The sequence below is a fragment of the Monodelphis domestica genome, chromosome 2, assembly GCF_027887165.1.
Source record: "Monodelphis domestica isolate mMonDom1 chromosome 2, mMonDom1.pri, whole genome shotgun sequence".
Taxonomy (NCBI): Eukaryota; Metazoa; Chordata; class Mammalia; order Didelphimorphia; family Didelphidae; genus Monodelphis; species Monodelphis domestica.
The window spans coordinates 417,743,911-417,888,089 of NC_077228.1; the positions used below are offsets into that span (position 1 = coordinate 417,743,911).

Genomic DNA, 144,179 nt, shown 5'->3' on the forward strand with positions numbered 1-144,179 from the left:
ATTACTGTTGAAGCTTTGTTTTAGGACTGCCCAGGGGTAGTCAGTTTGATTCTGATTCTTCACTGACTATTGCACATGTGGGTCACAGACCTTCCCCACTAAAGTGTAAATGAGATGTTTACATTTCTGGTGATTAAATCTAAAAATAGGCAGGGGAGTTAACTTCATTTTCACAATCAGGGTAGAGATTTAATGTAATCTTCACATGCAGAAATATAAAATAGCAGTTGAAAACTAAAGTCAACTACTCCTAAATTATAAAAAAATATATAGATTAGATTTTTCTTCCATGTAAACATGTTAAAATGTGAGAACAAAAGAACAAAAGTCAATGGATATCTCTTAAAAGACAACTCTCTACATATATTTAGCCTTCAAAGTGCTCTAAAAGTGGAATTTGCAAGATTCTGAACTCTTGTGAAAAGAGCATAAAGGCATCTTTGCCAGTCTGGCCAAACTTATGGGGTCATTCCCAGAATAATATTTGTTTTCTTTTTCAATCTTTAATTGAAAGAAATATGAAATTTCTATTTGGGTAGAAATCAAGCTAGGCAAAACAATGGATAGTGTCCTAGAATTCTATAATCAGGGATATGAGTTTTGTCTAGCCTTGTGAAAAACTTGGGCAGGTTACTTAACTCTAATGGGGATATTATTAGTACTTTTCTTAATGGTTATTATGAATAAATGAAATCATATATGGAAAAGGTAGAATATAAAGGTATATATAAATGCTAGGTTTATTTTCAGTTAAAGGTTAGTAAAAATGAAAATATATTTAATCCCATCTATTTTAATTCCCTACCAAAAAATCTATTCAAAAGATCCCTATTGTTGGACATATTTTGGATTTTTAATTTTAAAAATCATACTAATATTCTTTTCATAACATCTAATATGCTTTCAACAAATGACAATTAACTTGTATTTGTATCTCTGTGGGAGAGAGGGATAATCGTTAAATGTGGCTTATTGGTAGCTATGCCATTGAATGGAATAGCAAAGGTCATGAAACATTTTAGTACTGGAGGTATAACAGATATATGGCTCAGTTATTTAAGACAAGCATAATTTCCAGAGTAACACATACTTGTAATCAAAGTAAGATAGGGTTGGTTACTACTTATAAATTAATTACTTTGATATGCTAAAGTTTTTCTAAGAGCTTTGAAATTTAGTTGTGTTTATTCTCAACACTGAGAAAGTTTTCCAGTAAGGGTTAAGAATATTGGCTTGGTCAACCAGCATTTATCAATTGCCTACTATGTGCCAGACACAGTACTAAGAATATATATATATATATATATATATATATATATATATATATATAAAGAAAGACAAAGAAAATTACCTGTACTCAAGAAATGCCAAGTCACTTAAATGGGAAACGAACAGTAAATAATTAATTAGAAACATGAAAAATATATGCAGAGCTGAATCATAATAGCTGGGTGTGCCAGGAAAGTTCTACTATAAATACTGGGTTATAAGCTGAGCCTTAAAGAATACATGAGGAACTAAGCGGCAAAGATTAGCTTACAGAGAGCACTCATGCATAGAGGGTAGGCAAAGGTATGGAGATGGAGAGGAAGTATCATGTTCAAGGAACTGCAAGTAGACCAGTGTGTTATGATCATATGTGGCAATGCATTAACAAGCAAAAATTAAATTGAATTAAAAGGATCCTCAACCTTCTAATTCCATTATATTTTTTTACAATGGTCAAAAACAGTGATGAGAGAGTGATTTAGACTATCGGTAAGAATAAACTTTAGTGATGATATTCTAAAATTGAATGTTTTGTTAAATATCAAGCAAATTGACACAGTGTTGAAAAATACCTTAATTACACATAAATAAAAATAAATAAAAAGGGAAGCTTTAGTTAAATTGAGTGACAGCTTATTCCTCCTTCAAGAAGCAAACTGAAGCTATAAGTATCCTCTTTTTATATATATATATATATATATATATATATATATTTTATTTGATCATTTCCAAGCATTATTCATTAAAGACATAGATCATTTTCTTTTCCTGCCCCCCACCCCCCATAGCCGACACGTAAATCCACTGGGCATTACATGTTTTCTTGATTTGAACCCATTGCTATGTTGATAATATTTGCATTAGAGTGTTCATTTAGAGTCTCTCCTCTGTCATGTCCCCTCAAACGCTGTATTCAGGCAGTTGCTTTTTCTCGGTGTTTCTACTCCCATAGTTTATACTTTGCTAATGAATAGTGTTTTTTCTCCTAGATTCCTGCAGATTGTTCAGGGACATTACACCGCCACTAATGGAGAAGTCCATTACGTTCGATTATACCACAGTGTATTAGTCTCTGTGTACAATGTTCTCCTGGTTCTGCTCCTCTCACTCTGCATCACTTCCTGGAGGTTGTTCCAGTCTCCATGGAAGTCCTCCACTTTATTATTCCTTTTAGCACAATAGTATTCCATCACCAACATATACCACAATTTGCTCAGCCATTCCCCAATTGATGGGCATCCCCTCGTTTTCCAGTTTTGGGCCACCACAAAAAGCGCAGCTATGAATATTTTTGTACAAGTCTTTTTGTCCATTATCTCTTTGGGGTACAGACCCAGCAGTGCTATGGCTGGATCAAAGGGTAGATATTCTTTTGTCGCCCTTTGGGCATAGTTCCAAATTGCCCTCCAGAATGGCTGGATCGGTTCACAACTCCACCAGCAATGAATTAATGTCCCTCCTTTGCCACATCCCCTCCAGCATTCATTACTTTCCTTTGCTGTTATGTTAGCCAATCTGCTAGGTGTGAGGTGATACCTCAGAGTTGTTCTTATTTGCATCTCTCTGATTATAAGAGAGTTAGAACACTTCTTCATGTGCTTATTAATAGTTTTTATTTCTTTATCTGAGAACTGCCTCTCCAAGTCCCTTGCCCATTTATCAATTGGAGAATGGCTTGATTTTTTGTACAGTTGATTTAGCTCTTTATAAATTTGAGTAATTAAACCTTTGTCAGAGGTTTCTATGAAGATTTTTTCCCAGTTTGTTGTTTCCCTTCTGATTTTAGTTACATTGGTTTTGTTTGTGCAAAAGCTTTTTAATTTGATGTAGTCAAAATTATTTATTTTACATTTTGTGATTCTTTCTATGTCTTGCTTGGTTTTAAAGTCTTTCCCCTCCCAAAGGTCTGACATGTATACTATTCTGTGTTTACCCAATTTACTTATGGTTTCCTTCTTTATGTTTAAGTCATTCACCCATTTTGAATTCATCTTGGTGTAGGGTGTAGGTACCATTTGGTGCATAAGTGTTGATTAGTGTTATTTCCTCATTGTCTATACTCCTTTTTAACAGAATATATTTATCTTCTATTTGTGCTTTGCCTTTGTCATATATCATGATTGCAACTCCTGCCTTCTTTCTATCTGTTGAGGCCAAAAGGTCTTACTCCATCCTTTAATTCTAACCTTGTGAGTATCAATCCGCCTCTTATGTGTTTCTTGAAGACAAAGTATGATAGGGTTTTGGGTTCTAATCCAATCTGCTATTTGTCTATGTTTTATGTGTGAGTTCATCCCATTCACATTCAATGTTATGATTGTCACTTGTGAATTCCCTGGCATTTTGATATCTTCCCCTAGTTCTGACCTTTCTTCTTTAGCTATATCCTTTTGAACCAGTGATTTACTTTAGGTCAGTCTTCCTAGTCCCCTCCCTTGGTATGTTTCCCTTTCTAGACTCTCCCTTTTTATGTTCCCTTCCCCTCCCCCCTCTCCTTCCCTCTTTTTTTATACTCCCTCCCTCTCCCTCCTTAATTTCCCTTTCTTTCTTACCCTGTTGGATAAGATAGAATTCAGGATCCCACTGGATCTAGATGTTCTTCCCTCTCAGAGTTGATTTCACTGAGAGTTAAGGGTTAAGTAATACCATTTCACGCTCTCTTCCTCTCCTTCTCATGTGAGAAATCTTCCCCTCCCCTTCCCATGTGTATCTTGTATGGGAAGGATTATTCTATTTAGTCCCCCCCCCCTATTTCTTGAAGTAAATCTTAGTATTGTTGATGCTTCCCCCTTCCCTTTTCCTTTCTTTGCCCCTGCTTTCACCAAATCTTCTTGATGCCCCAATCTTTCCCTATGCATGATTCTTCTAAATACTCTTATAGTGCATACAATTTTTGAGAGTTACACAGTACATTTTCCCTACATATTAATATATATAATTTGATGTAAATGTAGTCCTTATAGAAGAGAGTTTGACTTATAGAAAAAGATAAGATTTATCTCCTTTTCCCTTTCTTTCATATTTACCTTTTCATGTTTCTCTTGCTTTCTGTGATTGGATATCAAAATTTTCACTAAGTTTTGGTCTTTTCTTAGCAAATGCTTATAAATCTTCTATTTTGTTGAATGCCCATATTTTCCACTGGAAATATATAGTCAGTTTTGCTGGGTAGTTGATTCTTGGTTGGAGATCCACTTCTCTTGCCTTTCTAAATATCGTGTTCCATGCTTTGAGGTCTCTTAGTGTGTTAGCAGCTAAGTCCTGTGTTATCCTTATGGGAGCCCCCTTATATCTGAAGCTTCTCTTCTTAGCTTCTTGTAGGATTTTTTTTTTCCTTTTCTTGGAAGCTCTTGAATTTGGAGATTACATTCTTGGGATTTTGGGGGGATTTAGTATAGAGGGTCTTCTATGAACCCTTTCTATTTTTTTTTTGCCCCCTTGCTCCTCTACATGTGGGCAATTTTCTTCTATAATCTCCTATAGTATAGCATCGAGGTTTTTGTTTATCTCTGGTTTTTCGGGCAGACCAATAATTCTCACGTTGTCTCTTCTTCCTCTGTTTTCCAGGTCTGTGACCTTTTTGGTGGGATATTTTATGTTTTCTTCTAATTCTATATATTTTTGGCTTTGCTTTATTAATTCTTGCTGTTTTGCATGCTCACTGTCTTCCAGTTGCTTAATTCTGGTCATTAGGGACTGGTTTTGCTTTTCAGCTTTGTCTGCCCTTCTATTAGATGCTTCCAGCTCTTTCTCTATTTGTGAAGTCTTGTCTATCAGACTACGGATCTCTTTCTCCCATTTTTCTTTCCAGAAGGTTTCCATATTTTGGGTAAGCTCCAATTTGAGTTCTTCCAGAGCTTGTGGATAATTTCCATTTTGGGAGGCATGTTTTGATTGTTTTTTGGTTTCATCCTCTTTCTCTTCTTTACCTTGGGTACTTCCACCATAAAAGTTTTCAATAGTCATCTTTTTCCCTTTCTTCCTGGAGGCTTGATTTTGGGCCATGTGCGCCATCCCATTGGTGGTTTTTTTCCCCTTTCCTTTTTTGTCTGGGGTCTGGGTGATATGGACCGGTTTTCTTAGTGCACAGGCCCCTGTTCTAAGCCTAACAGCCCCTGTGTTCAGTGCAGTGGCCCTCTGCTCAATGCGGTGGCCCCTTGCTCAGCATGGCCACCCCTTTGCTCAGCGCAACCTCTCCCATGTTCAGCAAGGCCACCCCTTTGCTCAGCGCGGCCTCCCCATTACTCAGAGCAACAGTCCCTGTGTTCAGCGCGGCCTCCCCTTTGCTCAGCCCAGGATTCTCCCGTGAAAAGGCCCTGAGAGGTCCTTTCCTTGCAGTCTTTAGATCCCAAGGAACCTGGTGTGCCCCCCCAGACAGAGACGTTCCTCACTCACTCGCTGCCCCAGTGATCTCTCTGATACCTTATTCTGGTTTGGTGGGGGTAGGGGGGAAAGGTGGCTCAGTTCATGTTTTTATGCAAGCTTTTCCTCCTTCTTATAGTGTGGAAATGTTCAAGCCCCACGTACCTTCGTTTCTGTGGGGTACTGGAGAGTCTCTCTGTTCTTCCAAAGGTGATTTTTATGCTCTTTTGAGGTAGTCTATTTCGTTTGGTGCTGGGGAGAGGAAGTGATTCATGTCTAGATTGCAGCCATGTTAACCTGGAAGTCCCCAGTATATTCCTTAAGAGGAAAATATTTATTTAATAAAAATAGATTTCTAAGAATTCCTAATGTCAAGACTAGATATAAACAGGAAATTTTAAGCCCAAACTAAGACTCAAGAGAAATACAAAATGGTAAATAAGAAAGAGCAATTTTAAAACATTCAATAAGTTCAAACTGTTTATATCTTTATTTGGAAAGATATTAAGTCTAATTCTTAAAATTTTTGTCAACATTAGAGCAGTTACAAGGAATATCAATACACAGAAGTTATAGGAGTAAATGATTAGGATGATATACAAAAAAAAATCAAGGGGTGTAAAAAAAAAAAAGATTTCACTGAGACAAAAGGGAAGGGTGAGGTAGAATTGAGTAAATGATCTCATCTAAAGAGTAGTGGAAAAGTATTACAGTGGAGGGGAGGATGAAGGTGGTGATGGGCAGAGCCTAAACTTTACTAATATCATTATAAGCTCAGAGAAGGAATAGCAACCATATTCATTCAGGTATAGAATCTTACCTTGCTCTAAAGAGAGGTAATGGGCAAATGGTCAAAGGATATGAAAAAAATAATTTTTAGATAAAGAAATTAAAGCTATTAGTCATATGAATAAAAGTTCTAGATTAGAGAAATTTAAATTAAAACAACTCTGAGGTACCACCTCAAATCTATTAAGATTGGCCAATATGACAGTAAAGTGATAAATGTTGGAAGAGATGTGGTAAAATTGGGACTCTAATATATTGTTAGTGGAATTTTGAGCTGATCCACCCATTCTATAGGGGAATTTGAAAGTATGCCACAAAGAGTATAAAATTGTGCATACCTTTTATTTTTTCCCTGTAATACTATGACTGAGGCTATACTCCAAAGAAATATTTAAAAAGTGGAAATAAACTATTTGTACAAAATTATTCATAGCAGTTCTTTATGTAGTGGCAAAGAATTGGAAACTGAGGGTATTTCCATCAGATTGGGATTGTCTTAACAAATTGTGGTATATATTGGTGATGGAATACTATTGTGCTATAAGAAATGAGAAGCAAAATTATTTCAGAATTAGATTAAAAGACCTATGTGAACTGAAGTAGAGCAAAATAAACAGAACCAGGAAAACATTTTACCCAGCAATATTGTACAATGATCAATTGTAAAAACTTGGCTACTCTCAGCAATACAATGATCTGGGACAATTCTGAGGGACTTGGGATGAAGAATGCTATCTACATCAAGTAAAAGAACTATTGGAGTCAGATTGATATGGATCAAAGCATAGTGTATTTATACTATATTATACACATTAATATTCATTATATAGTAATAAATTGTATCAACATACAACTATATAACTAAACATAAGTTTATTTATATTTGTTTTATTTTGTTGTGTTGGTTTTGTGTGAGCATGCTTACAATAATGACCAATATAGAAGCATGCTTTACATGATAATACAAATATGACCCAAATCAAATTGCTTACCATCTCCTGGAGGGGAGGGAAGGTAGGAAGGGAAATAATTTGGGTCTTATAATTTTGGGGAAAATAGGTTGAAAATTATTGTTACAATTATTTTTACATGTGGGGGGAAATAAAATAACTTTGAATTAAATTTTAAAAATTATAGAATGAGTTAATAAGAATAATATATAGTAAGGCTGGAAAGGTAGATTGGACTCAGGTCGTGAAGGACAAATGGAAGAAATAGTATTTGATTCTAGAAATAATGGAAACCTACTAGAATTTATTTAGTTAAGAAATATGTTTTTAGAAGTATGTTTTAGGAAAATCAATTGGGTGACTATGGGTAAATAAATTGAATTATGTAGATATTTGAGGCAATGAATGCAAATTGGAAGCTTTTGCAAGAGACTATTAGAGATAATTATAATCTAAACTAACTATAATGATTACATATATATGAAAGAAATGTAAGTAATGTTTTGAAACCCATATCTGGTATTCTATTTATCAATTATACTTTTTATACATGTGAAAGCAAAATTAAACTAGAAAGAAAGGAACAATTTTATTCTGTGAATTTGCCATTAATTTTATTTGAACCTTGGCGAAATAAGCAACTACAGAAATCAAACTAAGAACTTTCTATATATACAAACAGTCCTTCAGTCCTTCCGTTACTACCCCAAATAGCAGTGAATCTCTCTTTAAAAATAAACACATAGTAATTTAATAGATATTTCTCTACCATCTTCACTTTTATATGCTTTTACCCTCTCTAGCAGTAGAGTGATATTTTCCCTTTGTTTTAGTTATTATGTTCATATTCTGAATATTTTTAGTTCTTTCTTTCTCTTTAATTAATATTATCTTTCCTTTTTTTGGAGACTAGACCTTTATGACTTTTTTTTTCTGAAAATTTTATTTTGCTTAATTTACAAAATCCTTTACTATGCCTTCTATATCCAGGAGTACTGTCTCATTCTTCTTCAGTCAGTGTGTGTCTGTATATATAGTATGTCCTCCCTGTAGAAATTACCCCAAATTTCACACTTTGTATTCATGTTTTTCACTGAAAGATTCCATGCCTTAAATCATTTATTACTGGATGATGGCTTAAACTGTAAACTTTATTTAAGAATAAGATCAACTAACATCTTGAGGTGGTAGAATGAGTCCAAAATCCCTGGAAATGCCACAAATGTTTCCTTTGGCATTTTCTATAATATAAAGTTCCTAATAAATAGATTGCTTTTTTTCCATATTGTATGCCATATTACCCTAACAAGTCTTCCACCTGTTTAATTTTTTTCTAAAAATTATTCTACTTATTTTCCCCTTTTGTTGTTTCACAAAATACATCTTCTAAGGAACATATGACATTTGATACTTGACATCCCTAATATTCTTACATCTATTCTCATCCTGCCTCTAAACCATTCATCACAATGCTACTATATATTTATTCATGCATAGGAAGGAAGGAAACAAACCATTTAAGTACCTACTACATTCCAGGAACTGGACTAAATGTTGGGGATACAAAAAGAGGAAACAGATAGCCCTTGCCCTCAAGAAGATTATATTTGATTCTCATAGCAACCTTGTGAGGTGGGTGATATCATTATCATTATTTTAAAGATGAATAAACTAATGCAGAAAGAGGTTGTTGTTTGCCTAGGATCACATAGATAGTAAGGATCTGAGCCTGAATTTTGTGATTTTAGGTCTTCCTGATTCCAAGCCCCACACGCTATCCATTTTGATACCCTACTAATCAAACCCTGTAATATTCACTAACATAAAAGTTTACAATCTATACTTTGATATCAAGGCATATAACACTCTATTTCTATTCTATTTTTGATGATGTTGTTAAAGATCAATAAGGATTAGCAACAAGGGTTAAACAATATCTTCCATGTATCCCAAGAAAACTGTCCTACTTGCCTTCTCTCATACTACTCTGAATTTGCTTACCTCCATGACTTTCCTTATTCTATTCCCTTTGCATGAAGTGATTTTCATTGTTATCTCTCCATCATACCTCTAATATTTAAATTTCTGCTCATTTTTATTTTTTATTTTATTTTTATCAATTGAATATGATAACAAATTTCCACATAAGTTTTCCAAATTTATATGATTCCAATTTTCTCCTTCCCTCCTTCCCTACCCATCCCAGATCTGAAATGTATTATCTCACAAAACATATTCCTGTATTGTTCATTTTTGTAAGTGAATTATCTTATAAAACCAAACCACCAAAGAAAATACCCAAATAACAAGTAATAGATCATATGCACTCCAGCTTCAACTGTTCTTTCTCTGTATATTGATATCATTCTTTGTCATGTTCCTCAAAATTGTCCTGGATAATTGAATTACTGATAATAGATAAATCTGTTACATTTGATCATTCCACAATCCCAACAAAAATATTAATAAAATATAAAATTTATAAGAATACAAAGGATTTCCTAGTTGATAAGTAATCAAAGGGTATGAATAGGAAGTTCTCAGATGAAGAAATTAAAACTATTTAATTATATAAAAACGATCTAAACTACTATTAGAAAAAGCAAATTAAAATAACCCTGAAGTATCACCTTCCACCTCTTAGACTGGTTAGTATGACAAAAAAAGAATTTGATAAATGTTGGAAGGGATGTAGAAAATTCAGGGCACTGATACACTGTTAGTAGAACTGTGAATTAATACAACCATTCTGGAGAGCAATCTGGAAATATAAGCAAAGGAAAATTAAAATGTGCTTACTCCTTGATCCAGCAATACCAACTAGGACTAAATCTCCAAGAAATCAAAGGGAAAAGACCTAATTGTGCAAAAGTGTTTATGAAAGTTCTTTTGGTGGGGACAAAGAATTGGAAACTGAAGGCATGTCCATCAATTGGGGAATGTCTAAACAAGTTGTATATGATTGTAATGGAATACTATTGTGCCATAAGAAATGACAAAGAAGATTTTCTCAAAAAAAAAAAACAAAAACAAAACAAAACAAAACAAAAAAACCAACAACCTGAAAGATCTTTATGAATTATTGAAAAATAATGTAAGAGGAAACAGAACACTATACACAGAAATAGCAATGTTGTATTGACATTATATAAAAGTGCACCCCTTATTCCACCAGACAAATCTCCTTAGACAGGACACAAGAAGTTACACAGCCCTCTGACTTTCTGGAAAAGGTTGGCTAAAATTTCATGAAGTCCTGACTTACAGAAGTCTTCATCGGCTACTTGTATGGACTCCAGGACTCGTTGTCCCAGACTAAAGGTAAGTCTGGCCAATCAAAAACTCAAGAGAAGGGACATCATTGGCTACATAAAAAAAGGAACGCGCAGTAGCACATGCTCTTTGTCCCAGGATTCACTCTCCATCTTCTCTGGACTGCTTGGCAGGAATGGCTCTTAACTAATCTAACAGGGTAATCTTGGCCTATTGCTGCTTGGGCTGAAGGCCATGAGGCTTGGGCTGGGAGTGGGAGCAGAGTGTGACTTGGAAGATTTTAGTTGGGGGTGGCAGTTGATATTTTGCTCTGTCTCTCCCTGAGTAATAATTACAAAATAACATAGACAATCCAGAAGTTTTCTTTTTTAAATTTTTATCATAACAATGCATGATGATCAACTTTAAATGATTTAATTATTATCCACAATCAGGGATCTAGGACAACTCCAAAGCACTCATAGCAAAGAAGCCTATGCATCATTATAGAAGTAAATGGCAGAATTTCAATGCAGATTGAAGCATAATGTTCTTTATTTTGTTTCCTCCGTGATTTTTTCTCTTGTGTAAGCAGTATGTTGCCTTCTTTCACAATATGATGAACATAGAAATATGTAATGAATGATAGCACATACACATAACTGACTTCTTGGTGAGAGGGAAAGGAGAGGAGAGATGGAGAGAGCATTGATCACATTTTAGACAATGATTATTAAAATTTGTATCAATATAGTCTGGGAAAATTATTTTTTAAATTTCAAAATAACACAGATACAACCAAGACAATAATTCAGAAATTCTGGGTTATGGATTAAATTAATTTAAATACTAGTGCACTAGAATAGGATGAATGCAGTATTTGCCCATCAAGATATAAATTCTAAATATAAGGGAAGTTAGGTGGCTCAGTGGATAGAGAACCACCAGGCTTAGAGATGGGTGGTATTGTTTCTGTATCTATTCAAATCTGGCTTCTGACACTTCCTATTTGTATGACCTTGGATCAAGTCACTTAACTCCAACTGCCTATCTCTTACTGCTCTTCTGAACTAGAAACAAAACTAACTATTAATTCCAAGATAAGATTATGGGTTTTTTAAGAGATATAAATACAGTCACCAACTGAATGCTAAAATCGTTGAGTTTTAGGTAAAGAAATTCTTCAGGAAAAGCATATCTAAATAAATGATTTAGGATGCCATGTGAAAAACATGGGTGGGATCTCATGCTATCTTTTTATCTCCCTTTTAATACAATGTTAAATATGAAATTTAGAAATAACTTATAATATTTTTACTTCTTTTTTGCTTAAAGATAAAAAGAAAGCTGGTTGAAAGTCAGACTAAGTAAAACCAGAATAAGTATAAAACAAGGGAGAAGTATGTCAATTCCTATATCACCAAAACTTTAAAATGTGTCTTTTATTTTCTTCAAATTTACCCAAAGGCCATATTCTAGAGCACAGGTTCTTTATGTAAATGTCAAAGACCTTTCAAAAATATATATTCTGGCAATGATATCAATAAAATTGTAATCGCTTGTATCTTATTTTAAACATTAAAAACATTTAAAAAAAACTATCAAGTTCATTGAATGCCAAGGAATTCAAGACACAAAAAATAGTTAAGATTCCCTGTCTTAGGGAATTCAGGAATACTCCAGTTTCTAATCCAATCATGTAGAGACTGTACAGTAAGTCCTGTCATGTCAAACTACTCAGAATTCAAACAAGAGTGTCCTTTTCCCTCTTTCTCCAATGCCCTTCTCTTTTCTTGACAGCATTTTGTTCATAAAAACTTTCATTTTAGTTGTGCTCTGAAGTGACTTTTGTGGATATCTATTCACCTTCACCCACATGAAATCAGCTCCATTTTAAGCCAGTAAAACTATCAACCACTTTGGAGGTGCTGTCAAAGAATTCATTGGGAGAGGGAGATTGATGGAGTCCCATGAAGCTTGAATCACCAAAAAAGTAAATCTGTTCAAACTTTAAATGTTCTTGTAAAGGTAACATAAAAAGAGTAAAGACTGTAGGGATCCTAGATGAGAAGCAAGGGCTGAGCAGAAATGACAGAAGAATGAGAGCATCAAACAGGCCACTTTTACTCTGTACTGACAGCTTTTTTAATAAATGGTTATATTTTTGCTGAATTTTATTTCATTACCATTCAATATATCCATTTAGGAGGAAATAGTTATGGATTACATAATATCTGGTATAGAAATTTGACACAGATATGATGTAAGTCTATAGTAGAAAATTCAAGATTTAGGTTCCGGAGAATTACAATTGAGTCCCAGTTTTGTTATTTATTATCTGTATGACTAAGTAATTTATTTGCCTTCTTTTAGCTTCGTTTCATATCTGGAAAGTAGTGGTAATAACATTTGTAAAGCAATTAACGATTTGAAAAATCATAATGGTTAAAAATATCATAGAAGCTTAAGTTGATATATGAATGAAAGTCACTAATTAAGAGGAAGATCAATAGGATATTACAGGGTTATTTTTGAATATTTTATTTAATTAGAGGATTTAGAATATTTTTCCATATTTACAAGACTCACATTTTTCCCTCACCTTCCTCAACCCCCCTCCCATATCTGACACTAAATTCCACTGGGTTTAACATGTGTCATTGATCAAGACCTATTTCCATATTATTAATATTTGCACAAGGGTGGTCATTTAGGGTTTATAACCCCAATCATATGCCCATTGACCCATGTGATCAAGCAGTTGTTTTTCTTTTGTGTTTCTACTCCCACAGATCTTCCTCTGAATGTGGATAGTGTTCTTTCTCATAAGTCCTTCAGAATTGTTCTGGATCATTGCATTGCTACTGGTAGAGAAGTCCATTATGTTCAATTGTACCACAGTGTCACTATGTAAAATGTTCTCCTGATTCTGCTCCTTTCACTCTGCATCAATTCCTGGAGGTCATTTCATTTCACTTGGAATTCTTCCATTTCATTGTTTCTTTGAGCACAATAGTATTTCCTCACCAACAGATACCACAATTTGTTTAGCCATTCCCCAGTTGGAGGGCATCCCCTCATTTCCCAATTTTTTTTGCCACCACAAAGAGAGCAACAATGAATATTCTTGTACATGTCTTTTTCCTAATTATATCTTTGGGGAACAAACCCAGCAGTGCAATGGCAGAATCAAAGGGCAGACAATCTTTTAGTGCCCTTTGGGCATAGTTCCAAATTGCCTTCCAGAATTGTTGAATCAATTCACAACTTCACCAGCAATGCATTAATGTCCCAATTTTACCACATCCCTTCCAATATTTATTACTTTCCTTTGCTGTCATGTTAACCAATCTGTTAGGTTTGAGATGATACGTCACAGTTGTTTTGATTTGCATTTCTCTAATTATAAGATATTTGGACACTTTTTCATGCACTTATTAATAATTTTAATTTCCTAAACTGAAAATTTCCTATTTATGTCCCTTGTCCATTTATCAATTGGGGAAGGGCTTGATTTTTTGTATAATTGATTTAGCTCCTCATAAACTTGAGTGATTAGACCTTTTTCAGAGGTTTTTGTTATAAAGATTGTTTTCAAATTTGTTGCTTCCCTTTATAAGGGGGAAAATAGGGTTATTTATTTAACAAAAATGGTTGGAATGGATTATATTTAAAATAGGGTAGCTAAGAATTTATATTAATTCCAAAGATTTATTTACAAAATATAGAAAGAGTGAAATAAGAAATCAGGGAGAAAATGAAGTAAGATATTTAGCCCTAAGCATGAAGTATTTTACTCCAGGCCCCTGGCTGAACCCAGGCACGGAGAGCTAGTCCTTAGACCTCAGCAAAGCCAAGGACCTGGGGAAACCTCTCTCAAGAGGTAAGTCTCTCTTGAGACTAGTTCTTTTCAGAAAATCCAGCAGTTGAGTCAACTTTTCTCTCACCATGTGTCAGTCCAAAGGAAGAGATTTTAGAACAGCCTTAGCAGGAATAGAGTCTCAGGTCCAGTCAGCAGTTGTTCCATTAGCCTCCACTCCAATGAAGGAAGAACTATCAGTAGAACTGCACTCAGGAAGTTGTCACTCCCTTTTAAAGACACTTTCTCTTGTGTCACTTCCTGTGCCTTCCCCTAATTCTACATCTACTAATCACAGTTGAAGTCCAGCTATAGCATTGCCCAGGAGGCAGTTAGTCAATTCTGATTCATCACCCACTCTCTTACCTATGGGTCACAGGCTGCCCCCACTCAAATGTGAAAGGGGTGTTTACCCCTTTGGTGATTAAATCTAATCTTCTCACTCAACTTTAAGTAGAGTGTTTAAATTTTTGGTGACTAAATCTAAAAAAAGGCAGGGGTTACAATTGATTCTTCACAATCAGGGGAGAGTTAATTATTTTCATTTTCATAATCAGAGGAGAGTTAAATTTAATCTTCATACCTCATTTTTATTGCATTGCTTTAGTTTGGATGAGAAATTTTTAATTTAATGTATACAAAATTATTTATTTTACATTTTGCAATTTTTTCTATCTCTTGCTTTGTCTTAAAAATCTTTCCTTTCCCAAAGATCTCACAGTTATACTATTCTGTATTCACCTAATTTACTTATAATTTCCTTCTTTATGTTCAAGTCATTCTCCCATTCTGAGTTTATCTTGGTGTAGGGTGTGAGATCTTCGTCTAAAGCTAATCTCTTTCATACTATTTTCCAATTTCCCCAGTAGTTTTTGTCAAATAGCATATTTTTGTCCCAAAAGCTGGGATCTTCAGTTTTATCATAGACAGTCTTTCTGAGGTTATTTATTCCAAATCTATGCCACTGATCCTCCCTTCTGTCTCTTAGCCAGTACCATATTGTTTGATGACCACTGCTTTATTGTATAGTTTGATGTCTGGTACTGATAGGCCACCTTCCTTCACATTTTTTTCAACATTTCTCTTGATATTCTTAATTTTTTGTTCTTCCAAATGAGCTTTGTTATAGTTTTTTTTTTAATAATTCAGTAAAATAAGTTTCTTGGTAGTTTGATGGGTATGGTACTAAATAAGCAAATTAGTTTGGGAAGTATTGTCATTTTTATTATGTTAGTTCATCCTACCCTTGAGCAATTAATGTTTTTCCAATTATTTAGATCTAGTTTTAATTGTGTAGAGAGTTGTTTGTAATTGTGTTTATATAGTTCCTATGTTTGTCTCAGCAGATAGATTCCTAAGTATTTTATATTGTGTAGGGTGATTTTAAAGGGAATTTCTCTTTCTAACTCTTGCTTCTGGGATGTGTTACAAATATATAGAAATACTGATCATTTATGTGGGTTTATTTTGTAACCTGCAACTTTGCTAAAGTAGTTGATTAGTTCCACTAGCTTTTTAGTTGATTCTCTAGGATTCTTCAAGTAGAACATTATATCATCTGCAAAGAGTGATAGCTTGGTCTCCTCATTACCTATTTTAATACATTCAATTACTTTTTATTCTCTAATTACTACTGCTAGTGTTTCTAGAACAATGTTAAATAATAAAGGGAATAATAGATATCCTTGTCTCATTCTTAATCTTATTGCAAATGCTTATAATTTATCCATATTGAATATGATGTTTATTGCTGGTTTTAGATATATACAGTTTATTATTTTTTAGGAAAGGCCCATGTATTATTATACTTTCTAGTGTTTTCAATAGGAATAATATTGTATTATGTCAAAGGCTTTTTCTGCTTCTATTGAGATAATCATGTTATTTTTGTTGGTTTGCTTGTTAATATGGTCAATTATGTGAATGGTTTTCCTAATATTGAACCATTATCATTCCTGGTATAAATCCTACCTGGTATAATAGATGGATATTCCTTGAGGGTGTATATTGATTGATGGATTCTCTAGATGACTAATGGATCAAGTTTGACCTACCCTCCATCCTTTACCTCCCACTTCTCAAGCCTTTAAGCTTTCCCCTCCCCCTTTTCCTTCAAGTCACTCAGGGTAAACTATGAGATTTAGAAAAGATACTCTTTTCTCTTCTTTCTCAAGTAAGGGGTTTATTGGGGGAAGACAGGACAAGGATAGAGGAAAAGGTAAGAGGGATAGGGCTCCCTAGTCTCTACAAGGAACCTTGGTATGGAGGATATTGGGGAATGGCAATCAGTCACTAGCAGGGACAGTCATAGAGATAGGAGGGCAATTGTTTGTCTTCTTTCTCCTTTTTCTTTTAACCAGCCAGGTAAACATCAGTTAGTCAGCAAAAGCTTCATGGTCTTTCACCGTCAGCCACAAGCACCCAAAAGCTTAATTCACAAGCTTCTCCCCCAGCTCCAAAAGCCAAAAGAGGTCCAGTTCAGAGGCCTCTCAGCCCAGTTCAGCCTGGCTTGGCTCCAACTGTCTTTTCTGGGAACATTACAATTGGAATGTTCCTTTTGATTGACAGCTCTTCTGCACTCAGCTTTCTGTCTTGCATGCTTGCCTCCTTCACACTTGTCATAACGAATGACTATGGTGATCACTTGCTGGAGTCTTTTTGCTAATATTCTATTTAAGATTTTTGCATCTATGTTCATTAAGGAGATTGGTCTGTAGTTTTCTTTCTCTATTTTTGTTCTACCTGGCTTTAGAATCAGTACCATATTTGTGTCATAGAAAGAATTTGATAGAACTTCTTCTTTGCTTATTTTGTCAGATAGTTTGTATAATATTGGCATTAGTTGTTCTTTGAATGTTTGATAGAATTCACATGTGAATCCATCCCAGGATTTTGGGATTTTTCTTAGGTGGTTCTTTGATGGCTTGTTCAATTTATTTTTCCAATATGCAGTTATTTAAGTACACTATTTCTTTTTCTATTATTCTAAGCAATTTATATTTTTGTAAATAATATTCATCCATATCACCTAGATTGCCATATTTATTGCCTTGGACAAAATAGTTTTTAATAATTGCCTTAATTTCCTCTTCATTAGAGACGAGGTCTCCCTTTTCATTTTGGAAACTGTTAATTTGTTGTTTTTCTTTCCTTTTTTATTCAATTGACCAGTACTTTGTCTAATTTATTAGTGTTTTCATGGTACCAGATGCTAGTTTTGTTTATTAAGTTATTAGTTCTTTTACTTTCAATTTTATTAATTTCTCCTTTGATTTTTAGGATCTCTAATTTGGTTTTCATCTGTGGATTTTTAATTTATTCACTTTCTAGGTTTTTAATTTGCATGCCTAATTCTAAAACTTCTGACCTCCCTAATTGGTTAATATATGAATTCAAGGATATGAATTCCCCCCCCCAAGTACTTCTTTGGCAGCATCCCATAAAGTTTGAAAGGATGTTTCATCATTGTCATTTTCTTCAATGAAAATATTGTTTCTATTTGTTCTTTAACCAATTTTGGAGAATCATATTATTAAATTTCCAATTAATTTTTGATTGGCCTCTCTGTGTACACTTACTAATTATTATTTTTATCACATTATGATCTGAACAGGTTGCATTTATTATTTCTGCTCTTTTGCACTTATTTGCCATGCTTTTATGCCCTATTGCATGGTCAGTCTTTGTGAATGTACCATGTGCTGCTGAAGAGTAGGTGTATTCCTTTTTGTTCCTATTTATTTTTCTCCATATTTCTATTTATACTCTAATTTTTCTAAGATTTCCTTCACACCTCTTACCTCTTTCTCATTTATTTTTTTATTTGATTTATAAAGATCTGATAGAGGAAGGTTCAGGTCTCCCACTAGTATAGTTTTACTATCTATTTCCTCCTTCAACTCCACTAGTTTTTCCTTTAGAAATCTGACTGCTATACCATTTGGTTCATACATGTTTAGTACTGATATTTCCTCATTTTCTATACTGCCTTTTATCAGGATGTAATTACCTTCCCTATCTCTTTTAATCAGATCTATTTTTACTTTGGTTTTGTCAAATATCATGATTGTAACTCCTGCCTGCTTTTTCTAATTTGAAGGCCAATAGATTTTGCTCCAGCCTTTAACCATTAACCTGTGTGTGTCTACCTGGCTCATGTGTGTTTCCTGTAAAGAACATATGGTAAGATTTTGGTCTCTAATCCATTCTGCTATTTGCTTCTGCTTGGCAGGTTAGTTCATCCTATTCAAGTTCAAAGTTATGATTAGTACCTGTATATTCCCCAACATTTTGCTTTTCTCACCTTGTCCTGTCCTTTACTCTTTCATTATTTCCTTCTAATAGAGTGTTCTCTTTTTAATCAGTCCCCCTATTCCCCATACTTATTTTCCTTTCCTTTCTTCCATCTCTTCTTATTCCTCTCTTATTTTTATTTTTAATTTTTTAAGCTATCACACACTCTCTCTCCCTAGTATTGTTTCCCTCCCCACGTTCCCTTCTATCCCCTCCCCTTTTATTGCCCTTTTATTTTTTAGGGTCTATTAAATTCCCTTCCCCCTCTCTTTCCCTCCCCTTTTTACACTTCCTGCCCTACTTCCCTCCTTGGTTTTACCCTCTAACTTTCCCCATAGAGTAAGATAGAATTCTATACCCCAATGGATCTAGATGCTCTTCTCTTTTGTAATTGATTCCACTGGGAATAGGTTTGAGTATTATCTTTTAGCACTCCCTTCCTCTCCTTTTTTATCTTTGTATTCTTCCCCTTACACTCCCAAGTGCCTTTTTGTGTAGTATAGATTATCTTAACTTTCTTATTCCTTCAAATTTCTCTTGATCCCATCCTCCCTTTTATTTCTTCTTTTTTATATATGATTTAAACCCCCTTAGTACCCCAATCTCTACCTATGGATAATTCTTCTAACTACTATAATAATAAATACAATTTTTGAGAGTTACAAATAACATTTTTCGATATAGGAATATTGATAATTTGGCCTTACTGAGGGCCTTAAAGAAAAAAAAATAAGGCTCCTCTCCTTCTTATTTACCTTTTCATGTTTTTCTCTTGGTTTTTGTATTTTGCTGTCAAATTTTCTGTTTAGTTCTGGTCTTTTCTTTACAAATATTTGGAATTCTATTTTTTGAATACCCATACCTTCCCCTAGAAGTATATTCAACTTTGCTGGGTAGGTGATCCTTCCATGTAGACCCAATTCTCTTGCTTTTCTGAACATTTTATTCCAAGTCTTGAGGTTACAAGATTTTTTTAATGTGTAACATGGTGAAATTTTCTAATTTTTTTTTATTTTAAGGATAATGCAAGGAATGTTATTTATTTTTTTTTGAGGAATATTATTCAAAGGAAAAAGTATTTCAAATACTGACTTTAGCCAAGAGAATTTCCCCTAAAATGCAAAATAAAAACCAAATATGGCAGTAATACTGTGATTTTATTAATAATACCTAACACTAATTTAGTATTTTAATATGAAAGTATTTTATATGTAGTATTTCATTTTGTTTTTCTACGCTTGATCTTAGCCAAAAAGCAGAGAAGCAATGTAATTTTATTTTCCTAAGAACCATGTGAGGTGTATCATATAAGTAATACTTCAATCTCTGTTTTACAAATAAAAAAGACTGAGTCTTAGTAAGTGTAGGCAAATTGTTTGTGATTTAAGAACTAATATATGTTAGGATTTGAACATGGATTTTTCTAAAACTAATTCTAGTACTCTATATAGTACACCATACTATATATATTTGCTTCATGTTGAAAATAATTACATGACCCTCCTTGAACTCTAGAACTAATTGGACAGCCTTCTTTAAATTAATATGGCTCCTAAGGCTGTTCTTTTGGATATAGATGTCAAATATCTGTGTCTCTGATGTCTAATTGTATTTGAATTCCTGTTGCTTTTTGCTGTAATTTTTTTCATTCTAATACCTTTGTCTCATCTAGTTCACTAATCTTCCTTGTAACACACTGCTGGGATTCTATGCACTCATTAGCTTCTTCTGTATTTCTCAAAATATGATTCAAATGTTGACAATTGAAGCAAGCAGCTGTCTTTTCTGAGCTCTACTAAGTATTTCTTTCATGTCTTCTCTCTGTTATTCAGTAGCAACTCCATAGTTTGTGGATTCTCCTCTTGTTTTAACTCTGCTCAAAATTCTTGTTGTTTCACATCACTGACCAATTCAAGCCTAAATTCTTTGGGACTGAGAAAGAATTTTTCAAATTAAAGGGTTATTATAGAAGTTTGAATGAATGACTGAAACTAAGAGCAAAAGAAAAGTTATATATGTGTACACACATAATATATGTATTATATATGAAATGAGTTAAGCAAAATATGAGGGGTAGGAAGAGGGTGAATTTTTTATTTCATGTAGAAAAATTGTTATAATTATTTGACAACTCAAACTTGGCAAAACATAATATGAATTCTGAAATTTGTTTGAGCAAGAAAAAATGTAGTTAAGCTTTCAGATACTGAAAAGGTAAGACTTTTATTTTTAGAAGTCAGAGAACTGAACAAATGCCAGAATACGAAGTACAGAATGCCATATCCATTAGCATGCAATAGAAATTGATAAATAAGCAAAGTCAGCTTCTAAATATTAAATCACAAACCTCTAATCATTCTTTTGACTAAAAATACAATTTGGGAAATAAATTTCAATAAGTTACTAATAGCATTTTCATAGAGAATTCAATGTGTGAAAGAGCCAAAAAGAAAGGAAGATGATAGCTTATTTGTTTATTTCACTTGTGCAAATACTTTGTGAAAGGCATTGTGGAAATTGTAATACTCAATCTTATTTATGGTTAATTCTATGAAATTGGAAGACAATAAATTGAAGGAACACTGAAACAAAAAAGGAAATGAGAATATATTCAGATATTTTTTAGAGGATGTTAATATAGTTGTTGGTTCTCTTTCATGAAAAACTTATTACTTGCAGGAGGTACCTAGGGACCAAGGGAATTGTCACTGATCATTCAGGGAACAAATGTCAAAAGCTGCATGTGAACCCAGTTCTTCCTAACTTCAAGCTGGCACTCTTGCCACTGATTATTCTGTGGTACCTGAATATATCTCAAATAAAATATTGAAACACTTTTTTGTATATGAATATTTTTCATTCTATGTGGGCAATATTTTATGCTAGGAAGATTGGCTTAGAGCAGCTGTTGAGGCCCATTATATAGGGCTGAGTTGAATCATGACACTTAATGATTCCTTGCTGATGTGTATAAACCCAACTGGAAGTCCCAATCATTAGCAGCCAGCTCACTACTAAGTACACACAGACAATCTCACAGAATTTCTGCCATTTTCCATGGTGTTTTCAGGTTCTGTGTTTCTATTCTAGGTCTATGGAATATTTGGGGAAATAGTTTATAGAACTTTTGATTTAAGTTTTGAAGGAGTAGAAGTCATAATCTCCTTACTTCTCAACATCATTTGCTGTTGCTCAGTTGTTCCATCCTGCCAACTCTTTGAGACCCTATGGAACACATTCCCCATAGAGATTCTTGGCAGATATGCTGGGATGGTTTGTCATTTCCTTCTCTGGTGGATTAAATCAAAAAGAGGTTATGAGTTATCTAGGGTCACACAGCTAGTAAGGGTCTGAAGTCAAATTTGAACTCAGGTCTTTCTGACTCCAGGACAAGTACTTTATTTACTGAGCCATCTAACTGTCTCTTCTCAGCATTCATTTGATATATTGGTTTAAAGTAATTTGCTATACTGAAAAGCAAAGTGTAACAATAAATTCCCAAGAAATAGAAAATTATTGGTCCTAGTAAAGTTTAATTTTCAGCTTCCCTATCCTCTTTTCTATATTGTGTCCTTTTGATTTTGCAAATAGATAGCTAGAGAGAAAGGTGAATGTAACACAGAGGATAGAAATAGATGAATGTATAGACAGATAGAAAGACATAGATAGAGGATATGAATTAATTTGCATAAAATTGTGTGCAGTAGTGTAGCAATAATATAAGGTCATTTGAAGTAAAACTTAATCAAAATGTTCTCATTTTCACAAATAGAGAAGAAAAAGAAATTTCCTCACTCTAATCTAGTCACATATCTGGCTCCTCCCATGGAGGATTTACCCAGTTCCTGGCTGACTGCCTATTCTATACTTTAATATGCTAATCCTAGGAAAGTCCCTTGTTGCTTTGGCAAAATAGTCTTTGCCTTCTCTTAATAAATAATAACATCAGACTTCAGGGTAAACATGGCTGTTATCTAGACGAGAATCGCTTCCTCTCCCTGGCACCGACTGTAATAGACTACCTCAAAAGAGCATAAAAATCATCCTTGGAAGAATGGAGGGACTCTCCAGTACATCACAGCAAGGAAGGTACATGGGGAGTGAATATTTTCACACTATAAGAAGGAGGAAAAGCTTGCACAAAAATGTGAACTAAGCTGCCCTTCCCCCACCTCACCCACGGAACCAGAGTAGGGGCTCAGAGCACCCACCGGGGACAGCTAGTGATTGAGGAACGTCTCTGTCTGGGGGTGGGGCACATCAGGGTCTTTGGGATCTAAGGAGGACTGCTAGGGAAATACCTCTCAGGGCGGTTTCACTGCAGAAACCTGTGCACTGGAGAGCTCACAGACCACGGGGACCCTTGCAAACTACGAACAGTGTGGAGTCTGGAGAAACTGTATAAACTGCCTGAGACCAAAGCTCTGCTACTCGCTGTAGTGGGGGGCCAAGGGGGAGGCACTCCAGGGTCCTTGGAAACTGACAGGGACTACCAGAGATCAATCCCTCAGAGAGGTTTTACAGGAGATTCCTGTGCACTGGAGAGAAGAGCACGGGGGCTGGTGCGCTAACAAACCGAGGAGGCTGGGAAGAACTAGTCTGAGGCAACTTAAATCCACAGAAAACCCACCCATATCTGACCTCTGGCCAAAAAGGAAAGGGAAAACCACCAAAGTGATGGCTCTCACTGCCCAAGATCAACCCTCCAAAAAGAAAGGGAATAAAGTGACCATTGAAAATTTTTATGGGGGGAAAACCCAGGTGACAGAAGAGAAATTGGATGAAATTCAAACAAAATCAAAACATGCCCCCCAAAATGGAAATTATCCACAAGCTCTGGAAGAACTCAAAATGGGGCTTATCCAAAAGATGGAAACCTTCTCAAGAAAAATGGGAAAAAATTCACAAAGAGGTCAGCAGCCTGACAGAGAAGACCTCACAATTGGAGAAAGAGCTGGAGGCCACAAACAGAAGGGCAGACCAAACTGAAAAGCAAAACCACTCCTTAAAGACCAGAATTAAGCAACTGGAAGTTATTGCTCTTTGCGGATGATATGATGGTCTATAAATGAATCCTAGAGAATCAACCAAAAAGCTAGTCAAAATAATCAACAACTTTTGCAATATTGCAGGATACAAAATAAACCCACATGAGTCATGAACATTATCTCCAACACATCTCAGCAGCAAGAATTAGAAAGAAAAATCCCATTCAAAATCACCTTAGACAAAATAAAATACTTAGGAATCTATCTCCTGAGACAAACACAGGAACTATATGAACACAACTACAAAACACTCTCCACACACTAAAACTAGACGTGAGCAACTGGAAAAACATTAACTGCTCATGGGTAGGATGAGCCAATATAATAAAAATGACCATCCTACCCAAACTTATTTATCTATTTAGTGCCATACCCATTGAACTTCCAAAAATTTTTTATTTAATGATTCAGAAAAAAACATACCAAAGTTCATTTGGAAGAACAAAGGATCAAGGATATCCAAAGAAATCATGAGAAAAAAATACAAAGGAAGCGGGCCTTGCAGTCCAAAATATCAAATTCTATTATAAAGCATTGGTCATCAAAACAATTTGGTACTGGCTAAGAGACAGAAAGGAGGATCAGTAGAATAAATTTGGGATAAGTGACCTCAGAAAGACAGTATATGACAAACCCAAAGACCTCAGCTTCTGGGACAAAAATCCACTATTTGACAAAAAACTGCTGGGAAAACTAGAAGACAGCGTGGGAGACATTAGGTTTGGATCAAAACCTCACACCCTACACCAAGATAAATTCAGAATGGGTGAAGGACTTGAATATAAAGAAGGAAACTATAAATAAATTAGGTGAACACAGAATAGTATACATGTCAGACCTTTGGGAAGGGAAAGATTTTAAAACCAAGCAAGACTTAGAGTCACAAAATGCAAAATAAATAATTTGGAATATAGCAAATTAAATGTTTTTGTACAAACAAAACCAATGAAACCAAAATGAGAAGGGAAGCAACAAATTGGGAAACAATTTTCATAACAAAAACCTCTGACAAAGGTCTAATTACTCAAATTTACAAAGTGCTAAATCAATTGTACAAAAAAAATCAAGCCATTCTCCAATTGATAAATGGGCAAGGGACATGAACAGGCAGTTTTCAGCCAAAGAAATCAAAACTATTAATAAGCACATGAAAAAGTGATCTAAATCTCTTATAATCAGAGAGATGCAAATCAAAACAACTCTGAGGTTATCACCTCACACCTAGCAGATTGGCTAACATGACAGCAAAGGAAAGTAGTGAATGCTGGAGGGGATGTGGCAAAGTCAGGACATTAACTCATTGCTGGTGGGGTTGTGAATTGATCCAACCATTCTGGAGGGCAATTTGGAACTATGCCCAAAGGGCGATAAAAGACTGTCTGCCCTTTGATCCAGCCATAGCATTTCTGGGTTTGTACCCCAAAGAGATAATAAGGAAAAAGACTTGTACAACAATATTCATAGCTGCGCTCTTTGTGGTAGCCAAAAATTGGAAAATGAGGGGATGCCCTTCAATTGGGGAATGGCTGAACAAATTGTGGTATATGTTGGTGATGGAATACTATTGTGCTAAAAGGAATAATAAAGTGGAGGAGTTCCATGGAGACTGGAACAACCTCCAGGAAGTGATACAGAGCTGAAGGAGCAGCCAGGAGAACATTGTACACAGAGACTGAAACACTGTAGCACAATCGAACATAATGGACTTCTCCATTAGTGGCGGTGTAATGTCCCTGAACAATCTGCGGGGATCTAGGAGAAAAAAACATTATCCTTAAGCAGAGGACAAATTGTGGGAGTAAAAATACCGAGGAAAAGCAACTACTTGACTACAGGGGTGGAGGGGACATGATTGAGGAGAGACTCTAAATGAACACCCTAATGCAAATACCAACAACATGGAAATGGGTTCAAATCAAGGACACATGTGATACCCAGTGGAATCGCGCATTGGCTATGGGAGGGGTGGTGGGAGGGGAGGGGGGAGGAAAAGAAAATGATCTTTCTTTCCAAGGAATAATGCTTGAAAATGGCCAAATAAAATAATGTTTAAAAGGAAAAGAATAAAGAAAATGAAGGACAAACAACAACAATAAATAAATAAGTGAATGAATGAATGAATGAATGAATGAATGAATAAATAAATAAATAAATGATAACATTTCCTTGGGGGAGGTGGAACTAACAGAAACTTAGAAAAAAATCCTTTTGAAAATCCCATCAGAAACCATAGCCACAATGACCTCGAATACTTGTTTTTTCAATAGTTCTATGTGCTTACTAGTCATATGACCACCACTGGCAAATTATTAACCTTTTTGAGCCTAAGTTTTAATATCTATAAATTCCCAAATCTATCTCAAAGAGATGTTGGAAGAATCAAATGATATTGTACATGAAGTTTGTTACAAAACTTAAAGCACTATGTAGTTATATCATGAATATTGTCTTTAATAAAAGCGGAAGTCACAAGGCATGGTTATCCTTGAAATCTTCATACAAACTCATATGTGTATACACACCCATGCTGATTATCTTTTGGCATTCAGAAATTACTGGATATCAATAATTGAGTCACTTCTGAATCAACTTTATATTGTCAGATTATGTTTTATTAGGGAAAAGTTAAAACTAAAATATTAAAATACAATATAGCATATTGAATTAATTCTTTCTTAGTCTTATTTTAACAAACTATTAACATAAAAATCAATTTTAAGAAGACATTGATAAAGATATCACTGTTCACTAAAGAAAAGTTTAATAGATGTGAGTCATGATGATAAGTATATATAAGGAATCTAGAAATACCCTTACCTAGAAAACATTTCTCCTTCCACCCCATTACCTATTAGCAGAACACTACAGACTCTGAGAGCAACTAATCATAAAGACTTAATCATAATTCTCCTCTTCCCAGTCCTCATATACTGCTTCCATGGGGCATATGACTATGAATTCTACTTTGGGCCCTGAAATCAGACCTATAGCTACACCTTTAGGAGCTCTGGTCCTTTCCATCATATGAGAGCTAAATTGTTCTATATTTTCTGTAACTCGAATCCTCTAAAGAATTCTTTGAGAGTATGGAAATTGTTCTTTTTCTGTTTGTATTTTCAGAGCATGGTATTTAACACATAGTGAGTGATTAATAAATATGCAATCTTTTCATTTATTCATTCATTCTTTCCCAAGCAGAGCAATTGAAGGAAAACTAAGGTTAGAAGATAATTGTTCAGTCATTCAGTTCCATCCAACTCTTCATGATCCAATGGACAATAGAATGTCAGGCCTTTCTATCCTCCATCTCCCAAAGTCCATTCAAGCTTATGTTCATTGTATCCATTTTTCAACTGTTCCATTGTTTCCATTCCTTTTGCTTTCAAACTTTCCCATCATCAGTGTCTTTTCCAATGAATCCTGTCTTCATTATGTCTTCCAAGTATTTACACTATGGTTTCAGTATTTAACCCTCAAGTAAATAGCATGAAATTATTTAAGTATTAACGGATTTGATCTCCCTGTGATGTCAAGGGGGTCTCAAATGTCTTCTCTAGAGCTAGGATTCAAAACTGTCAGTTCTATAAACATCAGATTTCATCATAGTTCAACACTCACAGCCATACATTGCTACTGGGGAAAAAAAAAGCACATAGCTTTAACTATACAGACCATTGCTAGCAAGGTGATGCCCCTTCTTTTTATTATTCTGTCCATATTTGCCATAACTTTCCTTCAAAGGAGCATACATCTTTTAATTTCACGCTAGCAGTTGCTGTTTGCAATGATCTTCGAATCCAAGAATATAAAACCAAACCCATTCCATTTCTTCCTCAAGTTTTAGAATATAAACTTATCTGTAAATTTGTTCAGAGGGGTGGTGAGAATTTTAAAGGTGAATCACCTTATAAAGTGACAAGAATGGGTAGAAAGAGACTTCCGGTTAAGATGGCGGCTTAGAGAAAGCTGAAGTTCAGATCTCCGGAAAACCCTTCCCGACCGATCTCAAACTAGAAGCTCCTAAGGCGCCGAAATTCAAAACGATCAACAGCACAGACCCTGGGAACCCTCCTCCTGGACCTGGACCCGGTTCAAAAGGTACGGCTCCCCTTAAAAGCCAGAACCCGAGATCCCTCGGACCTCAGGGGTAGGAGCGCAGAGTCCAAGGCTCCCGGAAGTGGCAGCCGCACCGGGCTCAGAGAGCAGGGTCTGAGGAACAACAACCCTCAGGGTCTTCTACCCAAGTCCCAGTCCGGGTGAAAGTTACTGCCTGGGGCTTCCGCTGCAAAGAGCCGGTCGGTCAAAGAGCCGGTTGGTCCGGGTGAAAGTTACTGCCTGGGGCCTCCGCTGCAGAGAGCTGGTCAAAACAACAGCAACCCTCAGGGCGGGCAAGACAACCTCACGGGCTGGATCCTGCTATCCAAGTCTCAGTGAAAGTCTGTGCTCTCGGAGCTTGGGGAAGCGGCAGCCCATCCCCCCCGCAGGCCAACGAAACAGCCTCACGGCCAGCGATTCTGAAGGCAACTTCCGGAAATCGAGCCAGGGGGAGAATGTGGCCTCGTGGTCCGACCCTTCCATTCCAGTTCCAGTGAGGCATATTCAGTTTAACCCAGGGAACGCTCATAGAACCAACATCTGCCCAGGACTAAAGCCTCAAAACCAGACAAAGACAAGAAAAGCCAATCCTCCACGTTCAGAGATGACAAACTCCACAGAAGCACAGAAGCCCCAAAATACCAAGAAAAATAAGAAGAAAGGGGCGACTCTGGACACATTCTATGGAGCCAAAATACAAAATACAGAGCAGATAGAAGAAGATATACAAGAAAATTCTCCAAAATCTTCCAAAGGAAATAGAAACTCTCCACAAACCCATGAAGAATTTGAATCAGAAAGGACCAAAAAGATGGAAGCCCTCTGGGAGGAAAAGTGGGAAATGATGCAAAAGAAATTCACGCATCTACAAAACCAGTTTGACCAAACTGTAAAAGAAAACCAGGCTTTAAAGCAAGAACTAATAAAGCAAAGCCAAAACACCAAGAAATTAGAAGAGAACATAAAATATCTCACCGACAAGGTGATAGATCTGGAAAACAGGGGGAGAAGAGAAAATTTAAGAATAATTGGACTCCCAGAAAAGCCAGAAATAAACACCAAACTGGACATGGTGATACAAGATATAATCAAAGAAAATTGCCCAGAGATTCTAGAACAAGGGGGCAATACATCCACTGACAGAGCTCACAGAACACCTTCTACACTAAACCCCCAAAAGACAACTCCCAGGAATGTAATTGCCAAATTCCAAAGCTATCAAACAAAAGAAAAAATCCTACAGGAAGCCAGAAAAAGACAATTTAGATATAAAGGAATGCCAGTCAGGGTCACACAAGACCTTGCAAGTTCTACGCTGAATGATCGTAAGGCATGGAACATGATCTTCAGAAAGGCAAGAGAGCTGGGTCTCCAACCAAGAATCAGCTACCCAGCAAAACTGACTATATACTTCCAAGGGAAAGTATGGGCATTCAACAAAATAGAAGACTTCCAACTTTTTGCAAAGAAAAGACCAGAGCTCTGTGGAAAGTTTGATACCGAAAATCAAAGAGCAAGGAATACCTGAAAAGGTAAATATTAAGGAAAGGGGAAAAATGTTATCTTCTTTTACTCAAACTCTCTTCTATAAGGACTACATTTATATCAACCTATGTATACTAATATGTGGGGAAAATGTAATGTATAAATAGGGGGTAAAGAAAGACCAAATAGAATAATGGTTCTCACACAAAGATTCACAGGGGAAGGGGAGGGGAAGAAAACTCCTATAAGAAGGAGAGGAAGAGAGGGGGGGGGGTTTACTTAAACCTCAATCTCAGGGAAATCAACTCTGAGAGGGAAAAACATCCAGATCCATTGGGATCTTGAATTCTATCTTACCCAACAAGGGTAAGGAGAAGGGAAAACCAAGGGGGGGAGGGGGAGAGGGAGAACAAAAAGGGAGGGAAAGAGAGGGGGGAGGGGGAGGGAACAAAAAGGGAGGGACTAAAAAGGGAAACATCAAGGGAGGGGACAAGGGGGACTGATTCAAAGTAAATCACTGGACTAAAAGGTAGAGCCGAAGAAGAAAAGGTTAGAATTAGGGAAGGCAATCAAAATGCCAGGGAGTCCACAAATGACAATCATAACTTTGAACGTGAATGGGATGAACTCACCCATAAAACGTAGACGAATAGCTGAATGGATTAGAATCCAAAACCCTACCATATGTTGTCTTCAAGAAACACACATGAGGCGGGTTGACACCCACAAGGTCAGAATTAAAGGATGGAGTAAGACCTTCTGGGCCTCAACTGATAGAAAGAAGGCAGGAGTGGTAATCATGATATCTGATAAAGCCAATGCAAAAATAGACCTGATCAAAAGGGATAGGGAAGGTAATTATATTTTGTTAAAAGGGACTCTAGACAATGAGGAAATATCATTAATCAACATGTATGCACCAAATAATATAGCACCCAAATTTCTAATGGAGAAACTAGGAGAATTGAAGGAAGAAATAGACAATAAAACCATACTAGTGGGAGACTTAAACCAACCATTATCAAATTTAGATAAATCAAATCAAAAAATAAATAAGAAAGAGGTAAAAGAAGTGAATGAAATCTTAGAAAAATTAGAATTAATAGACATATGGAGAAAAATAAATAGGGATAAAAAGGAATACACCTTCTTCTCAGCACCACATGGCACATTCACAAAAATTGACCATACATTAGGTCACAGAAACATAGCACACAAATGCAAAAAAGCAGAAATAATGAATGCAGCCTTCTCAGATCACAAGGCAATAAAAATAATGATTAGTAATGGTACATGGAAAACCAAATCTAAAACCAATTGGAAATTAAACAATATGATACTCCAAAACCGTTTAGCTAAAGAAGAAATCATAGAAACAATTAATAATTTCATCAAGGAAAATGACAATGGCGAAACATCCTTTCAAACCTTTTGGGATGCAGCCAAAGCGGTAATCAGAGGCAAATTCATATCCCTGAAAGCTCATATTAACAAACAAGGGAGAGCAGAGATCAATCAATTGGAAATGCAATTGAAAAAACTCGAAAGCGATCAAATTAAAAACCCCCAGCAGAAAACCAAATTAGAAATCCTAAAAATTAAGGGAGAAATTAATAAAATCGAAAGTGATAGAACTATTGATTTAATAAATAAGACAAGAAGCTGGTACTTTGAAAAAACAAACAAAATAGACAAAGTACTGGTCAATCTAATTAAAAAAAGGAAGGAAGAAAAGCAAATTCACAGCATTAAAGATGAAAAGGGGGACAGCACCTCCAATGAGGAGGAAATTAAGGCAATCATTAGAAATTACTTTGCCCAATTATATGGCAATAAACACACCAATTTAGGAGAAATGGATGAATATATACAAAAATACAAACTGCCTAGACTAACAGAAGAGGAAATAGAATTCTTAAATAATCCCATATCAGAAATTGAAATCCATCAAGCCATCAAAGAACTTCCTAAGAAAAAATCCCCAGGGCCTGATGGATTCACCTGTGAATTCTATCAAACATTCAGAGAACAGTTAACCCCAATACTATACAAACTATTTGACATAATAAGCAAAGAGGGAGTTCTACCAAACTCCTTTTACGACACAAACATGGTACTGATTCCAAAACCAGGCAGGTCAAAAACAGAGAAAGAAAACTATAGACCAATCTCCCTAATGAATATAGATGCAAAAATCTTAAATAGGATACTAGCAAAAAGACTCCAGCAAGTGATCAGAAGGATCATTCACCATGATCAAGTAGGATTCATACCAGGGATGCAGGGCTGGTTCAACATTAGGAAAACCATCCACATAATTGACCACATCAACAAGCAAACTAGCAAGAACCACATGATTATCTCAATAGATGCAGAAAAAGCCTTTGATAAAATACAACACCCATTCCTATTAAAAACACTAGAAAGCATAGGAATAGAAGGGTCATTCCTAAAAATAATAAACAGTATATATCTAAAACCAACAGCTAATATCATCTGCAATGGGGATAAACTAGATGCATTCCCAATAAGATCAGGAGTGAAACAAGGATGCCCATTATCACCCCTACTATTTGACATTGTACTAGAAACACTAGCAGTAGCAATTAGAGAAGATAAAGAAATTGAAGGCATCAGAATAGGCAAGGAGGAGACCAAGTTATCACTCTTTGCGGATGACATGATGGTCTACTTAAAGAATCCTAGAGATTCAACCAAAAAGCTAATTGAAATAATCAACAACTTTAGTAAAGTTGCAGGATACAAAATAAACCCACATAAATCATCAGCTTTTCTATATATCTCCAACACAGCTCAGCAGCAAGAACTAGAAAGAGAAATCCCATTCAAAATCACCTTAGACAAAATAAAATACCTAGGAATCTATCTCCCAAGACAAACACAGGAACTATATGAACACAACTACAAAACACTCGCCACACAACTAAAACTAGACTTGAACAATTGGAAAAACATTAACTGCTCATGGATAGGACGAGCCAATATAATAAAAATGACCATCCTACCCAAACTTATTTATCTATTTAGTGCCATACCCATTGAACTACCAAAATACTTCTTCACTGATTTAGAAAAAACCATAACAAAGTTCATTTGGAAGAACAAAAGATCAAGGATATCCAGGGAAATAATGAAAAAAAACACATATGATGGGGGCCTTGCAGTCCCAGACCTCAAACTATATTACAAAGCAGCAGTCATCAAAACAATTTGGTACTGGCTAAGAAACAGAAAGGAAGATCAGTGGAATAGACTGGGGGAAAACGACCTCAGCAAGACAGTATACGATAAACCCAAAGATCCCAGCTTTTGGGACAAAAATCCAGTATTCGATAAAAACTGCTGGGAAAATTGGAAGACAGTGTGGGAGAGACTAGGAATAGATCAACACCTCACACCCTACACCAAGATAAATTCAAAATGGGTGAGTGACTTAAACATAAAGAAGGAAACCATAAGTAAATTGGGTAAACACAGAATAGTATACATGTCAGACCTTTGGGAGGGGAAAGGCTTTAAAACCAAGCAAGATATAGAAAGAATCACAAAATGTAAAATAAATAATTTTGACTACATCAAACTAAAAAGCTTTTGTACAAACAAAACCAATATAACTAAAATCAGAAGGGAAACAACAAATTGGGAAAAAAATCTTCATAGAAACCTCTGACAAAGGTTTAATTACTCATATTTATAATGAGCTAAATCAATTGTACAAAAAATCAAGCCATTCTCCAATTGATAAATGGGCAAGGGAAATGGATAGGCAGTTCTCAGATAAAGAAATCAAAACTATTAACAAGCACATGAAGAAGTGTTCTACATCTCTTATAATCAGAGAGATGCAAATCAAAACAACTCTGAGGTATCACCTCACACCTAGCAGGTTGGCTAACATAACAGCAAAGGAAAGTAATGAATGCTGGAGGGGATGTGGCAAAGTAGGGACATTAATTCATTGCTGGTGGAGTTGTGAACTGATCCAACCATTCTGGAGGGCAATTTGGAACTATGCCCAAAGGGCGACAAAAGAATATCTACCCTTTGACCCAGCCATAGCACTGCTGGGTCTGTACCCCAAAGAGATAATGGACACAAAGACTTGTACAAAAATATTCATAGCTGCGCTCTTTGTGGTGGCCCAAAACTGGAAAACGAGGGGATGCCCATCAATTGGGGAATGGCTGAACAAACTGTGGTATATGTTGGTGATGGAATACTATTGTGCTCAAAGGAATAATAAAGTGGAGAAGTTCCATGGAGACTGGAACAACCTCCAGGAAGTGATGCAGAGCGAGAGGAGCAGAACCAGGAGAACATTGTACACAGAGACTAATACACTGTGGTATAATCGAACGTAATGGACTTCTCCATTAGGGGCGGTGTAATGTCCCTGAACAACTTTCAGGGATCCAGGAGAAAAAAAACACCATTCATAAGCAAAGGATAAACTATGGGAGTGGAAACACCGAGAAAAAGCAACTGCCTGAATACAGAGGTTGAGGGGACATGACAGAGGATAGACTCTAAATGAACACTCTAATGCAAATACTATCAACAAAGCAATGGGTTCAAATCAAGAAAACATCTAATGCCCAGTGGACTTACGCGTCGGCTATGGGGGGTGGGGGGGAGGAAAAGAAAATGATCTATGTCTTTAACGAATAATGCTTGGAAATGATCAAATAAAATATATTAAAAAAAAAAAGGATGGGTAGAAAGAAAACATAGAATTTGATGAGATATTTATATATACTAAATCACTTTAAGATGGAAGATGACAAATAGACAAGGCTGTGAAAATATGTCAAAAGTTCTCTAATCTTCAGCTCTCCCTGTGTTTTATTTCCTTTAGTGATATTCATAAGCATAATCAACCTCCCTGACTCCTTCCTTGAAAGCTCTCAGTAGATGCATTCAAAGTACTGTGTAATCTCTTTGTGAGCATTTTGGTTGCTGAAAAGGTCATAAAAGAATTATTGACCTTGAAAAACTGATAAAAACCCATGTGTGAGGGAAATTTTTTTTTTAATTGGAATATATGAGACAGGTAAGCAGGACCTGATAAAGAATCGTCCTTCAAATAAATGAGTATCATGATTCATTAGCTCATCTATGTGTATACATGCACATATACATACAATGTATGTATATCTGAATTATATGCATATCAATATTTTGTTTATATATATATATATATATACACATGTACATACCTACAATTGTAGACCTTTTTAGAGCTTGGGAGGTTATAACTGACAAACAATTTATTCAAATACCTAAATAGCTATTTGGAAATAATGTTAAGATTGAAAAAAGGGCTTGTTTTCATAAATATTAGGTAGTAGAATATCTTGAACTTTGCATCATAAATGATGGAGGAGACACTAGCTATCATGAAAGTTTGATTTGAGCTCTTAAAGACAGTAAAGTCTTCAGTAGGAGAGGAATTAAGGAAGGCAAGAGGAGAAATTAAGAAGTAGCCAAGAACTGAGTCCAAAGAGGCTACTCTTCAAGAGAAGGATCACTCAGCTGAGAAGATGGCTTCACCTTCTCGATTTGAAGGTTGGAAGAGATGTTTTGCCTTGCTACAGATTGGAGGAGAAGCATTTTTTTTCTGCTGACTGATGGAGGATAAGGCTGCGAGCCTGCTGCTTGGATGAGACCTAGGATCAGCAGTAGTTGAACTATTGCCATTGGCAATAGCCAGCCAAAATATAAGATTAACATTAACATTAACATTAACATTAGGTTAATTCAACATAGTTTTGGTTCATAAGATACTTTTTCTGCTTTTAGCCCATTGTATGTGGTTTGAGAGTCAAAAGATAAGAACATAAACGTTATGAAGAATGTTTAGATAACAAATTCTAAGATACAAATGAGTAGTACTGGGTAAAGAGTAAATACGATAAAATTTAGAAATAGCTTTCGACTGTGATAATTGAATACTTTGTTTTCAAAAATCTTGAATATCACAAATAAAGGTCGTTCTTCTAAAGATATACCTCAAAACCAATTTTTGTCTTTTGATATTTATGTCTTGAGTTGCCAACTATATTATGCTTATTGCAGATGCAAACAGTAATACTATGCAAAGTTCATAAGAGTTAGGTACTCAGTAAGAATTTTTAATTGATTGACACTGTAAAAATTAAAATTAATATACAATAATTTCAAATATTATATTTTATTAATTAATTATTTTATTTATTTTATTAGATGATTTATATCATTTATTTAGTTTTGTTTGTTATTTAATTATTTATTTAATATTATTTTTTATTTTATTTTATTAATGACAATAGAAGTAACAAAATAAAAAGGTAACAATGAAACCATGTGCCCATGTCTATTCTACCTTTTCAAACAGCCCACTCCATCACAGTCATTGACTGGAAGCAAACAGAGCTAGCCACAGATGATCACCATATTTATTCTCCTGTCTCTTGCGTAAGGACAGGAAGTCAGTGGCTCCTGGGCATCATAGTTTTTAGGGTAACAGATCTTTAATTACACAAAATCTTCACTAAAAGAAATTAGAAATACTATAAAATGTGGAAGAATGTATACTATACCTTTAATTAGTTTATAATCTCATGGATAGAAAATAGGCTTTGATATATTTAACTGAATTTCACAATTATGTATTTTTAAGGTAACAAAGGAATACCACAAAATAAAGCAGAGATTTTAATTGTTTTTTTTTTCCCTATGATTATTTTTTTAATCTTTCCTAAGCACAAAGAAGCTAGGTGTTTAGGGAAAAAATTGAATAGAAGAAAAATAACAATCATAGAATAGGATCCATGAATCTCAGGTCTGTTCATAGATTTTGTAGGTAGGGTTCATTATATTTTTATGTATGTTAATGTATTTTCAAATAATTTGTTTCCTTTGAAATCCTGTATGTTTTGTTTTACACACTTAAAACTATTATTCCTGGAAGGGGCCCATAAGCTTCAAAAGAGTCATAGTGAACTAAGATAGAAAAAAATTTGCAACTCCCAATTTAAAAGATTCTAAGTATTTCTACCCAGGAATGATGTCAGATAGAGAGTATGCCTGTGCAGATATTTATTATATCCTTTAATATTTTACAAATCTTTGACTTCTTAGTGTGGCTACCCCCTCCAAGAACACATATTATAATCTCTCTGTGCCTTTAGGCTCTTTTAGTCTTCCTGTAGTTAAACAGTTCAAAATCCTGTAGCCAACCTAATAACGAGCCACTTGGAAATTAACCGGGGTGTTCCTTGGAGAACAGTCATTGCATGTGAGGCCAGACAATTCTCAAAGCCTTTCCAGTTTGGCAGGATTTGGAGAGTTTGCAATCTGTTGGAAGAGACCTCAAGGCTCCAAAGTCATCATCAATTTATGATGAGGCATTGAAATAACAATCAAGGGTAGGGTTTATTTAGTCTTTTTTAAAATTAAGAATAGATTATTCATTTCTTCATTAATATTTTTATTTATACAGAAATGATCTGAGGGAAGACCCTGAGCTGAAAACATCAGTGGTTTGATTTTCTGAATATACATTGGGTTCTTCATTGCTTTCTCTTCTCCTGTGAAGAAATTAAAAAGTAAATGGCAGCAGATATATATATATATATATATAAATATAGAGGCAGGGGTGGACAAACCTAGAACATGAGAGTATTTCCAAAATGTTATGTTCAGTTAATTCTTTTTAATCTTCTTACAAACTAGGTCCTTTAATGAGCAACTTGAAGTCAAGTGGTCATCTAAGATATCAAATTTTCCAGCTAAATATGGCATTCTCATTCTGTGTGATCCAAGTAGATAAATTCCTGTTTATTTTTGGTAATGAAGAATAAACACAAGCACTATACTATTTTGTTTCCTTCCTGGCCACTAAATATAAAAGCTGAGAATGGTTAGCACTTGCCTCATTCTATCTCTAACGGTATGAAATTATATACAGAAGGACTTGGGACAAATAACTTTATCGAAAAATTGTTCCATGAGATTTAACTTCTGGCCTAGAACATCTGGATGCTATTCAATTATATCATAATAATAATGATAAAAATGTGAATTTAAAAATCCCTTAAGCAGAAGCCAGATGAGTGACAATGTCTCTCATAGCAGATCATGTAACATACTAATGAATCATTATTAGTGTCACTTCCATAGTTATTGTAAACTTAAACTTTTTCAACTTACAGAAGGGCCCACTATGACAGAACAAAGCAAAAGAATAATGATTTGCTTCAAGCATTTTCTTTAAAGTACAATTATGGTGTCTGAGAATTTTGCTTTTAACACTAGAGTATTTCAAAAGTTGTCATTACTCATTGGAGGTTCTGAGATAGCAGAGCTTAAAGGAAGGACTTATAACAAGCTCAGGAGGTTTAAAAAGAAAAGTAATGGGGAAGGAAAAGGTTTTCTGCAATCTGAAAAGGAAAATTCATCCTAATGAAGATTAAATCATTCCCATCCCCTACTGTCCCTGGCAACCATAAATTATATTGTTCACCATACACCATTATCTGTGGCATAAAAGACCTTTATCTTTACACAATTGTAAAGATGAGTGTACTATAAAGAACCTTTTCCCTATTTCTTTTTATTAAATTCTTCAAGGTAAGGGAAAGCATTTCTTTTATGCCAGTAATTATGTGATATATTTATATATATATATATACATATATATATACATATATATGTATATATATATACATATATATACATATATATGTATACATCACATATGTGTGTAATGTGCATGTGTAATGCATATGTATAGGTATTATATAAAATAATTATGAACAAAATCTGTCAGTTGGTGTTTTAAGATTGGAAAATAAGTTGAGTTTTATTATTACTGAACTACTGAAATAAGTTCTGCTTTATTTTTCCACTCTTTTTTTCCTTAAAGGCTCAAATCTGAAGTTATGAAAAGAGACATTGTTTTCTCTTTGTGCTCTCATGCTTGTTTGAACAATGTTGTCAATGTACAGTCCCTTACTACATCAGTTATAAATAGGCAATGATGAATATAAGAAAATACAAAATCCAATAATTCTTTGTCACTTTTACTGGACTCCATTGCCCACCACAGACTGATTTACTTGGATCTATAAACCTTTGTAACAAAAAGCAATTCAGACTCTGGGTCTTGTATCATTCCAACAAATGAGCTAATTTCTAACACTGAAAGAGGAGAGGAAGAGGATGGTGCATAATAATGACCATTTGCACTGTAGTAGTGAAATCACATTCAGAAAAATTTGTCTTTGAAATGTGTGAGCTACTCTGCAAATATATCAACACTCCATGGAGTAGAGCAAACTTACTTTTCATAAAATATATTTCATCTGGATAAGGACATATTCCTGGATAGAATTGCAAATGTTTTGACATTTATCTATGCCTCAAGAAACAGAAATCAGGACTAGGAAAATGAATTGTTTCCTAGTTTCTCATCATAAGTCTTATAAATAACAATAGGAAAATATAATTGCGTGTGTGAATGTGTGTGTGTGTGTGTGAGACTGTGTGTGTGTTTAGGGAGAGGATTGAATCTTGTTCTTAAAACTGTAGCAAGGAATAAAAATTTGCAAAATGATTATAATATTTGAATATATTTATAATATTTACATCTCTATTTCTCCCTTTGCTTATCATTTAAAATTTTATACATTTATGCTGATAATGGAGAACTCAGGAACCATATGTGGCTTTTGATTCAATACTTTTTTAACATTATACACTTTTAAAGGGACCAGGGAAGTACGATTCCATTTAAGGTTATTACCTATATTATCTTTAAAAGATTATTTAAAAACAGATTTCCCTTTGTTCTTATTAGCAATTGTCTATGTCAAAGAAACCTCAGAATCAGCAAATACTTTTCATAAATTTTCAGAAATACTGATATTTTACAACTTTAACACTAAGTACTATCTAGTTACTCTCCCTTTATTTAAGTTTTAAAGACTTTATGATTCAATAAGTTACATTTGCAGAAATTTCTAATATTTTATCTTATAACCAGAAAATATTTTTGATCATTGCAGATAATTCTATACTTCTGAAAAGATTACATTTCCAAGAATCTTGCATCATTATACTTTAAAGCATTAGATTTCTGTTCATTTTCCTTCTCTCTGGAATGAAAAAGAAAGTTGATTTCTTTTATCATGAAAGATATAACTTTTTTAGAGATCTGAATGCATGCCATCATGTTGACATAATGAGGAGGAGGAAGAACAAAAAGCCAGCAAAATAAAAAGAAAGAAAAAAGAAAATAAATCCTCAGTTGTATGGTTGTGAAAACAGGCATATGGTCAGTCAGTGAGGCATGGACAAATGTCTTCGTATGGTAAGTGGAAGCATGTGATAAGCAACTTTGAATTGTATGATTCAATCAGTAATAAAACTAAAATTCTCTATTTAATTATTTCACATCTTGCCTTATTTTTTGCAAAATCTCTATGAAGTGAATGAAAAATGAAGTTGGAAAACTAATTGAAGATTTCCAGAACTTTACACTTAATATTCCACTGAATTTTTCAGAGTCATTGGGGAAAAGAAATGCCAAGGACATAGATACTTTCAAAGAATCCAAGGAATTCACAATAGAACGAAACAAACTTGCTGGACCAAATAAAGGACTGTTCAGTATTTGTGGTGGTGGTGGTTGTTTTTCTCGAAAAGAAAGACACTTGGACTTTCTATAGGTCAGATATGTGAATAAAGGTAATTTCTATAGGTCAGATAAGAGACACTAGTCAGGCAGTAGCACACTTATTGAGCACATTTCATGTTAAAAGAATGAATAATGATAATATGGAACTCCATAAAATTATGAAATTTAGAATATGAATAGTATATTACTCTTGTATTCAGTAAAATGCTGTATTAATAATTATGCATGATTATCTTCTCTGTAATATTAAACCACATAGATCCCTTGTCTATATATTGAACTCTTACAGAAATTCCTATAATCTGAATATCTTCTGCATGAGACTCATTGCCCAAATCCTAAGTACAATTTTCTTCACATTATAGTGTTATTTCCAATTTTTTCCTTTATCATGAAGATGAACTATTTCAGGAGAAAAGTGCCTAAGACTAAAAAGAATTATAGTAGTTAGCCCAAGAGCAGAAAAGAGTTATTTACAGAATTCCCTAGGACTCTCCATGGATCTGTCTATAACCAAGCTTCAAATAGCAGTAATGGCAAACTTTTTAGAGACTGTGTGCTGTGAATCTTAAAAAAACTACTCAGACTGTACCTTAGTAGATTTTATTTAGCTATTCCCTTATTAAAACAAAGGAGATTCTTGGTCTAACAAGAATCAGGAATGTATTGGGAACTTTTAAAATTGCTTTACCCTAATTAGACATACTTTGGGGGAAGCTAAAAGTTGTAAACTCCTGATTGAACAATGAAGGTACTTAGCCTTTACTTTACCTTATAGTAAAGCTAGAACCTTAAAATAGGTCTATTTTTAGAATACAAATCTTTGAATACAAAAAGGTGTTAAGTACCTATAAAAGTTAAATTAGTACCTAAAAGGTCAAGTAATTTACAAAAGGCAAGCTTAACAAAGAAGTGTGAAGTTTTCAGAAGATATAATCTAACCAGAGAAGGTGAGAACTAAAGAAGATGAGAACTAAGAATGGCCAGTCCTGGAAAAAAGTGTCTACTGTGATTGGTAGACGTAAAAATTTAGGGGAGATGACATAAGAGCAAATTTCTTTAAAAGGAAGGGGTAAAAAGTCAGGAGGCAATTGAGTTCTGTGTGGGAATTGGAGTGATAAGACTGACTCCCTCTCCCTTGGGCTTTAACTACTGCTTGCCTCAGCCTGAGCCAGAGCAGTTTAAATTAATTCTCTCTTTCTCTCAATTTCTTTCTCTTTCTCCCCATCCCCTTAATTCCTTCTTTCTAAAATCTCCATAAATCCCCAGCTGACTTGGGTATTTTTCATATTTTGGAATTTCCCATGGCGATCACTTATTTAGATTTTAAGTCAAAACACTAAAATTATCCTTCCTCTACTGAGTTCTGGGTGCCCAGTAACCACCCTATTCCTCTACACAGGGAAGGGAAAAACTATTCCCATTGGGCTGCCTGGTGGAGAAGTGGATGAAGTAAGGAATGCCCTCAACATGTGTAGAGAGGGGAAGGGGAGTGGTCAGAGGGCTCCAATCCCCTTTAGCTCTGCTGTCTGTGAACCACCCACCTTACTCCCTGTGCTCTCCCATTGGACTGCTCAGCAGAGGGGCAAGTGATGTGAAAAAAATGTCATCAGGCATGATGGAGAGGGGGAAGGGAGAATTCCATCTGAATCGCTCTGTCTTTCTAGTAATGAACTATAGTGGGACAGTGGGTAGAGTATGCTCTGCATGCCAGCTTTGGCACATGAGTCATAAGTTCAGCATCATTGGTATATATGATTATTTCTCTATTGTCTTTGTTCTGTTCTTCAAATCATCTTCTCATTTTAGCTCTTGTCAAGGACCTTTCTTTTAATGAAGGCAGGTTACACTATCACTTGAACTAATTAAATTCATCTGAAAAATTAAGTGTCTTTTGAGAGCAAGAGCCTAGAAAAATAAATCAATGAGTTTACATTCTTCTGTGGATGGGGTTGGGGATAGAATATATGCATAATCAACTATAAAACATATTGAAGGTAAAATCAAACTAATTTCAACAGGGAAAGAGCATGAAAGTCTAAAGTGATCTGGAATCTCTTGTGTATGAAGAAGCACCTTAGTTGGGCTTTATAAAAGGCTAGGGAACCTAGTCTTGAGACACTGACTCTTATCTTAAGCTACTATTCCAGTCACTATTGCTTCTAGTTTCACTTGTGTAATAAGTTCACATCCACTTACATTCCTAGGACAAAGAAGGGCATGGCATTACTCCACTTAGTCCTAGTTCTTATGTTTTTTTGTAATTGTCTCCAAATTGTTCTGTCAGCTTTGTCACCCCAGTTATAAGTAACACCCTTAAGGGTAAGAACTCAAAAACACTTAGCCTAACATTAAGGTTTCCACAATCTGGTTCCACATATTTTTCCAGGCATATCATATGTTATTGTTGGATGCTTCATTCAAACTTAGGAATGGGGGGAGGGAGGGAAAAGAGAAACAGGAAGAAATAGAAGGAAATAAAGAGAAATAAAAAGGCATTCAAGGAGTAAAGAAGATAAAAAAGAGACACTAGAAAGGAAAAGGAAAAGGAAAGGAAAGGAAAGGAAAGGAAAGGAAAGGAAAGGAAAGGAAAGGAAAGGAAAGGAAAGGAAAGGAAAGGAAAGGAAAGGAAAGGAAAGGAAAGGAAAGGAAAGGAAAGGAAAGGAAACGAAAGGAAGAAAAATGATGAGGAGAAGAAAGGAGAGGAGAGAAACATATTTGAGAATAATATTAATAGTGAAATGTCTGATTAGAAAATTTTGGTTTCTTTAGTAATTTTTTTTTGAAACATCCAAAATGATTTATGCTACAGTTTTCCTTAATTCTTGAAAAAATTATATTTCAAAAGAATGAATTAGCATTCATGTTTTCCTATAATTTCCCCAAGAATTTTTCTAGTTTCTTACTATCTATGGTAACTTGAGAAAGTGTGAATTGTTGTTTCATGTTACATTTAATTTCTTTAACTATGAATTATTCTTAATATTTTTGTTACAGGGGCAGATTGCAGTACTTTTGGAGCCTAAATATCTTTTAACCCTTTATCTATTGTAAAATTGTTCTTGGTATTGTATCTTTAGATCAATTTCTCTCAAATATCATGTCAGATTTTACCAGATATATTTAATGTTATCAGTTTCCAGTGCATTTACATATTTTTGTAGAATATCTCCCTTTTTTTCTTCATATGCATTGGCTTTTATACAAATGAAATTTTTGTACAATAATGCTTATTTTGTCTTTAGTTATTTTTTCTATTACTCATCTGGGTTCTCTCATATCCCTCATATCCCAGAGTTGACAAAGAGAAACTATACTATTGTTTTCCACTTTCCTTTAATTTGGAGAAAATGTATATTTGAATTATTAATATATATCTGAAATTTAAATAATATCACTTAAAAATTCAAACTCAAAGGCAAGAAACCCTGGGTTCAAGTCTCATCTTCATCCCATAACTCTTGTCTGGACTTGGGCAATTCAATGACAATCTCAGTGTATTATGACTTATGAATTACAAAGTGCCAAAGAACATTGGTAAAATGATCTTCCTCAAAAAGAAGCTTATTTTCTCATGAAATAAAAGAGAGTTCCTCTCCAATCTCTATTCTTTTACCTATGACATGAACTTATTTTCTGCCAACTTAACATATTTCCTTTTTTATGGTTTTTTATCCAATAAAGAATCTTTTCACCTGTTTATTGTCTTCTTTGACTTACTGAACATCATATTGTTCCATACATTGTTTTTTTTTTTATATTTGGTCTTCTTTATCATTTTCCATTAACATGATCTTCTTTTATGCCTTTTTAATCTAGTTCCAAATAATTTCAAAATTTGCTACTTTTTTCTTTTTAATATAAATTGAGAATTGGTAGCATCCCAATCCACCTCTAACTTTTTTCATTAAATCATTTCCTTTCTTCTACAAATTTTGTTATTATTTTATATAATTCTATAAATGAAATAGGATAGATTCTGCAAAGTAATTTGTACAGATTGTTTTCAACTATATTAGAAAGAGCACAGGAATAAACATTTAATAGCCACAAATTCTATAGGTTTTAAAACATATGGTAGAACTATTTTATAATTTTATGTACATAATTCTTGAGTATTTCTCAGAAGGATAATGCACAGATAGTTAATGCATTTTGATACCATTGTAAATTGAATTTCTTTCCCAGCATGTCCTGCATTTTCTTAGTAATAAAGAAAATAAACAGCATGGACATGTTTAATGTATAGTTTCCCCAAAATATTAATTGAATAAATATTAAAACAATTGATCTTTTCATTAAACCATCTCACATTCTGTAAAAAGATATATTTTTCCTACTACAAGTCCATATATTTCCTTAATTTTTTTCTTTCAAGATTAATATATCACTATATTTAACATCATGACATTTAATTTAAAAAGAAAGTTTGAATGTTCCTTTTACCTTATATTAAATGTTTCATAAGCCTTTCTATCCTTTAAGAAATTTTCATTACTTGCCAGTGATTCATTCACACACCATATATATGCTAAGAGAGACCTTATACCAAAAAGGCAAACAAATCAATACATTGATCATTTAAGAAAATGTGTACTATTGATGTGCACTGTACAATACTTCTAATAAAAGGTAGGCTAGCTTTTTTTTTGAATTTTTGAATGCCTTTTCAAAAGATATGATTCCTCATTATGTCAATCAAATTTTTTTATTCTTTCAATTCTCTCTTCTCTCTCTTTCCATTTTATATAACATTGATATATTTATATATTATATATACATACAATAGTATGTAATAGTAGTAATAGTTCATTCTATCTATCTATCTATCTATCTATCTATTGACTTTTCTTCCTTCTTTAAATCAATTTTTTGGTGTTTATACCTAGGATATTTATCACTGGGTCAAAAGTAAGTACAGTTTAGGGAACCCATTATTATTCTAGATAGTTTTTTCACTAATTCAACAACAGAGTACCTGTTTTCCAAGAGAATATTTCACATTTAACATTTTCAGCTATTCTCATCTTAGCTAATTTAATGAGTGTGAAATGACAGATCAGTGATTTTAATTTATAAATATATTATTATTAATTATTCAGAGCATTTTTCACAGTGTTGTTGATATCTTAAATTTTGTTTTCTTTGGAAAACTGCCTACCCACAACCTTAGACCATCATCTGCTAGAGAATACCTCTTGTTTTTATACATTTGCATTGATTTCTACTATTTCTTAGCAATTAGACCTTTAAAAAATCTTTCTCCCAATTATTGGTTAACATTTAATAAATAAATTGATTTTTTCTTTAAAGTTTCTCAAATTATAGTAACTGAATATTTCGATTGTCTTTTATCATCTCTAAATATTATTTCATTAAGAATTCCCAAACTAGAAAAAGCATGGAGCCAAGATGGCAAAGTAGAAGCAAGAAAAAGCTCAAAGTATTATGAGAGTACTCTCCAAACAATCCTACAATCATTCTTCAAAATGAATACTGGAGTGAAAAAATTATATCGGAAAGAGTAAAGCAAATATCCAGCAGAAAACAATTTGAAAGGTAGACATAGAGGATCTGACTGGTGAGAAAAGCCTATAATAAGGCCCCACAAAGGATTACTGGCATAAGCTAATAGGACACCCTTCTCCATTCCTAACTCATATCTATTTTCCCGGATTCTGAACATGGGTACAAGCTAATGACAAGATCCTAATACACTGCCTAAGCCAATAGCAGTGTAACCCCAAAAATACACCCTAAATTTCCCAACTCCACTGCAAACCTGCAGTGAGGTTTCAAGCCCAAGTCCAAGACCATATGCAGTGTGTTTGGTTGTTACAGGCCCAGAGGAAGACTCTGAGTGGCTGCCCAAGACCGAATTGAGGCTCCAAGCTCTACTTCAAGGCAGGGAACAGGGAGCCTACTTAGTGCAAGACCAAGGGAAGATTCAGAGCCCTTGCTGAAGCCGGTAGTGAGGTCCTGAATTCCAGCTCAAAGCAATTCATATAGTATGCCAGATTGTGTAAATCCAAAGGGAGTATAGGAGACTCAACTCAAGTTCAAAGCGAAGTTACAAGCCTCAGAGCTAGGCAGTGCCCACTGTGTCTGACCTATTCAAGCCCAGAGTGATGTGCAAAGCCCCTACAAAAGGTTACGGTTAGACCCTGCTCCCCAGTACAGGGTAGCTAACAGTTCTCTGAGCTTTTACCAACCTTCAGCAGTCTCAGGGGGAACTGAATCAGGAATTTGATGTGTCTTTCAGAGCTCCCACTCAACAGTCCATCATACCACCTTGAAAGAACTGAAACTTACACAAATCCAGAAATAAAGCTAAGGATAGCTCCAAGGAAAAAACTAAACTTTGAGACAGTGTGCCCTCTACCCTGAGAGCAAAGTACAGCTTTAAGACAGAAGCAAAAGTCAAGAAAAAGGCTGAGAAATTGAGCAAGCATACAAAACAATTAATTATAGAAAAAATTTTATTTACACACAGAAGAGCAAGGCAGAGTCTCTGATGGGGACAGTAAGAACAAAGTAGCTACATGCTAAACTTCAAAGAAAAATATGAATTATTATTAGATTGGAAGAGCTCAGAAAGTATTTCAAAAATCAATGAAGAAAAGCAAAGGAAAATGGGGAGGAGAAATGAGAGCAATGCAAAATGGAATTCACTGAAAGGAAAAAGAAGTACAAAAATGCAATGATGAAAAGAATTTCTTTGAAAAAGATTCAAAATTTCATGGAAGGAAATCACTTCATAAAAATTAGAATTCAAAAACTATAAGTTAATGACATCATGAAATATCAAGAAAAATAAAATAAAATCAAAAGAATGAAAAAATAGAACAAAACATGAAATTTTTTTTAAAGAAAATGTCTCACTTGGAAAAAAGATCAAAGATAGTTAATTTAAGAATTATTGGATTACTTAAAAGCCAGGATAAAAAACCTGGATATTATATTATAATAAATTATCAAAGAAAATTCCCCTGATATTCTTGAATAAGAGGATAAAAAAGAAATTAAAATATTCTAAAAGTCACCTCTTGAAATAAATCCATAAATGACAATGACCAGGAATATTATTTCTAAATCCCAGATCCCCCAAGCCATAAACAATTCAAATACCATGGAACTACAGTCAGAATTAGACAAGATATAGCACTTTCTACATTAAAGGATCAAAAGCTTGAAATATGATATTCTGGAAGGAAAAAGAAAAAAAGCTTACAACCCAAAATCACCTACTCAGTAAAACTGAGTATATTCTTTCATGGGAGAAAGTTGCCATACATCAGGAGAGACTGGAAGACACTTGGCTGTGGAACTAGACCCCTGGAAAAGACCTGCTTTCAGACTGCTTTCCTTTTATATGGTCACTGTGGTGAGTTATGAGGCTGACTCCCCTATTCCTTGGCTTTCTGAAGAGGCCTCTTGGCTGAGGCCACTTAACTCCTGTCTGGCTCTGATCAGGTTGGAGAAGACCAATTCCATTTTCTCTCTCTCGAAACTAAATCCTTGGTGACCACCAATTTTATATTCAGTCCAACCATAAAATTAATAGGAGGAGGATTAGGGTAACTATCTTCAGCTTCCACACATTCACCTTCACCTTCTTCTGGTAGCTGGGGAAGATCTGGTCTCAGGCTTCATTAATACTCCATCAGTCTAATCTAATTAGCAGAGCAAAAAAGAAGCCCGTCAGGAAAGAATAGGCCAAACCCACAGATCCTGCAAATAAATAGAGGAGCAAGATTATAGCCAATGAAGGGGAGGAAAGGAGGAAAAACTGTAAGTAAACAACAGAAAAAAGAAAAAAAATTATAATCAACAGCTTCTATCCAGGTAATGAACACAGAACAAATGGAAAAGAGGAGGACAAAGGAACACCAGGCAAAAACAAGGGAACTCCAGCAATATAGAGGATTTGGAAGAATTCAAAACACAATTTTAAAAAGCCATTAAGGATGGCTGAAGAAAATGGGGAAATAAATTTAAAAAGTTAAACAGGACATCTGGAAACAAAGACACATGAACTAAAATCAGAAAATAGTGTTATAAAAGCCAGGATGAAGCAGCTTGAAAGCAAGGCAAAGATAGTGAAAGATGACATTAAAAGAAAAACAGACCAAAAATGAAAAGGATGACCAAAAATCCAGGGATGAAATTCAGTCTTTAAAAACTAGAATCCACCAACTAGATTTCATGAGGCAGTAAGAGTTATAAAACAAAATCAAAAGAATGAAAACAATGAGGACAATATAAAACACCTCATTGATAAAAACAACAGACATGGAAAATAGATCAAGAAGAGACAATTTAAGAATTATTGGACTACTGGAAAATCATGATTAAAGAAAAAGCCTGGATATCATTCTACAGGAAATTACCCAAGAAAACCTCCTTGACATTCCTGAACAAGAGGGTAAAGTGGAAATTGAAAGAATCTATAGATCACCTTTGGCACTTAATCCCCAATTGACAATACCCAGGAATGTTATAGCCAAGTTCAATAACTACCAGAAGGAAAAGATACTACAAGCTATTGAAAAGAAATCATTCAGATTTCATGGAGCCACAGTTAAGATAACACAGAACCCAATTGTATCCACACTGAAGGACGGGAAGGAATGGAATATGATATTCCAAATAAAATCTATTTTGTTTTCCTCCTCCTAAATTATTCTCAACTATAATTTTATGTAATATTTATAGAAACAGGAGTTTTTCTGTCACTTATTTTTACTATTTAAAATGATAGAGTGATTGCTTTTAAGTGGTCTTATTCTCAATTAGGAAACCCCAGATAGATTCCAAAAGTTGACCTATTTCAACTCAATGTCTTTTTCAAACAGGAAAATTTAGAGGCTCTACCTACCTCAACATAAGCTATATCTCTTCACAAAATACCAAAGAGCAAATGAGAATATCAGAAATCTCTGGAAAATTGTTTTGAGATTCAACTTGCATAAGTCACAGCAAAACATCTAAGATAAATCTAATTAAAGGAAATCTAATAGCTGAAAAGCATGCTAACAGTTTATACCGATTTTCTCCATCAATGTTAGTGAATATATTGCCTCTGTATCCTAATATCATATGTTCTGGTACACAGGATAAAAAATCTGAACCAAACCATGAACAAATAGAGGTAATCTATTCTAGAGGTCACACAAATTAGAAAGTTATTAAGTTTTTTCAAAATGTCAAAAAGGGGAAGATAAATTAGTGAAAAATACCATTGATTAAATTATTATGGGATGGACAAATCAGAGGAATAGTTACCACGCTATATGTTTGCTTTTCTACTCTCAGAAATTTTTCATGGAAAATGATCTTTATGAAGGGTTAAAGACATACACACTTTGATGAATCTCTGATCTTGTGCAGGTGTGCATATCACAACTCATTCTATATTTTTTTCATTCTGGATTGTTCATTCCCTATTTAAGATCTACACATGGGATTTAACCATTACTCTTTGGCTCTTGATTTAGATATTTTGGTATCATGTGAAGATTGTGGGTTACCCACTGATGATCTCGCCTCCTCAATATATTAATGCTCTACTACCTAACAATTCACCTTTTTCAAAGATAATCTCAACATAACCTTAAGATGAAAATATAAGAAAAGAATAGTAAGACTTTTGTAAATGATTTCCTATAGTAAAGCAGCTCTTCATACATGACTGACTAAAGACTATGTAGAAGATTTTAATGATGATATCTGGCTTTTAAATCATATTTTATGGTTTGCAAACTTTATAAATACTACCTTATTTTTATCCTAACAGAAGTCTTGAGAGGTAGATATTATTATTATCCAAATTTTATGTATAAAGAAAATGAGACAGATGGAGATTAAATTACTTGCCTAGGGTCTATAGCTTATGTGTCTGAGGCTATTTAGTGCTTCTTGACTCCAAGTTCAGCAAATTATAAATGTAATCCCTAATTTCCACTCTGTTTATTGTTCATTGATTGCAAAAATATTTTTCTATTCATATGTTAAGATTGTAAAATATTTCTTGATAATGAATTTGTTCACTGATCTTCTAATTATCAACTTTAAGCATAGAATAAAACATGGAGATATATACTCACTAAAGATGTTCACTGCTATCTTAGAGGATGTCCTCAGGTGAATTTAGATGTTTCCAAACAATACATTTGTCAATATTCCCTCTTTAAAGGAAGAATTTAAAGGACAATGAGTTTTTTATATATGGGTAAAGATTTGTGATTATTTCTTACTCTTTGGTTCAAAGTAGAACTTTTGGGGGCAGCTTGGTGGTGCAGTAAATTGAGATCCAGGCCAAGAGAAGGAAGGTCCTAGGTTCAAATCTAGTCTCAAATTTTTCCTAGCTGTGAGACACTGGGCAAGTCCTTTAACCCCCATTGCCTAAATCGTATTGCTCTTCTGCCTTGGAACCAATATGCTGTATTTATTCTAAGACAGAAATTAGGGCTTAAACAAAAGTAGAATGTTTTGGAGAATGTATTACTTAAACTGAGCATGGAGATTAAAAAAATACTTTCCTTTTAATAACCTAAATGTAGATGACTGACTATATAATATGGAGAAAATAAATAAAATATCATGCATCATCTTCCTTTCATTAGAAGCTATTGGAGTAACAAGATGATTCAGAAATGAAAACATAGCTTTATAAGAAAGACAGCAACTAATAAAGAAGCACCAACAGCCTGGAATGGACCACAGTGGCCTCTTGTGTGTCTTAAAGTTTTAATTATCCCTTCAACAGTTGTCATGGATGATCAAGGGAAAATTCAAGCCTGTGCCTCATAGAAGAAACATAGGAAGTCTTGGAGAAAGTATAGGGACAATGCCAGGAATAAATTTTTATCAAGAAAGAATCTTGTTGAAAGAATCTGAGCCAATGGCCAAATGATGGATTTTCTAAATTACTTGTCTGTTTTTATACTAAAAAGTCATAAAAAATTAGCTCAAATGACAACTGATCTTATGCTAAAATATAACAGTGATTATAATATCTTCATTATTGTACAGAAATAGAGATAGGAAACTTAGTACATCTTTTATGTCTCCTCCCCTCAAATGGACTTTATTTAAAGGCCAGGTATGCTGGCAGTTTAGCCTTTCTCATCATTAAACAGATAAAGATGGATAATGAATAGTAAGTATCCAGAACAGAAACCCAGGAGAGATATTCTCAGTAGAGAAATTATTGAAGTGGCAGATTGGGAAAAGCTTTGCTTTGCATACATAGAGGTCTGTATGTGTCTGCACACGTGCACTTGTGTGTTATTAAAATAAAGGTCAGTGAATGCAGATAATTGAAAAGCTTCCAATTGTCAAAACTGGAAAATGCATACTTAATATAATATTTAACTTAGAATAGCCTTGCCTGTGAAAACTGTCAAGCAGTAAAACAGCAAATTTCTTGTCTTTCTTATATCATTCAAAACAGTTTCACTGATAATATATGAAGAACTTAGTGATTTCTTATACTAATATTCCCAACCTGAATATTTTATGAAAGCAAAATGTGTGATTTCACTGAAAAAACTAGAAAACTTATCATTCTTGAAGTCCACTCTTCCTATTCCCAGGATTGTGTTTTCATGTTCTCATTTCTCTTTATCTACCATTAGCAAATCTTGCACATAAAGGCCAGGAGAAGTTTCCAAAATGATTTTGCAGCCTCCTTGCTGATTAGGCAAGAAAATGACCTTATTCTTAAATTGTTCTTATCCAAAAGGGAAAGGTCATGCAAAATACACTTTTCTTTAAAAGCTTAAGTGAGAAAGCTAGAAATGTAAGCCATGCTGTCAGAAATTCATGAAAGTAGGTTATAAATAGTTTGGATGAATTCAGTAATTTTGAACTGAAGCCTGACAGGATGAAACTGCCTTTCCTTTTCTTGAAATGCCATTCATTTCCTGAATGACATAGACTTAATACTTCTAATACTCTGGCCTATTACACAACATGGCTTCTTTTTTGAGTCTGTAATTTGAAAAAAATCATTACATTTTGCAGAAACTATGGGAGATAAAAGGAAGATGATCTTTCATCTGACTTCATGGAGCTTAAATTTATCAAGAAAGGTTAGAGATATGCACAGATACATCAAATAAAAAGTATAATGTAAAATTTTAATGACAGCTACAAAAACATAAGATTTCAGAAAAGGAAGATCATACTTTCTGCTTTGGTAATTTAGGAATCAATAGGACATGATAGTTTTTCAAGGAGACATGGAAAATTATGAATTATGACTTCCAGTCAAGATGGCGGCTTAGAAGCTGCAAAAGTTCAGACCTCAGAAACCCTTCCTTACCGATTGCAAACTGAGAGCTCCTAGGACACCGAAATTCAAGCTGAACAACAGGACAGACCCGGGGAACCCTCCTCCCGGACCTGGATCAAAAGGTTCGGCCCCCCAAAAGCCAAAACCCTAAATCCCTCAGCTCTAAGGGGCAGGCAGAAGGAAGGTCCCAGGACCCATCCCCCCAACCCAGAGTGCTGAGCCCATGGCAGCAGGGGGAATTTCAGGGCCAGCAAAAGGGACCTAGGGCTGGCTATTTTGAAGGACTCACCTTGAAAGCAACCTGAGCCAATCTCTGAGACGCCCAACACAGACAGCAGGGAAACATAGAGAGAAGGCGGAAGCCTGTAGCCCCCTGGCTGGGTCCTTCCAACTGAGTCTCAAGGGAGGTCCCAGCTTTAGGGCACCAGATGAACCCAATCCCATCAGGAGCCCTTAGAGCTACTGAAAGGAGAGAGACCTTAGGGCCAGCAAAGGGGCTGCTCCAAAGAGCTTACCTTGAAAGTAAACTGGGCCAGTCTCAGGGCATTTAACACAGATTGTGGAGGAGGAAGTTTATGTTTTTTTTTTTTTTGGGGGGGGGGGGTCGGGGATCATTTGTCCCACACCAGCTGAACCTAATCCCATCAGGAGCCCTCAAAGCTTCTGAAAGAACCAAAACAGGGCCAGCTAAGGGCTTACCTTGAAAGCAACAAGGGCCAGTCTCCTGGCATTCAACACACATTGTGGAGGAGGAGGTTTTTTGCTTTAGGGCTCATTCAGTACAAACAAGCTGAACCTAATCCCATCCGGAGCCCTCAGAGCCCAGGGAGGCCATGACCCATCCCCCCTTAGAGAGCAGAGTCTTCTGAAAGAACCAGCTGAATCTAATCCCATCAAAAGTCTCCATAATGCAGGGAAGCCCAGGCTCCCCACCCATCCTCATTGACTGCTGGACTTTAAGCCAATAAAAAGCCTCCAGAAGACAGGGAAGCTCAAACCCCCAACAACGCTCCCCCAGAGACTACACCAAGAGATCTTCTGTTAAAGCTCTAAGAGGGGAGACTGATAGAAGTCCCCCAAAAAACAAAGAAAATGAGAGGAACAAGAGCACAGACAAATACGGGGAGTAAAGAAGGGGTGAATTTGAGCAAACAACAGAAAAAGAAGAAAGAAACTACAATATACAGCTACTACTCAGGAAATAGAACAGAGGGGGAGAGATCAGCAAACATTAAACAAGAAATCCCAGTGAATTGGATATAGGCTGTGGAAGAATTCAAAACATAACTAAGAGAGGCTGAAGACAATTGGGAAAAGAACTTAAAAATTAAGATAAGTCATCTGGAAACAGAGGCACTTGAACTAAAACAAGAAAATAGTGACTTGAAAGCCAAAATCAACCAGCTGGAAAATGAGGCAAAGGAGATGAAAGATGAGGCAAAGGAGATGAAAGATGAGGTAAAGAGGATGAAAGACAATCTTCAAAGAGAATCAGACCAGAAGGAAAAAAGACGACCAAAAAGCCAGAGATGAAATCCAATCTTTAAGAACCAGAATACAACAACTAGAATCAAGTGACCTCACAAGGCAGCAGGACACTATAAAACAAAACCAAAAGAATGAAAAAATTGAGGAAACTATGAAGCATCTCATTCACAAAACAGACGATTTAGAAAATCGTTTGAGACAATTTAAGAATAATTGGACTACCAGAAGACCATGACAAAAAAAAAGCCTGGACATAATACTAGAGGAAATTATCCAGGAAAACTGTCCCGAGATCTTAGAACAAGAGGGGAAAGTGGAGATTGAAAGAATCCACAGATCACCCCCTGTATTTAATCCCCAACCGACAACACCAAGAAATGTTATAGCCAAATTCAAAAACAATCAGATGAAAGAAAAGATATTACAAGCTGCCAAGAAGAAGCCATTCAGATACCATGGAAACATGGTGAGGTTAACACAGGATCTGGCTGCATCCACACTGAAGGACCGAAAGGCATGGAATACGATATTCCAGAAAGCAAGGGAACTAGGTCTACAACCAAAAATAAAATACCCATCAAAACTGACTATATTCTTACAGGGGAAAGTATGGTCATTCAACACAACAGAAGAGTTCCAAGCATTCATAAATAAAAGACCAGACCTGAACAGAAAATTTGATGTCCAGCCACAGAACTCAAGAGAATCATCAAAAGGTAATTAAAAAAGAGGGGGAAAAAACAAAACAACAACAACAAATTTATAAGAGACTCAATAGGTTAAAATGATACGTATCCCTATAAGAAAAGAGGTCATTGGTAACTCTTAAAAACTGTTGCTATCACCTGAGCAGCTGGAAGAATTACACTCAGAGGGAACAGTGACAAACTGTATAGGATGAAAGGACAAGACATAAATAGGTATATAGATATATGAATACATAAATACATATACATGTGTATGTGTGTGTGTATATATATATATATATATATATATACATGACTAGAGCTAAAAAAGAAAAGAGGTTATGACTAAAAGAAATAAATGGGGGTAAATTTATATGTCACAAAGAATCTCATGGCAGGAGGGGGGAGAACATCGATACACTGGAAGGGTAAAGAGGTTGGAGACAGGAAATACTCAACTCTTATGTACTTTAAAACTGACCCAAAGAGGGAAGAACAACCCAATCCATTGGGGAAGAGAATAGATTTGCACCCTATAGGGGAGTAGAAGGGTAAAAAATGGACTGGTGGGGAGGGAAGCAGTACAAGGGAGGGAGAGGTGGGGGGGAAATTTTAAAAAGACTACAGGGGAAAATAAGGGAGGGAATAAGAAGGGAGGGGGGTAGAAAGGGAAGTAAAATAAGGGAGGGAATGGGGGGGCTGACTATAAACAAACATTGGAATAGAAGGAAATAGTGAAAGAAGAAAAGGCAGGACCAGGAGTAGAAACCAAAATGCTGGGAAATACAGAACTAGTAATCACAACTCTGAATGTGAATGGAATGAACTCATGCATAAAACTCAAGCGAATAGCAGAGTGGATTAGAATCCAAAACCCTACCATATCTTGTCTGCAAGAAACACACAAGAGGAAGGTAGATAATCATAGAGTGAAAGTAAGAGGATGGAGCCAAACCTATTGGGCATCAAATGATAAAAAGAAGGCAGGAGTAGCAATCATGATATTGGACAAAGCCAAAGTAAAAATAAATCTAGTTAAAAGAGATAGGGAAGGTAATTACATCCTGATAAAAAGCAGTATAGACAATGAGGAAATATCTGTACTCAATATGTATGCACCAAATGGCAGAGCATCCAAATTTTTAAAGGAGAAACTAGAGGAGCTCAAGGATGAAATAGATAGAAAAACTATAATAATGGGAGATCTGAACCTTCCCCTATCCAAACTAGATAAATCAAATCAAAAAATAAATAAAAAGAGGTGAGAGAAGCAAATGAAATCTTAGAAAAATTAGAGTTAGTAGACATATGGAGAAAAATAAATAGGGACAAAAAGGAATACACCTTCTTTTCAGCAGTACATGGTACATTTACAAAAATTGACCATGTATTAGGGCACAAAATCATTGCAAACAAGTGCAAAAGGGCAGAAATAATAAATGCAATCTTCTCAGACCACAGTGCAATAAAAATAATAATTCGTAAGGGTACATTGATAGATAAATAAAAAATTAATTGGAAATTAAACAATACGATTCTCCAAAACCAGCTAGTTAAAGAACAAATCATAGAAACAATTAATAACTTCATTGAAGAAAATGACAATAGTGAGACATCCTTTCAAAACCTGTGGGATACAGCAAAAGCAGTACTCAGAGGGAAATTTATATCCTTGAGTTCATATGTAAACAAATTAAGGAGGGCAGAGGTGAATGAATTGGGCATGCAAATAAAAAAAAACTAGAAAGTGAACAAATTAAAAATCCTCAGATGAAGACTAAATTAGAGATACTAAAAATCAAAGGAGAAATGAGTAAAATTGGAAGTCAAAGAACTATTGATTTAATAAATAAGACTAGAAGCTGGTACTTTGACAAAACAAATAAAATTGACAAAGTACTAGTCAGTCTACTTAAAAAAAGGAAAGAAAAAAACCAAATTAACAGTATACAAGATGAAAAGGGAGACCTCACCTCTAATGAAGAGGAAATCAAGGCAATCATTAAAAACTACTATGCCCAATTATATGGCAAAAATATGGCAATCTAAGTGATATGGATGAATACTTACAAAAATATAAATTGCCCAGACTAAAAGAAGAAGAAATAAATTACCTAAACAACCCCATATCAGAAAATGAAATTGAACAAGCCATCAAAGAGCTCCCTAAGAAAAAATCCCCAGGACCAGACAGATTCACAAATGAATTCTATCCAACATTCAAAGAACAGCTAACTCCCATACTATACAAACTATTTGACAGAATAAGCCAAGAAGGGATTCTACCAAATTCTTTTTATGACACCAACATGGTACTGATCCCAAAGCCAGGCAGGTTAAAAACAGAGAAAGAAAACTATAGGCCAATCTCCCTAATGAATATAGATGCAAAAATCTTAAATAGGATACTAGCAAAAAGACTCCAGCAAGTCATCACAAGGGTTATCCACTATGATCAGTTAGGATTCATTCCAGGAATGCAAGGATGGTTCAATATTAGGAAAACCATACACATAGTTGACCATATAAACAAGCAAACCGACAAAAATCACATGATTATTTCAATAGATGCAGAAAAAGCCTTTGACAAAATACAACACCCATACCTATTGAAAATACTAGAAAATATAGGAATAGAAGGGCCTTTCCTAAAAATAATAAACAGTATATACATCAGCAAACATCATCTGCAATGGGTAAAAACTCAGAGTCTTCCCAATAAGATCAGGAGTCAAACAAGGATGTCCATTATCACCTTTATTATTTAATATTGTACTAGAAACACTAGCAGTAGCAATTAGAGAAGAAAAAGAAATTGAAGGTATTAAAATTGGCAATGAGGAGACCAAGCTGTCACTATTTGCGAATGATATGATGATTTACTTAAAGAATCCCAGGGAATCAACCAAAAAGCTAATCGAAATAATCAACAACATTAGCAAAGTTGCAGGATACAAAATAAACTCACATAAGTCATCAGCTTTTCTATATATCTCCAACCCAGTTCAGCAGCAAGAATTAGAAAGAGAAATTCCATTCAAAATCACCTTAGACAATATAAAATACTTAGGAATCAATCTGCCGAGACAAACACAGGAACTATATGAACACAACTATAAAACACTCTCCACACAACTAAAACTAGACTTGAACAATTGGAAAAACATTGATTGCTCATGAGTTGGACAAGCTAACATAATAAAAATGATCATTCTACCGAAACTTATCTATCTATTTAGTGTCCTACCCATTGAACTACCAAAAAACTATTTTACTGAATTAGAGAAAACCATAACAAAGTTCATTTGGAAGAATAAAGGATCAAGGATATCCAAGGAAATAATGAAAAAAAAAATACAAAGGAAGGTGGCCTTGAAGTCCCAGATCTCAAACTATATTACAAAGCATTGGTCATCAAAACAATTTGGAACTGGCAAAGAGACAGAAAGGAGGATGAGTGGAATAGACTTGGGGTAAATGACCTCAGTAAGACAGTCTTTGACAAACCCAAAGACCCCAGCTTTTGGGACAAAAATCCAGTATTTGATAAAAACTGCTGGGAAAATTGGAAGACAGTGTGGGAGAGATTAGGTTTGGATCAACACCTCACACCCTACACTAAGATAAACTCAGAATGGGCGAATGACTTGAATATAAAGAAGGAAAATATAAGTAAATTAGGTGAACACAGAATAGTATACATGTCAGAAATTTGGGAAGGGAAAGATTTCAAAACCAAGCAAGACTTAGAAAGAGTCACAAAATGCAAAATAAATAATTTTGACTACATCAAATTAAAAAGATTTTGTACAAACAAAAACAATGTAACTAAAATTAGAAGGAAAGCAACAAATTTGGAAACAATCTGCATAACAAAAACCTCTGACAACAGTCTAATTTACTCAAATCTATAAAGAGTTAAACCAGTTGTACAAAAAATCAAGCCATTCTCCAATTGAAAAATGGGCAAGGGACATGAATAGGCAATTTTCAGTTAAAGAAATCCAGACTATTAATAAGCACATGAAAAAGTGTTCTAGATATCTTACAATCAGAGAGATGCAAATCAAAACAACTCTGAGGTATCACCTCACACCTAGCAGATTGTTCAACATGACAGCAAAGGAAAGTAATGAATACTGGAGGGGATGTGGCAAAGTAGGGACATTAATGCATTGCTGGTGGAGTTGTGAATTGATCCAACCATTCTGGGGGACAATTTGGAACTATGCCCAAAGGGTGATAAAAGAATGTCTGCCCTTTGATCCAGCCATAGCACTGCTGGGGTTGTACCCCATAGAGATAATAAGGAAAAAGACTTGTGCAAGAATATTCATAGCTGCGCTCTTTGTGGTAGCCAAAAATTGGAAAATGAGGGGATGCCCTTCAATTGGAGAATGGCTGACCAAATTGGTGATGGAATACTATTGTTCTCAAAGGAATAATAAAGTGGAGGAATTCCATGGGGATTGGAACAACATCCAGGAAGTGATGCAGAGTGAGAGGAGCAGAACCAGGAGAACATTGTACACAGAGACTTACACATTGCGGTACAAGAGAATGTAATGGACTTCTCCAGTAATGGCTTTACAATGTTCCTGAACAACCTGCAGAGATCTATGAGAAAAAAAAAGAACAAAACAAAACTATCCTCAAGCAGAGGACAAACTGAGGGAGTAAAAACACCGAGGAAAAGCAACTGCTTGACTACAGAGGTTGAGGGGACATGATCGAGGAGAGACGCTAAATGAGAGCCCTAATGTAAATACCAACAACAAGGAAATGTGTTCAGAGCAAGGACACATGTGATACCCAGTCGAATCGGACACATGTGATACCCAGACGAATCGCGCGTCAGCTAGGGAAGGGGTGGAGGGGTTTGGGGGTGAGGAAAAGAAAATGATCTATTTCCAATGAACAATGTATGAAAGTGACCAAATAAAATAATGTTTTTAAAAAAGAAAATTATGAATTATAATTGGAAAGCAAAGCTGGAAGGGGAAAATATTCTAGGCACAAGAGGTGTAGGTTTGAATGACATTTACAAACTAGACAATGGGGGAATTATTTAAAATTTGTTTACCTCAGCTTCCTTCTCCATAAAGTGAGTAGTAAAACATTTGTACTTAAGAAGCAGTATGGCATTAGATCTTCAATTAAAAAGAGATGGGTTAAAATCTTGTCTCAGACATACCTATGAACTGTTTGACCTTGGGTAAGGCTCTGTCTGTCTATATGTATACTTATATGTAAATTTCTATATGTATGTACACATATGTGTGTGTGAATCTTAAAGAGTCAGAGACAATAAATCTTTTTAAGCAGTCACTGTGTTAAATACTAGGTATACAAAAAAAAAGCATAAAACTGTTTGCCCCCAAGGAATTCGTATTCAAATGTGTAAAGACAACACAAAAAGAGAATCTTAAAAAAAGGCTGGAGTGGAGGGAGGTTAGAAGGGAGAGGCCAGGCACAATGAAATCTTGTAGCCAGGACAAGAAATTATTGAAAGGACTGTAAACTTCAAAGTTAAAGTCATCTTCCCGAATAATGAATTTCTGGAGATTATAATGTCCAAAAGAGAAGCCAGGGGGAAATGAAAGTACTACATGGGCACAAGATATCATTATTATCAAGATATTGTATTTTTATTAATTATAGCTCATTGTTATTGAGAGAAACAAATAATATATAATTCATAAATGATTACCGCGTAGTCTCACTACTACCCAAAAATTGCTATCAAACTTATTCCTCGACTAAATTTTCTTGAAAGCTACAGTGTCTATCTAGAATGTTTAATTTTCCTACATTCCTCTATGTAGACTCCCATACTTACCTTTCAACTAAACCCCAGCCAACATGATTGAATTATTTCTCTTCTTGCAATGTAGCAGCTATTTCATGAAGACTTCTTTAGAAAAATAAAATAAAATAAAATAACTAGGTTTTACCTTGCATAATCCGGCAATTTTATTTGGTTTTTAATCCACCCTTTCTACTCTATAACTGGTAAAAACAAAGGGGAAAGTACTCCTGTGATGCAAATAATATTATTGTAGGAAGAAAATGACCTTTCTTTCTTAGATTCTGTAATAGATAAAGGTAGTAAAGCTAACATAATCTGACATGCATCCTTGATTTGGGGAGAGTACTTTTTTTAGAGTTAAGGGATATGATAAGTAGGTTGGCTGAATTGATACAGCAATTCATCCAAGAAATAATTTATTATGACCAAGTTGGATTTACACCAAGGAGGTAAAGATGGTTCAACATTAGGATAAAATAAGCATAATTAATTACATAAAAAATCTCCCCAATCACATGATTATCTCAAGTGATGCAGAAAATAGTCTCTGACATAAAATAAAAATCATTTACCCTAAAATATCTACAAAATACTGGCATTGAGGAACCTTTCTTAATGACATTAAAAGCCTTTAAAACACAAGCTAGTTGGATTACAATGGAATATTTCCAAATAATACTAAACTAAAATAAGAATGCCAGCTCTTTATGCTATAATTTGATATAGTTCTAGAAATATAGCAATAGCACTAAGGAAAGAAAAAGACTGAAGGCACAAAGAAAGGAAAACATGAGCTAATGCTATTAATATTTGCTAAAGACAATATGGTTTACTCAAAAACCCCTAGGGAATGAATAATGATACTAAACAAGATGACTGATATTTTTAGGAAATTTTCTTACTGAAAAATAAATGCACAAAAATCAATAACATTTCTATATAATAACAACAAAATATGAGAGGCAAATATACAAAGGGAAATCCTATGACATACATAAGATATTTTGGGGTAAATCTACCAAATAATAGAAGATTTGTAAGTGAAATCATGTAACATAAAGAAATAAAGGACAATTCACTATTCAAATGTTCAGTGCTCATAGGGCAGCTAGATGGCCTAGAAGATGGAATGCTAGGCCCAGAGTTAGGAAGACCTGCATTTAAATTCAACCTCAGAAATTTACTAGTTATGTGACCCTGGACAAATAATTTATCCTTGTTTGCCTCAGTTTCCTTATCTATAAAATGAGCTGGAGAAGGAAATGGCAAACCACTCCAGGATCCTTACCAAAAACAAATAAACAAAAAAAACCAAATGCCCACAAAGAGTTGGAAATTAATGAATGATAACCACCTCGGGTCTAGGTCAGTATGATAAAAATGTCACTACTAATGGAATACTTACTAGAATTTCATAAAAATAGTTGACTAATTTCATTTAAAGAAACAGAAGAACAAATATCAAGAGGGAAATGAAAATTATATTCTAAAGCAGGTTAATTTGCCTAGGACAACAGGTTTAGAAAAGGGAGTAATATGTCCTATCTACAAATGTTCATAGGACCAAACAAAGTAGTGGTAATAGAATATTTAATAAAATAAGGTGACATGTTAGATTAGGAAAATCAGTCTAGCACCACTATGGAAGACAGATGGGAGTAGGGAGTGATTTAAGGAAAGGAATGCCCAAAACGGGGGAGCATTATTACAACAGCCTAGTTGAAAGGTGATTAGGGAACTAGAAAATGGTGAATATTTCTTGATATTTAAAAAAATAAAGAGAATAGACTTTAACCTAAACAAACAAGCAAAAGAATAATTATTTTTACTGTTACTACTACAGAATCATAAAATACATTTATATAGAGTTAGGGAATACTGAGAAATGAAAGTAATTATCTCAAAAAGCCAGTCTGATTTCACCAAGAAAATTCCTGCTATACTAAACATATTTCCTTTCTTGAGAGAGTTACTAAACTTTTAAGTCAGAAAAATAACATAGATGCAGTCTATCTTGATTTTAGTAATGTTTGAATACATATTTGTGTGAATATATATACATAAATATATACATATTTATATGCATGCAAACATACACAGATACACACACATAAATGCATATTTCTTCTTGTGGAACATATGGAGAGACAGTCTAAATATTTTTTTCTTTTTAAAAATATTAATTCAATTATACCAATTCAAAACTGGTTCAATGGCTCAACTTTCAGAGTTGTCATGAATAGTTTATATTCAAACAATTTTGGGGAGATCTTTATTAGATTATTTCAGATATGCTTCTTCTCAAACTCTTTATTATTTTTATCAGTGACTCAAAGATATATATGGAATGCAGATCAAATTTCCAGACAAGAAAACAATGAAGTCAGTCAACACATTGGACAACAAGATTGAACCAATACAGAATATTGGATTGAATACAATTTAATCAGCTTTTAAATAATAATAAAATATTAAATTTTATTATTTAATAAATTCTTATTTATTCATATGATGAATTATACATAAATAAAACATTAAATTAAATACAATATTAAAATAATAAAAAATAAGGAGTTTTACACTTAGAGACAATGATTAACTTCCCTCATACTTGAAAATGGAGGCCTATTTAGACAGTAGTTGGTTTGAAAAAAGAGCTGATAATATTTATGGATTAGAAAAATCAATATCAAATAAGAGTCTGCTAAGGCATTCAAAAAAGGGCAATCTAATCTTGGGATAGCTTATAAAGTCATGACTTGAAGAAAGAAGTTGATGACAGTCCTTCTGTAATCTACTTTTAGTAAACTGTACCTAGAGTACTGTATTCAGTTGTAGGTCCACAATTTAGGGAGTGATCAGTAGAAACTGGAAACTGATATAAAAATAGTTAGAATATTAAAGTATTTAAAGTAATTTCATATTACAACTGTTTGTAAGACGTGGTGTTATTTAGGTGAAAGAGTAATTGGTAGGGTGGCATGAGGAAGAGTGAGGTGTGAGAGGAGTAACAAAATATTTATTTTCAAATATTTGAAAAGCTTTCACATGTAATGGAGATTAGACTTGTTCAGTTTGACACTAAAGGAATAAAATAGGATAATGTATAAAAGTTTTAAAATAAGAAATTTAGATTTGATCACTTACTATGTTCCTAACACAATTAGGGGTTTTGAATGAAGTTCTATGCATCATTCCAAATATGATATATTTTACATTTGAACTGAGAATATACAACATTTGCATGTAGAAAACCATTAAAGGACAATAGTAAGTACCAAACTGAAGAGGAACAAACTGAGAATCATGGACAAGTAAGCTCTATATCTTTATATATGAATCTGGTCTTTACTGAAATACAGATTTACTTCACCTTTCTATTAAATATTTCATACTTTGTCCCAGAGTTATCTCAAATTCAACATGTCCAAAATAATAAACATTTTTTTCTAACCTCGATTTCTCTTTCCTATCGCTCAGTTTCTCTTGTTACAGGGCATAAACCTATAGAGATTTAACTAAACTAATCATCCAGATTTATTACCTCAGAGTTATACCTAAATTCTTACTATGCTTAATCCCACAATCTAAAAATCTGTATCAATTTCCCCAGTATCTCTCATGTCCAACCCCTTCTCTTTACTCTTAGGATGAATACCTAGTTCAGTCCTTTATATCTTATCAGGATTGCTGCAAAACTTCTTTTTGGTCTTCCTGTCTTGTCCCTTCCCTTTCCAATCCATTCTCTACACAGCCACCAAGCAAGTATTCTTAAAACACAGGCCTGATCATGTAACTCCCCTCTTGATTTAGTTTAAGTTAACATTCTTCTTTGAGCCATTCAAAGCCTTTACAATTTAATTCCTTTCCACTTTTATATATTACTACCTTTCACAAAATCTGTGGGAAAGTCAATATGAACATTTTGCTATTCCTCAAATGTAAAAATCAATTTTTTTTCCTTTCAGTGGAAATATGTAGGGCGATTTGGTGGTGCAGTAAAAAGAACAGAGAGATAGAGGGACAGAGACAGGGCAAAGGACAGAGAAAGACTGAGAAAGGCAGCTTAGAGACAGAAAATGAGACAGAGACAAAGAATGAAAGAGAGCTTCATTATATTTCAGGAAAGGTAATATTTTTTCTGTTATCATATCATAGTTTTGCACCAGGTTTTGGTGTCTCATATTTTGATTCCCAAAGAACTCATCTATGTATTCTTTATATGACAATGGTCTGTAGTAAACTTTTCTTATATAACTCCTTTTTCAGCTTTTATCATTATTTGCATCATTATGTTGTAGTTTCCACAAAATAGAATGACTATCTATGAAATCATCCTGTGAAGGGCCAATTATATAGCTAATAAATGATTTTATTATATCAGGAGATATAAAGAAAACCTTGCAAAATATTAATCTATTTTCTTTTCTTTTTCAGAAACATAAAAAAGAATTGAGAGGGAACTTGAGTTCATTTAATGACTTTATTACATGACAAAATTAAAAATCCCATGTAAGCTATTCCTGACTAACTTCCTTATCTTTTTGCCTTATCTGTCTTCTAATTCTAAATATTACTTTCCATGAAGCATTTTTTCCCTCAATCCATCCTTAGTCAAAGCAGAGAAAAGTTAATCATTGTCCTTCAGTCAAGGTAGAAATTATCAAATCATAGCTCAGGCCAAATCAGAAAAAAAAGTTTTCTTGATCACCACATACCCAAAATTGGATTCCAGATAGTGGCTTCAGTAATCTGGTTTTATTCAGAAAGCACATCTTTAATAGCCCCTATGTGTATAGGACACTGTATTCGATACTGCACAAGACAAACATTTTAAATGATCTTACATTTAAGGAACTTATGGAATAGCAGGAGAATGGCACAAGCACTGGAATTAATATTAGATAAAATTATAAGTTCATATAGGAGTTGTTCAGACAAAGTATTATATGAAGTTCTGAAAGAGGGTAGTTAAGAAAGATACTTAATTTTTGTATAGAGGAATTATGGGACACTTCCTTGAGGGGAGTATTTGAATTGGCTTTTAAAGATGGCATAACAATTTAACAGGCAGTGAATTGAGGGGAGAAACTTATTTTTAAATATATATATATATGTGTGTGTGTGTGTGTGTGTGTGTGTGTGTGTGTGTGTGTGTGTATGTGTGTTCATTCAATGCAGATTAGCACACATCTATAATGTTCAATGTTAGCATTTGTCATTAGTCATTCATGCTAGTACCAGAGGCAGGATTTGAAGCCTGGTCATGTTGACTCCAAGTCCAATAGTCTATATAGTATTGCTAAAAGCATAAATAACAATATCTTCATGTAAGGCAATAACCTGTGTGTTTCCTTGTGGGTGCACAGGGTGGCGTGTAACATGACATGTGTCTTCAAGGGGGTGGGTGGAAGAAGAAACAATAATCTGGGTTAAGGAAGCAAAACTTGGAACACTGTGGTTCAAAATGCTATTAAAATGCAAATGCTAAGGAGAACAAGAAAAGCTGGCAAGAGAGGAAAGATTTTGAAGATATTACAAATGTACATGAAATTTCTGCTGCAGGAAAAGCCAATTGTCTCACCTTTGTTGGAGCAGCAATAAAAACATGCACCTTTTTAAGCATATGTTGGTAAGAGAGTCTATTGGGTTAAAGTCAGAATTTCATACTGTGATTTGTCTCCAAGATGGGGAAACTAGTTATTACTAAGTCCAACAAGTAATACTCCATTAACCAATGGGACTATATAGTTGGCTTTCAAGTCAACTCAATGAACTACTGCTTCACAATCTTTGACCTACAAATAGCCTCACTTCCCTCTAGGAATGCCCTCCATCCTCTTACAAGTATCCCCTGGAATCTGAAGGACTTGGGTTTAAATTTACCTTTGATAAGTAGTACTGGTAAAGTGTTGAAGAAATCCACAAACCTCATTTTTTTCTCATCTGTTAAATGAGAGAGTTGTATTCAGTGGAATCTGAGGTTCTCTCCTGCTTTAGTTCATCATAATGTAGACTTTTAACTTTATCCTCATTCCTGATCAAATAATAAAATTAATCCTCTCAATAAGGAGATACGATGCACTTCAATTAATTTTCCATTCCTGCTCCTTTGCTTTTCAAAAGCCATACTGGCCACATTTTGACCTCAGCCATGGAATTAAGGTCTGGCAAAGAGAGAACCAACCAACTTTTTGGGTAAAGTGTTTTTATATATGTACAAATGTGTGTGACTATAGTGGGGAAGAATAACTTAATGGTCTGAAAAAGGAAAATTGGGGTCATTAAACTTGGTCATCTGCGGTGAAGCAATGATGGGTACAAGGTTCAATTAGTGGATAAAGGAAATAATGACAGCTAGTTTTTTCATGCAAATGAAAAAATAGGATTACCAGCAAAAGATTAAACGTTCTTTTCAACAACCCTTTTAAAATTTTTTCTAGGGATAAACTTTTCAGAAATGAAGTTGATCAAAATAAAAAGTGTGTGCTTCATATTCATCTGAAGGGTAAATTTTTACTTTGACATTTACTTACTGTCATTTAAATAACTTTGTGGGAAAGTTGGGCATCTGCATACCAACTTGTTGAAAAAGAATAAACATCTTTTCTGAAAAAGATCCAAGACACAGAAATATTTGGACCATGAAATAATTTGTGGTTTGCTCTGGATTATGCAGCTGAATGAAAAGAGCAATGTGTCATCTTCAATTAAATGACTGGATATTGGAATAATTACTTAGAAAAAAATATTACTCCCCAAATATATGTCTGAGGGTAAAATATTTTCGTTAATGTTTGGAATTTTGAGATACTAAGCTTCAGAGAAAAATCATTTGGGGCCATTTATAGCCATATATTTACTTCTTTTTTTTCTGACTTGAACTTCTAACTCTTAGATTAACAGTAGTAAACAGAGTCCATTTCTTGTTCTGGGCATTTCAAGGAATCATAATGTTTATAAGAGGGCCTGAGGCCACACAAGAGATTCATAGGCAAAATTTAATCAAGAGTTCACTGTCCCTAGAATTGAATGCTGTTGTTCCTTAGTAGCACAGGCAAACATCACCTTCTCTCTCATATGTTAATACATTTATTCTGGGAGGATAGTGTCCAGTTCAACTTCTTTTCCATTATCATTCTTACATCATTTTAATTAGATCTATCCATATAGAGTTTTGCACAATGATCCATTCCTACCTCTCTAAAACTGTTTTCTCTGTCTGTCTCTGTGTCTGTCTTCCTCTGTGAGTCTGTCCCTGTGTCTGTCAGTCAGTCTGTCTCACCTATAATATATAACACCTCATGATAATTGTTGGTTTCTCTTCTTTGTGTACCTGATGATATCTTCCAAGATGAGATTTGTTTTCATAGAGATATTTGGGTATCTCCAAGATGCCATAAAAAGGAAATAGAAAGGTAGCATTCTTAAATATCTTTTTATCATTTTGTCCTTTAAACTGTGTATGTCTCACTACCTCCTTCTTATGCTTACTAGGTGTGTGACCCTGAGCAAGTGACTTAACCTCTGCTGCCTTAGATTCCTTTGTGATCTGCATTATTTTGAGAAGAGATTAAGAGGCTTCAACAAAAAGCCAAACTTTCAAAAGACAAAAAGGTTAAAGATGCCTACATTCGATATGTTTCTTCTCTTTATATCAGAAAGAATAAACGTGATAATATCTTCCCTCTCCGACAGAAAGACAACAAGCCAATTGTACTAATAACTTTTTAAATTAATGTCTATTAATTAAAATATCTGTTTACCTTTTAGAAGGATAACTTTTGAATAAGAATATGTAGCCAATACCAGTGACCTAATAGTGTGTGCTCACACACACACACACACACACACACACACACATTTATATATTTGTATGTTTGTTTATTTATTTATTTAAGTTTCCTCTGGTAGTGCTTTTTTCCCCTGAAATACCATCAGTCAAGTAATATGTATATATAACAGCCTGTTGGAAAGTGAGCACTTTTATTTTAAAAAATCCAGATTTTAATGAATGGTTATGGAAATCTAATGAGGACATGAGTATCACTCTCCCCTGGACCATACATTTTTCACCATATGCCTGGACTAATTTATGAAAATGATGTTAACTATCATGAGGAATATAGGAAGACAGAAGTGGAAAGGAAAATCAAATATTTCAACATTGCCTCCTATAGGAGTCAGGAGATACTTATTTGTCAAATAAAAGTTAAACCATTTCAGTTGTTTATGCTGTGCTCTCTAACATGTCATCTGCTAACTCAGAGACCCAGTGCAGCATAAACTCACAACTACAAGCTCTTTTTTCCATGTTATCTCTAGGGTATATTCTACATCATCCTCTAGATTTATTGAGATTCCTGTAAAGTTGTCGAGTCATGCTGAAATACAATTAGATTCCTAATGTAGCATAGACTTAGAAAGCCACAAGTTAACATTATATACATTGTACTATATTTTTACTTATTTGTATTCATTTACCAATTACATTTTAATCTGATTTCCCCACACGACTGCTCCAATTTGACTAAAGTATGCAATCATCCGTGTTTGGAGAGTCTCAGACTAACACCGATGACCTTATTCAACTCCATTTAAGGTAGAAGATCCTAATGATACCCTCTTTGCCCCCTATATTTATGCTTCTCTGTCATGGCAGAACAATAACTGAGTTAAAGACCTCAAGCTCTTTCAAAAACAAGTTACAAATGGAGTTCTTGAATAATAAGAGCTGTATTAGATTGTTCCCTTCTAAGTTGACAGATTAGGGGGCAACTGGGTGGCTCAGTGGACTGAAAATCAAGTCTAGAGACAGGAAGTCCTGAGTTCAAATCTGAACTCAGACACTTTCTAGCTATGTGATTCTGGGCAAATTACTTAACCCTCATTACCTAGCCCTTACTGCTCTTCTGCCTTAGAACCAATAAGGGGTATTAATTCTAAGATGGAAGGTAAGGGTTTTTTTTAATTAATAAATAAAGTCAAAGATGAAGAAACTGTGATTTGTAGAGATTAAATGACTTGGTCTGGGTTAGACAGCTATTAATTTTCAAAGGCAGGAGTCAAACATTAGTCTCACTTGATCCTAGATCTAATTGTCTTCTCAAAAACATACAAACGGCTGTTCATTTCTTACTACATAAAATATAAGTTCATTTTCCTGTCATTCAAAGCCTACAATATATCTTTATGGTTTAATTTATATTACTTCACTTCACATATTATATAATCCAGTAAAATTGGACTGACTCATTCCTATATTAATTAATTTATCTAGAGAGGAATCTGAAACAATATTCAAAAGCCATAAAACCGTAAATACCCTTTGACCAAGCAATATTACTACTAGATCTATATCCCAATGAGATTAAAGATAAGGGAAAAGAGCCTACTTGCACAAAAATATTTACCACAGCTATTTTTTCATATAAAAGAACTGCAAACTGAAAGGAAGTCTATCAATTGAGGAATGGCTCAACAAGTTGTGGTATATCATTGTAATGCAATATTATTGGGCTAAAAGAAATGACAAAAAAAAGATAATCACGAAAAAGTGGCAAAATTTATATAAAGTGATGCAAAGCAAAATGAGGAAAATGTAAACAAGAAAAATACTGTATGATGATCAACTGTCTAACTGTTCTCATCAATATAATGAACCAAGATAAGTTCAAAGGACTTATAATGAAAAAATGCTGTTCACTTCCAGAGAAAAAGTGATGGAGGCATCAGCTAGGTAGCACAGTGGATAGAGATGCAGGCTTAGAGTCGGAAGGGCCTGGGCTCAAATCTGGCCTCAGATACATCCTACTTGTGTGACCCTGCTCAAGTCACTGAAGTCCAGTTATCTAGCCTATGCTGCTCTTTCATCTTAGAACTAATTCTAAGATAGAAGTTGAATTTTTTAAGAGCAGATGGAGTCTGAATGCAGATTGAAACATATATTTTTTAAAATTTCATTTTTCTTTTATTGAAGTCTGTGTTTCCTTTTTGTACCATATCAAATATATAAATATGTCTTCTATGACTGCATTTTATAGCCTATATCAAATGGCTTGCCTTCACAGGTAGGGAGAAAGCGAGAGAGACAGGGAGAAAATTTGGAACTCAAAATTTTAAAATGAAAAATCCTAAAAATTGCTATTACAAGTAATTTGATGAAAATAATAGATTTTACTTTGGAAAAAGTAAAATAACATTGTCTATATCTACATTTATTTATGCAAAAATACAATATATGATACAACTATAGTTATATAAATTTGAATAGCTGTATGTGTATACATCTAATATATATATACATTTATATATACACATACAACATGCAGAATGAGAGGAGAGAGAGACAGACAGAGAGAGAGAGAGAGAGAGAGAGAGATCCTTTAAGCAACTGAAGTTCAGCTTTACAGTTTGGTTAGTTTTTCTTATGGATCCTCCCAGTGGGAGGATCTCACTAGAAGAGAATCCATGCTTTCTCTGAAAATCTCATAATATACCCTACCTCCAACACATAATTTACTTCTTAAAAAAGAGTAGAACTATGAATCAATTATTTTTGCTTTGTACCATGAACCCTGGCAGAAACCATATTGGCATCAAACATAATTCCCCTTGGCAGGTTGCTTGGTTAAAAATCCTAGCCTTGTAGTTAATTAGAATTTTAAAGGACACTTAGAAATTGCATTTAAATAATGATTTAAAAGTAATAAGCCAATGCTTGAGGCTGCCAAGGGTGAGGAATTTAGGCTATTTGTAAATCAATATGCAGAGACTATGGATATTGGCCTTTTGCAGCTACCACAAGAGACTGGTACTCTTAATGCCTGTCCTGCAGAGTGTCACTAGAATTGATATCCTTATTACTAAATCTGGAGTTTATCTGTATCCTAGCATCATAAAATCTCAGGATTGTAAATTACCTCAAAGATCATTTAGTCAAATCAAAACTTGAATGGTGATACCATCTACAATACATTTCAAAAGAGGTCTTTCAGCCTCCCCTTGAAAAGATCCATAATAGTATAATTTTTGCATTGCAAGGTATTTTACAGAATTTATAAGGAAAGTTTCCTTCAATGAAATTGAAATATTCTTCCCTGTGACTCCTTTCATTGATTTTAGTTTTCTTTCCCAACAATAACAAAACTGATGTATTAAATAGCAAATGAAAGGATAAATACATTAGAAAATACAATAGATTTTTTTTATTTTTAGTTTCACCTAAATGTGTATAAGGTGAATATATTTGTTAGAATATGATTATTCCTGATTTGATAACTTCTGTTTTGGTGAACAAGAAGACTGATATCTGAACCTTAGAGATGATGCTAAAGCTTATCATATCAAGGGAAGATTGACATCCAAAAGTAATAGCCCCACCCTAACATAACTCTTAAAACCCTAGTAATATATTTTTGCTTTCCATTAACCTTATTTTAATTATTTTATATTTTATCAGTGTAGTATGCCTAACCAATGAAGTGTAAAGTAGGACAAGCAAAGATGGTAAAAGAAATATTGACATGTGAATGAAGGAATTATTTCTGATGATTATTTATTTTTCCCGTCCTAAACTAGATAAAAGGACCTATAATCTCATTGGGCAAAGATAAATTTTTTAAAATATATTTTATTTCATCATTTCCAAGCATTATTCATTAAAGACATAGATCATTTTCTTTTCCTCCCCCCCAACCCCCATAGTCGACGTGAAAATCCACTGGGCATTACATGTTTTCTTGATTTGAACCCATTGCTATGTTGATAATATTTGCATTAGAGTGTTCATTTAGAGTCTCTCCTCTGTCATGTCCCCTCAACCACTGTATTCAGGCAGTTGCTTTTCCTCGGTGTTTCCACTCCCATAGTTTATACTTTGCTTATGAATAGTGTTTTTTCTCCTAGATCCCTGCAAATTGTTCAGGGACATTACACCACCACTAATGGAGAAGTCCATTACGTTCGATTATACCACAGTGTATTAGTCTCTGTGTACAATGTTCTCCTGGTTCTGCTCCTTTCGCTCTGCATCACTTCCTGGAGGTTGTTCCAGTCTCCCTGGAATTCCTCCTGTTTATTATTTCTTTGAGCACAATAGTATTCCATCACCAACATATACCACAATTTGTTCAGCCATTCCCCAATTGATGGGCATCCCCTCGTTTTCCAGTTTTTGGCCACCACAAAAAGCGCAGCTATGAATATTTTTGTACAAGTCTTTTTGTCCATTATCTCTTTGGGGTACAGACCCAGCAGAGCTATGGCTGGGCCAAAGGGTAGATATTCTTTTGTCGCCCTTTGGGCATAGTTCCAAATTGCCCTCCAGAATGGCTGGATCAGTTCACAGCTCCACCAGCAATGAATTAATGTCCCTACTTTGCCACATCCCCTCCAGCATTCATTACTTTCCTTTGCTGTTATGTTAGCCAATCTGCTAGGTGTGAGGTGATACCTCAGAGTTATTTTTATTTGCATCTCTCTGATTATAAGAGATTTAGAACACTTCTTCATGTGCTTATTAATAGTTTTGATTTCTTTTTCTGAGAACTGCCTATCCATGTCCCTTGCCCATTTATCAATTGGAGAATGCCTTGATTTTTTGTACAATTGATTTAGCTCATTATAAATATGAGTAATTAAACCTTTGTCAGAGGTTTCTATGAAGATTTTTTCCCAATTTGTTGTTTCCCTTCTGATTTTAGTTACATTAGTTTTGTTTGTACAAAGTTTGATGTAGTCAAAATTATTTATTTTACATTTTGTGATTCTTTCTATGTCTTGCTTGGTTTTAAAGCCTTTCCCCTCCCAAAGGTCTGACATGTATACTATTCTGTGTTTACCCAATTTACTTATGGTTTCCTTCTTTATGTTTAAGTCACTCAGCCATTTTGAATTTATCTTGGTGTAGGGTGTGAGGTGTTGATCTATTCCTAGTCTCTCCTACACTGTCTTCCAATTTTCCCAGCAGTTTTTATTGAATAGTGGATTTTTGTCCCAAAAGATGGGATCTTTGGGTTTATCGTATACTGTCTTGCTGGGGTCGCTTTCCCCCAGTCTATTCCACTGATCTTCCTTTCTGTTTCTTAGCCAGTACCAAATTGTTTTGATGACTGCTGCTTTGTAATATAGTTTAAGTTCAGGGACTGCAAGGCCCCCATCATATGTGTTTTTTTTTTTTTCATTATTTCCCTGGATATCCTTGATCTTTTGTTGTTCCAAATGAATTTTATGTTTTTTTTTTTTCTAAATCAGTGAAGAAGTATTTTGGTAGTTCAATGGGTATGGCACTAAATAGATAAATAAGTTTGGGTAGGATGGTCATTTTTATTATATTGGCTCATCCTATCCATGAGCAGTTAATGTTTTTCCAATTGCTCAAGTCTAGTTTTAGTTGTGTGGAGAGTGTTTTGTAGTTGTGTTCAAATAGTTCCTGTGTTTGTCTTAGGAGGTAGATTCCTAGGTATTTTATTTTGTCTAAGGTGATTTTGAATGGGATTTCTCTTTCTAGTTCTTGCTGCTGAGCTGTGTTGGAGATATATAGAAAAGCTGATGACTTATGTGGGGTTATTTTGTATCCTGCAACTTTGCTAAAGTTGATTATTTCAATTAGCTTTTTGGTTGAATCTCTAGGATTCTTTAAGTAGACCATCATGTCATCTGCAAAGAGTGATAACTTGGTCTCCTCGCCTATTTTTATGCCTTCAGTTTCTTTTTCTTCTCTAATTGCTACTGCTAGTGTTTCTAGTACAATGTCAAATAGTAGAGGTGATAATGGCATCCTTGTTTCACTCCTGATCTTATTGGGAATGCATCTAGTTTATCCCCATTGCAGATGATATTAGCTGATGGTTTTAGATATATACTGTTTATTATATTTAGGAATGACCCTTCTATTCCTATGCTTTCTAGTGTTTTTAATAGGAATGGGTGTTGTATTTTATCAAATGCTTTTTCTGCGTCTATTGAGATAATCATGTGGTTCTTGCTGGTTTGCTTATTGATGTGGTCAATTATGTGGATGGTTTTCCTAATGCTGAACCAGCCCTGCATCCCTGGTATAAATCCTACTTGATCATGGTGAATGATCCTTCTGATCACTTGCTGGAGTCTTTTTGCTAGTATCCTATTTAAGATTTTTGCATCTATATTCATTAGGGAGATTGGTCTATAGTTTTCTTTCTCTGCTTTTGACCTGCTTGGTTTTGGAATCAGTACCATGTTTGTGTCATAAAAGGAGTTTGGTAGAACTCCCTCTTTGCTTATTATGTCAAATAGTTTGTATAGTATTGGGATTAACTGTTCTCTGAATGTTTGATAAAATTCACTGGTGAATCCATCAGGCCCTGGGGATTTTTTCTTAGGAAGTTCTTTGATGGCTTGTTGGATTTCATTTTCTGATATGGGATTATTTAAGAATTATATTTCCTCTTCTGTTAGTCTAGGCAGTTTGTATTTTTGTATATATTCATCCATTTCTCCTAAATTGGTGTATTTATTGCCATATAATTGGGCAAAGTAATTTCTAATGATTGCCTTAATTTCATCTTCATCGGAGGTGCTGTCCCCCTTTTCATCTTTAATGCTGTTAATTTGCTTTTCTTCCTTCCTTTTTTAAATTAGATTGACCAGTACTTTGTCTATTTTGTTTGTTTTTTCAAAGTACCAGCTTCTTGTCTTATTTATTAAATCAATAGTTCTATCACTTTCGATTTTATTAATTTCTCCCTTAATTTTTAGGATTTCTAGTTTGGTTTTCTGCTGGGGGGTTTTAATTTGATCGCTTTCGAGTTTTTTCATTTGCATTTCCAATTGATTGATCTCTGCTCTCCCTAGTTTGTTAATATAAGCATTCAGGAATATGAATTTACCTCTGATTACCACTTTGGCTGCATCCCAAAAGGTTTGAAAGGATGTCTTGCCATTGTCATTTTCCTCAATGAAATTATTGTTTCTATGATTTTTTCTTTAACTAAAAGGTTTTGGAGTATCATATTGTTTAATTTCCAATTGGTTTTAGATTTGGTTTTCCATGTACCGTTACTGATCGTTATTTTTATTGCCTTGTGATCTAAGAAGGCTGCATTCATTATTTCTGCTTTTCTGCATTTGTGTGCTATGTTTCTGTGACCTAATGTATGGTCAATTTTTGTGAATGTGCCATGTGGTGCTGAGAAGAAGGTGTATTCCTTTTTATCCCTATTTATTTTTCTCCATATGTCTATTAATTCTAATTTTTCTAAGTTTTTTTTCTCTAAGACCTATAATCTCTTTGGGCAATGTTATATTTTAAAAGGCTATCCATCAGATTTTTAGGATGGTCATAAACTAAAGAAGACAGAAGTTTTTGTAGTTCTTTGCTTCATTGGTTCTTTCTCTTTTGTTTCTTTCAAATGGGGCCATTCTATTGAACACTTTTTTTTCCATTCTGAAGTCGGCATTCCTTCAATAAAAATAATAAAAATCTATTACCATTTTCCTCATTTAGAAACCCCACCTTTAACATTATTTTACCATATACTAGACATTTTCTCTTGGCATCTCTGAGTCTGTACTAAGACAAAGATAGTCTATAATAATTAGGGGTTTTCAAGAATATATAGAATCATTATGCTCAAAGAATAGTACTTGAAGCTTCTATGACAACTTGGAAAGAGGTTTTTACTCTATAACCCAGGCAACCATTTATGATCTCTATTTGACAATTTGATAAAGTTATAGATGGCATGAATATCAAATAACACAATATTGAGAGCTATTTGAGGATCAAAATCCAAAAGGATCTTGATAGTTAAGAAAAAAATTAAATGTGGAAAAATTGCCATAAATCTGTATTAAAATAATCAAATTTCATCATAAGACCAGGATAGATAGAGAACAGAGGATCTGAAAAATATCTAAATAGTTTGGTGGACAAAAACTCATTATGGTTCAAAAGTCTCAAGTAGCAGAGCAATTATTAGACTTCTCCAAAAAATAAAATCAGCTCCCAAACATATGGGAGGTTCCTTTTGACTTGAGAACTTTGTTTAAAAATCACCAGAATTTCCCAGAGAATATTTTTCTTGTTTCTTCACAGGGAGCTTCTTTTGGAACAAATAATAGTTTAATGAAAAAGTGAAAAGTAGGAAGAAAAGAAAAAGTAAATGAAACTCATCGATACAATAAAAAGGTTTCAAAATATACATTATGATATATACTTGTGGACTTCCTATACTTGAAAAGTGGGGAGGGGAGATTTTTTAAAAATCTCTTTTAAAAGGGCATGCTTGTTCTTTTTAATTTTGCAGCATTCACTTTTGATTACTCTGTGGTTCTTTCCATTTACATTGTTAGAGTAATTGTGTACATTGTTTTCTTTGCTTGGCTTAATTTCTATGGCATTAGATTACTTAAGCCTCTCCATGGTTCTCTGTATTCATCATATTCATCACTTCTTGCAACATAGTAATATGCCATTATATTAATGATTAAACAAGTATTAATTGATAAACAATATTCAATATACTATCAATAATAATACAAGGTTAAATTATATATTTGGTTGTATTCCTCTAAATAAATCCTGGAGATATTTCACAGAAGAAAAGAAAAAAAAAACAGTTGCTTTAGAAGAACATAAGATCTAGAGCAAAAAGGATAATAATCAAACTGAAATAGCCAAAATTTCAGATTATATTATAAAACAGGATACAAAGCAATTTGGTGCTGGTTATACAAAACAATATCAGATCAATAGAACACAAAAGATAAGAAAGACTCTTAAATTATTTAACTTATTAATTCAGTATTCCATAAAACCAAAAATATCTGTGCCTAGAAAAAACTGCCTAGGGACTTATGGGTAAACATGGTTGCAATGTAGATACAGGAATCTTCCTCTTCTCATTACCTACCTCAAAAGGCCAAAAATAAATTCAGATGAACAAAGGGTCCCCACAGTAGAGTGCAGCACTGAAGGTACATGGGATTTGGTCATATCCACACTATAAGTGGGTGAAATAGTTCCCACCAAGACACGAGCTGATCAAACCTCCCCTACATCACCTATGTAGCCAGGGTCAGAGCCAGCACACTAGAATCAGGGGGAAAGCGAGGGGCACTTCTAGATCCTTGGTAGTAGACTAAGAACACCAGGGTCCTACTCCTGAGAGCAGCTAGACCTGAGACCCCAGGAGGGAAAAGAGTACAGACCATGGGTATAGAGATAGCCCAGAGAGGGGAAGCACATAGTAGAAGCTGTGGAGATATGAGAGGTGGTCTCAGGCAAAAACTACTCTCCTTAGCTCCATCCACAGAGAGCCTGACCTCTTGCCTCAGTCTACTGACTGGAAAGGGAAGGAAAAACAAATAAACAAAAAAAAGCTTAGAGATGTCAAACAATGCCCAGAAAATACAACTTCCAACCACCAAGAAGATCAAGGAAAAGGCTTTGACCCTGGATAAATTTTATGGAGAAAAAAAATCCAGACTACAGAGGAAACAGCAGAGGACAATGAACAATTAAATGCATCCAAATCCTTAATAAAAAAAAAACAGAAGTTGGCCACAAACTCTTGAAGAACTTAAATCTGAGATTTTGAGAAAAATGAAGGAGTTTTGGCAAGAAAAGTTGGAAATAAGTCAAAAAGAAAATAAGTCTAAAAGACAGAAATTCTCAAATGGAGAAAGAAGCCCAGAAATTAAATGAAGTGATAAATAAATTGGAGAACACAATTAAATAGCTAGAAGCCATTAAAAACAGGATAGACCAAAATGGAAAGGAAAATCATAAAATAATAGAAGAAAACCAAAAGATTATAGTGGCAAACCAATCTTTAAAGACCAAAATTGAGCAGTTGGAAGACAATGCAGCAAAACACACAAAGCAAAGTCAAAAGACTGACAAAATAGAAGGAAACATGAAATATCTCACTGAGAAGGTGACTGACTATAAAAATTTTTCTAGAAGAGAAAAGTTGAGAATCATTGTTCTACCTGAAAACCCAGAAATAAACAGAAATATTGACATTATACTACAAGAAAATTTGCAAGAAAACTGCCCTGATATGTTCTTGAACAGGAGAGCAAAATAGACATTGAAAGAGTTCATAGAATACCCTCTATACTAAATCCTGAAAAGACAGCACCCAGGAATGTAATTGTCAAATGCAAGAGCTTCCAAGCTAAAGAGAAAATCCTGCAAGAACACAGAAAGAGACAATTCCGATATCAAGGAGAACTAATCAGGATTACACAAGATATAGCAGCTTCCACACTAAAGGACCACAAGGCTTGAATAGGATATTTAGAAAGGCAAGAGAAGTGGATCTTCAACCAAGGATCAGTTACGCATCAAAAATGACGATAAACTTCCAAGGGAAAGTAAGGGCATTCAACAAAATGGAATATTTACAACTATTTGTAAAGAAAAGATGAGAACTAAATGGAAAGTTTGATATCCAAACACAAAGATCAAGAGAAACATGCAAAAGTAAATAAGAGAGGGAAAAGGGGGAATATTTTTTTTAATTCAAACTTTATTCTTTCAGGCCTACAATTAGATCAAATTATATATGGGTAAAATGTTATTTGTAACTCTCAAAAATTATTTCACTATTATAGTAATTAGAAGAATCATTCACAGGAAGAGATTGGGGTAATAAGTGTTATACGATGATAGGCAAAAAAAGAAAAAGGGAGGGGGGAATTGAGGATGGCACCAAGAGATACTTGAAGAAATAAAATAAATAGGATAATCTTTATCACCCAAAGATATGCATGGGAAGGGGAGGGGAAGAATACTATAATGAGAAGGAGAGGAAGAAAGTACTAATAGGTAATACTTAAACTTTATTCTCAGTTGAATCAATTCTGAGAGGGAAGAACATTTAGATCTCTTGGGGTATTGAATTCTATCTTACCCTACAAGGAAAGTGAGAAGGAAAAACTAAGGGGGGTGGGGTGGGATGAGGAATAAAAAAAGGGAGATAAAGAGAGAGGGGAGGGATTTTAATAAACTCTAAAAATAATAAAGGAACAAAAAAGGGAGGGAAGAAAAGTAAGTAAAATAAGGGTGGGGATTAGGGAGACTGATTAAAAGCAAGTCACTGGTTTAAAAGGAAATAAAAAAAGAAGAAAAGGCAGAACTGGGAGAAGATATTAAAATGTTGGAGAAAACAGAAGAGGCAAACATAGCTCTGAATGTGAATGAGATGAACAAACCCATAAAACAAAATCAAATACCGGAGTAGATTAGAAACCAAAAACCTACCATATGATTTCTACAAAAAAACACACATGAGGCAGGTAGACATACAAAGGATGAGAGTAAATGATTGGAGCAAAATCTATTGGGCTTCAAATGAGAAAAAGAAGTCCAGAGTTGCAATCATGATATCTGAAAAAGCCAAAGTAAAAATAGATCTGATGAAAAGAGATAGAGAAGGTAATTACATCATAATAAAAGGTGGTATAGACAATGAGGAAATAGCACTACTCAACATATATGCACTAAATAGTATAGTATCCAAATTTCTAAAGGAGAAACTAGTGGAGTTGAAGGAGGAAATAGATAGTAAAACTATACCAGTGGGAGACCTGAACCTTGCTCTATCAAAACTAGATAAAATCAAAACAATAAATAAATAAGAAAGAGGGAAGAGATGTGAAGGAAATCTTAGAAAAGTTAGAGTTAATAGATATGTGGAGAAAAATAAATAGGGAAATAAAAGGAATACACAATAATTTCATTGAAGAATATGGAAATGATGAGACATCATTTCAGAATATATGGGATGCAGCCAAAGCAGTTCTTAGGGGGAAATTCATATCCTTGAATTCATATATTAACAAATTAGGGAGAGCAGAAGTCAAAGAATTGGGCTTGCAAATTTAAAAAACAAATAACTAGAAAGTGAACAAATTAAAAATCCCCACATGAAAACTAAATTAGAGAACCTAAAAATAAAAGAAGAAATTAATAAAATTGAAAGTAAAAGAAATACTGAATTAATTAACAAAACTAGAGTCTGGTGCTTTGAAAAGACAAATAAAATACACAAAGTATTGGTCAATCTAATAAAAAAGGAAAGAAGAATACCAAATTAACATTATCCAAGATGAAAAAGGAGACATCATTTCTAATGAAAAGGAAATTAAGAAAAGCATTAAAAACTATTTTGCCTAATGATATGGCAATAAATATGGCAATCTAGGTGATATGGATGAATATTTACAAAAATATAAATTGTCTAGATTAACAGAAGAAATAGAATATTTAAATAGCCCCATATCAAAAATAGAAATTGAACAAGCCATCAATGAACTCCCTAAGAAAAAATCCCCAAGGCCTGAGATGGATTCACAAGTGAATTGTATCAAACATTCAAAGAACAGTTAATCCCAATACTATACAAATTCTTTGACATAATAAGCAAAGAAGGAATTCTATCAAATTCCTTTTGTGATATAAATATGGTAATGATTCCAAAGCCAGGTAGAACAAAAACAGAGAAAGATAACTACAGACCAATCTCCCTAATGAATATAGATTCAAAAATCTTAAATAGAATACTAGCAAAAAGACTCCAGCAAGTGATCAGAAGGGTCACTCAATATGATCAGGTGGGATTTATACCAGGAATGCAAGGATAGATCAATATCATGAAAAACATCCACATAATTGACTATAGCAACATGCAAACCAACAAAAATCACATGATTATCTCAAGAGACATAGAAAAAGCCTTTGAAAAAATACAACACTCATTCCTACTGAAAATACTAGAAAGTGTAGGAATAGAAAGGCCTTCCCTAAGAATAATAAACAATATATATCTAAAACCATCACCTAGTATCATCTGCAATGGGGATAAACTAGAAGCCTTCCCAATAAAATTGGGAGTGAAACAAGAATGCCCATTATCACCTCTATTATTTAACATTGTACTAGAAACACTAACAGTAGCAATTAGAGAAGAAAAAGAAATTGAAGGTATTAAAATAGGCAACAAGGAGACCAAACTATCACTCTTTATAGATGATATGATGGTCTACTTAAAGAATCCTAGAGAATCAACTAAAAACTAGTGTAAATAATCAACAACTTTAGCAAATTTGACAGATACAAAATAAATCCACAAAAGTCCTCGGTATTTCTATATATTTCCAACACTTCTCAGCAGCAAGACTTAAATAGTGAAATTCCATTTAAAGCCACCCTAGACAATGTAAAATACTTAGGAATCTGCCCACCAATACAAACACAAGAAGTATATGAACACAACTACAAAACACTTTCCACACAATTAAAAGAATATCTAAATAACTGAAAAAAACATTAATTGCTTATGGGTAGGATGAGCTAAAATAATGACAATAATAAAAATGACAAAACTACAAATTAATTTACTTATTTAGTGCCATACCAATCAAACTATCATGAAACTTTTTTACTGAATTTGAAATAAAACATAATTAAGTTCATTTGGAATAACAAAAGGTCAAGAATATCAAGGGAAAAAATGAAAAAAAATTTGTGAAGGAAGGTGGCCTAGTAGTACCAGATCTCAAAATGTATTATAAAGCAGTAGTCATGATAACAATATGGTACTGGCTAAGAGACAGGAGGAAGGATCTGTGGGATAGAATTGGCATAAGTGACCTCAGCAAGACAGTCTATGATAAAGCTGAAGATCTAAGCTCTGGGGACAAAAATCCACTATTTGACAAAAACTTGCTGGAAAAATTGAAAAAAAAGTATGGGAGAGATTAGGTTTGGATCAACATCTCACACCCTACATTAAGATAAACTCAGAATGGGTGAATGACTTGAACATAAAGAAGGAAACTATAAGTAAATTAGGTGAACACAGAATAGTATAACTGTGAGATCTTTCGGAAAGGAGAGATTTTAAGACCAAGCAAGAGTTAGAAAAAAATTACAAAATATAAAATAAATAATTTTGATTATATTAAATTAAAAAGGTTTTGTACAAACAACACCAATGCAACCAAAATTAGAAGGGAAGCAACAATTTAGGAGAAAATCTTTATAACAGAAATCTCTGACAAAGGTCTAATTACTCAAATTTACAAAGAGCAAAATCAATTGTACAAAAAATCATGCCATTCTCTAATTGATAAATGGGCAAAGGGCATGAATAGGCAATTTTCAGATAAAGAAATCAAAACTATTAATAAACACATGAAAAAGCTTTCTAAATCTCTTAAAATCAGAGAAATGCAAATCAAAACAACTGAGGTATCACCTCACACCTAGCAGATTGGCTAACATAACAGCAAAGGAAAGTAATGAAAGTTGGAGGGGATGTGTTAAAATTGGGACATTAATGCATTGCTGATGGTGTTGTGAATTGATCCAAATATTCTGTAAGGCAATTTGGAACAATGCCCAAAGGGCACTAAAAGACTACCTGGCCTTTGATCTAGTGCTATCACTGCCAAGTTTGTACCCCAAAGAGATAATAAGGAAAAAGACTTGTACAAGAATATTCATAGCTGCACTCTTTGAGGTAGCAAAAAATTGAAAAATAAGGGCATGCACTCCAATTGGGGAATGGCTAAACAAATTGTGGTATATGTTGATGATGCAATACTATTGTGCTCAAAGAAATAATGAACGAGATGAATTCCATTTGAACTGGAACGATCTCCAAGAATTGATGCAGAGTAAAAGGAGCAGAACCAGGAAAACATTATACACAGAGACTGATACACTGCAGTACAATAAAATGTAATGGATTTCTCTACTAGTAGCAATGCAATGATTCAAAATAATTTGAAGGGACTTATAAGAAAAAACACTATCCATATCCAGAGGAAGAACTGTGGGAGTAGAAACACAGAAGAAAAACAACTGATTGATTACTTTGGTCAATGGCGATATGATTAGAGATAGAGACTCTAAAGGATCACCCTAGCTCAAATATCAATCATGTGGAAATAGGTCATGATCAATGACACATGTAAAACCCAGTGGAATTGCATGTCAGCTACAGGAGGGAATTGGGGGGGGGTGTAGGGAAAGAACATGAATCTTGTAACCATGGAAAAATATTCTAAATTAGCTAATTAAGTACAATTAAAAAAATAGAAAGAACTGCCTATTTGATAAGAACTCTGGAGAAACCCAGACTATATCTAGTAGAAGTTATACTTGGGTTAATATCTCCTACCATAACCTACTGTAAATTAAAAATGGTCATATGACCTATATTTTATGGGTTATGCCATAAAAACTATAAGAGAAATAGATAATTTAACTTCTAAGGTAATGATTAAGGAATGAATTTGAATGAACTAATTAAAGGATAGATGCAATACATTTGATTAATGAAACTGAAAATCTTTTGCACAAATACAACAAATATTTTGTATGGGTTTAATATCTAAGATACAAACTCAAATACTAGAGTTCCAAGATAATCAAAAAGATTTACAAATAAAGCAATATTAAAGGGATATGAACAAATAACTTTCTAAAAAAGAATTGGAACTTATTTATAATCATACAACAATACTTTGTTAATATTAATAACAAATTTAAATCAAAACAATATTGATGTTCCACTTATGCAGAAAATTAGCAATGATGAGAAGATAGCAATAGTAAATATTGTTACAGTTGTGGGTACAATTATATTAATAGATGGTGAAGTTTTTCATTGAAATAATCATTTAGGAAAATCATTTGGAATTATGCAAAGAGTGAATAAACTATCAAAACCATTGACCTCATTCCATTGTTAGATAAAAAAGTCGTAAAACAACCAAAATTCCATAAATAATAAAATATGTGTATGAGCACTTTTTATAGCAGCAAGGAACTACAAAGTAGGTCTTTATTGACTGAAGAAATATGAAACAAATTATTGTACATGAATGTAACAAAACATTACTCTCTTGTTAAAAAAACAAAAACAAAAACAAAACTAGCTCAGTGGATTGAGAGCCAGGCCTAGAGATGGGAGGTCCTGGGTTCAAATCTGACCTCAGACACTTCCCAGTCATGTGACACTGGGCAAGTCACTTGACCCCCATTGCCTACCCCTTATCACTCTTCTGCCTTGGAGCCAATACACAGTATTGACTCCAAGAGGAAAGGTAAGTGTTTAAAACAAAAACAATGAATAGAGAGAAACATGGAATTCTTTACACAAACTACTTCAAAGAAAAGTAAAAGATCCAGGAAAAGAATCAAAATAACTACATATAGACCTAGGATAGTATTATGGGTTCATGTCTTGATTTGCATATGAATTAGATTTTAGTTGAAGGCAGTTTCAGCCACCTCCATGGCCCTTAGAATTGAAATTGTTCTTGTGTACCTACTACCCCTGGAGAAGTCTTCACATGCTTAAGATTGACATCTCCCTAAGTCTCTGATGGATTTAAATTCAGTCAATTGTCCTCAACCTGGTTTATCCAGTCTGATGCTGTACATATACATCTTCTTGGAACCACAGATAAGAGTTGGGTGAAGAGTGGACAACAAAGGCAGATGAGCAGCCTTAGAAAGGGATCAGCAAGCCCCCCTAGCAGGGGTGGTAGTGATTCCTGAACACTCCATAACTATTCAATTAGTAAAAATATTAATGTTCTCCTTATGTCAGTAAAAATTAAGTTTATGGAAGCAACAAGGCAGCACAGATTGTAAACTGCATCATTGAAGGCAATACACAAATTGATGAGATCATAGGTATCTTAGAGAGTAGAAAGAGATTTCAGAGTAGCATACAAAGAAAGAAACATGCATTTGTTTCATTTCAGTTATGCCCAATTCTTTAGAGCCTGATTTGGAGGTTTCTTGACAAAATTAGTGGAGTGCTTTGATGTTTCTTCTCTAAATCATTTTAAACCTCTAGAAACTAAGGCATACATGGCTAAGTGAATTGTCCCTAGTCACACAGCTGGTAAATGTCTGAAGCAAGATTTGAACTCATGGAAATGAGTCTTCCTAGTTGAAATGCAGTGCTCTATCCATTATGCCATATAGCTGTAGATATATAGATTGACATATATGTACATTTAAAAATATAGCTCTGTAAGATATAGGTGTATTTTCCCATGATCCTTACTCCATGTTGTCATCTCTTCAATGTTTTCAATGAAATTCTTCAATCAAAACATTGTATTTATAAAGCATATTCAAGTTTACAAATTATTGCTCTCATAAAAATTGTATAAAGTACATAGTGCAATTATAATTATTTCCATATTACAGATGAGAAAACTGAGAATAAGAGATTTTTAGTGCTTTGTCCTTGTTCATATAGTTGGTAAGTTTTGGGATTGGAAATTTAGAACCATGTCTCCTGGATCCAAGTCTACAACTTATTCCAATAAATAATACTGCCTTGTTTGTGTCTGCTAATCAATGTTTTCATGTTTTCTGCTATGGAACTGAGCCTCTATCTCTCCAGTCTATTTTTTTTTCAAGATCATTTTGCATTGACCCAGAGCTGATCACATATTTTTATTTCTTTTATTTAAATTCAAATAAATATAGGAACTATATAAAGGGAAAAAATACCACTTCCACTTTCATTGAAAGCACAAAATAATATATTCATTTGAACAGCTGGGCAACTTTCATGTTTCATGCAAATCAGTTCAAAAGTAACAAAACTTTAGAAAATGTGAAGGGGAAAAACTATTTCAAATTACAGATCTAATGCAAATTCCCTTCTCCTTAGAAAAATGTGTGTGCACTCTTATTTTTAGAAAATTCATTACAAAATCTTTAAAAGGAAATAGATTATTTTTTCATTGTGTAACTGAAGGAGTTCCAATGATGACATAAATATATTCAGCTGGAAAGAGTATAAACCAATGATGGCAAACCTTTTAGAGACTGAGTGCCAGTCTCAACCCACACCCCACCCCCTAGACCAAGTGCTGAGCCCACCATGACAGAGACCTCATGCTGTGCCCTCCCTCCCCATCAAGTGCTGGATGGAGCCCACCTCCCCACCTTACTCCACACAGGGAAGGGAGGAAGCAATCCCATTGGACTGCCAGGTGGAGGGGCCATTGAAATAAGGAATGTATTTAGCAAATTTAGTGGGGGGAATGGGAGTTGCCAGAGCATTCTGTTCCCTTCCAGCTCTGCCTCCTGTGAGTCACCAACCTTACCCACTGTGTGCTCCCATTGGGCTGCTGGGCAGAAGTGCAGAGATGTGAAAATATGTCATCAGGCACAGTGGAGATGGAGAAGGGGACAGCTTTGCCTGAGACCCTCTACCTTTCTAGTACTAACTCTGGGGATTGGGGGTGGGGACTGAGGCTGTGTGCCCACAGAGAGTGCTCTGCATGCCATCTTTGGCATCAGTGAGAGGAGGAAGAGAAAATGTAGTGAAAAACATTAACTTAAACTCATCTTTGACACATATGGGCTATGACCCTGAGAAAATCACACTTAACTTATGTGAAACTTATTTTCAATTATGCAATAAAAATGTTTTAGCCTCATGAAAGTTAATAAAGTTGAAGTCCATAGTCATAGTTATGTGGATATTGAAGCAAATTTAATAACTTTCAGATAGTATTAAAACAAAATTATTAATATTAATGTTAAAAAGGCAAAATAATTTAAACTGATAGGTGATTCAATGAATAAAACACCTCAGTAGTGTAGGGGGATAATAGGGGGAGGAATTCTACAGTATTTACTTGAAATAGGAATGCCATCTATATTTTGGCTTTTTCACTCTAATTAATTGTCCCTTTTTTACTTATATAAACAAAACAAAGCAGCATTTCTTTTGACAAACATACAAAAGTTGCATCTTCAAAAAATAATTTATTTTCTTTATAAGCTCATGAAATTCAATTTGCAAGAAAATATTCAATTTCTCTGCCTTGGTTTGACCTTGACTATGCCAAGTTCAGCTAAAACACAAAGAAAATTGTCTGATTTAAAGAATTTTTTTTAAATCACCATCATATTTTTGGCAATGGCTTAATCAGAGTCACTGCATGATACTGAAGATCCATGCTGAGAATAATTTTTTTCAGCTTTTTAAAAAGGTGTGACTCCAATAATATTCAGAAAAAAAGTCAGGAAAAATCCACCTGGAGTACCTACATCAAATTGTAATTATATTATGAAATGAGATCATTGTTTCATCTAGTAAATGGGGAAAAAGATTGCATTTTGGGCATTTGAGAATCACTGATCATACCCCTAGCCCCCAAAATAAAGAAAGAAGTTAATAGCTGTTTCTCACTCTACAGGACAAAACTCAATAGGGAATCTAGGCTATTGCCTTGACAACACCATGCCTTGGAATTTGTGGTTTTTGAATACATGCACAGAATTCCAATCTTAGATATTGAAATTCATGATAAAACTTACAACTATCATAAAGCTGGAGAAGCAAAACAGAGAGTAAATTAAATCTGATTTGCATATATTGTTTTTTGCACCAAGAATAGACTCTTTCAAACACATATTAAATTTGGAACTTTCATTTTAAACTTGAACTACTTGATGTACTTCCATGATAATCTGAGGAGGAAGATCGCTTTTGTTAGTTATATAACACCTGTAAATATCCTTTGAGAGCTCTCCTTTATGAAAAAAAATGCTTATATCTAAGAAACATGATTTTTCTAGAGTTCTAATGCTTTAAATTTTTATTAGGAGTTATGCATGTATTACTGTGTGGGAAGTTAATACTAGCATTTTAAAATGTTAAATGTAAAAATCACACAAAAGATTATGTGATGAACCAAAGGTCATTATATCACCTTAAGACTGGTAATGCTTTCCCTCTAAGGTTCTCCAATAACTCATAAAGTACACTTTAACAATGAAACAAATGAAGGTTTGTGACTTTATCTGTTGAAGATATTCACAGTATTGAAACTCCCTCCACCAGTGCAAATCAATACATCTCTCCACATCTTACTATTATAAAAGAATTAGATTACCTTGTCACTCAATGTTGATTTTTGGATATACAGTACACATATTTTTAGATTATGCATTCAATTCTGACCCAGATAAACATTCAAGCAAGAATGATAGAATGATAGTTGTTTGGCCAACAACCAAGAGACTAATAAAATGAGGAAAAATAGCAGCGTTCCACTCCACATTCTGGTTTATTTGCATAGAGTTCATGTCATGGGGTGACAACATATACCCTGATTCCTTCAAGGTGGGCAGGTGCTTCAACAGTGAAGGCTTATCACTTGGCATGTCACAAAACCCTGAGATGTCCCTTGCTCTTTATCATGGTAACTGAGGTAAGGAAGAGAAGTTTCAAGAAAATGAACACTGATCACTAAGTCAGTGACCCTTAAGAATGAGCTCAATTTTTATGGATCTTTCTGTTCTGAGTTGCTTACTACATTAAACCTCTCAGTATTTTATTAGATGAAGTAAGATTAACTACATCTCCTTTAATAGCAACATGATGCTTATAATAACATGGCAGCTAAAGAATCTGATTTGGTTTAGCCTGAGACTAGCTCCCAAAGCCCTGGTTGTCTCTTCTGCTTTGCATTTCTTCCTTGAGAATGGGTCATGTAACAATAATGTTGATGTGAACAATTCCAGTCTTAAGAGAAACTCGGAGAGGTAGAGAAGTTGGGATCTTCTGAATTCTGAGTTGGTACTAGATGCCCCAAAGTATCAAACAACTACTTGGGCACTTTGGGTTGAAGATGACCTCTAGTAGTTAAATGAGCCAAAACTTTGACCTAGTTTGCCAAAATACAGGAACCTGGAGAAAATTTGGGGAAGCCATAGTGAAGCCGAAAGGTCAATTCAAAATTCTATAAAATTCAAGTACTGATATTTTAAGTATCAACATTTCAGTAGAGAATACCAGTAGTTCAACATTTTTTTCTGCCTTTTGCTTAAGTCTTCATTATGTGCTCTTGTAATCTATTAGCACTATTATGTCATTATATTTCATGTTATAGCACTATTCTGTTAAGTATTCCTTCTCTGTGGTGGAAAAAAGTTGCTATCTACAACTGAGATACGCTGTATACCCAGTTATTTTCTAATCAACTCCCACCCCTGGGTCCTTTTGGACAAAAGAGATATGAATTAAATGAAAAATTTTAGTAGGTTTCTAGAGAAAGAGAATTCATTAAAGAGTCTGCTTCCCTTTTCTCTTATGAGTTGGTTTCTCTTATAATCCATACATGCCCCACATATGAAAATCTTAAAAGCCTAAAGGGCCACATTATTCAAGAAGGAAGAATTACTGCTCTAGCCCCCTTGGGAAGTAGCAAATAGTTGAGTTAGCATTTAGTTGGTCTGAAATGATCTCTACCTCCATAAATATTTCATTTTATCCTACCTGTGCATTTGTTGTGTTTATGTGTTAGATTAGATCCCCTGGAAAACTATTTCCTAATTTTCTACGGACACATTCATCATTTGTGTGTCTTCTTTCACAGAGCTTTATACCTAATTGAAGCAGGCAAGCAATAAGCAATTAGCACACCTTTACTACAGACCATCTAAGGTGATAAGTTTGGGATATAAATAGAAACAAAACAAAAGATTGTCACTGCCCTCAAGTGGCTTATATTCTGATAGAAGACAACTTATTAAAAGAACCTGAAAAACCAAAAATTGGAGTAGGAAGTGGGGAGAAGATATCAAGATGGGCATGGGAAGACACTGGAAGGAATTTGTCAGAGGGATAAAGGGGTCAGAAAAAAGGAAAGATTCCACAGAGAGATGGCAACTGATTCCTTGTGGCAGTCAGAAGTACAGCTGGGAATAGAATGAAGAATGCCCATGCTATGATTATCCCTAAGGTGGAGGACTCCAAAAGGAATTTAATAATAAAAAGAGATAATATCTCTTCTATAAAATCAGATTATATTCAATTGAATTGAATTGAATTAATAGTCTCAGGATAGTTTTTATGTGACTTGGTTTAAAGGAATACTTCAGAATCTTGCTAATTATTACAATAGTGTTTGCCAGAAAACTATGCAAATGTTTTTTTTTCCCAAAATTAAATGATTAAATTCTTAATGATAATGAACTTATATACCAATAACTAAAATCAGTTTTAATCAAACTACAAAATGTGTTTTACCTACCTGTATAAAAGTCTAAAAACATTAGATACCAAAAATATGCTTTCTAAACTAATGAAAATATAATTATTATTTTATAGTAGTATATTTTTAGTCTTTCAAAATGTTCCAAGTTCTGTTAACTTCATTAGATAAGAACAGAGTAAAGAAAACCTTATTTATATTTTGTGGATTCTTTTATTTTTTCCTTGTTTCCTTCCTTCCCTCCTTCCTTTTTTACTTTCCATAAGTTGATATAGTGTCATTATTTATAGTATCTAGATTTTTGAGGTGGAAGGAACTTCTGAAGCTAAAGAGTAAAGCTCTCTTTTTTAACAGATAAAGAAAGCTAGGAAAGATAGGTAACGTGAAGTTAAATGACTTGGCCTGTGTCACATAAATAGTAAGCACCTGAGGAAATATTTGAACCCAGGTCTTTCTGACTCTAAATCCAGGGCCCTATCCAGTATGCCATGTTCTCTCTCTTCTAAAATAATCCTATACCATATTTTTCACATTGTTTTTACTTCATCATGCATTGTATTTTATTAAAAAAGTGAGGTTTAAAGGTAGTTAGCCAAAAGGAACTAAATACTTGGCCTCAATGAGGAAATAAGGAGGCAAATGAGCACAGATATTCGGAGAGTTAAAGAAGTTGATATAGCTCTCAAACAAATAGATGAACAAAGTCAATAATCAAGTAACTATGGGGGTATTTGTGCGTTGATTCAGGGAAGAATGAGTAATAATGTCCATGGGTATTAATAGGGCACTCACTGACTCATAAAAATTCAATAAGCAGAAAGAAGCCATTCATTAAGGCATTCCAACACCTTCGGAAGGATCACTTGTGGATAAATGGCTCCCATCCATCCATGGGTTCTAGCTAGTTTTATTATTGGCTCTAATGCACAGTATCAGCAATAATGAAGGTGAGTCATGGCTTGTTACTTCTAACAAGTGAGCATGGTTTTAAAACCATGAAGAGAGGAACTTGTAAAATAAACAATTAGTCATCACCCATATTAGAGAACTTTCTTCAGACCTAGGATCACATGCATTATTAGGAAAATATCTGAAGCTTTGTGCTGCCTGCCTAGAGGAACTTCTTTGCAAAAGCATCTGTACAAAACATCAGACATGTTCTGAGCTGCCTTTCTCCCCTCCACTTTAAAAAACTTAAAAAAAACATTCATGCTTACCCTATTCAATTGTTGGTATACAAATTAAAAGTTTTATTGCCATCCTCTCATAATTTTCATGTCTTAAGACTTTTAAGGAAGTCACTTGACCTGTCAAGTCTCAATTGCTTTATGTATAAAATTATGAGACTGGACTTGATGACCTCTTTTATTCATTCTGGCTCTAAATCTATAATATTGTGATCATATTAACAGTGCCTTCATTATTTCTTTGAAAAATAACTTCCTTTATCAGAGACTGATTGAACCAATAATTAAAAGTAAGATTCTAAATGATGAAACAATGCACATTATTATGTCCAAAAGTGGGTTTAGTTATATTCTCCATTAAATATTTTTACATACAAAGATTATATTAAAATTGGTCCAGAAAAGTATTATTACTTTGTTTTTCTCTGAAGTATGTCATATGCATGCATGAGTACAATAAAGAAGAAGGTTATTCCCCCCATCCTTGCTAATAAATATGATTAAATTTCAGAGTTTATTTTTCTAAGCTTTAAAACTGGTCAGGATTGGCGTTCAGAAAAAGGAGCCACTTCTACTCATCTTGTACTGATTTCAGGTTCACTGCACAATGACAGGCCCAAATTTACATGAGAATGTGTCCTTGGATACTTATTCACAGTACATGCCTGTGACATCAGCCACACTCTTTATCCAAGGAATTGCTGTGCACTGGATAGCTGTCCCTCCTGCTAGGTAGGGGTTACATTGCAGCTCATGAATGCTGATCCACCACCTAAATTCAGGCTGTCAGTGTCTCATTCCTTTAGGCAGAGCAATGGTAAGCATGCTTGTCAAAATCTGTTTACTGTTTAGGTCAATGTCTCTACTGTAATATACATATAATGTGGGGTAAAGAATAATAATATAAAGTTCTTGCCCTCAAATAGCTTATTATTTAGTTGGGATAATTAGACATATACACACAGGAAACAATTGGGAACAATGCAAAACATTAAAGCTGTGAAGAATAGATAATTCTTCTTGTAGGGGTTCATATAAGATGAAGATAAATCTAATGTGGAGAAGTCTACTGAGATTGAAGAAATCAAGTAAATCCAGCCTGGAGGAGATCACAATGAAATTGAGTATTACAGAATGAAGAAACAATCTTTGGAATCTTTTATTTTCAAAGTTTTAGTGATTTGTGGAAGATATATTGGCTCTGTTTCTATACTTAACTGATTTGTTTTACAAGGATTTGTTATTTTTATTTCCTCTCCTCACTGAAGAAGGAAAAAAAATAGAAATCTCTCATAACAAAAATGCTTAGTTGATAAAAATAAATTCCCACATTGATTACTTCCCAAAATATGCAACTCATTCTTCACTTAAAGTCCATCAATCTACTTGTAGGAGGGAGGGAGGTATTATGTTTGAACTTCAAGGGAAAAGATTTCAAAAGGCAGAATATATATATGAAATCTAGAACATTTTTTATAAAGTCTATATGTTTCTATCTTGTCTATAATGGAAGGTCAATGAATACTTATGGATGAGAACCCTCTACTGATTAACACATACGTTTTAACTTGCTCCATTTCCAACTTAGACATTTTTAAGTTACCTTAGTAATTCTATTGATTCCCTACTCCTAGGGACTTGTCATATTGGTGACATATTTAATGTGGACAACTGCTGTCTTTAGTGCTATAGCAACGTAGAACCCCTGAGTTGAAATGATTCACCAATCTCGGGCTCCCCAGGAGCATGAATTAAAGGAGCATGTCACATACCTAGCAATATAAAGAACTCAAGGATCAATTTAATAATATGGAAAATTTACAGAATAAGGAAAAAGACCTCCATATTAGGGGACAAGGAAAATGCTGGTATAACTAGACAGGAGGGACCATGGAAAAAGTAGTAAGGAGTTGAATAGGTAAAGTTTAGTCAGTCTGTGCTGGGTCTGTGCTAGGTCTTATATTTGTTTCCTTAAAAATTGATAACTATTTCAATATCATTAGTTTTATTTCTAAGGTTTTTATTCCTATTTTACTTTCAAAAACTTTAATAACCTACTTATGAGAAAGAATGTCATCCACATCAAGAGAAAGAATTTTGCAAGTAGAAACTCAGAAGAAAAATATATGACTCATCACTTGTTTATATGGGCCTATGAGTTAGGGTTTTGGTTTTAAAAGATTGCTCTAGTGCAGAAATGAATGATATGGAAATAGGTATCAAGTGATAACATTAGTATAACCCAATGGAATTGATTGTTGGCTCTGGGAGGGGAGAATGAAGAGGGAAGAGAAAGAAAATGAATCATGGAAACATGGAAAATATTTTTAAATAATAATAAAAATGCAAAAATGCAAAAAAAAAAAACCTTTAAGAACTTTCCTGTCATATCAGTCTTCATATACTTCATTCTGCTCCAGGTACTATGTGATACAGTGGCACTGGCATCCTTTAATGTTACTTGACCAAGGAACTCTACTTTCTACCTCTATTTATTTTCAGTGACTGCTCCCCAATATTTAAAAATTAATTCCACTTCATCTCTATCTCCTAGATTTCCTAGCTTTGAGTAATCCAGGACCAGCATCTCATGTACATCTCTGACTTCTTTGTAACCTGACCAGTAGTCTTAGATTCCCTCACAAGAAGATTGGAACTGTCAAGGATCAGCTAATTGTGAATGTCCTAAAGGAAGACCAGGCTCCCCATGACAAGATAAATGTTGTTGGGGTTGGTACAGTGGACGTAGCATGGAGACTCAAATGTTCCTGTATGGAGTGGTGTGAATGTTGCTCTGAAGTCTCTTCATCCTTCTCTAGAAACTGATGGTGATTCAGAGCATTTAGTTCATAAACAAGTAGTTGAAAGTGCTTCTGAGGTGATCCATTTGAAGGGCTACACTTCCTGGGACATTGGCTTGCCTGTGGCAAACCTGGCAGAAAGCATCATGAAGAATCTTAGGAGGGTGCATTCAATTTCCATCATGACTAAGGGTCTATTGGGCATTAATGAAGATGCCTTCCTTAGTACTCCATGTATCTTGTGGTCAAATGGAATTTCAGATGCAGTAAAGGTTACCCTGAATCCGGAGGAAGAGGCCCATTTAAAGCAGAGCGAAAAAACTCTTTGGGGGATCCAGAAGGAGCTGCAGTTTTGAGGCTTTCTAATATGCTTCTACTTTACTGTCTAGAGAACATGATAGTGGTTAAGGGATTATATATGATGCACATTTGAAGGGGGTCAAATACTTCCTCTGATTAGTGATTCAATACCAATAGAAAGCAGAAATATAAAACCCATGAATACACTCTATTCTCTTCCTAAAGTTAGAGATGGGGAATAGTACAGTGACTCCTATTCGTTAAGGGTATGACTTGTCTTGTAGCAAAGTCACGAAGTGCTTGTGGTGTTGCTCAATCAGCTCCCCACAGGTATGTTACTGCCTGCCTTGTAGGTGCTACCATTTCCCAGTTTCCTTAGATCCAAAAGTTGTTTTTTTGTTGTTGTTGTTCCTGGATACACACCAGCAATATTTTGCTGATGGACTGATTATATTTGGGGACCCCTTCCCCATTTGGCTTCTACAGTATGGCTCCATGCATCACTTTTTCAGAGGACCCAGTTCTGTCTAATATATATATGTATATGTATACATATATATATATATATATATATATTGGTATTTGTACATTTCAATTATATAAAAAAGATCTATATTGGTACAACAATCCAACCAACTCCTCAAGTGTCATACTAAACCAAATATTGAATGAACAACAAATAACAAACAATACAAACAAAAATGATTTCCAAGCTTCTTTCAAGCCTCAGAATTTTGTAAGCTTCCCACTCATACTCATACTAACTAATGCTAGGAAATATGATTATTAACTTGTACTTACTTCTGATATAAATTTTAATTCATACTATATATTTTTTATACATAGTCATTTATATTCCCCATCAAGGCAAAGACTAGTTTTCCTTTCTTTGTGTCATTGGTTCCTTTGAATTCTTTCTGGCACTTGGCAGTTGCTTAATAATTTCTTGCTGAATTAATGAGTTCATACCATGTATATTATTTTACACATTTAAAAAGATAATTCTGAAAAGGGACCAGAGGCTTTAGCAGATTGGGAAGTGATTCTATGACACCAAAATGCTGAAAATTCCAGGTTTAGAGGCATGCCACATATTAAAAAAAGAAAAATAAACAATCACAGAAAAATTGTGAGAATGGTAATAATTCAATAACATTTGTGTTTAAGGAAAATTAGTTGGATAAGTAAAGTGGTTTGGGATAGGATGAACATGGAATCATATAATCCTCAATTAACTAGAATGAATAGATGAAAGATTAATAGTTGCAATATCTCATTGGAAAGGAATCAGTGGAACATTATAAAGGAAGAATCAATATGATTTGATCATTAAAAATCAGGGATAGAGAAACATGAATAAAAACAAAATAATTATGAGATATTGTACCAGCATGATTTTAGGTTGGTGACATCAGCAAAGGAAGTTGATTTGGGGTTTCTATATATACACATTCATGTATAAATTGTCTCTCCTGTGACAGTGTGAGCCTCTTTATTTCAGAAATTATTTAGTTTTTTACTTCTTATGCTCAGAAAGGAAAGAATGAAATAGGCATTTATTAATCATCTACTATGTTTTAGTAGAAGACTGCTTTGATGGAACAGGCGGAAGAAACCAACAAGAAGGTTCAACGGCTGAGATGGCGATGCAGCAAGGCACTGTGGAGTGCTTAGGGTGTGTTGGAGCACAAAGGACAACACAGCCATCCAATGCATCTGAGGAAGTCTCCAGGTGTAATGACTTTTCGTGCCACTGGACCCAGGCTTCCAACGCCAAGAGAGTGGGACTGTCTCTGTGCATTGACTGTGCACAAAAACACACAAAGACAATCGTCATCCTCGGTTACTGAGAGACTACTACCACTATGTTTTAGTCATGTGCTAAGCTCTTTAGAAATATGTATTGTTTTTTCGTTGTTTTTTTCACAACAACCCTAAGAAGTCAATGTTATTATTAGCATAGTTTTACTCATGAGGAAACAGATGCAGATAGATTAGTGACTTGACCAGGGTCACATAGAAAACATATGCCTGAGGCTGGATTTTAACTCAGGCATTGATTGCAGAATCAACTTTCTATTTATTATGTCACTTCACCATTTAGAACAATGCCTATTATATTAACTATTATAGGAAACAATAAATACTTATTATTTACTTGTGAATATCCAAGTTTTTTATTAGAATATAATTCAATGTCATTACCAAAATCTTTTCTCCAGTGTAGAATTGTTCTAAGAGAATGGTCTACTTGGATACCATCTAGGTAAGCATAATTATTAAAAGATATTCATTGAATTCAGCTTCATTGGTCTACTGACCTGATATGAATTTCATTGAGGTGGTATGGCAAACTGTAGTCTCCCACAATGATTGCAGAAAGTTGGCTCATTTACTGTACTGATCTTACTTTATAAGTGGGAAAATTCAAAATAAGTAGGCTGCCAAATAGTCTGAATTTCTGACATTTTCAGCAAAGCATTCCTAAATATAAATCTAAAACCACAGGTTAGCTGCCAAAATATTTGCTTCTACCATTTTCCTTGTCAACTGGGTCAGCAGGGATTACTACTAATTTTCCTATGAGTTTGCATAGTTGGCTAAATGTTTGAACAGGAAGAAAGGGGAATTCCAGAATACTCATGAGAATTATCTTCATGAAAGAAATATAGAATTTACTTTCCTCCCTCATTCTCTTCCTTTCCTCTCCCTTCCCTTCCTTTGCTTACCTTAAAAAAAAAAAACTCCTATAGAGTATTCCTCCCAACTTGCTACCATGCATATGTGTTGGATCTCTAAAGATTGCATCTATTGCATCACTTTCTAAGGGTAAACAAATGGATCTAGCCTGGGGCTAGAATTTGACAGTCCCTGACCTGATCAAATTCAGACTATGATCAAAAGTTTATACCCAAGCCTGAGGAAAGTCTTTAAGTTATCAGCATCTCAACAGTCAATTGAATCAGCAGGGGGAGGGGACTTTCAGAGGAAAACATTAAATTTCTTATTGAAAAAACAATGGACCTATAAAATAGATCAAGGAGAGTCATTCTGAGAATTAGTAGACTACCTGAAAGCTATGATGAAGAATAAAACTTGGATATCATATTACAATAAATTATCAAATATAACTGCCCAGAGATCTTTGAACAAGAAAATAAATTTGAAATTAAAAGAATTATTGAACTGAAAAATGAGACAAATTCTAGGAATGTAATAGCTAAATTCCAGAACCACCAAGGCAAGGAAAAATACTTTAAATATTCAGAAATAAACCATTCAAATACCATGGAGCTACAATCAGGATCATATAGGATGTAGCAGCTTCTATGTTAAAGGATCAGAAGGCATAGTATATGATATTCTGGAAGGCAAAAGATTTGGATTTATAATCTAGAGTTACCTATCCAGAAAAACCAAATATATTTTTTTCAGGGGGGGGAATGGTCATTTATAAGATTGAATATTCCAAAGCATTTCTGAGGAATAAGCCAGACCAAACAAAAAATTTGAAGGCCAAATGCAAGATACAAGAGAAGCCCAGGAAAGTAAATAAGAAAGAGAAAAATTAAGAGTCTCATTAAGTAAAAATGTTTATATATCTACATGGAAAGAGGATATCTATAATTCTCAAAAAGAAATCATAGAAACAATTACAGGCTTCATTACAGAGAATGACAATGAGGAGACATCATAGTGAAACCTCTGGGATACAGCCAAAGCAATACTCAGGGGGAAATTTAAATCTCTGAGTGCCTATACCAACAAAATTAATAGGGCACATATCAATGAATTTGGCTTGCAAATTAAAAAAACCAAAAAGAGAACCAATTAAAAATCCCCAGATAAAAACTAAATTGGAAATCCTAAAAATTAAAAGAGAAATTAATAAAATTGAAAGTAAAAGAATTATTGAACTAACAAATGAGAGTAGGTGCTAGTACTTTGGAAAAGAAAAAATAGATAAAGTACTAGTTAATCTAATTTAAAAATGAAAAGAGAATCAAATTAACAGTATCAAAGATGAAAGGGTCATCTCACCTCTAATGAAGAGGAAATTAAGATAATTATTAAGAAGTATTTTGCTTAATTATATGGCAATAAATATGACAATCTAGGTGGAATGGGTGAATAGTTATTAACTATAAATTGCCTAGATTAAAAAGAGAGGAAATAGAACACTTAAGCAATCCCACCTCAGAAAAAGAAATTGAACATTAGGGAACTTCCTAAGAAAAAATCCAAAGAGTCAGATGGATTCACAAGTACATTCTATCAAACATTTAAAGAACAACTAATATCAATACTATATAAATTATTTGACAAAATAAGCAAAGGAGGAGTTTTACCAAATTCCTTTCATTTCATCAATATAGTATTGATTCCGAAGCTGGACAGTTCCAAAAGAGAAAAAATGAAACTGCGGAGCTATCTCCTTAATGAGGCTAGATGCAAAAATCATACATAGAATACTAGCAAAGAGACTCCAGCAAGTGATCAGGAGGGTTATTCATTATGGTTAGGTGGGATTTATACCAGGAATGCAAGAATAGTTTAAGATTAGGAAAACCATCCACATAATTGATCATATCAACAAGCAAACCAACAAAAATCACATCATTATCTCAATAAATACAGAAACATTTAACAAAATACCACACAGATTCCTATTGAAAACACTAGAAAGCATAGGAATAGAAGGGCCATTCTTCAAAATAATAAATAGTATTTATTTAAAACCATCAGCAAGTATCATCATCAATGGAGACAAATTAGAAGCCTTCCCAATAAGATCAAGAGTGAAGCAAGGATGCCTATTATCTTCGCTATTATATAAAATTGTTCTAGAAATGCCAGCAATAGCAATTAGAGAAGAAAAATAAATTGAAGGAATTAAAGTAGGCAATGAAGAAACTAAACTATCACTCTTTGCAGATATGATGGTCTACTTAAAGAAATCGAGAAAAATAAAGTGAAAACCTAGTGGAAATAATGAACAACTTTAGCAATGTTGCAGGGTAAAAGATAAACCCACATAAATCATCAGCATTTCTATATATATATATTTCCAACGAAATTCAGCAACAGGAGTTAGAAAGAGAAACTTCATTTAAAATCACTCTAGACAATATAAAATATTTAGGAATCTATCTGCCCAAACAAACATGGGAATTACATGAACACAACTACAAAACACTTTTCACACAATTAAAACCAGATCTGAACAATTAGAAAACATTAATTGCACCTCTGTAGGATGAGGTAATATAATAAAAATGATAATCCTACCAAAATTAATCTAATTATTCAGTGCCATACCTATCAAACTACCAAAAACCTTTTTTTTTAGAACTAGAAAAAAATATAACAAAATTCATTTGGAAGAACAAAAGATCAAGAATATCAAGGGAAATAAAGAAAAAAATGTGAAGGATGGGGGCTTACCTGTAACAGATCTTCAACTGTGCTATAAAGCAGTGATCATCAAAACAATATACTACTGGCTAAGATATAGATGAATGAAATAGACCAGGGGTAAATGACTTCAGCAAGCTAGTGTTTGATAAACCCGAAGACCCCAGTTTTTGGCCCAAGAATCCACTATTTGACAAAAACTGCTTGGAAAATTGGAAAACAGTATGGGAAAAATTAGGTTTGGGTCAATATCTTACACCTTATACCAAGATAAATTCAAAATGAATAAATGATTTAAATATAAAGATTGAATTCATAAATAAATTCCATGAACATGGAATAGTATACCTGTCAAATCTTTGGGAAAGAAAAGAATTTTAGACCAAGTAAGATATAGAAAATATTGTAAAATGTAAAATGAAAGAGTTTGATTGTATCAAATTAAAAATGTTTTGTACAAACAAAACAAGCAATCAAAATTAGAAGGAAAACAACAAAGTGGTAGAAAATTTTTACAACAAACCTCTCTGACAAAGGTTTAATTTCCAAAATATATAAGGAATTAAGTCAAATTTACAAAAAAAACAAGTCATTCCCCAATCAACAAATGGTCAAGGGACATTAACAGGCATTTTTCACATAAAAAACCAATCAATAAGCACATAAAAATGTTCTAAATCATTCCTGGTTAGAGAAATGCTAATTAAAACAACTCTGACATACCATCTTATACCGAGCAAATTGGTCAATATGGCAGCAAAGGAAAGTGGTAAATGTGGAGGGGTTGTGGCAAAATTGGGACACTAATATACTGCTAGCGGAGTTGTGAATTGGTCCAACCATTCTGGAGGGCAATTTGGAATTATACCCAAAGGGCTTTAAAAGAATGCCTACCATTGTTGGGTTTGTCACTCCAAAGAGATAATGAGGGAAATACTTGTACAAAAATATTTATAGTTGAGCTTTTTGTAGTGTCAAAAATTTAGAAAATGAAGCAATCTCCATCAATTGGGGAATGGCTGAAGCAATTGTGGTATCTGATGGTGATGGAATATTATTGTGCTAAAAGGAATAATGAACTGGAGGAATTCCTTTGGAACTGGAAATATCTCCAGGAATAGCACAGCAAAAGGAGCAGAATCAGGAGAACATTATACACAGGGATTGATCCATTATGGCACAATCAAATGTAATAGACTTTTCTACTAGCAAGAATGCAATGACCCAGGATAATCCAAAGGAATTTAGGAGAAAGAAAGCTATCCACATCCAAAGAAAGAACTGTGGGAACAGAAACACCAAAGAAAAACCTATGATTGATTACATAGTTTGATCGGAATGTGATTAGGGTTTTGATGTCAAAAGATCCCTCTACTGCAAATATTAACAACATAGAAATAGGCTTTGAACAATGATAAATGTAAAACCCCGTGGAACTGCTTATCAGCTTCAAGAAGTGGAGATAAACAAGGAAGATCATGAATCAATTAATCATCAAAAATATTCTAAATTTTAAAAAAGGGAAAAAAGAATATATGCTCAAAATTCAAGAAAATTGGTAGGAAAATCTATGTTTAAGATATTTATTTCACAAAGGAAATTCACAATTCTTGGTACTTCCGTATCTGTAGTTTTTTCTCTTCAAAGATTTCTCACATCACCCATTACAAGAATAGACTATTATATATATATATATAAAAATCTCAAAAATATTCTCAGTAACGAGGCAGAGAAATACAACCTGAACTATGTTTGAAAAGATGTAATGTCATAGACTCACAAGAAAAAATTATCTCCCTCCACCAGGAAAAGTACCAAAGACAGACTCACATCATAACAGCCCAGGAAAAGACATAGGCTGCCATGTAAAAGCAGATAAATCTTTGCCTACTAAAGTAAAAAACTCAAAATAGAGTCAGAAAACATTGCCATTCACTTTCTAAGCTTCAGAAGTTTATCAGGGTCTTAATCTTACTTTGCTTAAAGCCATATCTTCCCATAACAGTTATAACCAAACTAATGGTTCTGACAGAAGCTACAACCCATCTTTCTTAAGTGTACTAATTCAATAATGTCAATAACATCCTTTACTTGTGTCAGTGGTTATGGTGGCATAATTATGAGCTATGTAGCACAGTCAGTTCTGCTGTTGTCCCAAACTACTGTATTAACACATACCTCTTAATTATTTTGTAACTCATTAAGTTGAAACATGATTCATTCTGACAGTGCTGTCCAAAAAAAATAATAAAACATAGTTCCCTGTCACAAGATATTTTAATATGGGGATCTTTAGTCCCTCTGAATGAAAGTCCCTCTGAAATGAAAAGTATTCTACTGGAGCATGAATGAATCCAACTTCTACCTATTGTGGATATATATATGCCCATACCTGCTGTGTTGTCAGGGATGTTTCTGAAGTAGAGGTGGCAGAAAACAGAGGTGTGTAAAGGATTTTTGAATATTGCCTTCTTTTCAGAAGGAAAGAGAATTCTGGAAGAGAAGAAGCCAACATATCAGTTACTATAATTCCTCAATGCATTAATTCATCTAAGAATGAGATCTGGGGGAAAAGTCTAAATCTGAGAGAGGAGGAAATAAGAAATGATAATTCTTACATATTTTCATGAATGATGGGAATAATTGATAAGACCTTTATACATTTTTTCATTTGTTATTGAAAATCCTCTCTATATTTCTCTTCAGTGAAAATCTTAGTAAATCCAAAGAATATTATGTGCTCTTTACAGGGAAAAGAGCAAAAAGGAAAGAAAAACGTATGTGTCCTTCCTCACCAACTAAGCTGGAGCCTGGTCCAGACATCAGAGATAAAGGTGGCAAGAATTCAGTTACTGGTACTACTAAGGCAAAGCTGCATGCTGGTGGCATAGGAATTAAAACATTGTAGAGAACTGCAAATTGGAACCTGTTGCTACAAATGTGACTAAAATATATTTAGTTACTTTATGCTTATATAGAGACTAACAATCTCAATCTCTAAAATGGGGTGGGGGGGACACAATTAGCTAATTGAAAATTAAATCATTGAAAAAAGCCTAATAGTCCTTTGTCATAGGCACACTAATTTTGTCTGGTAATCCCATTTTCTTTTGGAGAAGCCACCTAAGATGTAAGTGATTAGATTATTTCGATTCAAAATTTTGGACAAAAATGTGTTATTCCAAATTAAAATATTATTGAATTAGTGATATTGTCCTATTGAAGGACTTGACTTCTCTGGTCCTCGATTACCTCATCCATCAAATGAGAATTTTAGATTAGTTGATCTCCAACATTTCTTCCAACTCTAATTATAGGATCTTATATTCCTAAATGCCCTTTTTTATTACTGACTAAAGCCTTCTCTCCCCACCAAAATTGTGCATTAAGAAAGCTATTTAAGAAAAAAAAAGCAAACCTTTAAAAGCTGGTTGCTGTTTTATAATTTGTTCTTTCCTAAAAATACAAAGTATTTTAACACGAACCTACATAATACAGAAACTGTGTAATCAGTAACACATTATCTATGGGAGAGACATATTTTTAGTTAGATGAAAAGACAAAATGCATCACTTCTGTCTTTGGACTGTGGAGGTTGAATGTGTCATAGAAATGCTGGCAATGAAGATGTGTCAGACCTAGACAACTCATTTCCCTTTACAATGGGCAACTGTGATGGCCTTGGTTATTTTGGGTGGTTATTTTCCTCTTGGAATTTTGTAAAATAGACCTTTAGCTCACTCTTTTTAAAACTTACTCACTTTCCTAAAGGACAAATAATAATAAAGTTCAGCATGATTTTAAAAGAACAGTTTTTGGAAAGTCAAAGCTTTTTTTAAACAGTTTTCAACTGACTAAATCTTTCAATGAAAGAAATTTACTTATGAAAGGCTTTTGTCAAACTTTCCAAAGAGCCATCTTTTGCAGTTCTGTATTGTATTCACTATGATCACACACATTTTCAAGACTTGAAAGGAAAGACCAAAAAATGGTTACTTAAAAATAATTAATATTTTTTCTCAAAGAAATAATGGAAAAATAGATGGATTGGTACAAACATATCTCCTTATAGTCAGTTCCATTACAAGAAGCCTCTTTAGGATGCCAACATGCATAAAACAGAGAATCTTAAAGGCAGCAAAGAAAATTCCTCACCTTGATGTATTAGAATAGATAATCTTGGAGATATTTCTGGTTGAAATAACTGAGATACTCTGGCTTGACTAGAGAGGTACTAGGGGAAACCTGAGGGTGCCTAGTTGTAATGGAGATACTACTACCAGGGATAGTATCAGTGGGTGCCTATTGATCACTACTGATAGCTAATAGACCAGCCCAGTATATAGCAATCAATCATGAACATCAGCCACACCAAAGTCTCATCCTAGGTCAGAAAAAAGCCAGTCACTCCCTTGGTTAGAAACCAAGGAAGTCTCCCCCTTGGTCAGAAGTCAAGGAAGTCTCTCAGTTCATCTCTTGGCCAGGCTCCAACTGACTTTCCTGGGAACATTCTATTTGGAATGTTCACCTTGATTGACAGATGATGTACCCAGCTTTCTGTCTTGCATGCATGAAATTCCCTCTTTCTTCATGCCTCTTCTACATCAATTAACTGTCACCAGATGTTTATCAACTAAGTAGAATATTTTTTTAAAGTTTTATTATTTGCTTATTTTTTTTACGTAGGAGCCAACAAATAAAATCATGCTCCCTTTATCCCAGCTTTGACCAAACTAAAAACATTAGAAAGATGATGAAAAAAAACATATAGTGACATTTGGGGTAAGCCAAGAATTTGGTTCCCTGTAATCTTGGTCATATGGTGACCTGGAAAGAATGAGTAATAAATAGTGTAACTAAACATTCAAGTTTGAATGGATTAAATCTCCTGTTCTGGAATGGACCAGGACAATCTCCTCATGGTTTATATTTAATAATGGAACAAAATGAAGCACTTTTAAGCCATTTGAGAGTTAACAAAAGAACACTTCCTTATCTGTAACATGGAAAGGTTATCCAATAATTATATTCATTAAAGACACCTTAAATTAATTCCATTCCCAGAGTATTCCATTGAGGTCCACTACTAAAACATTAAAGAGTGTACAGAGAGATTCTTGGGGTGTTTTGCACTCAGGCACATAAGAAATGATTTTAATAGGCTCAGCCTTTATTCTCCTGAAGCAAATACATTTTGAGAATGGTTTCAATAACTTCTAAGGAAGAAAAAAAAAACCTAGCTTACATTAGATAAAGGAGGATACTTCTCCCATAATACTTATTCTTCCATTAGGTAGGCTGATTCAGTTCCGAGCTCCTAACAATATACAGCACTATAATGAGGGAGTCCAGTACATATGCAGAAACTTCCTGTTTGGTAATATTGCCTAGAAAATCCACATTTTTGGCGACCCAGAAAGAACTTGATCCTATAATCCTCTGAACCTGCTTCATGTAAGTTTTAAAACTTCCTGTCCCCAAACCCAGTCCAATGGGTGTCCCTTTCCCCTACTAGGCAATTTCAACCCCTGCCAGGCTCTACTACCTCAAAAAGGACTAATTAGCCCTGCCTGGGTTGAGCCAGGGGTCAGAGCAAAGGACTTATTGTATTTAGGTTAGATATCTTACTCTATCCTCTCTCTGATTTTCTTACATTCACTCTTTCCATATTTTATAAATAAATTGATTAAAAAATCATTTTAATTGATTAAATTCCTGGTGACCCTATTCTTAAATAATATAGTCCCACCTTTTATATTAACCCCTTATCTGTCCTTACAGGCACTGGGGTGAAAGGATAGCAGACCCAGCAAGACACTGTATAAAGGAGGGAAGAGCAAACCAAGAGTGAACCACACAACCCCACCCTACATCTGCTGTCTGAGATTCAGGAAACTATGCCCAAGACAATATCCAGATCTAAGATGCTCCCTAAGAAAATATGAGTACAAGTCAACCCATACCCCTTGAAATTTCAAACTTATGGAGAAGTCCAGAACCCCAGCCCAGAGAATTCTAGTCTGGGCCTAGGACAAGGATTTAATTCACACTTTGGAGTGGATGAGAGTACTAAGTAATAAGTACTAAGTACCGATCATTTTGCCTAAAGCTCAGGACAGAGCTCCAAGACAGGACAATAAACAGTGTTCCTGGCTGAATAAAGTACACAGTGAGACCAAAAACTTGAGACTAAGTCTGAGGCTCGAATTTGACCAGCTTCTGACTTTATTAACATCAGATTGATATCAAAAGGTCATACCAAAGCGTGAGGAAAGTCTTTAAGTAATCAGCATCACAAAGGTCAATTGAATCACCAGGGAGAAAGGGTCTGTCTTACCTGACAGACCATCATAGCATCCCCCTAAGTCTACGTATAATTAAATAGGAAAAAATGAGTAAATAACAAGTAAAAGACCTAACCCTAAAGAATTTTTATGGAGACAAAGAGCAAGGTACAGACACAGAAAGGAACAGCAAAAGCAAAGGGAACACACCCAAAGTCCAAAAGAAAAATGTGAACTGGACACAGATTCTGGAAGAACTCATAAAGGACTTCAAAAACCAATATGAATGGAATGAACTCACCCATTAAATGGAAGTGGATATCAGAGTGGATTAAAAAACAGAATCCTACTCTAGGTTGTTTACAAAATACATTTGAGGCAAGATGACAGACACAGATTAAAGGTAAAAAACTGAAGTAGAATTTATTATGCATCATCTAAAGTAAAAAAAAAAAATAAAAAAAAAACAGGAGTAACAATCATGATACCAGACAAAGCTTAAGTACAAATTGATCTGATTTAAAGAGATAAGGAAGGAAATTACATTCTGTTAAAGGGTACTATAAACAATGAAGTAATATCATTACTAAACATTTATGCACCAAATGGTATAGCATCTAGATTTCTAAAGGAAAAATTGAAGGAGCTCAAGGAGGAAGTAGATAGTAAGAACATACTAGTCAGGGATCTTAACCTTCCCCTTTCAGAACTAAATAAATCAAACAGAAAAATAAATCAGAAAGAAATAAGGAAAGTGAAATGCTAGAAAAAAATAAGAGTTAAGAGATATCTGGAGAAATTGAATAGGAATAAAAAGAATATACCTTGCTCTCAGAAGCATAAGGTATATATATATATATATATATATATATATATATATATATATATATATATATATATATATATACACACACAAAGATCAATCATGTCCTAGGACATACAAAACTGGTAGGTCAAAAATAAATCATAGAAACAATTATGAACTTCATTAAAGTGAATGACAAAGGGGACATAATATCAAATCCTATGGGATATAGCCAAAGCAGTACTCAGGGGAAAAATTATATCTCTAAGTGCCTATACTGACAAAATAGAGAGAGCAGAGATCAATGAATTGGGCTTACAACTTCAAAAATTAGAAAAAAGAACAAATTAAAAATATATTTGCCAAGAAAAAGGAGAACATTTTACACAGAGACTGATATACTATTGTACAATCAAATATAATGACTTCTCTATTTGTAGCAATGCAATGATCCAGAATAATTCAGAGGGATTTATGAGAAAGAACATTATTCACATTCAGAGGAAAAACTGTAGGAGTAGAAACAGAAGAAAAACAACAGCTTTATCATATGTCTTAATGTGGAATATGTTTGGGGATATAATCTCTAAATTATCACACTAATACAAATATCAATAATATGGAAATAGGTTTTGATCAATGACAAATGTAAAATCCAGTGGAATTACATATCATCTATAGGAGGGGGATGGGTGGAGGGGAGGAAAAGAACATAAGTCTTGTAACCATGGAAAAATGTTCTAAATTAACTAATTAAATAAATTTTTCCAAAAAAAAATGCATTTATAAACACAACTACCAAATGCTTTCCCCACAATTAAAACTAGATCTAAACAATTGGAAAAACATTAATTGCTCATGGGTAGGACTAGCTCATATAACAAAAATGACAACACTACCCAAATTAATTTACTTATTAAGTGCCATACCTATCAAACTGTAAGAGTTAAAATAGTGGAAGATATAAATTGTGGCAGTTAAAAGAGTGGGAGCCATAAACTGTTATAATTAAAATTGTTGATGTCATAAATTGTATTAGTTAAAAGAGTTAAGGGTATAAACTGTGATAGATATAAGAGAGGGTGAGTAAATGTGACCGCCGAAAATATGTTTCACTACAGTGTCTTGGTTTTTAAATCAAATATAAGGTGGTTGCCAGGGAATATATTCCCAAATTATGAAAATGCCCAAGTCAACTGGGTTTTATAGAGAATTTAATTAATAATACAATGAGGAATTAAAGGAAAGAGAGAAAAAGAAAATAAGTATGAAGGGCCTTAAGCCAACTTGGCCTAGACCTGAGTCTTAAGAGAGAGAGATCAGTCAGTCAGTCTTTTATCACTCACCACAAGATTTGTCTTAAGCAAGGATGTCTGGGGAACAGTCTCCCCAGAGGGAGTTCCAGCCAGAGTCAACCTCCCAAGAGACTTTTCCTCAAGAGATGTTCAAAGGGCCTCCTCCAAAAGGATCTATCTCCAAGCATCCAAGGATCTCCAAGCCTCCCTTGCTCAAGAGATTCCTTTTCTTATATATAGGGGTTTTTTTCCTATGTCACCTCCCCTAAGTTCTTCCATCTACCAATCACCGTAGATGTTTCCTAAAAGACAGCCCATCTGAATTCCAGCTAAGTCGACTAATCCCCTCAGTAGTCTAAGCCAGAGAAAACACAGCTGAGTCGACTAATCCCATCAAGAGAAAACCTGCCCAATCTTTATAGGTATCTAGCATCCCATTGTATCAATTCTAAAAACAGGCATGGTTCAAAGAACTCCCTGCCTTATCATAAGCATGGATCCAAGTACTTTCATTGTTTAGCAAGGAGTTTTCTCCTCTAAAGCCATCTTAAGTATGGGTGGAGTAGAGGTCCTCCCATTTCTGATCCTGGAGAGTTCTCACATCAAAATGGGGAATGTTTTGAATAGGGAATTTGTTCCAATGGAGTATTCCTCAATGTGGAATTTTTTAACATTCACAAGTCTGAGAAATTTCAAGATTTACAAAACTACCAACAAAATTTTTATTGAATTAGAAATAGTATAACAAAGTTCAATTGGAAGAACAAAAGATCAAGAATATCAATGGAAATAATGAAAAAAAAGGGGGAAAGATGGGGGCCTTGCAGTACCAGATCTTTAACTGTAGTATAAAGCAGTGGTCATCAAAACTCTATGATACTTGTGAAGAATGGGTTTAGCTATCTCCTGATTGTAACAATGAAGATAATTAGTTCTTCCTTTATAGTGAATCTAGAATTGTAAGCTACAATCTATTTTTAGGTTTTAACTACAAAAAGGTGTTAAGTAACTACAAAAGGTGAACTTAACAAAAGAGGATTTAAGTAACCTAAAAAGATATAATCTAACCAAAGAAGGTGAAATCTAGAGAATGGACAGTCCTGGAAAAAATCTAACCAAAGAAGGTGAGAACTAAAGAATGGGCAGTCCTGGAGAAAAGCATCTGCTGTGATTGGTAGATGTGAAAATTTAGAGGAGGTGGCACAAGAGAAAAAGGTCTTTAAATAGAGGAAAACAAGACTGAAGACAGTCAGTCACCCAGGATCAGTCACTCAGAGCTGAAGGGAAGACAGACATTAGTTCAGAGATTTCAGGCACTGACTTGGAGGAGTGATTTGAAGACCAACACCCAGAATTCTTTTAGACTGTTATCATTGGTGAGTGAAAAGCTGACTTAATGACCCCGCCTTTTTGGAGGCCTGAAGCCTCCAGGTAAGGCCTATAGTTCTTGAGACTCTCTTCCCCTGGCTGGGATTTAGAAATTCTAACTGATATCAGAAGAAGCCAGAGTGTTTCTCTCTCTTTCTTTCTCTCTCTCTCTCTCTCTCTCTCTCTCTCTCTCTCTCTCTCTCTCTCTCTCTCTTCTCTCTCTCTCTCTCTCTCTCTCTCTGTCTCTGTCTCTCTCCTTAATATCTTCCTTCTATTATAAATATTGTAAATAAACTACCCTAAATTCCATTTAATTTAGTAATTCATTTTGGGATTTAGAAATTAAATCCCTGGCAACCATTTAATACACACACACACACACACACACACACACACACATATTCAGAGTCCAACCACAATTAATTTTAACAATTAACTAAGGGACAGAAGGGTGGATCAGTGGAATAGACTAGGAGTAAATGACCTCAATAAGCTAGTGTTTGATAAACCCAAAGATTCCAGCTTTTGGAACAAGAACTTGCTCTTTGACAAAAACTATTGGGAAAATTGGAAAATAGTATGGGAAAATTGGGTTTAGGTCAACATCTTACACCCTATACCAAGATAAATTCAAAATGGTTTAATGACTTAAATATAAAGAATGAAATCACAAATAAATTAGGTGAATACAGAATAGTGTGTTTGTCAGATCTGTGGGAAAGGAAGGAATTTAAGGCCAAGCAAGAGACAGAGAACATTACAAAACGTAAAATGAATGACTTTGATTATATCAAATTAAAAAGATTTTGTACAAACAAAATTAGAATGAAAGCAACTCTTTGATAAAGGTATAGTTTCCCAAATATACATATACATACTAAGTGAAATTTACAAATTTACCAAAAAAAATTACAAAAAAAAGCCATTCCCCAATTGAAAAATGGTCAAGGGGCATAAATGGGCAGTTTTCACATGATGAAATCAAAACTATCAATAAGCACATGGAAAAGTGTTCTATATCCCTCCTGATTAGAAAAATGCAAATAAAAACTACTCTGAGATATGAACTTCCAATTAGCAAATTGGCCAATATTACAGGAAAGGAAAGTGATAAATGTTGGAGGGGATGTGGCAAAATTGGGACATTAATACACTGCTGGTGGAGTTGTGAATTGGTCCAGTCATTCTGGAAGACAATTTGGAGTTATGCCCAAAGAGCTTTCAAAGAATGCCTACCCTTTGACCTACCTATACTGCTATTGGGTTTGTATCCCAAAGAGAAAATAAGAAAAAAGACTTGTACAAAAATATTTACAGCTGCAGTATTTGTGGTGGCAAAAAATTAGAAAATGCAGGGGTGTCCACCGATTGGGGAATGGCTGAAGAAATTGTGGTATTTGATGATGATGGAGTGGGGGAAATTTTTCATAACAAATTCCTCTGATGAAGATATTTCTCAAAAATATAAAGAACTAAGTCAAATTTATAAGAATTCATGTCATTACACAATTGATGAATAGTAAAAGGAAATGAATAGGCAGTTTTCAGATAAAGAAATCAAAGCTATCAATAATTATGTGAAAAAATATTCTAAATCTCTCTTGATTAGAGAAATGGAAGTAAAAATAACTCTGTGGTACCACCATATGCCTTTTAGATTGGTTAATATGGTAGTAAAGGGAAATGATAAATGTTGGAGAGGATGTGGAAAAATTGAGACACTAAGGCTTTGCTGGTGGAGTTGTTAACTGGTCCAACCATTTTGCTGAGCATTATGTAATTATCCCCCAAAACCATCAAATTTTGATCCAGTAATACCACTACTAGGTTTTTATCCAAAAGAGATAAAAATAAGCAGGAAAAAACATCTTTGTACAAAAATCTTCATACCTGCTCTTTGTGATAGCAAAGAATTGGAAACTAAAGGAATGTTCCTCAATTGGTGAATTGCTGTACAAATTGTGATACATGATGGTGATGGAATGCTATTGTACTATAAGGAATAATGAACAGATTTTTTTCAGAAGGAGTTGGAAAGACCTGCCTGAACTGAGACAGAGTGAAATGATCAGAACCAGGAGAACATTATACACAGTAACTGAAATACTATGGAAAGATGAAATGTGATAGACTTTACTACTAACAATAATACAATGATACAGAAAAATTCTAAGGGACTTATGAAAATGAATGCTATTTACCTCCAGAGAATGAATTTTTGGATTAAGAATGCAGAAAGAAGCATATTATTTATCATTTGCTTGTTTGGGTATACATTTCAGGGTTTTGGTTTTATCATATTATCCACTTTAAAAAATAAATAATATGGATGCATGTTTTTGAATGAAAATACATGTATAACCCAAATTGAATTGTTTACCAGCTCTGGAAGGGGTAGTAAAGAAAAGAGGGAAACAATTTGGATTACATAACTTTGGAAAACTAATGTGAAAATTTGTTATTAAAATTAATAAAAAGGAGGAAAGAAAAATTAAAGAAAGAATTTTTGATGAAAATCAAATAAGATTTTTCCCTATTCAAAGATACTAGGCATTACTCTGATAGGGTTTCAAATCACCAGAATTGGAGAGAAAGTAGAGATGAAGACATAAGGAAAAACAGATTAAGTTTTGGAAGGCAGATTGGAAGTAGAGGTAGAACAACAGGAGAAAGAATTATTTCTTCAAATACCTTATTTTCCTTTCATCTTATCTTTAATTGCTCTTTCTCCTCTTCAATTACAGATCTCCTTTCTTCAGTTCCTGTTGATTAAAAATATGGTCAAATTATTATTAGATGTACTTTGAAACTGCTTCTATGTTTAACCAACAAGGTGTTATGTGTGACAGAAGCTGGCACTAAAGAAAAAGTGCCAGGCTGACGAGTGTGTGAAACTGATCACCTCAATGGGGGAGGGGCCCCAAGGGATTGGAATCTTGAGGAGGAGAAGACTCTGGCTGGTAGAGGAGTTGGGCTCTCAGTCTTGAAAAGCCAAAGAGAGAAGGTGGGTAAAAAACTTTCTCCTTAGGGTTACCCACTTTTTCTGCTGGTGACTGAAAAATCTTTCCCCCCAACATTTGACTTTACTTCAGCTCCTAACCCAGGGTGAGTCAATCTGACTTTCTCTCATGGGGATCAGGTTGTCAAAGCCTGAGTTCCCCCCATACTCAAGGAGGGAGGAAAAGGGTTTTATATAGACAGGGACCCCATTTCCCCCACTTTCCTCTCCCATTCTTTCCTTGATAGTTTTTCCTTTGTATTATCTTGATTGAGTTAAGTTGACTTTAAATAGTTATCTTTCTCCCCAAGCTGTGAATCAAGTGAACAGATCAAGGGGAGACCCTTTGTTCTTGAGTAGTGGAGTGGGGACAAGAGGGACAAGAGTTATTCTGGGAGAGAAGCCTTAGTTAAGGAGGGAAGGCAGAAGGGGGGACATCTTCAAAACTCCTCTCTTTCTGAGCCAACCATTTACATCTGCTGTCTCCCCTGAACCCTGCTTTGAGAAGGGAGGTTCTCCTCTCTTTCCCCCTCTCTATACTGAAAGACTGAACTCCTTGATAAATTAACCTCCCCTTATAATACACATGTGAACCTGATCCTAAGGTGTGCTGAAAGCTATTTTCTTGCTTAATCATCATTTCTTATAACACTTCTTCCTTCAGTTGTTTCCATTGTCCATAATATAAAGAAAAGTGAGAAAAGAAATATCCATTCAAAGATAGTTAATTGAGAAGTGCAGGTTGTACATTCTCTGAAGACCCAAATGTATGCTGCACTTAATTTTAACAAGAGCCCATGAAATGCTTCAAATCATCTGTTTTACTTAAAGGGTCATCATAACTTCAGACTCATATGCCTTTAAAAGTTAGAAGACCTAAATCTAATTAGTTATCAATACCTTCAACTGTTTGTCTACAATGGTGTAATGGTATATGGTATATTTGTTAGCATTTGGTCAAAATTAAATTATGGTATTGTTGTGTACTGGTACATATGTCAAATGTAGTTGCATATATATACATATATATATATATATAATTTCAGAAATTTTCTGGAAACACTATAATTCTGGGTATTATATCAGATATCAAACTTTATCATAAGTAAATTCTACAGGACCAAATACAATGAATTTCTGAGATCATTATTCTCCTGTATTAAGACTGCTTCCAAGCTACAGAGTTGAACATATGTAGAAAGGACAATACCTTTAATATGGAGTCTTTTAGAGCCCTTTTCAGGGCTTTTTTATCCAACTCTCACCTGTGGCTCCAAGAAGTTGTAACATATGCAGTGGCCACAGTCCAGTAAAAACCATTTTGGCAGAAGGGATAAACCAGGTTGAGCTTAATTAAGGAATTTAGCCTATTTGTGACAGGGGGTTGTCTACCTCCAGTGTGTGAAGACTTCACTTGGTGGAATGTGTGGATGAGGACAATTTGCTCCAATGGCCAGGAAGGTAGCCAAACCATATATTGTGGAGGGATTAGATCTTGGTCAGACATCAAAGATGCCAGGGTCATCCACTGATTCCTGGGCTATCACCAGACATTTTGACTTCATTGGTTTTCAAAAAGAAGGATGAACAATAATAATAATCTCCAAGCCTGGATTCATCATTCAGTATGAAGTATTTGCCTAGTTCTATATAAGCCAATACTGGTGAAACTATGAGGCAGATAGCAGAGTCCTTATAATTTTGTTCATGTTTTTTTCTCCCAAAGATCTGACCTCCAAATGTCATTGTCAATATCAAACTAGATTCCAAAGGTAAAACTTGAAAACAGAAGAGTTAGAAAGAGCAATTGGTCTGACAAATCCTTCCAAAGCTCCAATGATAGGGAATCCACTATTTTGTTAAGCAGTCTATCCCACTTTTGCAGAGATCTAATTGTTAGGACATTTTATTTTTCCTCAGAATATACTTCTCTCCAACTTCAATTCAATGCTCTTAATTTTGCCTTCTGAAGCAAGAAGTTAGCAATTATAGTATAATTTTTTTTAAATTTAAATCTCATCAAATGCTAAAAAAGTCATAAGTTTCCAAAGATGTTTTGAATATGGCCATCTGGTGAATACTTTTGTTCTCTCCAGATCAGTACTTACTCCCTGCTGTGAAAACCATGTCGGAGTTATACTTGGCAGTGACTCTGCAAAGTGACACTTTTCAATTAAAAACCTCAGAACAGCTTCTTCTAGGCAACCTGATACTTGCCTTAATCATTTATCATGACCCTTCAATGTCTTTCCAAAGAAAAAGAGGCCATCTCTATAGCAATACTTTCAGATCATTCATGTTTTTAATCACCTTCTTCACTTGTACCCTTCAAATTCATTAGGATATAGTAACAAATTACTGGCAAAATTAATAATATCATTCTCTTATCTTCCCTTAAGGCTCTGATGATATTTACAGTATGAATCAAGTGCCATCTCCCATCCCTCTCCCAACCACCATTGCAAAATTAAGATTCATTTCATGGTACTCATATACTTTAGTTCCCTTGTTCCAATTTCACTAGTCTAGAAAATTTTAATATAACTAGTTTTTCCTCCATGATACAACTCTGAATGGAAATATGGATAAAGGACAATGTGACTCTATCTTTGACTAACAATATTTGAAAAAGACCTTTGATGTTCTTTATCTCTGAATGAAATTTCCTATTCTATCTCTTTCTATTGAACTTTCTCAGTGGTAAATATAAAAACTAAAGAGGTATATAGGTTTCTTTTATATCCTGCAACTTTGCTAAATTTGGTAAGTGTTCATATTAGCATTTTTTTCTTGATTTTCGGGGGGTTCTCTAAGTATTTCATCATATTACCTGTAAAGAGTTATATTTTTTGTTTACTCAATGCCTATTATAATTACTTCAATTTCTTTTACTGCTCTTATTGCTATGGCTAGCATTTCTACTATAATATTAAATAGTACTGGTGATACTGGGCAACATTACTTCAGCCCTGATTCTACTGGAAAGAACTCCATTTTACTCTCATTAGAGATAATGCTTGCTGATGACTTTAAATAGACAGTCTGTATCACATTAAAGAAAGCTCCTTTTATTTCAATGTTTTCTAGTATCTTATAAGAAATGAGTGTTGTACTTTGCCAAAAGTTTTTATGCCTTCTGTTGGTTTTGTTATTGGCACAGTCAATTATGCTGATAGTTTTCCTAGTTTTGAACCATTCCTCTATTCCTTGTATAAAACCCACTGGATCACAGATATAAAGCTTGAATCTCCTTGCTAGTTTTTATTTAAAAGTTTTGCACTAACACTTATTAGGGGTGAGTTGTTCTATAGTTCTTTTTTTCTATATTTTTAGCTCTTCCTGGCTTAGACAATAGAATCATATTTGTGTTATAAATGGAATTTAGAACAATTTCTTCTTCCTCTATTTTCCCAAAAATATTACACATTTTTGGAGTTAATTTTTTTCTTTGCATGTGTATTAAAAATACTCTTATACCTTTTGATCTTAATAGTTTTTAATTGGAGTGAGTTTTGGACTAGATAGCAAAGAAAAAGCCAGAGTCACTACCAGCCTCCTGTGCTACAGCAGAACAAAGTCTGATTCAAAAGTTCCTCCCTAGTGCAGGATTGCTCCATTTACAGACCAATTCCACATCAGAAAGTAGGGGAAAAGGGGCAGGGCATGCTGGGGGATATAGTTCCCCAACATACAATATGTCTTAAAGGTGCAAAGAATGCCGAGGGATGTAGTTCCCCAGCATAGCCTTTTTTTCAAAGCACACACATGTTTCATATAATTCACTTATGAATCCATTTAGCATGGTTCCTTTTTCTTAGGAAATTCTCTTAAGGTTTATTCAATTTATTTTTTTGGAGGCAGCAGGTTCTTCAGCATTTTATTTCCTATTTTGTTAGCTGGGTAGTTTATATTTTTGTTGACATTCACATATTTCACCTATATATTCATACTTATGGACATATGTCTGGGCAAAATAACTCCCAATAATTGCTTTAAATTCTTCTTCATTGATTGTGATTTCACCTTTTCCCATTTTTGATGATTGTAATTTGAAATTTTCTTTCCTTTTTTTTAAATCCAATTGACTCATGGTTTACTTATTTTATTTATTTATTTCAATGGTCTTCTTACTTTCAATTTTATTTATCTCTCCTTTGATTTTTAGGATTACCAATATGGTGTTTAATTGGAGATTTCTTCTTTTTTCTGTTTTTTTTTTACTTACATGCTTAGTTTTTTATCTATTCTTTCTCTATTTTACTGATATAAGCCTTTAGAGATATTTTTTGGCTGCTTCCATTCATTAATTTTGGTATGTTGTGTTCTCATCATAATTCTCTTTAATGAAATTATTGTTTCCATGATTTGTTCTTTGCCCCATTCATTTTTAGGACAAAATTATTTAGTTTCCACTTAATTTTTAATCTTTCCAGTTCTTTTTTTGGTGACAAAGATTGGGAAACAGAGGGGGTGTCCTTCAATTGGGGAATGGCTGAACAAGTTGTAGAATATGGTTTTTATGGAATACTATTGTGCTATAAGAAATGAAGAGAAAGATGATTTAAGAAAAATCTGGAAAGACCTATATGAAATGTGAATGTGATGCAAAGTGAAATGAGCAGAAATAGGAAAATATTGTGCCTAATAATAGCAATATTATATGATGAACATTTATCAAGGACTTGGCTATTCTTATCAATAGAGTGATTCAAGAAAATCCTCAAGGACTCATGATGAAAAACAATACTTACCTACAGAGAAAGAACTGATGAAATCTGTAATGGGAAAAAGGGGTTAATTATATAAAAAGGTTGGAATGGATTATATTTAAAATAGGGTCTTTGGGAATCTAAATTATTCCAAAGAGATTTATTTACAATTTATTTACAAAATATAGAAAGAATGAAGAAAGAAAATCAGAGAGAGGATTGGGTAAGATATCTAGCCTAAGCACTAAGGAATTTACTCCCAGCCTGTGGCTGAACCCGGGCAGGGAGAGTTAGTCCTTAGCCGGCCTTGGCAGAACCAAGGACCTGGGGAAGTCTCTCTCAAGAGGTAGGTCTCTCCTGAGGCTAGTTTTTTTTCAGAATATCCAGGAAAGGAGTCAGCCTTTTCACTCATCACATGTCAGTCTATAGGAAAAAATTTAAGAACAGCCTCACCAGGAACAGGGTCTCAGGTCCAGTCAGCAGATTCTTCTCCAGTCTCTACTCCAAAGAATAAAGAACTGAGTCTCATAGGAAATTGTAATTCCTTTTAAAGAAACTTTATTTTGCATCACTTCCTGTGCCTTCCACCACTTTTTACATAGACAAATCATAGTCTAAAACCTTGCTTATGATTGCCCAGGAGGCAGTCAATCAATTCTGGTTTATCACCCACTATTATACACATGGGTCACAGACCTTATCACTAAATGATTAAGTGGGATGTTTATACTTTTGGTGATTAGATCAAAAAATGGGCAGAGCTCCTCACTCAACTGTAAGTAAGGTGTTTACACTTTTGGTGATTAAATCTAAAACTGGGCAAGGGAGTTAATTTAATTTTCACAATCAGAGGAGATTTAAATTTAATCTTCACAAGTCTGAATATAGACTTTAGACATACTGTATTTAACTTTTTTCTTCATTTTTCTTTTGTTTGTTAGAGTACTCTTTCAAAATATGACTAATATGGAAAGATGTTTTAAACTATTACATATATAATATCAATATCAGAATGATTTTTGTCTCAAGAATAGGGGAAGCTGAAAATTTGGCTCAAGCTTAAAAAACAATTGAAGGTCACAAATATATTTTTCTTCCTCTAGCTTTCTGTTGAATGCAACTTTATTGCCTTATAGACCTCAAAGGAGGTATTTACCATTTTTGGTTTTCTATATTTGGTTGTGAAGTTTTTATGCCTTATTAGATGGTCAGTTTTTGTGAAGATTTTATGTACTACTGAAAAAGATGTATATTCCTTTCTATTCCCATTTAGCTTTCTAAAGAAGTCTATCATATCTAATTTTTCTAGAGTTGTATGTATCCTTTTAACTTCTTTATTTATTTTTGGATGGAATTATTATCTATCTTTTAGTAGGGATGATTTAGATCTCCCACTGCTTAAATTTCACTGTCTATTTCCTCTCAAAACACATGTAATATCTGCTTTAGGAATTTGGATGCTATGTCATATCCATATATGCTTATGATAAATATTTAATTTTCCATGGTGACTTTTATCAAGATGCAATTTCCTTATCTTTTGATTAGATAAGTTTTTACTTTTGCCCGAGATCATGATTGCTACTTTGTTGTTGGTTTTTTTAACTTTAGCTAAAGGGTGACAGATTCTGCCCCAGCCCCATAGTTTTACTATCAGTATATCTCCTTGTTTTAAATATGTTTCTTATTGGCAGATATTGATGGATTTTGGTTTTCTATCCACTCTGCTATCTTTTCAACCTTGGGTTGAGTTAACCCCATTCATACTCACAATTATGAATACTAATTGTGTATTTCCTTCCATATTATTTTCCATTTTCCCCCTTTTCACTGTCTCCTTTCAGTCTTTCCCTGTTCCCAAATGCTTTGCTTCCAATCATTACCTCCACCAAAACATACTTCTCCCTTCTCTTACTTTTCTTTACTGTCTATTTCCCTATACTGGAAGGTAGATTTCTAGAGGAAGGTAGGTTTCTAGAGCTGGATGAATATGGATGTTAATCCCCCTCTGAACTAATTTCAATGAGAATAAAGTTCAAGAATTGCCTGAACCCTCCATCTGACCCTTAAGTACCACTTCATGTGAGATAAGTTAGTCCCTTCTATTTTCCCTTTTCTCTTTTAGCCACGTGTTTTTCTTTCCCATCACTTGACTCCTTGAGGGGCTGTCAACTCATCTTAGTCTGCTTATTCCCTTCCTTATGTCTAAGTATATTCTTTATTACTGTCCTAATAGTGATAAAGTTCCCAAGTACTTTAATTTGAATGCTTTAAATACCTTATGAGACTTGAGTATCATACATGTTGAGGATTTTAATTATATCCTTCTTAAGTAAGTATATATTAAATTCTACTTTGTAGAAACCCTTGTTTTCACTTTTCTATTTACATTTTTTCTTTTGCTTCTCAAGTACAAGATTTTGTTGTCAAATTTTCTTTTTATCTCTTTTTGGGGGAGTAGGAATACCCAGAAGTCCTATATTTTATTATGTATATTCACTTTTTTTCCTTTTTGAGTATTATATTCAATTTTGCTAAGTATGTGATTCTTGGTTGTAAAACGAGATCTCCCACCTTTTAAAATATCACATTCTATGCATTCCAGATATTTAATGTAGAAGTTGCCGAATGTTGTGTGATGCTGATTGTAGGTGGCTCCAGAATATTTGAATTGTTCCCTCCTGGGAAACTGCATCCTATGTTCTTTGGTCTGAGAGTTACTGAATTTTGCTTCAATAATCCTAGGATATTTTACATTAGGGTCTCTTTCAGATGATCAATAGATTCTTTTGATTTCTATTCCCCCTCCCTTGTCCAGTAGTATTCCTTGATGATTTCTTGTAATACTGAGTCCAGGCTCTTTTTTTGTTGTTGTTCATAGATTTAAGGCAGGGGTCCCCAAACTATGGCCCCCTGAGGCCATTTATCTGGCCCTCACCTCACTTCCGGAAGGGGCACCTCTTTCATTCGTGATCAGTGAGAGGAGCACTGTATGTAGCAGCACCACAAACCACGGCATTGGTCATGTACAGTAGTACTTCCAGTGACATAATCCTTTGCATGGTACCTTGTTCTGAGAGTAACTGAACAAGAATGAGGTGCCACACAAAGAATTATGTGTCTGCACAATGGAAGATGTAAGCATTGTGAGCTGTGATCTTGGGGAGGGGATTCTGCACTGTGTATACTGCTGCTTGGTATAGTGATGGTGGTGATGGGCCTGTTGTGCAAGGTGTGACAGGCCCATGACAGACAGCACTGCAGCTTCCACTATCCTAGACAGCGGTATACAGATTTGTTCATAGTTGTTTTTTTTGTTTTTTTTTTTAATAGTCTGGCCCTTCAGTGGTCTGAGGGAATGTGAACTGGCTCCCTGTGTAAAAAGTTAGGGGACCTCTAATTTAAGGTATTGTAATGATTCTTAGACTGGCTTTCCTGGATCTATTTTCTAGGTCAGTTGTTTCAACAGTAAAGGAATTTCAGATATTCTTCATTTTTTCATTCTTTTGATTTTGTCTTCTTGTTTTCTGATATCTTATGGAGTCATTTACTTCTGTTTGCTCAATTCTAATTTTTAAGAAATTATTTTTTTCCCTTGAACTTTTATGTTCCCTTTTCCATTTGGCTCATTCGAGTTATGAGGAAGTTGCTTTCTTCAGTGGTTCCTCTGGCCTCCATTTCCAATTATGCATTCTAATTTCTGAAGTATTGAATCTTTTCATTATTTCTTTTATTCTTTAACTTTTTTACTTCCTTTCAAGTTCTTCCAAAAGTTCTTTTGGGGCCTGATATTCTTTCTCGTTTTCCTTTAAAGCTTCACATGTTTCTCTTTTTGTCATTGTTGTCCACTTCTAAGTCTGTATTTTAGTCTTACCTGCCAGTAAAGTAGTTTTCTATGATTAGATTTTTCCTTTTGTCTTTTGTTCAATTTTTTAGTTATTATTTTGGCCCCTTGTTGCTTTGTCTATTTTTTGAATTACTGCTCTAATCCTGAAATTAAAGTTTGTCTGAACCTTACAGTGTAGCCTTCACTGGTGTTTGTGGTAGGCCTGGTTATGTTTGGGCCACTCAGTGTGCAGTTCCACAACATGGATACACATGCTTCTTGTGGGGAAGCTTGCAGCAGTTGTTTTTGTTTTTTGTTTTGTTTTGTTTTTTCCAGCTAGATTCCACTCCCTCTGATTTTGTTTTCCCTTTTGTTTCCTTTGTTGATTTTTTCTTTGCTCTGTCCTTCCCTTCCCTTGACATATGGAAGTTGTTAGGGCTAGTGTTGTATTACTCCTTCCCTCAAATGGCCTCTGGCCATTTGACAGCTCTCATGGTTGTTACCTGCTCTGCCTTTTTGTTACTTCAAGTGAAGTATAAGTGGGTAAGGCTAGCATTGAGCTAACTCACCCTTTCCACCCTTCCCCACTGCTATTTTCATTGCCTTAGGCAAGGTGTAGGGCTACTTCTGGATGGTGTGTACTCTATATGCTACTTGTGATACAGCACTCATTGAGCTATTCTTCCCTATAACTCCAGTGAGACATTTCCCGCTGGGCTTCCCTACTTCTGAGGTACTTTTTTTTCTATTTTATGTGTTTAGAGGGTTTGTTTGAGCTTAGACTACTTACGTGGTCATCTTAACTCTTTTTTTTTTTTAAATATATTTTATTTGATCATTTCCAAGCATTATTCGTTAAAGACATAGATCATTTTCTTTTCCTCCCCCCCACCCCCCATAGCCGACGCGTAAGTCCACTGGGCATTAGATGTTTTCTTGATTTGAACCCATTGCTTTGTTGATAGTATTTGCATTAGAGTGTTCATTTAAAGTCTATCCTCTCTCATGTCCCCTCAACCTCTGTATTCAGGCAGTTGCTTTTTCTCGGTGTTTCCACTCCCATAGTTTATCCTTTGCTTATGAATGGTGTTTTTTTTTTCTCCAGGATCCCTGAAAGTTGTTCAGGGACATTACACCACCCCTAATGGAGAAGTCCATTACGTTCGATTATACCACAGTGTATTAGTCTCTGTGTACAATGTTCTCCTGGTTCTGCTCCTCTCGCTCTGCATCACTTCCTGGAGGTTGTTCCAGTCTCCATGGAACTTCTCCACTTTATTATTCCTTTGGGCACAATAGTATTCCATCACCAACATATACCACAGTTTGTTCAGCCATTCCCCAATTGATGGGCATCCCCTCGTTTTCCAGTTTTGGGCCACCACAAAGAGCGCAGCTATGAATATTTTTGTACAAGTCTTTGTGTCCATTATCTCTTTGGGGTACAGACCCAGCAGTGCTATGGCTGGGTCAAAGGGTAGATATTCTTTTAGCACCCTTTGGGCATAGTTCCAAATTGCCCTCCAGAATGGTTGGATCAGTTCACAGCTCCACCAGCAATGAATTAATGTCCCTACTTTGCCACATCCCCTCCAGCATTCATTACTTTCCTTTGCTGTTATGTTAGCCAATCTGCTAGGTGTGAGGTGATACCTCAGAGTTGTTTTGATTTGCATCTCTCTGATTATAAGAGATGTAGAACACTTCTTCATGTGCTTGTTAATAGTTTTGATTTCTTTATCTGAGAACTGCCTATCCATTTCCCTTGCCCATTTATCAATTGGAGAATGGCTTGATTTTTTGTACAATTGATTTAGCTCATTATAAATATGAGTAATTAAACCTTTGTCAGAGGTTTCTATGAAGATTTTTTCCCAATTTGTTGTTTCCCTTCTGATTTTAGTTATATTGGTTTTGTTTGTACAAAAGCTTTTTAGTTTGATGTAGTCAAAATTATTTATTTTACATTTTGTGATTCTTTCTATATCTTGCTTGGTTTTAAAGCCTTTCCCCTCCCAAAGGTCTGACATGTATACTATTCTGTGTTTACCCAATTTACTTATGGTTTCCTTCTTTATGTTTAATTCACTCACCCATTTTGAATTTATCTTGGTGTAGGGTGTGAGGTGTTGATCTATTCCTAGTCTCTCCCACACTGTCTTCCAATTTTCCCAGCAGTTTTTATCGAATAGTGGATTTTTGTCCCAAAAGCTGGGATCTTTGGGTTTATCGTATACTGTCTTGCTGAGGTCGCTTTCCCCCAGTCTATTCCACTGATCTTCCTTTCTGTTTCTTAGCCAGTACCAAATTGTTTTGATGACTGCTGCTTTGTAATATAGTTTGAGGTCTGGGACTGCAAGGCCCCCATCATATGTGTTTTTTTTCATTATTTCCCTGGATATCCTTGATCTTTTGTTCTTCCAAATGAACTTTGTTATGGTTTTTTCTAAATCAGTGAAGAAGTATTTTGGTAGTTCAATGGGTATGGCACTAAATAGATAAATAAGTTTGGGTAGGATGGTCATTTTTATTATATTGGCTCGTCCTATCCATGAGCAGTTAATGTTTTTCCAATTGTTCAAGTCTAGTTTTAGTTGTGTGGCGAGTGTTTTGTAGTTGTGTTCATATAGTTCCTTTGTTTGTCTTGGGAGATAGATTCCTAGGTATTTTATTTTGTCTAAGGTGATTTTGAATGGGATTTCTCTTTCTAGTTCTTGCTGCTGAGCTGTGTTGGAGATATATAGAAAAGCTGATGATTTATGTGGGTTTATTTTGTATCCTGCAACTTTGCTAAAGTTGTTGATTATTTCAATTAGCTTTTTGGTTGAATCTCTAGGATTCTTTAAGTAGACCATCATGTCATGCGCAAAGAGTGATAACTTGGTCTCCTCCTTGCCTATTCTGATGCCTTCAATTTCTTTATCTTCTCTAATTGCTACTGCTAGTGTTTCTAGTACAATGTCAAATACTAGAGGTGATAATGGGCATCCTTGTTTCACTCCTGATCTTATTGGGAATGCATCTAGTTTATCCCCATTGCAGATGATATTAGCTGTTGGTTTTAGATATATACTGTTTATTATTTTTAGGAATGACCCTTCTATTCCTATGCTTTCTAGTGTTTTTAATAGGAATGGGTGTTGTATTTTATCAAAGGCTTTTTCTGCATCTATTGAAATAATCATGTGGTTCTTGCTAGTTTGCTTGTTGATGTGGTCAATTATGTGGATGGTTTTCCTAATGTTGAACCAGCCCTGCATCCCTGGTATGAATCCTACTTGATCATGGTGAATGATCTTTCTGATCACTTGCTGGAGTCTTTTTGCTAGTATCCTATTTAAAATTTTTGCATCTATATTCATTAGGGAGATTGGTCTATAGTTTTCTTTCTCTGTTTTTGACCTGCCTGGTTTTGGAATCAGTACCATGTTTGTGTCGTAAAAGGAGTTTGGTAGAACTCCCTCTTTGCTTATTATGTCAAATAGTTTGTATAGTATTGGGGTTAACTGTTCTCTGAATGTTTGATAGAATTCACAGGTGAATCCATCAGGCCCTGGGGATTTTTTCTTAGGAAGTTCTTTGATGGCTTGATGGATTTCAATTTCTGATATGGGATTATTTAAGAATTCTATTTCCTCTTCTGTTAGTCTAGGCAGTTTGTATTTTTGTATATATTCATCCATTTCTCCTAAATTGGTGTATTTATTGCCATATAATTGGGCAAAGTAATTTCTAATGATTGCCTTAATTTCCTCCTCATTGGAGGTGCTGTCCCCCTTTTCATCTTTAATGCTGTGAATCTGCTTTTCTTCCTTCCTTTTTTTAATTAGATTGACCAGTACTTTGTCTATTTTGTTTGTTTTTTCAAAGTACCAGCTTCTTGTCTTATTTATTAAATCAATAGTTCTATCACTTTCGATTTTATTAATTTCTCCCTTAATTTTTAGGATTTCTAATTTGGTTTTCTGCTGGGGGTTTTTAATTTGATCGCTTTCGAGTTTTTTCAATTGCATTTCCAATTGATTGATCTCTGCTCTCCCTTGTTTGTTAATATGAGCTTTCAGGGATATGAATTTGCCTCTGATTACCGCTTTGGCTGCATCCCAAAAGGTTTGAAAGGATGTTTCGCCATTGTCATTTTCCTTGATGAAATTATTAATTGTTTCTATGATTTCTTCTTTAGCTAAACGGTTTTGGAGTATCATATTGTTTAATTTCCAATTGGTTTTAGATTTGGTTTTCCATGTACCATTACTAATCATTATTTTTATTGCCTTGTGATCTGAGAAGGCTGCATTCATTATTTCTGCTTTTTTGCATTTGTGTGCTATGTTTCTGTGACCTAATGTATGGTCAATTTTTGTGAATGTGCCATGTGGTGCTGAGAAGAAGGTGTATTCCTTTTTATCCCTATTTATTTTTCTCCATATGTCTATTAATTCTAATTTTTCTAAGATTTCATTCACTTCTTTTACCTCTTTCTTATTTATTTTTTGATTTGATTTATCTAAATTTGATAATGGTTGGTTTAAGTCTCCCACTAGTATGGTTTTATTGTCTATTTCTTCCTTCAATTCTTCTAGTTTCTCCATTAGAAATTTGGGTGCTATATTATTTGGTGCATACATGTTGATTAATGATATTTCCTCATTGTCTAGAGTCCCTTTTAACAAAATATAATTACCTTCCCTATCCCTTTTGATCAGGTCTATTTTTGCATTGGCTTTATCAGATATCCTGATTACCACTCCTGCCTTCTTTCTATCAGTTGAGGCCCAGAAGGTCTTACTCCATCCTTTAATTCTGACCTTGTGGGTGTCAACCCGCCTCATGTGTGTTTCTTGAAGACAACATATGGTAGGGTTTTGGATTCTAATCCATTCAGCTATTCGTCTACGTTTTATGGGTGAGTTCATCCCATTCACGTTCAAAGTTATGATTGTCATTTGTGGACTCCCTGGCATTTTGATTGCCTTCCCTAATTCTAACCTTTTCTTCTTCGGCTCTACCTTTTAGTCCAGTGATTTACTTTGAATCAGTCCCCCTTGTCCCCTCCCTTGATGTTTCCCTTTTTAGTCCCTCCCTTTTTGTTCCCTCCCCCTCCCCCCTCTCTTTCCCTCCCTTTTTGTTCTCCCTCTCCCCCTCCCCCCCTTGGTTTTCCCTTCTCCTTACCCTTGTTGGGTAAGATAGAATTCAAGATCCCAATGGATCTGGATGTTTTTCCCTCTCAGAGTTGATTTCCCTGAGATTGAGGTTTAAGTAAACCCCCCCCCCCTCTCTTCCTCTCCTTCTTATAGGAGTTTTCTTCCCCTCCCCTTCCCCTGTGAATCTTTGTGTGAGAACCATTATTCTATTTGGTCTTTCTTTACCCCCTATTTATACATTACATTTTCCCCACATATTAGTATACATAGGTTGATATAAATGTAGTCCTTATAGAAGAGAGTTTGAGTAAAAGAAGATAACATTTTTCCCCTTTCCTTAATATTTACCTTTTCAGGTATTCCTTGCTCTTTGATTTTCGGTATCAAACTTTCCACAGAGCTCTGGTCTTTTCTTTGCAAAAAGTTGGAAGTCTTCTATTTTGTTGAATGCCCATACTTTCCCTTGGAAGTATATAGTCAGTTTTGCTGGGTAGCTGATTCTTGGTTGGAGACCCAGCTCTCTTGCCTTTCTGAAGATCATGTTCCATGCCTTATGATCATTCAGCGTAGAACTTGCAAGGTCTTGTGTGACCCTGATTGGCATTCCTTTATATCTAAATTGTCTTTTTCTGGCTTCCTGTACGATTTTTTCTTTTGTTTGATAGCTTTGGAATTTGGCAATTACATTCCTGGGAGTTGTCTTTTGGGGGTTTAGTGTAGAAGGTGTTCTGTGAGCTCTGTCAGTGGATGTATTGCCCCCTTGTTCTAGAATCTCTGGGCAATTTTCTTTGATTATATCTTGTATCACCATGTCCAGTTTGGTGTTTATTTCTGGCTTTTCTGGGAGTCCAATTATTCTTAAATTTTCTCTTCTCCCCCTGTTTTCCAGATCTATCACCTTGTCGGTGAGATATTTTATGTTCTCTTCTAATTTCTTGGTGTTTTGGCTTTGCTTTATTAGTTCTTGCTTTAAAGCCTGGTTTTCTTTTACAGTTTGGTCAAACTGGTTTTGTAGATGCGTGAATTTCTTTTGCATCATTTCCCACTTTTCCTCCCAGAGGGCTTCCATCTTTTTGGTCCTTTCTGATTCAAATTCTTCATGGGTTTGTGGAGAGTTTCTATTTCCTTTGGAAGATTTTGGAGAATTTTCTTGTATATCTTCTTCTATCTGCTCTGTATTTTGTATTTTGGCTCCATAGAATGTGTCCAGAGTCGCCCCTTTCTTCTTATTTTTCTTGGTATTTTGGGGCTTCTGTGCTTCTGTGGAGTTTGTCATCTCTGAACGTGGAGGATTGGCTTTTCTTGTCTTTGTCTGGTGATCAGAGGCTTTAGTCCTGGGCAGATGTTGGTTCTATGAGCGTTCCCTGGGTTAAACTGAATATGCCTCACTGGAACTGGAATGGAAGGGTCGGACCACGAGGCCACACTCTCCCCCTGGCTCGATTTCCGGAAGTTGCCTTCAGAATCCCTGGCCGTGAGGCTGTTTCGTCGGCCTGCGGGGGGATGGGCTGCCGCTTCCCCAAGCTCCGAGAGCACAGACTTTCACTGAGACTTGGATAGCAGGATCCAGCCCGTGAGGCTGTCTTGCCCGCCCTGAGGGTTGCTGTTGTTTTGACCAGCTCTCTGCAGCGGAGGCCCCAGGCAGTAACTTTCCCCCCGGACCGACCAGCTCTTTGCAGCGGAAGCCCCAGGCAGTAACTTTCACCCGGACCAAGCGGCTCTTTGCAGCGGAGGCCCCAGGCAGTAACTTTCACCCGGACCGACCAGCTCTTTGCAGCGGAGGCCCCAGGAAGTAACTTTCACCTGACCGACAGGCTCTCTGCAGCGGAAGCCCCAGGCAGTAACTTTCACCCGGACTGGGACTTGGGTAGAAGACCCTGAGGGTTGTTGTTCCTCAGACCCTGCTCTCTGAGCCCGGCGTGGCTGCCGCTTCCGGGAGCCTTGGACTCTGCGCTCCTACCCCTGAGGTCTGAGGGATCTCGGGTTCTGGCTTTTAAGGGGAGCCGTACCTTTTGATCCGGGTCCAGGTCCAGGAGGAGGGTTCCCAGGGTCTGTGCTGTTGATCGTTTTGAATTTCGGCGCCTTAGGAGCTTCTAGTTTGAGATCGGTCGGGAAGGGTTTTCCGGAGATCTGAACTTCAGCTTTCTCTAAGCCGCCATCTTAACCGGAAGTAGTCCAATTATTCTTAAATTTTCTCTTCTCCCCCTGTTTTCCAGATCTATCACCTTGTTGGTGAGATATTTTATGTTCTCTTCTAATTTCTTGGTGTTTTGGCTTTGCTTTATTAGTTCTTGCTTTAAAGCCTGGTTTTCTTTTACAGTTTGGTCAAACTGGTTTTGTAGATGCGTGAATTTCTTTTGCATCATTTCCCACTTTTCCTCCCAGAGGGCTTCCATCTTTTTGGTCCTTTCTGATTCAAATTCTTCATGGGTTTGTGGAGAGTTTCTATTTCCTTTGGAAGATTTTGGAGAATTTTCTTGTATATCTTCTTCTATCTGCTCTGTATTTTGTATTTTGGCTCCATAGAATGTGTCCAGAGTCGCCCCTTTCTTCTTATTTTTCTTGGTATTTTGGGGCTTCTGTGCTTCTGTGGAGTTTGTCATCTCTGAACGTGGAGGATTGGCTTTTCTTGTCTTTGTCTGGTGATCAGAGGCTTTAGTCCTGGGCAGATGTTGGTTCTATGAGCGTTCCCTGGGTTAAACTGAATATGCCTCACTGGAACTGGAATGGAAGGGTCGGACCACGAGGCCACACTCTCCCCCTGGCTCGATTTCCGGAAGTTGCCTTCAGAATCCCTGGCCGTGAGGCTGTTTCGTCGGCCTGCGGGGGGATGGGCTGCCGCTTCCCCAAGCTCCGAGAGCACAGACTTTCACTGAGACTTGGATAGCAGGATCCAGCCCGTGAGGCTGTCTTGCCCGCCCTGAGGGTTGCTGTTGTTTTGACCAGCTCTCTGCAGCGGAGGCCCCAGGCAGTAACTTTCCCCCCGGACCGACCAGCTCTTTGCAGCGGAGGCCCCAGGCAGTAACTTTCACCCGGACTGGGACTTGGGTAGAAGACCCTGAGGGTTGTTGTTCCTCAGACCCTGCTCTCTGAGCCCGGCGTGGCTGCCGCTTCCGGGAGCCTTGGACTCTGCGCTCCTACCCCTGAGGTCCGAGGGATCTCGGGTTCTGGCTTTTAAGGGGAGCCGTACCTTTTGAACCGGGTCCAGGTCCAGGAGGAGGGTTCCCAGGGTCTGTGCTGTTGATCGTTTTGAATTTCGGCGCCTTAGGAGCTTCTAGTTTGAGATCGGTCGGGAAGGGTTTTCCGGAGATCTGAACTTCAGCTTTCTCTAAGCCGCCATCTTAACCGGAAGTCCCATCTTAACTCTTAGGATACAACTCTAGAGCAACTTAAAAAAATTGGTCTCAGATTAGTCCAAATACATATAGAAGTAATCCTTGCAAGATGCAATGCCACTTAAAAAGGCAATTATGAGCAGTTGGAGGTACTAGTGGCAATGGAGGCAGCGGCAAAGGTACAGGCAGCAGCAGCAGTAGCAACTACATGGTTCTGGGATTAACCCAATGACTTACCCTGGTTGGTGCTCACTCACTTCTGGGGCAAGAAGATTCTGACTCAGTTGAGGGGATAGCTGGTTCCACCCAACATATTTCCAAAGATGAACTTGAAGAACTAAGGGGGGGTCATTGTTAAAGTCAATCTCAACAGCAATGGATTCATTTGTGACTATGAACTTCATGAGCTTTTCAAGGAAGCAAACATGCCATTACCAGGCTACAAAGTAAGAGAAATTATAAAAAAAAAAACTCATGATTGATGGTGACAAGAATAAAGATGGCAAGATCAGTTTTGATGAATTACTTTTGATTTTCCAAGAGGTCCAAAGTAGTGACATTGCAAAAACCTTTCGGAAGGCCATCAACAGGAAAGAAGGCATATGAGCCCTGGGAGGGACATCAGAGTTTTCCAGTGAAGGGTCCCAGCATTCATATTCAGAGGAAGAAAAATATGCTTTTGTGAACTGGATAAACAAGGCCTTCAAAAATGATCCTGACTGCAGACATGTTATCCTAATGAACCCCCAAACAGATGACCTTTTCAAAGCTGTTGGAGATGGAATTGTGCTCTGTAAAATGAACTTTTTCCATTCCAGACACAACTGATGAAAGGGCAATCAGTAAGAAGAAACTTACACCCTTTATCATTCAGGAGAACTTAAACTTGGCATTAAATTTGTCCTCTGCAATCGGGTGCCACGTGGTCAACTTTGGGGCTGAGGACTTAAGGGCTGGAAAGCCCCACCTGGTCCTAGGTCTGCTTTGGCAAATCAATAAGATTGGATTGTTTGCCAATATTGAGCTCCTCAGAAATGAAGCCTTAGCAACCTTACTCCAAGATGGTGAGACCTTGGAGGATCTCATGAAGTTTTCTCCAGAAGAACTACTGCTCCAGTTGGCCAACTTCCATCTGGAAAACTCAGGCTGGCACAAAATCAACAACCTTAGCTCTGACATCAAGGATTCCAGAGCCTAGTTCTATCTTCTAAATCAGATTGCTCCAAAAGGCCAGAAAGAAGGGGAACCCCAGATTGACATTAGCATGGCCAGTTTCAATGAAAAGGATGATCTAAAGAGAGCTGAGTACATGCTCCAGCAGGCAGATAGACTGGGCTGCTGACAGTTTGTCACCCCAGCTCATGTCAGTGGCAATCCCAAGCTGAACTTGGCTTTTGTGGCAAACCTGTTTAACAAGTACCCAGCACTCACCAAGCCTGAGAACCAGGACATCGATTAGACACTGCTTGAAGGAAAAACACAAGAAGAAAGGACTTTCCATAACTGGATGGATTCTCCTGGTGTTAACCCTCATGTAAACCATCCTGCAGGATGCCTTGGTCATCGTGCAGCTGTATGAAAGGATTGAAGTACCCATTGACTGGAATAAGATCAATAAGCCTCCATACCCTAAGCTTGGTGCCAACATGAAAAAGTTAGAAAATTGCAACTATGCTGTAGATTTGGGGAAGCACCCTGCCAAATTCTCCCTGGTTGGCATTGGTGGGCAGGATCTGAATGATGGCAACCCAACCCTGACACTAGCTTTGGTCTGGCAGCTCATGAGAAGATAGACACTGAATGTCTTGGAAGACCTTGGTGATGGCCAAAAAGCTAAGGATGACATCATGAACTGGTTGAACAGAACACTAGGGGAAGCTGGGAAGTCAATCCTCTATCCAGAGTTTTAAAGTCAAGACAATCAGCACAAGCTTGGCAGTTGTGGATTTATTCGACACCATCCATCCAGGATGCATCTTAGTGAAGAGCAGGAACCTGACTGAAGAGGATAGGGACAACAATGCCAAGTATGCCGTGTTGATGGCCAGGAAAATTGGAGCCAGGGTCTATGCTTTTCCTGAAGACCTTGTGGACGTGAAATCCAAGATGATTATGACAGTATTTGCCTGCTTGATGGGCAGAGGGATGAAGAGGGTATAATAGAGTCCATCCAAATGCAAACATAAACCCTTGCTTCCCCCATCCTTTCCCCCTCCCTGCATGACTCCCAGATCAGCTATTTCTAGTATGAAATGTTGTTGGCTTATGAACTGTTGGCCTTTAAAGGACTTTTAGTCTTCATCATCCCCACCATCATCCGAGTTTTCAGGGAGAGAAGACACAAGGAAAGTGCCATTTGTTAAGAGCACATAAAATGGATTCCTCACCAAACCATTGGATTCTCTCCCCTTAGAATGCCATGCCGCAAGTTCCCAATTGCTCTATGTTATTTCTGTATTTTCCCACTAGGGTTTGCTCCAACTGATTGGTCTGAATCCTGCTAGACAGTAATTTCACTTTTTACCCATCAGCTTAGTTCCCCATCAGGATCCTTGGGGATTATTTTTATAGATTTGAAATTGCTTAGCAGAAAGTACTCTAAGATTGAATCAGGTTCTCGTATTTCTAAGGATCGTTGTTCTTCACAGTGTTCTTTCTACATGTGCTTTTTTTTACATCTAAAGGTTTTGGCTCCTTTATAAACAAGGATACAACAGTCTCTGCTACCCTTTCTCCCCTTCCCTCCCCCCCTACTTTTTTTTAAAAGCCTCTTCAAGATAGAATACAGCCTTTAGGGAGTGGGAAATGTGTCTTAACCTTCATCTGCTTTTCCAAGTGTAGACAATTATCAGATGCCACAAACTAAATGACTTCATGAATCCATTTGGAGTTGGATTTGATCCAAGTCTTCTCCTTTTTTAAAAAATTGAAAAATGCTGTAGAATAGAAGATATTTTTTAGGGGAGGGAGTGCTATGAATAGCTGAAGTTAGTCTAGGGTAGAGGCAATGTGCTGATTCAAAAAATAAATACACTAGTGGGCTTTCCACCTAAAACAAGGAGCAGTGATCACGAAAGAAGGAAGAAAAATGTACCCATAGGTCTTAATGTACTCTTGCTTTGGCAAGCTGTTTGCTCTATTTTCAAGGTCATATTGTTATTCTAAGCTATTAAAAGTACTGTAATTTGGTGGCAAATATTAGTTCAAATAAGACATTTAAGTAAAAAAAAAATAAAAAGGCAATTGTAACCAAATTTGACTCATCTCCACTGTAGGGAGAAAAGTCTAAATAAATAAAAATGGTCAAGGGTCATTTGATTAACAACAAAAGCAGCCAAGATGATAAACTTAAAAGCCACGTCATGTGTCTGTTTTCTTTTCTGTGAGATCTTTATGAGAACAAGCTATTAGTATATTAAATACATTTTTATTGGAATATGGTAAAGGAATAGTCAAGAATTTACAGGAAGTTTTCTAGGGAATAGAGGATTTGCTGTGTGTTTTTTTTTTAATTAAAATCATTCAATATCCTTTACCATCTGTCTCTCTATTCTTCTAGATTTACCTCATATTATTCACATTATGGTACCCTATATTTCATTCAACTGTTATTATTATAACTCTTAAACAGATTTTCCTAAATATCTGAATAAAAAATAAAATAAAGTAAACACAATACCCATGCATAAAATGCCAGTGCCAACATCTTATCAGTCTTTTTTGAATTCTTGCCCATTTTCGAGGTTGAAATTAAATTCTAGTTATTTCTTCTTTTTTCTTTTTTAAACAGAGGGGAAAATAGATTAGCTGCTATGAAGATAAAAGACACTGTTTTGATGAATTAAAATTCTGGTGCCCCTACTCCTTACTGAAAATTATTTAGCTAGAAAATAACAATGTACCAAATAAACATATTATTGATCATTAAAACTATCACCTCATTATTATGCCTTGTCAGAATAACCAAGTTTGAAGGATAAAAGAGAAACAAAGAGGCTCAATCTTATATACCAGGAAATTCTGATATCCAGACCTCAAGGAAGCCAAACTATATCACAACATCCATGCTTTAGAGTCAAATCATTGAATTCATAGGAAAAGACTTCTGGTTCTCATTCAGAATATATTTATATTGTGTTGTTGAATGGAGACTTCTGACAAACTTTGTCACCTGTTGCCAAACAATATCAAATTAGGTGTCATAAACAGGCACAGTGACAAAAATTAGACATGACAGTATATAGTAAAATAGGATTTTGAATAGCTACAAAGGAGAAATATACATTTTAAAAGCATAGCTGTCTTGGGCCATTTAGTTTAGGGAGAAAACACTGCATAGAAATCATCATTGCATCACAACAATGTTTAGTAATTGACATTTAATGCTTCCAAAGAAGATGTTGAATAGGAAAGAGAACGTGGAAAATATTTCTGAAGAAGATTTAAAAAGTTCTATACATAATGGCTCAAGTATATAATAATGCTGAAAGGAAAACTGGAAAATTCAGATAGTTCTTAACTTTCATTAGCCCTTCTTCAGAGTTACAGATTTATTGGGGTTTTTGACCACACCTTTAATAGTGATTTGAATACATACATCTGTGAATCCCTTCGATACCACTTTAAAAACTGATTGTTAAAAATGTGGTTTTATATTCTCTGTAGAAAAATTTCCATTCATTTTTGAATGAGCCTAGAGATATTCTGATTATGAAAAATGTTAATCATAATGCAGATAGTAAACAAGGGAGACATTCCCTTTGGGCTTGTTACAGTGGCTTCTTCCAAATACATTTTAGTTGATGTTTACTTAGATATTTCATTTTTCCTACCATTGAAATACCTCTATTAAAGAGAATTTGAAATCATTATTGCTTTGTTCATTTAGAAAGACGGTGTCCAAAAGTAATATTAATTAGTTTAGTGTCCTCTGGGTTAGAAACCCAATCTATCTGATCCATTTGAGAATGAAACAATAAAAAATAATATCCTCTTTAAGGATATCAGCATTATACATTATGTATTAAATTATAAATATCTTACCTAATAGCAAAATTTTACAACTCTGTATTTTTTGAACAGTAAAGATCTCCATTGCTTTAAAAAACTATGCTTTCTTTTTAAAATCACTGCTCCTTCTCTTTATATTCTCTTTTTCCTGTCTATAGTTGCTGGTCTCACCTACTGAATTAAGGCGATTGCTGTATTGAAGCTTTAGAAAACAAGTTAATTCACTATGAAGAATTTATATAATTTAAACTCTGAGGTGTTATTTGGGTTAGATACTATTCTTAATAATTTTAATGGTAGATTCTATTTTTGTATATATCCCACTGGTCCAAAAATAGATAATATATTTCACATAACTGGCTATTATGAAAATGGAATATGATCTTATCACTAGTGTTTTTCAATGTACATATATTATTAATAAATTTAAAATTATAACAATAGTTTAGCTTTACATAGCATTTTAAGGCATTTAAAGCGACAATAAATTTTTCAGTATAAGGCTGCTATGTATTTTCAGTAATATTATATTAAGATCATTGCAATAAATGTATTAAGAAACATTCTTTTTATGGTTTTGAAGGATGCTAAATAAATTATTTGAGAAGGAATAAATTAATTCACATGGATATATTTTAATATCGAACCCCGTTTCACCATTATTTCCAAGTTTATTTCAAAACACTTCTCTATGTTTTCAGTCTTCCAAATTAAAGCTTCAGGGTAGGCTATCAATGAATTATGAGTTACCCAAATATTTAAATGGCAAAAAATTCATTGAATTTTAAAATATTCAAGAATCTTAAGAAAAAGTAGTCCAAACTACTTCATTGCAAATATGAGTAAGCAGAGATCAAATGAGATTAAGTGGCTTAAAGATACACAGCTAAGATATTGAGAAGGTGAAATGGTATGGGAAGAAAATAAGAGCCAAATGTGCCAAGTACTGCTTCATGTGGTGACAGTTAAAACTGAGTCATGTGAAAGAATTATATTTTATGTCCTATGTGCTATGCTGGATTTTGCATGTAGTAGAGATTTTAATTTCATTATTAATATGCTATAAATATTTTGAATGGTTACAGTGTCTTTCATTCAAACATTTCTTTTAATAGGTATTTTATTTCTTATATTACTCTCAATACTAGTTTCTCAATGGTCAGACTGTCAAAATCTAGGCCAAGACAATTCCTACCCCCTAAAAAGTCATTGAGTGTAGTCTGAAAATACACTGGATTTCTTTAGTACAAAGATCATGCTAATTAAATTTGGACAAGCTATTCATGGCAAACAGGTGATTATTTTTTTTCCTTACATTCTAATTTATGTATTTCACGTATTCGGACAGAATGAAAATGTGATGTGTTGTTGAATAATTAGGATGAGGGATTTTCTTTTTTAATTGTATTTAATTAATTAATTTAGAAGATTTTCCCATGGTTACATGATTCATGTTCTTTCTCTCTTCTTCCCCTCCCCCTCCCTCCTGTAGCCAATGAGAAACTCCACTGTGTTTTACCTGTATCATTGATCAAGACCCATTTCCATATGATTAATGACGGGGGATTTTCTGAGGAGAATATAGGCACCACTGAAATTATAAAAACTTGAAATTTTAAAATTATGTGACAAACCTTGGACTGGTAAATTCAGGTGGTAGTATTAAAACATTTAGTTATAGAGATATGCTGTCGTTTTTGTTGAAAGACAATGGCATGGGTGTTATTGTTAAATGAATGTGTCCAGCACCCGACATACAGTGGCTATGTGACCCTTGTCAAATCATTTAAGTTAACATTGCTTTAAGAAGCTAATATTATAAGTGGCAGAGAAGGTGCTGATTTATCTTAGTAGAAGAAATTTATATAAGTTAAGAATCCTTTACATTAGGGAAATGGCAAATTCCATCCTCTCTCCCAATTGAATCCCTCTCCTTATCCCTATGTGTGGGTGCAGCCAAAGATAAGGTTCATTCACAGATTTACATAGCTGCTTCATATAAAGTTTTCTGGATTAGAATAATGGATGCCATGTACTTTGTTTGGTTTTTAATTCTATCTTTTCATCTAATTAATAACCTTACTTGAAGGAAAAAAGACTGCCCCTATAATTCCAACTTGACATAAAAGAGTTATTTGGATTTCATCATTGTTCTTCACCTTTCATAACATTAAGAAAGTAAAAATGTTAAAGTTTTCACTACTTTAGTAACAACTGTCCTAAACTGAGTGAAATACACTATTTTCTCTTTTTTTATTTTATATTAAACATATAACCAGTTTTTGGCTTTTGTTTTCATCTTTGATTTTATCTAAATTTATTTTTTCCAATTATATTCCTGATTCCAATAGTATTATGTATATTCCACCTTGATGTGAGTACAACCTGCCTCTCTTATGTAGAAATAGAAGAATTAGTTTCATATGAAAGTTCTTCAAGATGAAATTGCTGAAATACATTAAAATAATACCATCCTTTTTTGTGGCCCTAATGATTACAAACAAACAAAAAAAAAACATATTTTTTTCTAACTAGGCTACATAAAATAAAATATGAGATCAACCAGTCTGGCTTTCCACACAATGTTGGCCCCAAACATAACTTCAAATCACCTGCCTATATTCCTTAGGCTAGACAGATAAGAGGATCAGGTGACTCACAATCAAATTCATAAGAACATTAAAAAATTCCATTGTATACTTTCTATCTTACACATGAAATATTGCTAAGTAAATTCTGAAATATTTAGCCTCAGCCAGGTTCTTTCCGATATTCAGAGATCCATGTAGTCCATTTTTCTTAACTCTGTCTCACATTCCCCACAGTAACATTTTTCTAATCATCTCACTTAAAATTCTTTTCTGAAGATGACCTTAAAAGTGGCATTTCATTTACAGAAATTATGTCCAGGTAATAGAGCATCTATACCATGTGAATGAGATGAAGAAGCCCTAGATTCTAATCCTCACTTGGGCACTTATTAGCTTTGTAAGAATCTGCAAAGTTACAGATTCTCCAAGTTGGAAGGGGAATCAGAGACTTTCTAATCAAATTTGTCCCTGCACCTGACTCAGCAACAAATCTGAATACTGATCACTCTCAGATGAAGACATTCATTGGAATGGAAGGTGAAGGTAGAGAGCAACCCTCTATATTCCCTGTCAGTGCATAATGTCTCTAGAAGGGGGCAAGGGAAGGAGGGAGTGAGGGAATGAGAGTAGATATGAGGGAGACAATTTGGAACATTTTAAAATAAATGAATGTTAAAAATTTGTTTCTACATGTAATTGAGGGAAAATATTATTTTTTAAAATGTGCCCTCTGTTCAGTTTCCCATCCAGCTAAAACTAGTTGTATATTTTGTTTTTGTTGTTGTTATTGTTTTTGTTTTCTTACTGGCTCATCACTGGGTTTTATTTCCTTAATCTTATATACTATACCACTAAATTCAGGCTAAGATTATATTCCCTTTTTGGTTTACCATGTTACTAGTGGAACCTTCCTGAAATTGCAGAACACTAAAACCTAAAAGACTTTTCTTTCAGGAGATTGCAGTCTATCCTCACTTTCCCTATCTAATGTACTAATTAGGTTGATTTTCTCTTTAAATTCAAGTGTAAGACTTTATGTCTAATCTGGTTAAATTTGATCTAATTAGACACAAGCCAATATTCTAGCCTGTCAAGATCTTTTTAATCTTCCTGACTCCACTTTTTAGTGTGTTGTCTAGCCTTACTAAGTTTGTATTTCCTTTCATGACTTCAGAGTACCTGTCAATTACTTATTCCAGATACAATTTTAAAAAGCTAACTATTTGTTCTTTTTCTTACTAAAATAAGTTTTTAAAATTGTTTCCTAAGTACAGAACTCTGGTACATTTTCATGTCACTAGTGACTTCTTTTTAAGTTGACGTCAATGATTACCCTTTAGCTATGGCCGTTCAAACATTTCTGAAATCACTTATTAGTGCTTGTGTGCCTTCATTAAAATAATAGATAAAATGTTAAATAGCACAGGGTCAAGTATATATCCTGATGACACTCCAATAGAGGCAAAGACCCTTTGAGTTGGCATTCAAATCTAATGACTACAGGGCAGCGAGGTGGCTCAATGGATTGAGAGGCAAGCCTAAAGGCAGGAGGTTCAGGGTTCATTTCTGGTCTCTGATGCTTCCTAGCTGTGTAACTCTGAGCAAGTCACTTATTTGGCTAGCCCTTAACATTATTTTGCTTTGGAAGCAATACATGGTACTAATGGTAAGGAAAGTAAGGATTTAAAATAAATAATGAACACAAACTAGTTGCGGCCATTCAGTTAGTTGTTTTTCTTTAAATTGTTATTGTTTTTGTTCGTTTTTTACAAGCAAGCACCTATCATACATATGTCAGGAACCAGCCTAAATGACTATATCTTTACATATATTTAATTTAGTAAATTCCTTTTATTAAATACATATGATTTTTCACTTAGGATGTAAGTCCTGTTATTATCTTAAATTTATAGATGAGGAAACAGAAACAAATAATGATTAAGTGACTTGACTAGGTGTCACAAAGCTAGCATATATCTGAGCCTAGGTTTGAACTCAGGTTTTCCTGACTCCAAAGTAAAAAGGATTTATATACTCTGCCAACTAGCTGCCTCTAGTTCTGATTCCCAGATCTGAAATTATATCTAGTATATATATATATATATATATATATATATATATATATATATATATATATATGTCTCAGATTTGGTCTTGTCAGAGGCCTAGAGAAGTCATTACTTAGCCTATCAGATTTTTAGTTTCTTTATATGTAAAATGGGAGTAGTAAGGGTTACTGAGAAGAAGGAATTTTGCATATCTAAAAACACCAAGAAATATATTAGTTAGTTTTTAAATCTGTTTTTAAATCAGCTAGTTATCTTTAACCAACTTTGCCAATATTCCTTCTCTGTATCTTCAAGTGTCTTTATATGTTATTGAATTGAACTCCTAGGCAGGGAAATGCCTTCCTTAAGCATTAAAGAAAGCTGACACCTTCTCTGTATCTTTATTCTTTACGAATTTCCTAGAGCATTCAGAGTTTAGTTTCTTTTCCAGTGACTTCCCTAACTTATGACAAGAGAAAGGCATTTGAGGCCAGATATTACTCTGATGCTAAACAAAACATTTTTAGACATTGTTTAACTTTTTGAACTATAAACATAAGATATTTATCTAAAAAGAAGTGAATTAAGATGTAACACAAGAGTCTAAATTCAGTCCTTAGCACATTTCACTGGAAATTGAGAGTGCCTAGTTTAAATTGTTGCTGTTTAGTCATTTCAGTTGTGTCCTAGACTCTTCATGACCTTATCTGAGGTTTACTTGTGAAAGATACTGAAGTGGCTTGTTATTTCCATATCTTGATACTTTTACAGATGAGGAAACAGAGGCAAAGTGTTAAGTGAGTATCCCATGGTCACATGACTTGCAGGTGTCTGATGCTGAATTGGAATGCAGGTGTTTCTGATTCAAGGACTGACCCCTAATTAAACTGTGCCACCTCACTACCCATGATACAGATACCTAAAAGGTTTTCCTCAGACTGAGGAATAAAGGAATTGGTAGAGTGCACTTCATTCTGTCCTCAAGGGCAATGTGAAAGATAATGCTACATCATTTCGTGGGACACCTGGTCACCCATCTTTAAAGTACATATAAATTGTGTGCCAGGGCAACTCTGGCAAAGGTGGGTGCAGCTTAATAGGAAACATTTTATATAAATTAGGGTGTTTAGGGGTGGGGTGCTGTCAACACAACTTTTTTAAATTAAATTAATCCATCAGAATTCTGAACTAGGTGTAAGACTTAAATATCTCAAAGAAATGGCCTAATCTCATTTAACTAAATAACTATGTAATAACACCCTTAATGAATCACTCAGTCAACCAAAAGCATTAGACTAGCTTCAAGTAGTCCATGGAAATCACTAGTTGAAATAGATGATACTCCACAGGAGATGTGTTAACATTGCCTGAAGTCATAGTCATAACCTTTGAGTCTTCCATAAAATAGCAAGTGAATTTGGCATTTAATAATTTCCAATGAAAGTGTCCCAGTCTAAAAAGGAAGTCACCTGGGGACTGGTGATAGGGGGAGGAGGAGACATTACACTTACTCCTCCTGCAGACCAGACAATAAGCTTGTAAACTTCAGACAATCTGTGGAATTCTCATTGTTCTCTTAGCAGTGTTTCCTGACCCCATGTATGGTACCTAGAAACAATGTCTGAATTGTGAGGCAAGGATAAGCTAGATATAGATAGCAAAAAGGGCAGTCTGAGTGTTCTACAAAGGACCCCAGAAGAAAGCTGTGTATATAAAGAATATCTTGACTTCCCGAATGATCCAGAAGGATTTCTGGAAGATGTTATAAATCCTGTCACATAAGAAATAAGCTTTTACCTGCTTTCCCTTGGCACTTTATGTGTGTGTGTAAGTTGTTTATATATCATTGTGACAATGCCATAGACTTTTGTGGGCATATATCAAACCAACTGTTCTCATGATGCTACCTTACTAAATAATCATTTTTCAAAACTAATTAAATCTGATTGTCTTATTGATATTAATGGATAATTATGGAAAGAAGAATATTGATGAGGATTTTGAGATAAAATATTATAAATAGGCTCCTGGATCTTAGGGACTTCTAGAACCATGAAGAAGAGAATAATAGTGGAGAGTTGGGGATTCAACCCATTAGTGTGAGTGCCAAGTTGGGTTAGCAGTCCTGTTCAAGTGCTATACAGATGAACAAGTAGAGAAATTCTAACAAAAAATTCTCAAAATATATTATTCAAATTAAAAAATAAAAAGATTTAGTGTTAGTAGAGGGAAGGAAGGAGGAAGGAAAGAAGAAAGAAAGGAAGGAAGGAAGGAAGGAAGAGTTCAATTATTTCTTAAAATATAAGAAATGATGAATTGTGCAAGAGTCATTTTTACTTTTTGTGGAAAGTGTTCATAAACAATATTTAGAGAAAAATTAGAAATGAATCTAAAATGAAAAGAAAGCATGGGAAGATTGTGTATATAACTTAATAAACTCCACTTGGCCTATAAACAAGTTTTTCACTTTGAAAAATATTAAAATGTTGAACAGACATTGATTATATCTATTTTGCAGAGAATTTAACATGTAAAATAGTCAATTAGCAAGCATTTGTTATGCACCCACTATATGTCATTAACTCTGCGAGGCACTAGAGACTAAATTTCTTTTAAAAATACAGTATCTGTCTTTAAGGAGCTTACATTCTATTAGGGAGAAAAATTAAATGTTCATTAAACAAATGCAGGACTGGACAAAATACATACAGGATGATTTGGTGGTAAGGACACTGACTGCTGTAAGATTCTGGAATACTATTGAAATGTATGGGGTGCTCAGGGAGGAGTAATGTCTTTGGTATGGAGGGCTTGTTGTGCACTCCTAGAGCAGCTCTCCAGCCTCTGATCCTCACCTGACGCCCAGCTCTCAGCTCTCACTTGTGGCTCCTAGTAGCTGCTAGCATGTGGCAGAGGCCACACCTCGGGCAACAGCTTCGACAGGCCAGCTAAACCTTGTGAGGGTAGCCATCCGGTCGTCGTCGACCCCTGGTGAACTAGGGCTTTGCTCACCCAGCATGTGAAGACTGTTTTGGTGGAACAGGCGGAAGAAACCAACAAGAAAGTTCAACGGCTGAGATGGCGACACAGCAAAGCACTGTGGAGTGCTTAGGGCGTGTTGGAGCACAAAAGACAACACAGCCATCCAATGCAGCCGAGGAAGTCTCCAGGTGTAATGACTTTTCGTGCCAATGGACCCAGACTCCCAATGCCGAGAGAGTGGGAATGTCTCTGTGCATTGACTTTTCCATTTAAATCTTCACACACAAGTGTCTTTGTGCACAAAAACACACAAAGACAATCGTCATCCTCGGTTACCGAGAGACTACTACTATTGAAATGTGTAGAAGTTGAAATAAACATTGGAATTAGATAAGGAGCAAAGAAGCAGAGAGGAAGGAGACTTGCAACTAGGGACCTGGGTGAAACACTGTGCAAAGTCACAGAAACAAGAGGGGGAATGTAAGTCCTTTTTAGTGAGGAGTATGTAGGTCAATTTGCTTATGTGGAGAACATATGAGAGACAGTATTATAGAGCAAGCCTAAAGTCAAATTGTGAAGGGCTTCAAATTTTAGATAGGACAGTTAATATTTCTCACAATTGATGGCAATGGGTATTACTAAGTGTTCTTGAGCAAGAGGATGATATTGTTAGAACAACACTATTTCCCTTAATTTTTCCAACATATTGATACAATTTTTAATATTCATCTTCTGAAATTTTGTAAAACCTTTTTCTCTCCCTGCTTCTGCTTCTCCCTCTCCAAATAGATAGGCAATATTATGTAGTTTGTACACGGGTTATCACATAATACATATTTCTATGTTCATTTGTAAAACAAAACACATATTGTTTACACAAGAAAAAAGTTTATGGGGGAGAAAAAGTTAAGAATGTTATGTTTCAATCTGTATTCAGACTCCTTTTCCTTCTAAGGCTATGGATATCCCACTTAATCATGAGTCCTTTAAATCATTCACAGTTGATCATCATTCATTGTTGTTACTGTATGGCATTCTCCTGGCACTTTTGACTTCACTTAATATCACTTTCTATGTCTCTCTAGGGTTGTTTTTGTGTGTTTGTGTGTGTGACTGTATTGTTTGTTATTATGGCAAAATAATACTGTATTTCAATCACACAGAACAACTTGTTCAGCCATTCTACAATTAATGGACATTCTTTTAGTTTCCAGATCTTTCATACCACAAAAAGAGCTGCTATAAATACTTTTGTACATGTAGGTTCTTTTTCCCCTTTCTTTAATATGGCAAGATACAGACCTGGTAGTGACATTACTGGGTCAAAAGATATGCAGTAGTTTTATGGACTTTTGGTCATGGTTCCAGATTGCTTTCAGAATGGTAGTATAAGTTCACAATGCCATCAGTGGTGTATTATTATCCTCATTTTCGCAAACCCCCTATACCCTTTATCATTTTCCTTTTTAGTCATGTCAGCCAGTCTAGAAAGTGTGCACATCTCTAAGCAATAGCCATTTGTAGCATTTTTTCACATGACTAAAGACAGTTTTAATTACTTTATCTGAGAATTTCCTGTTCATATTCCTTGACCATTTGTCCATTGGGAAATGCTTTCTATTCTTAAAAAAAAAATTATCAGTTCTCTATATTTTTGAGA

The 144,179-nt window shown here is 34.9% G+C and overlaps 1 long non-coding RNA gene and 1 pseudogene across 2 annotated transcripts; one reads left to right on the forward strand and one right to left on the reverse strand.

The window, feature by feature from the left end:
• Positions 1-4,086: 4,086 nt before the first annotated feature.
• On the reverse strand, positions 4,087-104,739 carry LOC130457466 (uncharacterized). 2 transcript variants are annotated; one of them, XR_008916695.1, is made up of 3 exons: positions 104,280-104,738; positions 102,517-102,617; positions 4,087-5,949 (listed from the first exon to the last, which is right to left on the reverse strand). It is a non-coding gene; the product is annotated as an uncharacterized LOC130457466 (long non-coding RNA). The 2 variants fall into 2 exon arrangements; XR_008916696.1 differs by lacking the exon at positions 4,087-5,949 and adding an exon at positions 21,107-22,064 and having other exon boundaries at positions 104,280-104,739.
• A 25,232-nt stretch (positions 104,740-129,971) lies between these two features.
• Positions 129,972-132,224, forward strand: LOC100618607 (plastin-3-like; annotated as a pseudogene).
• Positions 132,225-144,179: the final 11,955 nt, after the last annotated feature.